This window comes from Onychomys torridus, chromosome 19 (genome assembly GCF_903995425.1).
Source record: "Onychomys torridus chromosome 19, mOncTor1.1, whole genome shotgun sequence".
In the NCBI taxonomy this organism is placed as follows: Eukaryota; Metazoa; Chordata; class Mammalia; order Rodentia; family Cricetidae; genus Onychomys; species Onychomys torridus.
Window position 1 is genome coordinate 26,362,064 of NC_050461.1, and position 144,179 is coordinate 26,506,242.

Here is a 144,179-nt window from a genome sequence, read left to right on the forward strand (position 1 = left end):
AGCTAGAAATTTCAATAATCCCTTGTGAAAAAAAGACTTTTTTTTTTTTCAAAAGCTACTAGGGAAAAACATCTCTAAATAGATATTTCTAATGAAATATTCCTGTAAATGGTTAAATGTCCTTAAACCTAAGATGATGGCATAATGAAAGGTTATGCTTTAGGGAAGAAAATGCCTACTTAGACTAGAAAAGTACCAGTTATAAATCACAATAATTCAAAAATCTTTTTCAATTATAATTTCCATTTATCTGGTAAGTTTTTCCATAAAAGTTATAAATTGCTTTAAAAGAGAACATAGACTAGTCAATTTGTTTTAGTTTCTTCAGCTTTCTAATGAAGGAGTTGGACTAAATGCTATTTTTTTCACCTCTAATATTCTATGATTCAAGTTAATATAAGGTAGTAAAATGGTCCCATTGGTTTATCCAAATGATAATAGAAAAGGCTGCTTAAACTTATGAAGCCTGGCAATGTAATATTCTGTTTGTTGATAACAAAGAAAAGTACTAAGTGATGAAAGACACTATCCAAAGTTCAAACGTACTCAGGTTCTAGACAGTACCCCTGTTTCCAAATCAGCCTGGCCATCAAATATATTCCATTGCTTTGTTTTATTACAGACTCTAAGAATCCCAGGCCCCACCACTGGAAATCTTCCTTTATTGTTTTGGGGATGAGATCAGGACTTCCCATTTTCAAAGGAGATCTCAACATTCTGGTTTGAACATGAAGACAGGGGCTACAGGTAACCCCCAGACTTCCTGGGATACAGAGGTGCAGAGGAGCGGACCTGACCACAGCAATATTTTTAGTTCATGAATTCCTGCCCCAAGGAACCACTTTTCCTGTGTTTTCTCTCCTCTAGGGGAAAAGTAAAACGCAATTAACACCTGGCATCTCAGCTACTCTCCTGTGGTAGGAAAAGTCTCTGAAGGGAGCAAGAATGAGAGAGTAGACCTATAACCTTCACTATGTGTGCCAAACTCACATTCTAGACACTTAATTCCACTTAAGCCCTGGAAGTCCTCTTACTGTAAACCACGAATCTAGCCATTACCATGCTACAGTCTTCAAGCCTTTTAAGGCAATCTGTGATTTACAAATTATTTACTTTACTTCAGGGAATGGTATAATAAGGTGGATTCCCCTTAGTGGCTAGAGTATCATAAGGAGAAAACCCACAGAATTTGTTTGGCATGAGAATTTCTTTTTGGGTGAAGGAGAATTAATATTTAACTAACCATATAACAAAATTGTTTTTAAATGGCAAAAATGTATAGCAAAGTTGTTTTTAAGATCATCCATGTAGCAGTCTAAGGATCTCAACTTTCCTACTTTTCAATGCTGCTTATTAGTATAGATTTCATGAATCTGGTGTGAGCAAATTGTCGCCAAGATATATATCATGGTTTCTTATGTGACTGTCAATGCCCAAATTTAGTTTAAGGCCTTTTAAGTTTAAGTTTAAGAAATACAGTATAATTTAGCTGTCAATGAAATATTGTTCCTGATCATCCTCTTTATAAAAAAAAGTGAATTCATCTTTTATCTACTAATTTTTGGGAAACAATTAGAAAAAGGAAAAATCAAAACAAGTGACTTACCTCTACAGAGACAGAACTCCAGATAAAGCAGCTAAACTAAGAACTTACCACAATTTTAACCAAAAGTAAAATTCAGCACAATTTAATTCCTTTTTGTATCTCACTTAAGGAATGTTTGCTACTAAGATCAACAAAATAAATTCATTACTTTGTCCTGTCATTATTAAGGCAGTCTTATGATATTGGCTCTGAGAATCAAGTATGCAGTTAAAGCCACGTGAGACTACCAGATGATATATAAAAGCAAGAACGAGCATCTTATGCTTGCTTTAGAAGACTGATCCGTTAAACCTGTGATGCTTTTATTAAAACAAGAAATCAATAGTATCAGTTATCTTCATATGGGTTAAAATGATACTTAAGATTGATTTCTGGAAAACCACTAATGTTTGGTCTGTGTATAAATCTTACTTTTCATTGTAGTTGGTGGCCAAGGAAGTGGTTAAATAATATATGAACATAAATGCCTTAGGTAGATACCCCTTAAAAGGTATGCAAAATATAAATAGGCTTGTATATTTTCAAAACTTTAAAATAAACACAAAGAATATATAGGTCTACATGTTATAATTTAAAGTCAACACTAGCACATAATTTTGTTTACCTAAATACATTCCTATGACAATACATGCACCTACAAACACATGACCATGCACATAACCTTGTTTTCTGCATTTGCAAGAAAGTCAGAATATACAATTATTGTACATTGTGTCAACTTAAATCATTTTGGAAAGTCAATGAGAATGGAAATAAAAAAAAATCTAATCTAAGAAATTAAAGTACGAGGAGATAATTATCCCATAGATTAAAAACACTGAAGACTGATGGAAAGTTAGGGCTTAGATTGTTTGTCCCAGTGATCTTGAAAGATGCAGAAGAGAACAGGATTGTTTGTAAACATTCTGAATATTCTGTTTGGCAAAGGGATGAGAACTTTTGTCATCCAGCAAGCCAGGCTAGAGATCTAGACCATCTGGGCTTCAGTTTGCAGAGAGGCTTTATAGCTGTGGGCAGTCCTCCGTAAGGCTGGGGGTGCGGATGGTGATCTGGATGCCCATCTGGATGGGAGCCGGCGATTGGCTGGTCTAGCAGGTCGGGAAAATCCTTTTCCATTCGAGGCTTTCACTGCTATGGATTCCTACAACACAAATAGAGGCCACGATCTCCTTACACATGCCATCTTTATCCAAGAAATACATCAAGAGGATCATCATCACCTCCATTATAGTCATCATAACAATATAAGTGTTTATGAGATTTTTGTATTCATGGTCCCAACTGTCCTTCTTTCAATATTTTTTAGATTTATTTTTAAAATAAATTTATACATGTATGTATGTGCACTATGTGTATGCCTGGTACCCATAAAGGTCAGAAGAGGTCATCAGATTTCCTAAAACTGGAGTTACAGATGGTTATAAGATGCCATATGGGAACTAGGGACTGAACTCAGGGCCTCTGGAAGAACAGAAAGTGCTCTTAACTGCAATCCATCTCTCCAGCTCCTGTAACCAGCTCCTGTAACCCTGCAAATGACCTTTGTAATAAAGCAGATATTCTTGCATCTGAAGCAGGCAATGAGGACAGACTCAGGTGTTACTATTGCTCTCACAGCCAAGCAATAGCCTCATTTTTATTGTCCCTTTGGATATTTAAATTTAATTCACGGGGGTTAAAAAAAATGAAACAAAGCAATACAATATGTTCCTAAGGATCCACAGTAGAGTAATGTCTCCCAACTCCCTAACCGACGAAAAGAGGAAACATTCAGCATCTATTCTTAGTTCATGAGAAATTTGTTGGTTAATATACAAGTTTGTGTATCTCTGGTCATAGGACCTACAAATTTATGGTTTCAACTAAATTGAAGAGAAGAACAAAAGCCAGGGAATTATTTGGAATTCCGACTAATGATAGTAAGTCATATTATTTAAATTACATATACAAAAGGGTACTTTGTATAAGCCTTCATATTTTCAATTTGCTTGACCTCTCCCATTACAATTAGTGAAGACTGTGCTTCCTTAAAATGGACAAAAGAAGAAGAACAGTTTATTTAAATACACATTTTTTTTGTTAATTTTCATGCAAAAAATATCTATGACTAGATGTGTTTTGTAGACTGTCTTTTAGTGTCACAAACAAAAGAGTTTATTTTGATGTTTTAAACGTCAAAAAATGTAAACATTTAAAATAAAACACTGTTTTAAATGGTTGTTTTACCTTCATACACATTTGTGTGACTAAACCTATGAGGACACAAGTCATACAATGGGAAAGTCTGAATCAATAATAACTGAGAAAGTGGGAGTTATTAAAAATGTTGTATGTTCTGAAATAATAAACATTTAGAGTAAAACTCTGCAGGTCAACAGATATGTATTCTGATTTTTTTTTAAAGAAAGGAAACAAATAATTTTCCCCAGGTTCTTGAAAGCATCTTATATCGATTTTACTTATTTATTATTTAATTATTTTTGAGGCAGGATCTCACTACATAGTCCCAAGATGGTCTGGAACTCACTTTGAAAATCACTCCAGTCTCGAACACATAGAGCCTCCTAAGTGTTTAAATTAAAAGCATGGGTAGTCACCACTTGTGCCCTTAATATTACTTATTTTTAAATAATGTACTTGTTTAAGTTTTTTAAATTATACCCTCAATTCTTCTTAAGTTATTGCCTCACAGAGGTCCAAGAAGCTAAGAAGATGTCAAAATATGTCTACATCCTACTTAGACGTTTTTTACAACTGAACTGATTTCAGAGCTATTGCTAAAGATGGATGTAGTCCCTGATGTCTCAACTATGTTATCTTAACTTGAATCTACTCCTTGCCCCACTTGCTGATATGCCCACAAAGCAAATGTTCCATTTGACATACTTCTAAACATTGACTCTATATAACACCACCACTTACATCAGAACCACATTTGGTCCAGTTATCCCTGAAGCATTTTGAATTTTGCTGTGCAGACCCCGTCTCTGTCTCATATGTTTTCAGCAGCTTTTCCACAACACCGTAATTTGATCTAGGATCGGCTGACCTTGGCCGACTAGAAAAATTGCTTGGTCTCCAATCATGCTCATGGAACATGAGCTGATAGCTGCTGGGACTCACAAATGCCTGCATTCGTTTGACCATGCCTGTGGTAGAGACTTTTGTAGAACTACTGAACACATTTTCCATGGGGACAGACATGTGGTCACTGGCTTTTAAAGCCACTAGTCCCACTACCACTTTGTGACATGTCACCGCTGTGAGCAGTAGAAATATCACAGAGATTGAGATTATCAGGTGATTTTGAGTAGCTTTGACCTTGCTCTATTGCTTGACGATTTCTGTCTGTTCTAAACACAGTTCTGTTAAATTCATCAATCTTTGCTGCCAGCTTTTCATTCCTTGGAGTCTGTTCAAAATTGCTGTTGTAACTTCTAAGTGGGTCTCTCTGTGTCACTGAGGAAAGAAAGTCATTTTTCACATGAAGATCAAGATGAGATTGAGTAGGGTTATCTGGAATCACCGTTTCAAATTTTGCATGATTAGGGGTAAAACCAGTTTTTTGAGACTGCACAGAAGGGTGCTCCATTGTATCTATCACAGCATCACATGACCACATATTAAGTCCAATGTCTTCATTACCTGGAGGCTTGCTATCTATTTTGATTTCTGGTGTCAAAGAGGAAAGCATGGTACTATCTTTCAAACTTCTGTCTTGTGGAAACAATGGAGACTGCCTCAAAGGGAAGTGAAGATTGCTATTCCTTTTGTCTTGACTCTCATGGACCACCCACCTGTGGTATAAAGTTTCCTTCAGTCTTTCTTGGGCTTGTTCAGAATATGAGCTGGGGAGATTTCGAGAGGTACTTCTTGGAGGAGGAATTGGTGGAGTTTTGCTTCTTTGTGAATCAGTTTTACCAATTCCAGCATTTTTCATAGAATTTTTTTGGAGTCCATTGGCACAGCTCGGACTCTTTTTCTGTTTTTCTTTCTCCACATTGGTTGGAAGAACGCCCTGTCCATTACAGATCAAGTGCTTCCCCTGAGGTACACTGATTGCATTTGGCGTTTCCTGGAGAACAGAATCTGACTTCATCCTAAATAATTACAAATTGAGGTATATTAATGACAATTTTTAGATGAGCTTTTAAAAGAAGTCACATTTAAAAAATACATTTCTGCTCTAAGAAAAAAATTGCTGCCAGGTGGTGGTGGCACACACCTTTAATCCCAGCACTGGGGGGGGGGGGGGGGGAGGCAGAGCCAGGCGGATCTCTGTGAGTTCGAGGCCAGCCTGTACTACCAAGTGAGTTCCAGGAAAGGCACAAAGCTACACAAAGAAACCCTGTCTCGAAAAACCAAAGAAAATTTTGCTAAAACATGTGTGTAGTTACATATGTGTGTGTACATACATATAAATAGTGTGACATATAAGTAATGTAAGTATATATATACATATATATCCTAAATCCACTTATTACAAGTCCTCTTTATTGCTTTCTCATAGGATAAAGTCTTCAATGTCACATTTGTGGATCTAACTCAACTTTTAGTCAGTTATCCCTTGTTTTCCCTAACATGAAACCTCATGCTAGATTCAAACTAGACAATGAAGTCTCTTGAGTTTTTGCTCTTGACATTCCCATTCCTACAATTTTTCTTCTGCCGTAAGGGAAGCTCGATGGGCAACAGAGGGCAGTGCACAGTGGCTTACAAACTGTTGCAAGTCAGCATGAAACTTCTCAGTTTCCTGATAGCTGAATAATAATAAGGAATCTCATTGTTGTAGCATCTAAGAGAATCTCAGATCCCTCAATGAGCTAAATATTGATAGAGAATGATCTGTTCTTACTATGCACAGAACTCCAAATTGTTATTTTTAAACTTAGCTACAACTTAGTCTTAAAATTACATTGCGATTCTGACCTAAAACAAGAATTGATGCCATATAAATGTATAATGTGTTATTTTGGAAAGTACACCTTCCTTTATTATATACATAACTGTTAGGAAAAATGACCCAGGCATAAAATATTTAAATAGAACATCTTATTTTGTTCAAATACCACATTGTTAAATTTGTCTTGGTTAAAATCTGATTTAACTGGATTTGTCCATTGCATATTTTCTCCCTGGTCAAACACTCAGAATGATAAAGAACTACAGTGGGGGATACATATCCATTTATTACAAACACTCTACCTTAACTAAACACCCAAAAGAATACTGCATTCCTAATACTTAAGCTATGAAACATATTGGAAAGATTACTTTTAAGAATTCATGAAGTTGGGTTGGGGATTTAGTTCAGTGGTAGAGTGCATGCCTGGCAAGCACAAGGCCCTGGGTTTGATCCTCAGCTTAAAAAAAAAAATTCATAAAGTAAGATATACATGATGAGGCAGTTTAGATTTACTGACTATAAACAGCATTCTTTTTTATTTCCCAGTGTGCCAGCCTACCTTCTGTGGTTAGAGCGTTTTCGGATTTCCTCTTGAAAGGTGCATAATTCTTCACTAACTTTTGCAAGTTCTTCAAGAGCCTTCATACACATAACACATAAAAGAGAGTGGTTGTTAGCACTCTGAAGTGTAAATATTTCTTTAGAAACAGTTCCGGGCATTTCATATCTTACTTACTGTGTTAAGGGCGACAGAACAATCTTTACTCTCCTCCTTAGAAGACTTCGTGCCAGCCCATTTCTCACATGCCTTCTCTTCTGTGGCCATAGGATTCAGAAGCCTGCCTTTGCTTTTGGTGGGTCTATTTTGTTTTTTATACACTTGATTTCCTTCCCCAAGCAAGTCCCTTTCTTCTTTGCTTTCCTTTTCCAGATCATCTCGGTGATTCGTTACTCTGAATTCACATTGTCCTGAATGGGGGTGATTTGGAGGAAATTTCATTTTATCTTGATCATGGTCAAGATCAATGACCTTAGAATGTTCATTCATGTTCATTTTTCTCCTCAGCTTTACTTCTTGGCAAAGCTGTAAGAAATAAAAATTAAAAACTTACTTTTCCTAATTTATTTGATCAGTATATCTTCTTTCTTTCTTTCTTTCTTTCTTTCTTTCTTTCTTTCTTTCTTTCTTTCTTTCTTTCTTTCTTTCTTTCCCTCTCTCACCAATATATTTTTTAAAAAACAGAGTCTCTCTATGTAGCCCTGAACTGGAACTCATTCTGAAAACCACAATGGCCTCAAACTCCTCAGTATCTACCTGCCTCTGCCTCTGAGTAGAGGAAATAAAGATGTGTGCCACTATGTCTAGTTTTGATCAATATTCTTGATACTAAGCAAATCATTTTGAGTTCTCTTTGCAATGTTACTATATACTACCATAGGTATTAATGTTTATGCAGATAGACAATGCCTCTAAAGCAAGGATGAGCTAGAAAATCTTTGGTAAACCATAAAGACTAGTTTTAGTAGGGCAATGCATGGATACCAAATTCTGTTTTTCTGATGAGAAATTAACCTATAGAAAAATAAAATAAGTGTGGATCTATACAGAATACAGAAGCAAAATCACAAAATTGCATTGACCTGAATCAATTGCTGACTGTTGTCTCTAACTGCTTTCTGACACAACAAGAGTTTAACTTTAATAAAGTCAAATATTTTAAACGTACAATCTTGTATGGCAATGTTAACTGTATAAATAGTGGACAATATCATATAATCAATCAACATACTCTTCCCTCTAAGTAAGCCCATTAATTATTCCCCTTAGTTGGTCAGTTACATTACTGAGGGGTAGATATTATACCGATGCTATTTTTAATGGCACAATGATGCACATCCTTTTATGCAGATTAAAATGGATGAATCAATGTTCTACATGATAAAACAGAGCTCAGAAGCCTGGACCATCTATTGCCTGTTAAAGCCAATCCTAAATTATTTCTTAGGGAGCCTGCCTGCCTTAATGAAATCAGCAGATACTTTGTTAGCTCTCCCCTACAGTGAAGAAGGAAGCGGCATTCTCCTGAGGCTTGCGCCTTTCAAAAGCATATCATGTTTCAAAATAGACCATCAAATAACTTTAAAGCCAACACCTTTATATTTCACAAACACAATGAATGTAATAGCAACTTACCTACTCAATATTTAAGCATGACTCCATTTGAGAGAATATACATAACTAATACATTAAGGATACATGACGCTTTTAGTTATCCAACATAGATAAAAAATTTTAATCACTCATCTCATTAGCTGAAGTAAAGTTGTCACCAAACTACAGCAATAAGTTGATTGTTTTGATGTCTACATAATTAGCTGTACCGAACTGCCGTTCATCCTGAGTGACATAGGAACAACCCCCCAAAGTACCATGTTAAATTTAAAGATGTTATTGGTAATGTTGTCCCCTTTTAAGAATTCCTAAATAGGCTTGGCGTGGTGCCACTCACCTTTAATCCCAGCACTCAGGAGGCAGAGGCAGGAGGGTCTCTGTGAGTTTGAGGCCAACCTGGGCTACAAAGCAGGTTTCATGACAGCCAGGGCTGTTACACAAAGAAACTCTGTCTCAAAAAACAAAAGAAAACAAAAAATTCCTGAATAAAAATAAAATTGCTGTATTTTCAAACCCAGGGGAAATTGTGCTATTCATAACACATGGCTTTTCATTTTGCATGCTGACTACACTGGGTCTTAAGAAAGACCCTCTCGTGTATTATATAGAATTCCTTCCCCTGTATTCATCCCATCCTTCAATTTTTGTTTTGGTATGATTTACGTTATATGTAACTTTATGCCATTATAGCTTCCCATAACGTCTCAACTTACTGAGAAATTAAAACAACAACACCCCCCCACCGAAAATTAGTACACTGTAATGAATGGAGAACTTTTTGTGTGGTATGGAGAATTTGTCCTACCTGATACTCAGCCTTTGAATGACCATTCTGACAAAGGACACAAGCAGAAAATATTGCAAAGTGAACAAAAAAAATCAAGATTTCTACCAACTCAATGTATCCATAATCATAGTTAATATGTGGATTATATCAAGTTTTAAATGGTCTGACTATGTATATCATGGATTTTCAATAGCAATTGCAATGAATGTGGACCAAGACTCAGCAGAGATGCACAAGCATCTTCATGGGGATGCTGGGTGCTTTCACTCGGTGATATTATTATTTAACACCACTGATGTTAGTGGGAGTCTGCACATCTCTAGCACATGGCTCAATATCTTGCAGAAATGTAATACTAGAACCAAGTAACTTTAAACAAACATACTGTATTTTTTAAACAATATATTTCTTAAACAAAAATACTTTATTATGCTTACATAATCATACAAATTCCAAGTACTGGTTTTCTAGTTTTACTTTTAAAATCAAGGGTTGATTCTCTATAGCCTGAGAAAATATTTCCTTGTGTTTTTCTCAACATTTTTATCCTAGCTTTGTACTCTGTGGAACACACACACACACACACACACACACACACACGCACACACACGTGTGCACGCGCGTGTGTGTGCGTGTGTGTGTGTGTGTGTGTGTGTTTTCACTGTGTATTATATTCAAAGCCTATTTGTTTTGTGTTAGTTGAAAGAAGTACAGCTACACTACAAACATACAGAGCACTTACTTTGCTTATGTGCTAAAAAAAGGCCCAGGAGTCTGTTAAATAACTGTCTTGTTAAGTTGAAGAAACCATAAAATTCAATACTATTTATTGAACAAAACAGAGCAAAATCAATACACATAAATTTCAGTTGGCGAAATCTCGAAGGCGCACTAAAACAAATGTCTGAAGGAATACTTCACACAAAGGGAGGGGATGGCAGGGGGATGGGATGATTAATGAAAATAAAATGACTGACTGTGTCAGAGCCATGACACATCATTTAAAAAAGCCCATTTCCTATTAAGTGCTCTAACATGTGGAGAACACCTTGCCAGAATAAATCTGATGTCCACCACCACTTTTCTGTTTGACATATGACATGCCTTTTGATGCCGCTGACACTGGTCGGTATAGGTTACTCATTTATCATCTCAGAAATGGTCTCTGTTCTAGTACCAAATTATAATCTTGTTACTGTATGTCCCACCAATTATTTATTTCTTGCATTTCTTCTTCTTCACCCTAGTCATACAGAATATACACATCACTTTGGGTACCATGACTCTGAAATCAGAGAACAATAAATTGATACATTGTAGAGCAGTAGTTCTCAACCTGTGGGTCATGACACTTTGGGCTCACGTAGAAGTTAGTGCATATATAAGATATTTACATTATGATTCGTAGCAGCAGCAAAATCATAGTTATAAAGTAGCAACAAAATATTTTTTATGGTTGGGGGCAGGTCACCACAAGATGAGGAGCTGTATTACAGGGTCGCAGCATTAACAAGGTTGAGAACCGCTTCAAGGTCTTCATATTTATGTAAGGCTATAAAATATCTGCAGTCTCAGAGACACCACTAGGTGAGGCTATGCAGGCTTTGATCTAGTAAGTGTCATGAGACATTTATTTCTTTGGTGGAAGGAGAGAAATGAAAGCAGTTCTCAATGTAAAATGAATGTCAGCAGGATTTTCATGTCTAGCTTGGAGTTTACAGTGTGTTTAAAACAAGTCAAGTCATACCTCTTCGATCTTCTTCTGCATGACCTTCCACTGACTTTCCCATTCTTTTCTTTCATTATCAAACTGGTCCAGTAGTTCCATCTTCTCCTTATGCCAGGTGGTCTCTGTATTCTCCCATTGCTTATGCAGATCCATGGCAACTGTGTGAGGGTCAGCCAAGGGGTTTCTGCTCGTCTCTGCCTTCTCTTAGCTGTTTCTTGGAAATGTGGAAGTGTTTGATTTGAAGTGGTCTCACTTGCCTTCAAAATAAAGCCTGAGATAAACATAAGAAGACAGAGTCCCAAGTTCATGTGCTTTCTGGAAATATCATGTTGTCGACAGCCAATGACATAATTAAACTATAGAAAACTAAAGAGGAAAGAAACAAGATCTTCCATGTCAAGTGGGAAGACTGTACCAAGTCCCAAAGCAGGTAGTCATGTTGGGAGACTCATGTCTTAGCAAGAAACCATACCAATTTAAAAAATGAAAAAAAAAGGTCATTATTTTACTTCCTAAAATAAAATCTAAAGTATCATTATTCTATGAGACACATTTTACAACTTATTTGTGTTCCGGACTACACATGTCTAGAATAATAACTATAGAAAACTGAAGAAAAACTTTCTTATTTTACACTAAGTAGTTACCAAAGTGACCTGATTTCTAACATTCAGGATATTAATAAATTATGGTTTGATGAGACCATTTAAAATACCAGATATAGGGGCTAGAAAGAATGCTTCAGACCTTAATGTTGCATTCTGCTTTTACAGAGGACCCAACTTTGGTTCTCAGTCCCCTTATAGGGTGACTTACAACCATCTGTAACTCCAGCTTCAGGGGATCCAACAGCTTTTTATGCATTCTGTGGGCACTTACATGGACACATGCATATAGCCCATCTCTACATATAAACAAAGTTAAAAATTAACCTTAAAGGACCAGATATATATTTCTTTTATAAGCTTTGATATTTTATTTACATTAAAGTGAGGATATTCATAGCATTGTTATGAACTTCAGATACTATAATAAATGTAGAGTAATTTGAGAAATTAAAACAGTGACTTAGAATTTTAAAAATCTTGCTTTGGGTTGGGGATTTAGCTCAGTGGTAGAGCGCTTGCCTAGCAAGCACAAGGCCCTGGGTTCAGTCCTCAGCTCTGAAAAAAAAATCTTGCTTTATCTGAAGAATGTTTTTATTAATAAAATCATGGATCTTTGCAGTGAATAGAAAAGCTTATTAAAATGGATGATTTTCTTTAAAATAATTATTCAAGTAAGTAACAGAGCATTATGTGTAACTCATCAGGCTCACATGCTTAGCTTGTCAAGTTCCTGGGCTGATCTGGATCTAGTACATATATGTGTGCATATATGTACACACACACACACACACACACACACACAGACAGAGACAGACAGACACACACACACACACACACACCCCGGAAAGAGAAGAAAACAAAACCCAAATGAAAACCAAAACCCTGATTCTTCAGCTTACTAATCCATGGCTAGAATGCTCTAACCTTTCTATTACTTGTGGAAGAATCTGCCAATAGTCAATGTTGTGGTGTTTCTGGCCGAATCAAGTCTGTATGATTATGTAGCAAGAACAATATTTCATTTACCAAAGACAGATGCAAAAAAAAAAAAAACACCTCATATATTAGACAACCATAAAAGATAATGTTATTTTTTGTCAGGCCTCTCCAGGCAAGATAGGATTGCATTATTTTAGTCTAGAAGTAATTGAAAACATGACTCTTTATGCAGGCTATGCTTCTTAAAATAAACTAACAAACAAACAAACAAAAACAATAACAATAACAACAAAAACCTATTAATGTCAAGATCTACAGTTTCTCAAAAAACATTTGCCAATGACACTTTGATAGTTTCTGCATATTTCCTTGGCACTCACTGTAAACAATTTCAAACTTAGTTACAAACATGCTCTCCTGACCCCTGTGTCATTCACCCATGCTCTGTTTCTAACTTCATTTTCTTTTCCATTATGTCTTCTTGCCTTTTGCTACTCTCCCCACTTGTAAAGCCAAACCATGAAGATCTATCAAAACAAAGATAGAGAAGAATTTCCAGAATTTGGGTTTTTGTGTTGATTGACATAATCCTTGGTATTGTTGACTATCTAGTGATATTTTAGGTCCATTTGAAACCCATACCCAGGAAACACAGACTACACTTGTTTTGAGAGTGGAAGATCATTTCGAAGCTATCTGTAACAGACTGAGCTGGAAGCATCTCAGTGGCTATAAAGAATAGCCTCTAGGACTTCTTTGGAAAAGTGGAGAGGTTTGAGATATCATGCAGAAATGACTAATTTAACTGAAGACATTATACAAAGGGGGTGGGGATATGATAAGAACGTCAGAAAGGAGGTTTTATGTTCCATGGTTTGTCCCAACAGTGTTTAAAATTGGAAATACTCAGAAATCATTCTCACAATTCTTCACTACTGTGTGTCACAATGGGTGCAACTTTTCTTCCATTGTGATTCCCACTGAACCATGGGCACGTCAGCGTTTCAAGGTTTCAAGCCCTTCTATTTTTGTCATCCAGAAATGCCCCAGATCAGTTTTGTCCCTGATCACAGGAGTACATCAGCCCAGGCAACAGTTGTGAAGGCCTGAATCCTGAGCTTCTCTTCAGAGTGTCAAATTTGTCAGCTAATGTTGAAGGGCCCAGCTACACAGCATCCCCTTTCCAGAGCTAGAGTCAAACCTAATTCATGAAAGGTGATGGCTGCCATTGAAAACCAATGATTTCATATGAAAAGGAAAGCTTTATCCAAAAAAAGTTTATTTACAGCTATGTCTGCCAAATTTTGTGGGGGTATTTCCTTAGCTTTGCTAGCATCTCAGTCTTGTAGTCATATGTATATATTGTAACACAGCAGGAGATATTGCACAGTCTTCTAAAAACAAGGTAGGTGGGAGTGGGGGATGTAGAAACATTCTGAAGAGCAAGTGAGCAAATGAGAGAATGTGTAATAAGAATCTCCTACAATCACAATGAATCCTTGGTAAGTGATGATTTCTTCCCCCATGTCTTTCATGTTCCCTCTTACCCCTTCATCCTTTTTTTCATCCATTTCCATGTAACCCACTTCATAAAGTGAAACTGATCATTGTGAATTTTACTTCCTCGGTAAAGCAAGTCTAAATGGACAGACGACTCTGATATTCCTTTGATTGTGTCTTGCCTTAGTATTTTTTAATTTTCTTAAGGATGCATGCCAAGTCAAGCATGAAGTGCAAAACAATTTGTTGCTGGCAGAAAGTTGAATAAATATATGAAACTGCTTTTGTTGTCATTCTCAATTATGTTTTTTAGATGTCGAGCTAAAGGGTCAATTGTGTAGGGACAGCGTGTTCTGTGAGGAGAAGTTTCAGGGTCATGTGGATCAGAACATTCAAAAGCTCAGACTTAGTGCTCCGCCACTGAAGCCAATAGAAAAGTTCTCTTTGTTCTTCTAGCTGTCACTGTTTTCCTCCCACTGATTCTGGCATCTATGTGGGAGAGAAGAAAGGATTCTTGCATTCTGCATCCTCTTTTCCCTATTTCCTTGCTCTCTGTTTCATTTTAGCTTTCCCAAATCTCATTCGGAATAAAAGTTTATTAGAGGCATTGTGGAAGGACAGAGGTAGCTGCATTTGCTAGTCACACGTGTCCTTCCCCCAGCAACGCGAAACTGGCATTGTGTAATCCCTTCTAACCTACTTCTCCCCAAGGCCAGGAGCCAAGATTGTAAAGGACTGGGAGCGGGGTTGCGCAAGTGAGGAGAAGCAAAACGGTTCAGCTCGTGTCTCAGCCCTGCCAAGGAGCAAAATTTAAGAAGAGCAAAAGGGTCTCATGGAGTATAAATGATAAAATACGAGCTTTGATTAAAAACAGCAACAATCTAAAAGTAATAACCTTGGGCAGAAGATGCACTGCTGCCATCTCACCTGCCCAGTTAGGCCTCAGTTTGGTCATGGCCACACTTCTTCACCTGAGGCATGCTCAGTTCTTTCTATGTCACAGTTATGGCCATTTCAAACTCCATTATGCCCACTGGAAAGTGGATTTTAGCCAAGTAAACCACACAGTGTTAGGAGAGGGCACTCTACTGCTACTTCTGTCCTGGGCGAATTCTGCCCTGAGTGCTTCTCTGTGCCCCTTTATTGTCCTTTTCTAAGTATATCACTTGTCATATAATTCAAATTCTTCATGCACACATGGATGCATGCTCCAGAAGGAACGTCAGAGGCGGCAGACACTGCCAACTTCACAATTTTGAGAAGAAATCACTTGGCCTAACAATGCTTTGCTCCTGATGAATTTGAAGGAATTGGGAAACCCAATGCCTAAACCTCAAAGTATGGTATCACTTGTCTCCAACATTCCCTAGCTCACTTTCCAGTTCATTATCCATCACAGATACCATTTCAGGCACTTAAGGAATCCCACTCTTCTTGTGCTGTTCATCAGCAAATGCATCTATCCAGAGACCTCCCAATTTGACTTTGTTAGAAGCTAAAAATATAAAATTTTTTCACTGCTATTCATTGCTAGTTCTGCCTAGTCCTCATTTTCTGGCATGACCAAAGAGATGCCGCACATCCAATACCAAAGAAATTCATTTTGTTTTCTCCTTTGGTTACCATCTTTTTCTCTCGGCTTTCCAGTTACATGGCTCTCCAATCTAAGCATACTCCAGAAGGAACGTCAATTTTAGTTTCCTTAACTGATAAAAATACAGGCTTTGACTAAAAACAGCAACTTTTGGCTTGGGGAAGCAAAGGTCTCAGAGTAATCACCTTGAGCACAGGGTATACTGCTGCAATTTCTCGAAGACTCCAGTGCCTCTGAGCTCACATTACAGAACACTTATCCTGGAGTCTAATAGTCATCTTGGATGAAATTACATTTTTGTTGTTGTTGTGAATTTCAAATAACAGCAAACTCAGGGGTTGTGAATTTTATTTTGCAGATATGAAACATAACTTCATCCTGTCACAAATTGTACCAAGTTTTTGTGAACTGCTGAGTATTAGTGAGAAACTCATTCTCGAGTGAGGATAGCAATGTTAGTCCAGGCTTGGGACTCCCCCCCCCCCCCCCCATCCCCCGCCACCTCCCAGCACAGCAGCTGAATAGCTTCTTCCCTGAGTCAGTAGAATCCGTTATATACCCCGCCCACTGTCCTAAATCCCAGACATAGGCATCAATCAGTACAGTAGATGCTAAAATTCCACATTACTTAAACCTCATCCATCGTCTAAAATTCAGCAGCTGCAACCCCATCTGAATCAGTGTCTTGCTTTCAATTTTGCCAGAAAGAAACATACCTTCTTGTACAGGGGGCAATCCTGCAGCAGGTCAGTCTCTGTGTGCTCAGTCTAGCAAGGGAAGAAGTGGGGCAGAGAGCTAGTTGTCTTTAAGAACAGTCTCAAGGACTCCTTTTGAAAACGAAGTCCCTCCATTCCCACAGCGGTTCTGACAAGCCCCTTTGCAAACTTCACCATCGAAGGGCCACTCAGCTCAGTGTCATAACAGCAGCTGGGGCTACTGTGACGTCAGGGACTAGGAGGCGGCCTTGGGCCACTGCTTCCAACCGGAGCTCTGTAACTTTAGATCAGTTCACACTCTGGGTAAACAACTCCAAGTCCAGGACATTTTTAACTTTTATAATGGAGCCCAGCATTTTCAAACTTGCCAAGAGAGAGCTGCTTATTAATGGCACATGATGATAATGGCCATATTTAGATTTCTTTTTATTTTGAAAGTAAACTCATTTTTCAGGAGTAAGGATTATCTGTCCTCTTTCTCCAGCCTCTCTCCCTTTAGCTAGTAACAGGATATAGTCCTCGGTGCCTTTGTAAGTTTGGCCTTGGATGGAGTGAGAAAAAAAAAATCCGAACAATACACACTCACACCAAGAAGCATGAGTCAAAAAAATTATGTGAAAATCTACAGAATGTCTGCCTTTACATAAAATAGAAATGGGACATACATAAAGAGCAGCCTTGCATCTCTGTGATTCTATGAAAACACTATGCTTGTATCTGTAGTATAGTGATATTTTTACACAGAAGAACTAGAGCCCAGAGTAAAGGGCGATACTTTTTACTAAGGGAGGGCAGGAAAATATCAACAGTGAGATGCCCAAATACTTGATCCCAGCTGAGGTATGCTACAGCCCAAATAGAGGGGAAAAATAAGAACAGCCTAAGCATGAGTTCTCTAGACCAGATCAAATAGACCTGTTTTGGAAATGTAAGGCAATTTTGTCTCCCCATAGTTATCTACGATTTTTGTTTGTTTGTTTATTTTTGGTGTGTGTGTGTGTGTGTGTGTGTGTGTGTGTGTGTGTGTGTGTGACTGTGTACATGTATATTTGGTCTTATATATACAGGCCTCTGATGGTTTAATTTAGCCAGTAATATCTCTAGGATAATTTTGAAGCTAATTCAGCAAATAACCTACACTAAATTTTAAGTAACAAGATCTTGTCTTCAAGTTGAAGTTTCCCACTTGTATACCATGGTATTTGAAGCATGATATACTTTTATTTATTTATTTATTTATTTATTTATTTATTTATTTATTTATTTATTTTTGCCTTCTTCCAGGTACCATCTCATAGGTAGTGAAAATGTTTAATAATGGTAAACTTCTCATGGCAGAAATAAACAAAACATATTTAATTTTATTACTAATTAATTCATTTATTTATTTATGCAGTATAAGTTTTACTTTGTGGCACTGGCTAGCCTGCTGTTCACTATTGTATCCCAGATTGGTCTCAACTTAGTATAATCCTCCTGCTTCAACCTTTCAAGTCCCAAAATTATGGTCAAAAGCCATCAAGCTCAGCTTCAACTTCTTTTCTCCATAGTAGAAGTTTAATATATGCAGAATAACTGAAAGAAAGGCTTGCCTATGTTTAGAGAGCCAGGCTTCCTAACTCCAACAGCAGCACCAATCATAATAGTTACAGCAGTAACAGTGGTTTTTCATTGTGAGCAGCTTTGTGCAAGGCTCTGTGCTAAGGGCTTCAAGTGGATCTTTGTGTTCGTTTACCCCCCTTAGCAACTGTCTCTGTAGTTATTATTAACCTGATCTTTCTTACATCCATGGCTTAGAGAGCTAAAGAATCTTGACAAAGCTCAAGAAACGCCTCTGTGAGGCAGAGTAAGACTTGGAACTAGTTTCCCTAATTGCGGATCACGGGGATCTAGGTTTCAATTCTTCTGCCATCATTTAACTGTGTGAGCCCACATCCTCTGTCTCTGCCTTAAACAAATATGCATCTGGGACAGAGAGTTGCTCCTGCTTGCCTTGCTACTAATGCAAAGATGAAGGCAGGAGGATTAGGAATTGAAAGCCAGTATCAGCCGAGGCTCCATATGATCCTGTTCTCCAAATAAACAGACATAAACTCACAAACAAAGACCATAGAGAAGAAAGAAAAAGGACTTGCCCCAAAATTCTACCAGCTAGCATCTGGCTGACTTAAAAAAGTTATGTTGTGCTATGGACTTCAGTCTCCCCCAGTGCCAACTGTCACATTGTCCCTTTTCCTGTGCTAATAAAAAAGGATTATGGGCAGTAGTTCTTTTTACTGGTAAAAAGGACCTGTAGTCCTTTTTATTAGCTTCTTGTCAGGTAATTGTATTTTATGTATACTGCAAGCAAGGACTTACTTCAAGTTGAACACTCATATGAATACCTAGTAGCCCTAGCTATTGAATAATTTTGTACATATTTGTATATATATAATATGTATATTCTTAATCTCTCTCTGTGTCTCTTCCCATTTTTACCTCTTTCTCTCTGGCATGGATGTGAAAATTAACTGATAGGACACAAAAGCAACAACTGTTCAAAACAGCATTCAAGAGTTTCCAAACAATTCAGTTTAAAAAAGAGTAGCTGTTGTTATGTGCACAAAATACATGAACTGAAAAGAATGATGATGGTGTACTCAGTCCCCCAGTAATGGCAATATTTTTTACTTATTAAGACATTTGACATTTTTAGGTAGGTGTTAGAATAACAGAACATTTTTATGGGAAACGTGATTTATTGTGTAATGCCTTATGATTATTTGTAAGCCATTTGAGCACTTGATTTCACCTTAAAATAAGAAACATACCCAAGTGATTGCTCTCATTTTAGAAAGAATTATATACCCACGATTGAATACCTGCTAATCCAACTTCTAAGTGTAACTGAATATACACAAATATCTTGATAAGAAGAAATGGAGAAGCACTAGCTGCTATTAAGAAATAATACAGCAAATTATTTTTAAAAAGGACTTAAAAGCATTTGTACTAACGATAACATTATCCACAAACTAGACCATTTTGGAAAAGTGAAAGAGGGATATTGAACACATAAATGACACCAGCAGGTGTTTCCAGAGTTAACAGATTTTAGAGCCAAAAAGAGCCTCTGAAGTCATCTGTCTAACCTTCTCGTTTTACAGTGAAGGAAGAGTCCCTGATGTGAAGTCATCTGCTCAAGGTCACAACACTAATGAAGACAAGAATAGAATCCAGGACCTCTCACTCCCAGTGCAGTGTCTTGAAATTTAAAATTCTAACCAATTCAAAAGACAAAAGCCAAGATTAGGGATAAGGACGTTGATTGTGACTGGAAATTATGTTGATGGTTTCTGGCATTTTTTTTTCTATATTGAATCAAGGGAGGTGATATTCTCTCCATCAAGTACGACATAAAAGTCATATAGCTGAGTGTTTATTTTGGTAATCAAGGCTTGGAGCCTAGGAAGATGGCTCCATGGGTAAAAGCGTTAGTTATGTAAGGCTAATATCCCTGTTCAGTCCCTGAAAACTGTGAAAACCCGGATGAGCTGGTGTGCATCTGAAACCCTAGCACTCTCATGGAGAGATGGGAGGCAGAGTTAGGAGAATTATCCTGCAGCTAGTAGTATTCGGCATAGCAGCCGAAACTAGATACACCATGCCAACAAGGTGGGGCATGAGAACTGACTCCTCAAAGCTGTACTCTGCCCTCTATTCAAGTGCTTCAACACACACACACATACACACACACACACATGAAACAAGTAGTAAATAAAATGTTAAAGAGGCTTGTGTCCTTAACTATAAAAAATAATTCTGGACCAAAATACAAAGACATAAGAATTCTAGCTCAGTAGCTGAAAAAAAAATCTGGGTGTAAACACAGCAGTATGGCTTTAAGCATGACATGACACACTCTATAGTTTTCTGCCTGCTGGGTGATCTTTAAGTACCCCAAAGTAGTTATTTGTTTACTGTCTTTGAACCGGGACAATTCTGGCTGTTACAGGGCTGCAAAACGTCTTCATGTTTGTATACTTTTTTTCTCCCTTCTTTACCATTCAGTCATATTTAATAGTAAAAAGGGCACTGCGTTTCTGTTCTCTTTAGAAATGACATGAAAACCAACTGGGGCAAAGAATAACTTCAGGGGAAAAATGAGATCATTCTTTTCATACTAATGTTGGAGGCCTCACTACAAGTAATATATTTCAGGTAGTCACCCCTTCCAGAAGAATGTCTGCCTTGTACACTTTCTTAACGTACATGGCCTCAGTTGTTCAGAAAAGCTCTTCAACCTTAAGTTATCTTTCTAGTTCATAGGGAAAAGAGATCTGGGATATTTCAGTTAAATTTTCACTTAAAAAAAAAAAAAAAACACTGAAGAGAAACAACAATGTCGCAGCTCAGACTGTGGGGACTTGAAGAATAAGACAAACCCATATATCTCAAAAGCTGTCAATTCTAGAAGAGTCCCAGAAATGGTTTCTGCAGCATGACTCTTCACATCCATGAAATGAACCAACAAACAGATGTGGGAGCCTTTTCTGGTAGTTAAGTATAGTGTTCCACCCAGGGCTCAGTTTAGTGTTGTAGCCAGCCAATGTTCATACTGCTCAGAGATTTATATTGAACTACATATAAAAGCTGGAACTTTCCCCTATTTTGAATTTTTTAAAATCAGATCATCTAATGTGGAGATCTAGGCTTTTGATCCCCCCACCCCCATCAAGTGTAATCTTACATTCTCTGCATCCTAGAAGAGCAGAGTTTTAAGTGTATGTTAACAGAATAAAAATGACTTAGATGCATATGTGGCTCTGATTCTGGGTAAAAGTTGGGAGAGCTACACAAATGATACTTTTTCCTTCGAAGTTACATACTTAGAATACTACATTTCATCTGGTGTGCTATTTTTTCAGTGTTAGATGTTTTTCCCTAGAATCATGGGATGCTGGCTCCTTCTATTTTCAGATCTGGTGACATGTCAATAGATATTTTTATCAAGCAGATCTGTCATGGAGCTTATATAGAGACACTTCTACATGTAAGAAATAGTAAAAAAAACAAAAACAAAAACAAAACCCAAAAAACACCTTTAACTATCAGATTTTATTCTAAGTGCTGGTGCAAATTCTGAGCAAAAAAAAAAAAAAAAAGCAACATTTGAGAAATATGTGTAATTAAAAATTAGAAAGAGGCCTTTACTTAAGTTTTAAAATTGGTGTTTAGCATCTCTATATAATTTATAGATTTGTGATTTACCGATAATGACCATAGAATCAAAATAATGAAGAGACTCTGCTAAGGGTGTCTTGTCAGTGTTCACCACAAGAGGGCCACCCTGAGTCACTTCTCTTTGCTAGTAAGTTTGGAGGCCAAGCCTGATTCTGAAAGGCCATTTAGGGAGTGTGGTTTGGAGGAACAGGAGTTAATCTATAGTGTTCTAAAAAGTGCACAGCGCCAAGGTCTCTACTAAAAGTGTCAGAGTTACCACTCTTGGACAGTAGCATTATATTTCCAAAGCTAAAATGGAAGTGATATAGGAAGCTGCTTGCTGGCTATTCACAGCGGGCACAGAAAAGGAGAAGAACCCATGCCTCACAGAAAAGACAGGAAAGAACAAACAAGCTGAAGCATTGATGGGAGCTTGGGCTGGTCACCTCTTGGATTTACAGGTCATGAGTGAGAAAAAGGAGCAGTGACGGGAACGGAAGAGGCAGGGGTGGGAGCTTGATTTTTGAGGCCCCAAAGACATACTGATGAGAAGGCTGAGGTCACACTCTTCAGTGTAACCTATGGACCTAATGGAATCAGAAGACTTCTACAGCTGCCAGACTCATCCCCCCAGGTGAAGGCATCTCAGCGAGTCCATGTGAGCCTGTAAACATAATACTCCAAAGGAAAGCTTGTCTGCAAACATATCAGATGTCCATAAAGAGAGATTAAAATGTTGTAGTATTGAATGGAGAGATACTTTAGTGTCTGTATACAGTAGACTAAAGAGTCTGTGACTGACATTTACAGTATATTGTGGGTTTTGGTGCCTTTGAAATAATTTGCACAGGGTTATGATCAGAGACATGAATTTATCTCCTGTAGTGTGTTCTCACAGTAATACTGTCATGTCACTTGTCTCCAACTCTCTCCTTTGCCTGCTTCTCTGTGGCTTTTTCTTCAAGGAGTCCAAGCATGTGAGAACAATTGGAAGGCCCTCCATGTGGTAGCCTGACCCCAGTAAGTGATCTACCTCCAAACGAAGGTGCTGAGATTCTGAGGGATCAACTGAACTCCAGAATAAATTAGTATGGGTACTTTGTCATGTAAAAGCTCTACTTTAGAAATTCTAAATAATAGATAAATTTGAAAGTGTGTTTTTTTTCTGTTCAGTAGTTAATACTACACGAAATGGTAGGTGTTTGAAAAATATAACAACAAAAACTATGACATGAAAAACATGAAAAAGAATAGCAAACTATACACAGACTGAGTTTTTGGATTGATATACAAAGACCATAATATGTACATATATATGTGTGTAGCTCTCTCTGTATGTACATACATATATATATACACACATATATACACACATGTGTAGATAGAAAGATAGATAGATAGATAGATAGATAGATAGATAGACAGACAGACCGACAGATAGAATTTCAAGCAGAGAAGGCATGGATGGAATGTATAAGGAACATAGCAGGAATCATTTGTGTCTATGACTCTAAAAACTTTCAGAATGGCCATCATCAAAAGGAGCCATCATTAGCTGGGCTTGGTGGTGTACGCCTTTAATCCCAGCACTCAGGAGGCAGAGTTCGAGGCCAGCCTGGTCTCCAAAGCGAGTTCCAGGAAAGGCACAAAGCTACACAGAGAAACCCTGTCTCGAAAAACCAGAAAAAAAAAAAAAAAGCAGCCATCATTTCTTCCTCCCTCCTAACGAGCAATACAAAAGCACTATTTAGAAGCATGTCAGATGCTACTGCATTCATCACAGTGCATATGGGCCATGATGTGTTCTTCTATTGTTTCTCTCTGAACTCTTACAAGTGTCATGAGAATATTGGGACACATTCACAAGGTGTTATTTTCATCAAATTGTGTATGTAACCATCTCACCTACCCCAAAGCAGATTGCAAACATTCAAGACTGCTTATCTCACTGCCCTTCTGGCTTGTAAAGAGGGCTCTAGAATATATGCCTTTACGGATATTGTTTTTAATTGTACCAAATTCCATTACTTTAATGAACAGTTAACTTTTCTCACATTTTAATTTGACTCTCTGCCGCTTCCTGTTCATTCCTTACAATCAATTAGGGAACCAGATTCTACCAGGTGAGACTGGGTCATAGCTCTATGAGAATGTAGCTAAACATTGCATAGACTTTTGGAGTTAAGGCTGAGCTGCCAGGCTGGCATTCCAGACTTCAATAGCAGATAATTAAACAGCCACATCCCAGCCTACCACATACACTGCACATTCCTGGCTTGGCACCAAACTTCCCTTTGTTTAATGAGTTTCAGTTATTTTTATTTAAAAATAACCAAGCAGATTCCTGTTTTTCTAAAATCTAGGCTAAATTAACAAAGACTCTTGTTCCTGTGCCCAAGAATGTGCCATAGAAGGGAATTCTCTACAGTAATTTTTACTTTACAAAATGATTTCCAGCATGGCATTTAAATAACTTAGCTTTGAACATGAAAATAGAAGATTCTTTGTCTCAACAACTGGGAGATTTCGTGAGGTTCATCATTTAAAACTAGCAAAAATAAAATAACTGTATGCTGAACAAAGTGACAAAAATAATGCAGCAATGAGATCAAAGACCCTGGCGCGGGGGGGGGGGGGGGGGTACTTGTGGTGGTGGTGGAGGGTGATGCTAATGGAAAGAGGGGGAACTAGGGACTCCTCACAGGTCTTGGGCACCATCTTTCTTAACTTTTCTTCCCAACTCTAAGTACTAGGATCCTACAGAAGAGCCTTGTTATAAGAAGATCAGAGAAAGGTCACTTCATTGGTAGTTTTCTGAGACTACCCTTTTCTCTCTCTAGCTCACCAGCACAATCTCTCTTTGACACAGGGAATTCTAACCCTCTGACTCTGATGCACTTATTACAGACCACATCAGGCTCGCTCTCTCTCTCTCTTTCCCTCTCTCTCTCTCTCTCTCTCTCTCTCTCTCTCTCTCTCTCTCTCTCTGTGTGTGTGTGTGTGTGTGTGTGTGTGTGTGTGTTGTCAGAGGGAATCCAAAGCCCCCAGGATATGCAGTGGTAATCATACCTGTCCTGTTTCAGTCTGTTATCCCCTTCCGGGCATGTTAGGAGAGTTCTATCTATGGAAGACATGGCTGGGAAGTAACAGTCACATAAATTCTTGTATAAAAATCAGTCTTATGAGTTCATGTCTAGGTTGCTCTTGCCAGGATAAGCATGACTGCCGAAAAAATATCTAGAGATAATATTATTTGTCTACTTCAGTCAGCACAAGTCACTGATGAAGTACTTTCATTACCACCACTGATATTTCCAGTAACTTTAAGAAAGCCTATGGCCAGGGGCATTGGGATCTGTCTCTGGTCTATGGGCAGGCTTCTGGAATCCGGTGCCTGTGGTGTGACTGCAAACACTGCTTGGCTGTGGGGTCTCTGGCTCCAAGTGCCATAGACATTTCAGGCAAATTTCATTTTCCACTCATAAACATTTATGTTCAGTTCCATTGAGGTTGTGGCTCAGAAAATTATCAAAAATCTAGCAGGCAGATTGGGGTTTTTGAGGTGTGTTGTTGTTGTTGTTATTGTTGTATGACTAGTTGGTTTTGAGTCAGACTCTCAAATTGTAAACCAACTTTGCCATGGTTTCCTGCCTCTGTCTCCCAATGTTATGATGCAAGTGTGTGCCACCAATTTGACCAAGCATAGATTTTTTTCTCCTTTCTTTCTTCTTTTTTTATGAAAGCCTACCTAATCCTTAGCCTTTTGAATTTAAAGATTAAAAGCCAAGTGTGGCTGGTCATGAAATTCTATGGTAGAGTATTTGCCTGCCATACAGAAGACCCTGGGTTCCACTTACTAACACTGGAAAACACAAGGGAAACAGGAAATCAAACAAAAAATCTGTTTATTGACTGATTCCAGTTACTGGTAAACCACTCAGCAGCCAACACTGTTTTCCCTCCTTCAGAAACAATTATAACAAAATAATCAAAGTACAGAAAAAAAATCCCAAGCAAAGACAAAGATAACGGACATTAAGAGCTGTTAAATTTAACTTTTCAACTACTGTAAATTTTTCTAAATGTGTGTGTGTGTGTGTGTGTGTGTGTGTGTGTTATGCAGTGTGTGTACAGGTACTGTATGCATGTGAATGTGCAGGTACATGTGCTTATGGGGGTCAGAGGGGGATGGTGTGTATATGTATATGTAGGATGTGTGTAAGTTATGTGGTGTGTGTGGTGGTGGTGGTTATGGTGGTGTTGGTGTTGGTGGTGTGTATGTGTATGTATGAGTGTGAGTGTGTAGTTACTTCATGCGAGTGTGCAGCGACATGCACAGGTGGAGGCCAGAGGAAGATGTTGAATGTCTTCCTCTACTTTGCTTGCTGCTCCATCTCCATGCCCCATGCACAGTATTTTATGCCAGCACTGGGGATTCCAACTTGAGCCCTCATGTTTTCACAGCAAATTCTCTTACCTACTGAACCCTAGCAAAATTTTCCTACATCTAATATTTAAGGAGAAGTGGAGCTGTACGGGGATGAGGGAAAACACTCTTCTGCAGATTAAGGTCTTAGGATCCCAAAGGCTTACCTACCTGCACAACTTTAACTAGAAAACGTTCCCACATTATCTTTTTCCTGTGGTCAAGATACTTCATTTTATCACAGAGTTTCACATCCACTGACTAATATGTGAACTGAGGAGAGTATAATATTTTTTATTCTTTTTTTTCCCCCTGAGGTCTGGCTAGATAGCTCAGACTAACTTTGAACTCACAATTCTCTTGTCATAGCTTCCCCAGTATTGAGGCTACAACCATGTGCCACCACACCTGGGTCCACTGCTGGAACTTGTATGTATTCCAGGATTCTAGTGAGTAAACCATCAACAAGATGGACAGAGTAGAATTTTTCATACATAGAGTCCACCCAGGTGACTTTAGGTATAGACAACAAGATAGGGATGTACGGTTCACTAAAGTAAGTCCAGGTTTACAGAGTAGCTCCACTCAGTTTGGAATTGTAACTCAAGGACTTTCTAGATACTGTATTTATTTCCCTTCTCAAGCTGTTCCTCATGCTATATTGCTAGCGTATTTTCTGCTGGGAAGGCAGTCCTGTGTGGTAGTTTATCATAGAAGAGAAGGGACTCTCAGCAACAAGGTCTGCAATACATAGCTTCATATGTGATACATAAGTGGAGCGATCGCTGCTTTGGTGGAAAGGAGGGTAAATCAAATAGGGGGGACGATTTGGTTTCTTATTGAACTAAAAGATCAGTTAGACTCATCAGTTAGCCTGGGGATTCAAACTTGGGTCCTCATGTTTCCATAGCAAATCTTTGAGGACAAAACATATCAGCTTCAGAACATACGATTTACTTTCCAAGAGAGCTGTATTTCATCATTTGTCATATTTTTATTTTACAGATTTTTATTGGACACTGACATTTTCTATTTGGTCTAACACAAGTAACACTGTGTGCATAAATCAATATAACCTATAACAGATAATTTACAAAACATCAACATTTACTGATACTTAATGCCTTTACATGATTTTTGAAAATGTGACCAAGTTAAACATTTCCAAGTTTGAATTAACACTCAATTCCTAGGAATTGATTATGAGACTTAGTCCATTTTTTGGGGGGGTTAACCTGTCAATTACGAATTAAAAGTACAAAATATATATACCAAAGAAAGAAGCAGAATATTATTTACGCGAAAATCTGCTACACTTTCTTTTCCTTACCTGAAAATCGTTTGGTCGTTGGGGTTTCCTATTGGATTTGACAGTGCAAGATGAGTTGTGTCTTTTTACAGAGATATGCAGTCTTCAGTGTTTTTACAGCCTCGCTTACTACAGAAATGATACTTCTTGGATGTCTTGTCTTGAAGGGTGGACAAAATAAAACAACTGAAAACACTACGAGGAATGATAAACGATGAAGGGCTTACAGTACAAAAAACAGTGTGAAAAGGAAGACAAGTTTAAATATTGTTGTGTAAGAAAGCGAAGAAAATAATACAAGGATGAGAATAAGTAAAATGATGGGCTGGAACATCTGGGAAGGCAAACGTGGAGACAGGGAGAAGAGCTAATTAGCAGTCATTTTAAAGCTTATATTTTTATCAACTTATCAAAGCACCGACTCAACCTAAAATAATAATATCTCCCCCCAATTAGGCTTATACTTTCAAATTCTTAAAATATTTTATTATAAACAGCATTTTCTCTCACTCTGATAAATAAATAAATAAATAAATATTCCCCCAAGAGTACAGCTGAAAACACCACATGCTTGGTATTCAAAATAAAACCTGCAAAATGAAAACCAAAAACTAGTACCAAAACATACTCAATAGGAAAGAGTAACATTTAACCTTGTGAAAGCCATTGAGTTCTATCAGAATCCTCCCCCCCCAACCCCCACAGCAAAGCATAGCAACATGCACAATAAGCAATGGGGCTGCAAGTTCTCTAGCTGAGGTCAACAGGCAAGTAATCTAATGTCATGCTTCTGCGCATAAACTGGGTTTTCAACATTGGTGTCTCCAGTGTGTTCAAAGCCATGCATGCTGTTGTACTTCGGTGGGTTCTCCAATGGATACAGGACATCAGGCTGCTGCGAGGGATGGTACTGCCTGCTTGGTTCCATAAAGATCTTTTATGTGGTTAACGTGGGCAAAATGCAGTGATCTTTCAGTGGCCACCATACCTGGCCAAAGCTGCTGAGTCCCATTCATCCGGTATGCCTCTACAAGTCAGGAGGGAAATGCTGCTTTCCCCTGTGCTGGGATACTTATTATTATTTCTTTGAATTAGTATCGCCTTAAAGCTATGCTACAAACTTCTCACTCTGGATCTGCACTATTGAACTGATGTTGTTCTAGCCAGAAATAACCACCGTGTTACCTCCAATTTAGCTAAAGGGGCAGTTTGTATGTGTCTCACCCATAGGGCTCTAGGCACAAGACTATGTCTCCTTACTACCAGTTTGTACATTCATCAGAAGTATTGGTTAATCTTGTTTAATTAGGAAGAAAAAACATTTTTAGACAGGGTCTCACTATGCAGCCCTGGGGGCCTATAATCACAGAGACCCATTTGCTTCTACTTCTCCCAAGTCCTGGGAATTAAGGTGAGCATCGCTTCCCACGGTTTATTTAGTTATTTTTATCATCTTAAAACTCAATTTGAAACTTGCTCACAAACCTCAAATAAACACTTGAGGGTTCCTATTGAGGACTTTTATGCCAGCCAACCTGTTAGGGAAATACTGAAAAAAAAAAAAAGTTGACCTTTAAAAATGATAATGTGCATTTAAAAAACCCATCAGTCATTACACAAAGCCTGATTGTGTCAGTGTTGAATTTTCCCTTCTGCAGAACAGGAAGGAATCATTGTTAATGATCTATCTCGGGTTTCGGGAACCTCTGCCTGGTGGAACACAGTGTGAAAATACAAGAGCCTTTCGGGGCTTCAAAGCCCCGCAAGGCTATGAGATGGAACTTCCCTAAGGTAGGATGTGGAAGTCGGGGTCGGAGACGCCCCACGAGGGACCGCAGCTCCATGGGCCAGCCTCGCCATCGCCATGGCTCGCAAAAGGCAGAACTGTACCTGACTCACGGATATGGGCTCCTCGGCGCCGCGGTCATCCGCAGACTTGGGCACCTCCAGGCGGTCGATGAAGGTCTGCAGCTCCTTGCGGAAGGCCTTCATCTGTGCATTGATGCGGTAGAGCAGCTCGTGCTCCCGGATGCGGCTGCCGTCGTCCTCCTCGTCCATCAGTCCGAACAGGTCCCCGTTGGCCACGTAGATGCGCGCCTCGGTGATGATGGTGCTCGTGTCCGCGATGAGCCGATCGATGGTCTTTCCCAGGCGCTCGGCCTCGGAGCGGATGTCCTTCATCTGCTGTCGGTCGGAGAAGCTCTTGGGCCAGGGTCCGGGTGCCGGGTAGAAGGAGCGGGTGGGCGTGAGAGAGCGGATGTTCCGCACCTCCTCCGAGTCGCTCTCGCCGCCGATCGGCCCTTCGCGCTTGCGATGGGGAGGCCGGGAGTCGTCGTCGCTCTCCTTCTTGCCCGCGTCGCTCTCGGCGTCGCTGTCGCGGGGGCTGCCGCGGATGCCCAGGTGTGAGGCCAGGTCGTAGCGCTGCATGTTGGACATGAGCACGCGGTTCTCGTACTGCAGCTGCATGACCTTGCCGCTCAGCTCGTTGATCTGCAGGCGCGCCGCCTTCAGCTCCTCCTGCAGCGCCTCGGTCTTGGCGCTGTCGTGGTGCCTGGAGCTGTCGTGGCCGCTGGACTTGTACTTGTATTTGTTGAGCTCCGCGGTGATGCGTTTGTTCTGCTCCTCCAGGTCGGCCACGTTCCTCCGCAGCAATTCGGTCTCGTCCTCCACCAGCTGCAGGTGCTGCCGCAGCTCCGACAAGGACTCGCTCTGCTCCCTCATGAGGGGGTTGGCCGAGCCATTGAAGTCATCGCCCCGCAGGTCGTCCAGTTCGGCCTTCAGGCCTCGGTTCTCCACCTCGAGTTCCACTATTTTCCTGCCCAGGATGTTGGCCTCTTCCTCCACCAGCCGCAGCCTCAGCTTGAGCTCGGCCTCCCTGGTGCTGGGAGGTCCCCCAGCTTCTCCTTTGGGTAGAGGACTGTCCAGATCCCCATAGAAGGATCTGTACTTCTGGAGTTCGTGCTCAAATCTGTCCTTTTCTTTATCGATCTTGGCCATTTTCTTTCTCATCAGGGCAGCTTCTTCCTTAACGAACTGCAGCTGGCACTTCAAATCCTCATTGTCCTCCTCATTAGGGGGAAAGTGGGGGAAAGGACACGAGGTCATTTCTATGCAAATAGAGAAAACAACCGAGAAAGGACATCTGCAAAAATAACTTTCTTTTCCTTGTAATTGCTACTTAATGTCACAAAGAGAGTTGTGTGTTTTCTTCACATCACTTACGTTCTTTTTGCCCAGTTGAAAATTAAGGTAGTGTGTTCCAGAAAGAAAAGAGGGTAGGAAAAGGGGGAAATTTTGGTCACTACTATTCAGGGATCATTATATGTACCTACGGCTGCCAGCCACTTCCTGGTTCTCTCGCCAATGTTCTTTTTATTTTGGACTCCCCCAAACTGCCCTAAATATAAACCCTGTTGGCCCCAAGGAACATGTAGTCACTTTGTACTCACTCACTGCCATTTATTGAGCATGAGTGTGAACCAGATGCTCTTCAGCTCTTTACCAGAAGAAAACATTATTTGATTTAAAAGTCAGAATGAATGTATAATTAGGAATCAACTATACCTTCCTTGTTTATATACTCTCTGGGCTAAAGGTGTTGGGTGACTTGTTCAAGGCTACACAGTGGGAGAGAAGAAGAGTGATACATGACTTCACTTCTCTCTGACGCTATGGCTCCTGAGCATTGTGAGGGAACCATCTTCCACCCACTGTTATTTGCAGGAAAGTTGTTTCAAAGCCCATAAAGAACGGAAAGTCTCCCACTAGAACGATCCATGCAAGGTAAAACTGGCAGGCACTCTGCATGGTTTCTGATATAAGATGCACTGCCATCTGCTAAAATGGATAGAGTTGACTCTGCCTGTTGAAAAAACAATGGAACAGACCTGGTGAAGATCCTCTCACACATCCGTACTCAGGCCTCGGAAGCCTAATCATCAACTAAATTGAAGTGCTAACAAAGAAATAGAAATCTCTTTTAAGAACTTTCAAACAAGTTATTATGTCTGCAGTGGTTTGAAGAATGGGCTCATAGGCTCACAAATCTGAATCCTTGGTCACCAAGGGTAAAACTATTTGGGAAGTATTAAGAGGTGGAGCCTTCTTAGAAGAGCTGTGTCTCCAAGAGCTTTGGGGTTTCAAAAGTCTCAGGGCATTGCCAATGTACCCTCTCTGTTTTCTGTTGGTGGATCAAGATGTGAGCTCACAGCTGTTCCTGATATCACGCCTTTGCCCTGCTGTTATAATCTCTAGCCTTCTAAAACTGAAAACTCAATTAAATGCTTTCTTGTATAAGTTGCTGCAGTCATGATTTATCACAGTAATAAAATAGTAACTAAAACAGTTTTCAAGAACATTTTCTCAAAATTCACTTTGGTTTCCTTATTTAAATGAACAGATATGTAGATAGGCAGATGATAGATAGATAGATAGACAGACAAACAGATAGATGATAGTTTTGCAGCACAACAGATGGAGCTCAGGCCTGGCAATGCTATGCCAGCATTCTGCCAACAAGCAACATCCCTAATCCTTCTTTTAAAGATTGATATAAGCATCCCTTCTTTACTCAGACTTCTGGGTCACTGAAGTGTGAGATGCAGTCTGATAAAGAACTAGAGAATATGGGCTTCTGCTAGAGAGGATGGGCTTCTGCTAGAGAGGATGGGCTTCTGCTAGAGAGGCTCTGGAAACAAAACCCTTCTAACTACTAATGAGAGAACGAAGGGTCAGAGAGATGCTAAGTGGTGCAGAGGCTGAACACTACACTCCTTCTGCCATTATGTCCTGACTCCAGCCATCAGAGCAGCTGGAACTTTCACCTCTTTACAGGTGAAAAGGCTTGCCATGGCAGAGCACAGGTTAGTAGGTGACAGAGCAGAAGCTATATTCAGGCTGTTTGCAGAAGTGTTTTCATTTGAGCTGTTTCTAGAACAGAAGCTCAAATAGGGAAACTAGGGCAGTGGGGTAAAGTTGAAGAACTAGGATGTGTCGCCCTCTGTTTTCCTTGAGAAGCCGAGTGTGAGCACAGCGATCCAAGGTGAAACAGCTCCGAGTAATGCACAGAGTGGAGGCTGAAAGGGTACATCAAAGAAAGCTTCCATGGGAGTGTCCATTCCACCAGAAGAGAGAGATGCAGCCTTGCAGGAAGCTCTTGAGATCAAGGGTACCTTACAGTGTTTAAGACCACAGCAGCCGAAGATGAAAAAAAAAAAAAAAAATAACCCTTGAAGTTCTGAACTTTAGGGTCTTGGTAGACCTGATGACTTCAGGAACAGAAAGAACAAAGAGAAACAAATTCTGGGTGATGAATGTGGATTTAGGTATTTATAACACTGCCTTTATGGGACAGCATTTAATGGAGACTATATAAACATCTACCAGTAGGCATGTGGAATCTCAGGGCTGAGATCATGAAAATTTATGCTCCGAAACTTAGAGAAATCTTATATTTGACCAAAGGATGTGAGAACAAGATAACTTGATGTGATGACTGAAACTGTTGCAACAGTCATGAAGGCAACCAAACAAGAGAAGAAAAGAAAGGCACAAGGGTAAGAAATGCTCAAAGGTTTGGCAGGTCATGTAGTGTTGCGGGATATTTGTACACTGTGTGAAGATGTATTGCTGTGATTGGTGTAATAAAGAGCTGAACGGTCAATAGCTAGGGAGGAAGGAGGTATAGGTAGTGCTTCCAGGGACAGAGAGGACTCTGGGAAGAAGAAAGGCAGAGGTGCCAGGAGACACAGAGCAAGTGGGACATGCGAAAGGAGAGGTAACATCATGAGCCATGTGGCAGAATATAGATTAATATAAATGGGTTAATTTATATTATAAGAGCTAATGAGGATCCAGCCTAAGCTACAGGCTGAGCTTTCACAATTAATAAGAAGTCTCCATGTCATTATTTGGGAGTTGGTGGGACAGAGAAAGACTCATTACATAGTAGGTCACAACAATCAGAGAGGATATCTGACTAGTCAATATCAAATGTGATTTCACATACAATAAGTTTTATTGGAAAGTGTACTTAGATGAGACTTGGTAGCTGGGTAGAGTCACCTATATGGCAGAAACTTCATTTTCTATTACAGAAAAACTTTTCTTCTATTTACATATGGTGTGGTTTTAATCTAATTAGCACAGCAGTGGGTTTGATACAAACCACAGAGTGGAGCAGAACAATTCTGCACTGTGCTATGTCAAGCAAACCAAAGATAGAAATATGTCTGATTTGTATGCATATCAGCTCTCTTACCCAAAGGAATAAAAACATATTTAAGACTTGGAAATTTCCTATATGTGACTAAGTCATGTTAAGACTGAGTCTTAACATGTAGTAAGGGGAGGTGGACACAGAAATTGATTTACTTATTAGAAGCTAAGTCTTTTCAAGATACAAAGTGTGCTAGCTTATGCAACTCTGAGAGTTTAAGAACTCTGTATGCCAATGTGCTTTCTGTCTCTTTATCTTATAACCTACTTGCAGACTGCATTTAAAATTGGGCATAAAAACACCATACATAATTATTGAAAGAAATGGTTCACAGAAATTTGTTCTGTACAAAGTAATTGAGTGGTAAAATATACGCTCCACTTTTCTATATTAAAAAAAGGCAAGAAAACTCAAAATTCTCTGAGGTGGGAAACAAGTTGTGATTTCTGTCCATGTCAAAGACTCATTCACAGGAAGATAAAAAACGATGTATAAGAAAGGAAACATAAAGACAACAAACGGCTATCAAGATGCAAGCTGAGCCTGGCTTTGATCTGAAAGGCTAATGTTGGAAGCTAATACACACACACACACACACACACACACACACACACACACACACACACACGGAAGCAGAGTCCCAGGATGAATGAGCAGCTTATCAAAGGTCATGTAGACAGCATGTAACCAAGGTTTCAAGATAGGTAACCTGACTTGAAAGTGACTGCTCTCAATCTCCACTTAATATTATTTCTCATTTTGAATAGAGCCAGTCTGCTGTTGGAGGAAGGTAAAAGGAATAGATTCAAGAACATAAAGTAGATTCACAAAATGATATATAAAATGTATACAGATTATAATAGGTTAGGCCAGATGACATTGCCGTGACTGTAGATTCAAATAAACAGTATGCTGACATTTTCTAATCAACATATAAAATGAAACAATATTATATTATTTGAAAGTCTGTGCTGAGCATGCTAAGTGTTGGACACTACAAACGGATAATTCAAAGTGGAGTAGGATGGCCCCTGTTTATAAAATTGCCCTGAATAGGACAGATCATTTCATAATAAGAATTATGATACAAAAATGGGATGCTTACAGTAACATAGGTGTGTGGATCAACAGTCTGCCACCTATCTGAACAACCAAATCATTTCATAAGTTTATAAAGATGGAATAATTTTTTAACTGGCATTTTCCCCCAATAAACTTCCTAAGATGGATTTTAAAAATATGACACATTATAGTCTGAAAAATCAATGTGTTAGAAATGATAGCAGGTTCTGCAATACCACAGCACTACACTTACATACCTTCCAGGAAATTAATATCCAGAAATCAAAAGCTAGTGGACTGTGAGGCATCTTGACTTTTGTAGGGTACTAGGGTGTCCTGAGAAACTAAGAAAAGCTATGATGTCTTTTGTAGGAGGATTCCCACATGCTCCTGAAGGAAGAGGTCTATGCAACCAGGAACAAGGGTGGGAGTTCCTGAGAAAATGAGTCTACTTTAATGTAAGAAGTGTAATATATAAAAAGCAAGGTTTGAAAAATAAATTACTGGCTAAGGCTCACTCGTGATTTTTAGGATGGGAAACACATGGAATCACTGAAGACAGGAAGAATGTTCCTGGCAGCATGTGAAATGGTCCACCATAGAGCATTTGGAGTGAGGTAGCTAAAGTCCAGGCAGAGACAGACTTTTTGGACAGAGAAAAGGGATTTACTATCTTAGAATGAGCCTCTGAGATTCTAGAAATGTACTCCTGTAAGTATCTGGAAGAAAACTGGCCAAAAACTGGGTGGAAAGAGACAGCAAAGGGGGAAACATATTTAAAATGCTATGCTTTAAGGAAAGGATGTAGATAATGTATCAAATTTTGACTATAAGAGCATCATCATGTTGCTTAAAGCTACCTAAAGAGAAAGCTTTAAATAATTATTAAAATGTATCATGCATTTGTACTCTACATTCCAGTTTGCACACTTGAAGTTAGTATCTGGCTAAGTGTTTTGGAGCGTCACAGTGCCACTTCTGTCTCAAATATTTGTTTATTTTTCTATTTTAAAATCTGACACACACATTAGCCCACCCTAGTCTAAGAGCCAGTTTTTACTATAATGTATTTCTAATGTTTTTTTTTTAATTGTTTTTTAGTTAGGGTACGAAATAATGAGTCCCAGTATGACATTTTCATTTATATATATCATTGTACTTTGATCATAGTTGATCCCCATAATTTTCTCTTCTCTCCATTTCTCCTGCTCACTGGTCCCCTTCCTTGTCAAATACTTTGCCTTTTGCTTTCATGTCACATTTTTATGCAATTACATCAGTGTTCCACATATGAGAGACTTTATGTGATACTAATATACTAGGAGTTAGATGGACCTCCTGGCAGACAGACTGGGTGCACGGGAGTGGGGTGGGGTGGGGAGGTGGGGGGGGGGGGGGGGGTGGGGTTGGCTAAGAAATAAAGGTGGTGAATTTTCAAGATGGCCAGCTTCTTGCTCACCCTTCTACTACGAGACAAAAGTCTGAAAGTTTAAAATGAAGGCCTGGTTGGCTTTTGTCTCCCAATAGCAGGCTCCACACTGATAGACTGGCTCAGTAAGTTCACAGCCAGATCAGGACATATTACCCAACAACTGTGGGCTAACCAACAACCTAAAGTCAAGGGAGAAAATTTCTTCATAGACTTTAAAATCCAGACAACCAAAAGAAACTGGATTTTTCAGCTTTCCAAGTGCCCCCTTCTGCTTTGCAGAGGGTCCTTTTCTGCTACATGTGTGCATTCCCCCAATCCTCCAATAAATATCTTTCTTCAGCTGCTGATTCCATTTGTGGTGACTGAGACTTCTCTATGGCCACCTGCCACACTCTAGATTTTTCCTGTCCTTCAATTGTTTAACTGTCAGAAAAAATGAATCTGATCAAGGGCCCGAGACTGTATCCATGCTAGTTTATCTTTCATCCATTAGTCTTTGGTTCCATGTTATGTTTATTTTTTAAGCTTTAATTTTCATGCTTTCTCTCCTTCCTTTTGTCTTCTTGTCGATGGTACCAAGAATGACCATCATCATCATCATCATCATCATCATCATTGGTCTCTCTGATCCTTCTATTACCTTTTCTTACAGCATTCTTTATTCTGCAGATGCTATAGGAACAGTCATTACACTGACTTCATTAATCATGAAAGAATGAAATTAGCACTCTGGCACAGTTCTCAAATAAAGCAGCACAGAACGCACCAATGGCATGTTGTCATGGGCTTGCCATGTAAAAGTTCATGTGATATTGGTTGGTGCTAGCTTTCTAAGCAACTACTCCAAACATGTTACCACCTGTGTCTACAGCTACATAGTTGATAGGCATAATTGGTGTGTTTCACATAAGCCTATCAAGCCATTAGGTCTATTTGTAAATGTAGCTTATTAATATGTACATTTGGAGGTGCTTGATATGTGCTTTAAATTTTTTTTTGACATACCTCTGTGGGAGTCTGTTGAGCCTTTTTTTCAGATTTTGGCAAATCTTTACTTCCTCTTCTTTTTAAGGATAACTGAAACAAAACAAGAACATGATTAGTTTGGCAAACTAGTAGCTTTTAACCCAGTTGTTTCTAAGTGTCCTTATGTCATATGATGAAACCAAGACAAATAAAAAGAGTTCCTAAGGAAGGTAGAATTCCTGAGACAGACAGATTTAATTTTCCTGGAAACAGAGATTAAGTCACAGTAGAATGTAGCTGGCAATTAGTCATTTACTGTGAAAGACAGAGAACCAACTCAGACAAAATACAGACCCGAGACTCAACATGCTAGAGAACTCACATGCAGGCAAGGGCCTGTTAGCATTCTTCATCACTAAGAGAGAAAGAAGTGACTAAGTTGTTTCCATTGTTGGTTAGGTTGTGACAAGTTCACCAAGACATTTTCAGTGGACTCATGCAGAATTTACAGAACTTCATCCTTTCACCCCACACCCTTTCAAACAAATATCCATGCAACACAATAGGAAGTGGGAAGATGGGAAGAGTTCTTTATCTCAAGGAGTAGGTGGTCTGGGAGCCTCAGGAATGTGGACTTTTCCCAGAGAAGCTTGGAGTTTGGATCATTATTTAAAGTTTCCCATACATGATGAACTGGTCAAAATTAAAATTCAAGCAAACACTGATTCACAGAATATTAACAAGACCAGCCATGGACCAGCACTCTATAATCACTGATGCTCACTTCCGTTTCTCACTCTAATATAATTAGAATGAACCATATAAATACTAACTACCCATGTGTGACTATCTATCCTTTGCCACTAGGTATTGAGCTACAGAATCAAAGTTCAACTAGATACCACACATACCACCAGAGGCTCAAACTAGATAAGGGAGAGAGGAAGGCAGCAATTACAGTGCATGGTAGGAAATGCAATGTTTTAGGCTTCAGGAAGCAAGGATATTTTTCTTAGTGCAGCATCACCTCTGTGACAAAAATGTCTGCCACTTGGCAGAGGGTAGAAAATATTCACTGAACAAATGAGTAAACATAAAAATACAAAGGTCTAAAGCCAATGAGAAGAATAGGAATACATCGATATAACAGAAACAACTCAAAACAGGAAGCCTCGTGTGAATACAAAGAGCTGAAAATTAAATCCTTCATATGCTAACTTTTCATATACTATCCAGGGTGAAAGGAAGGTGTCTGCACAGGTAGTGGGGGAATGTATGGCTGTAACTGTTTTTATTCAGGATGAGATCCAACTACACAGGTCAACCAGTAGTGCATGTTGATATTCACCTGTAATTCTTTAGAGCAGTGTTTCTCAACCATGCTAATGCTGTCACCATTTGATACAATGGATCACATTGTGGTGACCCCTCAAAGCAGAAAATTATTTTGTTGCAACTGCATAACTCTAAATTTGCTACTCTTGTGAATCATAATGTAAATACCTGATATACGACCCTGTCAGGGTCGCAACCCACAGGTTGAGAACCAGTGTTCTGGAGTTCTACATTAGGTTATGTGATGATAGTTTACTCTTAAAAGAATACAACTCCCAGCTTCCCTTGCAGCTAGCCAAGGCAATTCTGGAAGGGGAAGGCTACTGAAGAAAACATGCTAAAGACCTTCCTGTCCCTTCAAAAGATTATAGCTATCTTTTTTCTCAGGGATTCTTAACTACCCATAGGGGTGAAATTATGCTCCTTTGCCTTATCTGCCAGTGAACACAGTCCTACCTCTCTAAAGTCAGATACTGCTCTTTCTCTGCCTTCCATCTCTTTTAAGTCACCTCAGAGATCTAACTTATGATGCCAAAACCCTGGATGAGAAGTCAGAGGCCACTAGCTGCTTACGCCCTCCAATGGACAAACCTCCCTGGCTCTCCTAGGTTTGCCAGTCCTAGGCCCTAGAAAACCTGGGAAGGCCACCTGTTCCTCTCGGGCAACCATTTCTTTTTACTCTCCATCTCCACCCTTCTCTCCTCTCTCTTTCCCAGACACAGTCTGATCTTCTAGCTGGGAGGCAAAGCACCATTCCACAAGAACATGCATGCAACCTACCCCAAAATGCCAGAAAAAAGTAATTTATAGGATCCAACTCAGAGGTGCTCTGGTTGGGTCTGGGGGTTCATGGGAGCCTGCCTCTGTCGAGACTTGATTTGCTCAGTCAAAGGCACTGGGGACTTTGCACTAGCTGTGTGAAAATCTGGCAGAGACTCTCAGAAATTTTCCATTGGCCTGACACTCCACATTGGTGGAACACCCTGAAACCTTTCAGTGCAGTTTCTTGAACCAGGAATCATAGGATCTGGGGGGAACACCCAACCTACTTTCCAGGCACATTTGGTCAATATAAAACATGGGGGACACTCTGAGTAGCAGGATATTGACCTCTGCTTTTACCTTGGTCCTATACCCACTGTATGGTTCAAATTATCTGCTCTAAAAGACACTCCTGGCCTGTTTGCTGGCTAAAAGGAGCTGCAATTATGAGAACTGAAACCAGAAACTCTCTTTGGCCTTTCAATGTAAATCTGGCTTCAGTATATGCTGGACAATCACTGTAGCTGCCCAGAATTTGGAACTTTTGGTCTTAATTTCTAAACTAATTTAAGATGACTCCATAAAACAAAATGGTAAGAGTGGTCTTGTGGGAGCCCATTTTCGGGTTCCTCATGGCTTTACCCAGCAGGTCCGCATAGAGGATGATTGGACCATGGGCCTGAGTGCAGGTGTCTGAGATTGTCTGCACTTGGCTGTGCTGGGGGAGGAGGTCTTTTGCTCCGCCCCTTGGCATCTCTATAAATAGCCTGGGGCAGAGACAGTCAGGACCCAGTTGGAATAGGTTCCAGGCCCTCTCGAGGCTATCCTTTATTTTCTATCTGTTTATCTCCGCACTATAAATCCTTCTATCTAATATTTCCTGCTGCTCACACTCAAGAAAACTCTGGGGAGCTGTGGCATTGGTGGGTAAAAGCCCCACTTGGTCTGAGGCCCCTCACCTGTAAAACTCACAGTTCACTTTCAACTTTCTCATCTCTGCCTCTCAGCCCTGGTTTGCAACTCTGTCCAGACCGGAATGCAGGCCCCCTCTGCCGGGCCTCTAAACTTGTATCTTTACAGTTCCTGAGAGAGAGTAGGACTCCTGCCTTCAGCCTGCCTTTGTTTCTGTCCCTCCAAGCCCTGGGTCTGTTCTTTTCATTCTCTGAATACTACTCCCCTCTCCTTGGTTTCGTTTACTAAAATGTTTATTGTTATAGATATCTTTGAAGCTTTTGCTAAAATGAAAACTTTATCCCAAGATCTAGAAAAGCATTGGGCACATGGTCTCAAAGGCTGTAAAATTCCAAGCAGGAAGAAAGGGCAGTTTAAAATCTGTCACAAAAAGGAGTTAAGATGAAAAGTCTATGTGTAAGTAATCTTAATTTGCTACACTATGCCATATATGTAACTTGGATTCAACTCTTGCTTAGGAAAATAGATGTTATTGAAGAAAAAAAGGGGGAAGTGTGTGCTTGATGGGATCATCTTATTGGGGAGCTGGGTTCAACTGTGAATAAATAGAAGTCATGAGACTTGCTGCTGCCACCTTAACTAATGACCTCAGCAGGATGGAAGCAACCATGAGGTTGACCACCATCTTAACTGGTGACCTCATGAGAGAAAGCATCCATGTGAGTTGGCCACTGTCTTTACTAAGGTTACAAAGAAGGCATGCCATGTGACCTCACCACTATCTTGCTTAATTTGACCTTGTGGTATAAACCAATTATGGTGGCACCCATAAAACTCCTAGTCCTACCGAGTCCACTGCTCATCACCGTATCTCCTTTTTATTAGACTAAACACTAGATCTCCAAGACGGTTTGTCTTCTTTTATTTTCCCTGGATTAAGAAGGCAACAAGAGTCCTCCAAGATATTTTGGGTGAGGACTTTTGTACTGAGAGTAAAAATTAACAGATGAGGACAAACCATGAACAAGGTTTTTAGAAAATAGGGATTGGGGCTGGAAAGATGGCTCAGTGGTTAAGAGTACTGACTATTCTTCCAGAGGTCCTGAGTTCAATTTCCAGCAACCACATGGTGGCTCACAACCATCTGTAGTGGGATCTGATGCTCTCTTCTGGCATATAGGTATATATATGTATGTATATGTATATGTATATACATATATATATATATATATATATATATAAAATTTTAAAAATAGAGCTTAAGGACAACATGTTTGATGATTAAAGATTATAAATTTTTAAGGATATAATGGTCTATTTAGGCTAACAGATACTAATCTCATCTTTTTTAGCTATTTGGAGAAACTGAGTCATATAAAAACCTGTGATATTTTGTAAAAGCACACTATAAAAGGATCAGGAAAATGAGGTTCTCAGTCTTTTTGTGGACTGTATTTATAGTCTAAAGTTTATTTTGATACTAAAGGATCTTTAATTTAAAAATATACATATTTTTTAAGGATATAATTTGTAAGGTTTAAGCCTAGCAGGGATAAAATTATAAAATCCTAATCTTAAAAAAGTTACTAACTTATTGTAAACTATTAAAGATAATTAAGATATACAAGTTAATGGTCAGTCACCTCATAAGTGACCAAATCCTTTAATGTGCCAGAACTGTTTGTAGTCATGCTAAAAACAAGTTAATTCATTTATAGAGACAAGCTTGGATGGTAACACCAATTTATGTTTGCCATTATATAGTTGTCAGTAAATGTTGTTAAAATTGGGCCTAAAACAAGTCATTCAAAACAAATTTAAAGTAAACTTAAAGTTTGTTTTATGGAAAATAAGATTTAAAATTAGGTATATTTTTAAAAAGCTGGTTATGAGAATTTGAATGCTTGAGTAAACTGGGTTTAATTTATAGGTACATAGGTACTGGAATGGCAGAATGTCCCCGGGCCCAAGCAGTTCCTTTGGATGGAGCACAATTCCACCAGAGTAAGTTGCATGCTAGCCTCATTACAGAACAAGGATGTATGGAAATAAGTCTGCTGCTTCTGCATCCAGCTGTGTGATCCTCACTTGCTCTGGCTGTGGACACCAGACCAGGAAAACATCCTCTTTAGCTACAGGAAAGGTGAATTACTCCTCATGTCTCACATGACAAGAGGACGGATTCTCTTGACCAGTGCAGGAACTTGGAGTTTGCACCCACTTTCTACAAATCTCAACAGAGAGGAGGCTAGCAATTACTCTCTCCACCTTCAATGTCTCCTGAACTGACATATGAAGATGCTGTGAACAAAAAAACCTTATACTTAAGCCTACCACCTGAGTGGTATGAGACCTGCATGCTAGTTCATTTGGTTGTGTCCTTTACCCTGGTTTTCAATTTTTCCTCTTAGCCAAAGCTAAGTCCGGGGTCCATACCCTAACCACCCATGTTCCCCAATTAAAGGAGCCACCAGATACTCCGTCTCCAAACTCACAGCCTTGGAATTATTCAGAATATCCAAGTGGTGACTTTGGAAATTTTTCCATTTCTCTTTTATATTGTCAATTAGATGCTGACTTTAACTGACTTCTTTTACAAAGCTTCCAGGTTCTTGCTCTTTGTGCAGGAGTCTGATGTAAACAAACAGCTAATTACAGTTACCTTATTCTCCCACAGAACTCTGGTGCATGGTCCAGCCGGTTGTACAATTACATTTAACCTTATATTAACTCAATATTTACCCTTTTATTGACTTATGTTCATTTTGATGTAATTTCATCTCCTAATAATCTCCACAGAGTTGTACAGTTATTACCTCCTGACTTATGTTCTGGATCTTTGCCAACCATTAAGTTTTATCATGGTCCCTTAGATAGACCACTCTGCTGCCCACAATTGGCAACCTATGTCATCTTGAAGCAGTTAGAGAGATCAACACCCCCCAAACCCTGAAAGCAATTTGGGTGACTAATGAATCAGGAGCCACCCCACTTATCCCTCTTCTTGCCACTCAGAACTTAGAATGAAAATGTCTAGGCTTAAAGGCTTCCTTGAATCAACTAACCTCCTGGTCCCATCAGCTCTCAGAAAAATCCTTAGAGAAACCTCAGTTCAGATTAACATCCACCAGGACCAGCTGGATTCCTTGGGTGTTGCAGGGCTCTAAAATGAAAAGGGACTCGATCTGGCTACTGCTAATGATGGGATTTGTGCTCTCCTCCACAAACGCTGCTGCTTCTACGTCAGTGCAATCTACCTAGTTTGTGATGGGGCCCTAGACACAGACAAAAATTCAACCACAGGCCTCCTAAGGGTGGGCATCTGGATCCTTCCCACTCTGGCTCCTCTCCTTGATCACTTCTTTCTTCCTTATGTTTTTACCCTGTCTTTTAAAATGTTTTAATTCCTGAACTTCACCCTAAAAAAGAAAAAAAGGTCCACATAAGCTCCCCCAATGGCGTTCACCCAACAACAGCTCTGTGGAGAGAGACTCTGGCTGCAAAGGACCTTCATCCTTCAACCCAGGTTCTTCACATTCGTCTTCTCCTTTCTCCTGTTCCCTTCCCTTGGTGCTCTGGAGCTCCCTGTCACTTCTACTAGCTCATGTTAGTGCAGCTCTTCTGGCAGTGGGACTAGTCACTGTCACTGTGAGTCAACTCTGTACCCACCTCCTCTCACTGACCCACTCCATCCTTCCCACCTCTTCTCCCCCCTTTCCCTCCACCTTTCCAGGAAATCTCAATTTTACTCTATAACCAAATTATCTGCTTAATGATTACTTTTCAATAAGTCTTCCCAGAAGCACAGTCACTTGCATGATCCATCCTAGTCAATCAAGTTAAAACTCCTCTCCACCAGACGACCCCTCTCTTCAACAAATGCAGAACTATGCTCCTCCAGCAACAACCCTCCATAGCAGGAAACAACTAAGAAAGAATCTATGTCCCCGTTTTTCTGTATCTCTATTTTTCTCTCTCCTTAGAGTTGGAAATGATATTTCCTTCCAGAAGACTACACCTCCCAACTTCCTTTGAGGCAAGGCAAAGCAACTCCAAAGAGAACAGGGGGAGAAAACATGGCTCAGTCATTTCTGCCCTATAATGGGTTGCAGCCATCTTCTCCCTCAGGAGTTCTCAACCACCTTCATGGTGTGAGGCATTCTTAATCACCTAGGTGGGTGGAATTATGCCTCTTCACCTTGCCTGCCAATGGCCATGGTCCCACCTGTCTAAAGCTAGAGGCCTGCCATCTCTTTGAAGCCACCTTAGAAGTCGTCTTAGAATTGGAAGCTGTGGGTTCTGACTCGGTAGCTGTCAAGAAATAGTTCCAAGAATACCAAGAATATAGAGGTTTGAGTTGGAAAATCTAGCACATTCTATATAGAAGCTATCTAAAGGAAGACCTAAATTTGTTTTCACTGAGTATTTATTGAATATTTTTATAAAGAACTTACTCTATTATTGCTTATGGCCCACTTCATCCTGTGCCACAGTAATAATAAAACCAATGCAATCATCATTCTTCCCAATTTGCTTGCCATGACCAGTTCACTGTCCAATTCAATGATGCCACAAAATCATCAATAATGTAAAAATATGATTAACTGGCCTTGACTGTGCACTAATTCATGTCAATAGTCTACATGTACCTCAACTAATCAATTTGAAGTTGCTGAACCAAGAACTTAGCAATGTAGACAAACAAATGCCTTTTTCCATGTGAAGTCACTAAAATAGCATCACTAATGTCACCAGGAAGCTGTTAGAAAAGTAACCTCTTGAGACCCATCCTAGGTCCAGTGAATCAGAAACACTAAGGCTGAACTACAATTTAATAAAACCTGGAGTTTTTTTCTTCTTTTTATCTTGAGAGAGAGTTTCAACTATGTAGCCTAAGCTAGCCAGAACTAGCAATACCCCTGCTTCATCTTCCTGAGTGGTCCAGATTACAGATAGAGGCAGCTCACGTAGCCTCAGCCAGTGGTGTTGCTGTTAAGTCCAAAGTAACTACTGGGATTTTAGTAAGATTGCTTAAGCCTGACAAGCTGAACTGGGTTACCAGGACCCTCATGGTGGAAGGGGAGAACTGATTCCTGGCACATCTTACTAGGCATGCACCAGTCACAAGTAACTCCCAATAGAGAAATAAATAAATAAATAAATAAATAAATAAATAAATAAAGGAAGGAAGGAAGGAAGGAAGGAAGGAAGGAAGGAAGGAAGGAAGGAAGAAGGGAGGGAGGGAGGAAGGAAGGAAGAAAGAAAGAAAAATAGGTGTGTGTGTGTGTGTGTGTGTGTGTGTGTGTGTGTGTGTAAACAAGCAACAACTTAATATGTAAAAGAATCCTATTCTGGCCCAAGTCTGTGATCCCTAATTGTTTTCAATTAGATCACAAAGGAGAAAGGATTAATCCAGTCTCTGGCTAGACCTGGTAAGGAAAGCTAGGGATGAATGAAAGCTACTTCATTTCTAGAATGAAGTAGCACCTTACATTGAATCAGATGTATAAGTAGTCAGGCCATGGTAGATGGAAAGAAAAAGAGAAGAGAGAAGGAATTATAAATCTTTTATGTAGTAATATAATCTATTTCTGAGAAACAGAAGTTCAGTATGGGTATGGCTGAAAGGGACTTCAGTATAATGTGAGCTTCTTAGTGACCTAAGTCAGATCTGGAAAGATGTGGAAGAGGTCTGGATTCTATCTCATTCATGTTAAATAATTGTTTAATTAGGAGCAATAGCAACTTTTGAGAAAAACGTGCCATTAGACCATGACAGTTCAGAAACACAAAGACACACAGATGGCAGTTCAAATGGCCTCAAGATGAAGGACAGGTGTGCAAGAGTTAGGAAGGGAGATGTGTTGTCATTCTGAAAATATTGCTTGCTGTTTGTGTTGCACCCATTGCACATATACAATGGGATGGCTAGTTTTAACTGTCAGCTTGAAACTGTCTAGAATCACCTTGGGAAGGGAATAGCAATAATAGATTGTCAAATTAGGATGGCATGGGGGCATGCCCATGGCAGGAAGGTATCTTGAGTGTGTTAATTAAGCCAGGAAACCTGCCCAGCTTGTGTGGCACCATTCTCTATGCAAGAAATCTTGAACTGGATGAGTGGAGAGAAGGGCCAGAGCACATGCCTGCATGCACTCATTGCCTGCTCTTGTTTTGGGTCTCTTCTAGATGCTTCGTTTTTGTTGTCTTGACTTCCCTACAGTGACAGACTATAACTGGGAACCAAGAGCTAAAATAAACCCTTTCTCCCTTATGTTGCCTTTGTCTGGGTATTTTCTCACAGCGACAAGGAAATACTGTAAACAAATGTTACTGCAGTAGTTTGAATGTAATTGTTCCCCATAATCTCATAGAGAGTGGCACTAGTAGAATTGTGGCTTTGCTGGAGTGAGTATGGCCTTGATGGAGGAAGTGTGTCACTGTGGAGGCAGGCTTTGAGATTTCCTATGATCCGGATACCACCCAGTATCTCAATCCCCTTCCTGTTGCCTTCTGATTAAGAAGCATGCTGCCATGCTCCCTGCCATGATGATAATGGACTAAACCTCTGAACTGTAAGCCACCACCTCAATTAAATGTTTTTCTATATAAGAGTTGCCAGGGTCATGGTGTGTCTTCACAGCAATAGGAACCCTAACAAAGTCAGTCCCTAAAAATATTTTTCCTCTAAAATTGTTTGTATAGATTAAAAACAGGACGAAATTATTTAAAACAGTAAGAGTTCTCTAAAGGCAACAAATTGGTAACATGAAAGATAGAGAATAACTGAAGAAACTGTTATTCCAGAATGGAAGAATTCTAGAAAGTTATCTAGGGTGCCTGACTTTTGGAGGCTTTTGCAAAGTTAAATCACACAAGCAGCAGGAAGAAAGAGATGAGTGTATCCATAGACACATTAACCTCAGAGGAGAAGCAATGAGACAGAGACCCTGAAGATGGGGGGTAGAGGAAAACACTGAAAAGATGGATCTGCTTTGAGAGCCAGGAACTTTACATTTTGTCCTGTAGAAAATGTTAACATGAGACCTATGAATGTGCCCCAGAGAAATGCTGAAACCAGGGCATTCATTCCTGGGAGGTAATGTGTTTTAGTAGCATTTAAATAGCACTTAAGTGGGGGTGCTAAAGTGAAGTGCTGTGCAAAATCCTTTCCCTAGAAATTAAGGTGTATTGCTTTTTAATAAGACTGAGGGACTAGAATACCTATAAGTATCAGATTTAATTTTTCAATAACCATGTAATCATCTATTCATATTCCAGTATGATTTTGTTCGCTTTCCAACGACTATAAAATAAAAGGGAGATTGAGTAACGTAGAAGAACTTAGAGCAGTGACCTCTCCCCACCACTTCTGTTGTTCTGCTCAACCTTCACTCACTCAACCTAGAATCTTCTACAGGTGTGTGTGTCAGGGGGTGGATTAGAATCAGTTTTGGGAGGTAACAGTAATATCTCAAGTCCTCTCTACTGGCAGTCCAGGCACTTCAGATGGCTCTCCAGAGATGCCTGTGGGAAATATTGCTTGTTCAGTTTCTTCTTTGCATTTCCAGCCCCAACTTGTTTAAAAGAGGCCACCATGCCTCTTCTCATGTGAGAACTGGGAAATAGAGTGTTGCCAATAATTATGTGTGCACAGCAATTAAACAAAATGAAGTGTTTATGTTCCAAAAGTGCTAGTAGATTGCTTTTTTTAAATAAAAATTTGTAATTGGGTCTACGTCTGCTTCTTCTGTTCTGCTGTTTTGGTTCTTTTAACAGGGAGTCTTGCTCGGCAGCCCTGACTGGCCTAGCACTCACTATGTTCCCCATGCTGGCGTTGGCTAGCCCCAATCCTCCTGTACCAGCTCCTGAGTGCTGAGATTACAAGTGAGCTCCAGACTGAACTTTGATTGTCTGGATTTGTAGCCTCTTTATATTTTCAATAGTTTAAGAACCAAGAAGTTGCCTAAAACCCCACCAAAAGATATATTATGTATATCAAAATATAAAATGAGACCCATTTTTAGGGTGCTTAAATCAATGAACTAACAATATTAGTGCCTATGATTTTTTATAGAGCAATAAATATGGCTGTGTCTATTGCTAAACACTTTGTGTGTAGCTCCTCTTTGAATCTGGCCACTGCTTTAGGAGTCTGACATCACAGTATGATATCATCATGACTGGATAAACTACCCACCTGACAGATGTTAAACCAGCATTGACATTGCCAATTTCAGAACTCTTGATCTGAATAACTACATTTAACTGTGACCCACAGAGACAAAGACACAGTCTAGCCACCAGCTCTATAATCTCTGAGCCTACCCTTCTCATGCTTTCAGAGTATGGCCCCCCAGGCATGGGAACCTCCTTTACATATATTACATATATGTAATGTGTCTTTGTATCTTATACACAGCACAAGTGACATATGCACTTGTTTTCAGAGTCTGAAGTACCTGTCATATCATGTCAACATTGGAGGGAGGTCCAGGGATATACCACAAAACACTGGGGGGAAATTGCAAGAAGCAGGAACCCTGTCTCAATTAAGTCTTGGAAACTGGGCACAGCAGTGCATATCTCTCATCCTAGTTGTTCAAAAAGGAGGCAATAGGATCAAGAATCCATAACTAAATAGCAAATTTTAGACTAGCATAGGCTACATGCAACCATTTCTCAAAACAAAAGAAAACAAAAACCTAACAAGCAACCAGGCCTTAGAAGGGCACCAAAGGGTCTCTTGTCCCTAAAGTCACCCCTTTCTTCACTGACATGAGAAAGCCTAGAAAGACAGCATACCCAGACTCTCCTTAGAACACACTGTCCATTCTCACCCTCAGTGGGTGAGATGGGTTTCCAAGCTTTATGCCAAGGCATGATCTTGTATCTAAAGGAGATGTGGGCAAGAGGGGCAGAAGCTAGTGTGGGTAGGCCAGTGGCTTCCTACCTGGCATATACTCAGAGGCATCTTGATTCTATGTTTATCCTAGGAATACTAGATAAGGTCTCACTCTGAGATCTGTGAAAGCTGGTTTCAGACACACGATGATTCCCTTTCTCATCCTCCAGAGCACTGGCATTATAGGCGTGAACCACCACATCTGGCTTTTAAAAACATTCTGATTAGTGTGTTTGCCCTGGGCATTTGCCAATATTTTGACTCCAGAAGAGATTTTTTTAAAATAAAAACAGATTTTATTTCAAAAGTTCACCTTTCAGTGCTAAATTGTGAATGCATCTTTTAATCAAGTTCCAACAAGCACTGGAAGTATGACCTGAGTTAAGAGGTAATGAGTTTATCTAGCATTCACACTATTACAGGGCTTGGATAATATCACACAGCTTTGAAATGTTTCTTTTATTTGAACTTCACTTTCAGAAAGGGATTATATGCGGGTCTTTATAGTGAACCCTTCCCAGATCTAACTTCCTAATTAAATTCTGCCAACCCCTGAACAAGGCAAAGAGCATGAGAGACTTCAGAGCACTCCATCTTAAATGGGATGTCTTCATCAAATCTCTCTCCTCAAGGTTCACTGATCTATGAGAAGAGAAGACAAAAGCTTTTAGGAGCCAGAGTTGATGGATGACTCCAAAGAAACACTGTCTTCCAGACACAACCATACTGCTGCAGGTATGAACTCACAAAGAATATACCAACAGGCCCAAGACTTACAGATTCAAGCCACATGGGGGTCCTAGCATTGAGAGGGGTAAGTGGACAGGGCTCCCACCTGTAATCAAGAAGCTTTCTGCAATTCATAGATGATGGCAAAGGAATAAAACATTTTTCTCCAATGGAGTGTTACTAGGTAATTCCACATGCCCAGGAGCTGTACAACACCAAATTCCATAGTTTTTGGCTTTTTTTTGTTTCATTTTGCTTTGTTTTGGCATGTTTTTATCTTACTGATCTTCTGCTAGTTTGTTCCAAGTTTTATGCGCACACACGCACACACACACACACACACACACACACACATTTATGTTCGTTCTTTTTGAAACACAGAGAGCAAAAACATAAAGTTGGTCATGTGGAGAGGTGAAAAGGATCCAGGGGAAGTTAGGGGAAGGGAAAACATGATTAAAAATATAGTGTATGGAAAAGAATTATCAAATCTTCTGTAAGTTTTAGCAAATTTGGCTTTTCCTTCTGCTCCTCCAGTTGTTGTTGGCAGAGGAAGAAAGATAACCTCCATTTACATAAGACTCCCTAGTAAGTCAGAGTTGAAACATGAAAACAAATGCAAAAAGGGCTGTACCCAAGAAACTGTAGGATCAGGTTTGACAAGACTCCATGAAGAGTTAAGATCAAGAGCAAAGGATGAATAGTGTGGAGAAAGGAGAAAAAGAAAGGCATCATTAACTCATGTTCTCCAAGAATCAGCCTTAGAAATTGACTGGCACTTTAACTCTAGGATTTGTTTCCAGGACATAATACTAAATAGAAACACTGTGGCATTTTTATGCTCAATAAGGAAGGTAACCCTTTCCTGAGGATGCTCAGTCTTAAAGGTAAAAGTCAAAGGTAGAGTTATTAGTTTAACTTACGAGGGAGCAGCCCCAAATCTGCACCCAATATATCAACCTCTTCTGTGGGATACTTTTGTCCTATTGCAGAAGCAACAGACCTTATTTTGGCCTTTTGAGTTGCAGCAGCCAATCTTATTTTATCTTTTGTCTAGCTAATGCCTAAATAAAAACAGCTTTTAAAGTCTGCAAAACAAACAAGAACATATTTTTCTGCCCTAAGAATTTTTAGAGATGGTTCAGCAGTTCAGAATAATTCTGCTTTTGCAGAGGACCTGGATTTGGTTTTGAGCACACACATGGCAACTCACAACTGCCTGTAACTCCAGTTCCAGGGGGATTCTATGTTCTCTTCAGGCCTCCAAAGTTCCTACATGTACACGATGCACATACACACACTCAGGTCTATACATATGCACATAACAACATAAATCTTTTAAAAAATTATTGATTCAATGCCAAAGTGAAATTGCAAGGGTCAGATTACATTCTTTAAAAGTTTTTTTTTTAATAAAAATAATTCAATTACTTTTCTCTCCTTTAGCTATTTCTGTGAATACATACACTGTGAATATGTGTTGCTTTCATTGGTTGATAAGTAAAGCTGTTTGGCCAATGTCGAGGCAGAATAAGATTAGGCGGGACATTCATACTGAAGATGGAGACAGAGAAGGGTGGAGTCAGGCAGACACTGCCACCACCAGGACCAGCAAGATGTGAGAGAACAGGTAATGCCATGAAGCCATGTGGCAAAACATAGATGAATAGAAATGGATTGAAGTGAGTTATAAGAGCTGGTTGATAATGAGCTTGAGCCATAGGCCATACAATTTGTAATTAATACAAGCCTCTGTGTGTTTACTTGGGACTAAGTGGCTGCGGGACAGGGTGGGACACAGGAAAACTTTCTTGATACAAGTTCTTCCATCTGTTCCCCACTATGCTAAGGTAGATACATATAAAAGAGTCCAGATTGACTATGGGATGATGTTATTAGAGATTATAATGTATGAACTTGTGAGATACCGATGAATGAGAAAACTTTAGTCTTTTTCTGCATGGGAATCAGGGTTCTTACTTTAGGATCAAATAAATTATATATAGTCTTTTTCTTTAAATGTCATTCTTTGTTGCTAATAATGACTTTAGAACACATCTAAACTTTTCTTAGCATATTACTTGGTAGTAGTGCTTAAATGTTTTTAGGTGAGAAAACCAACCCTCCATGACTATCATAGCAAAGTTTAGGTGAGCCAGAACTTGAAAACTTAACTCCAGAGAAGTCAGAGGTCTTCGAGGCCATGTACTATCAGAGAGAAACAGAGACTTTTTATTTTTATTTTTATTTTTTTTTGTCAATGGGATGCAGTTGCTATAGAAACACATGAGGAGAGCTAAGAGGAAACTAATAGCTGAGGCTTACCCAGATTTGTGAAAATGTCTCTTCTATAAACCAGATGTAGATCCAGTGATTGCTGATCTTTTATACTATGGTTTTTATTATATGATCAAATCATTTTCTTTATATATAAGGAAAACTTGATTCCCCAAGGGTCTCTGGGCTCCCCCAGGGAACTCAAAGCTACTAGTGAGGTAGTTTTATTAAATAAATAATTTCTTCATCTTTATGAAAACATTCTTTTTGAATAAGGATGATCAGTTAGAATGTCTGCCAAATTATTGATAAAAACTGATGTGAAAGCCAGACCACCTTATTTCTCAAGGCAAAGGCACATGATGGATGCTTCTTTGATATTCATATTATATTATTCTTAGTTAGATACCAGCCAAAGACTTTAGAAAACTATTGAGTAAGTTGGATTTAAGACTGGGAGATTTTTGCACCAAAGGTATTTTTTTCTAATTGGAGACTATAGTTTATAATTCATGAAATAATTATTAAAATTATTTTATTCCTTACTTACTCCATCTATGGGTAAAGTGTGTTTTTAAGCTGCGACTGACATCCATCAACAAATGCAGAGATTCCTAATCCCATCTAATTTGCTGAGGTTATTAAGTTGGATAGTAACCATTACTCTGGTTTACCAATTAAAACATTTAGGAAACTATGTCTGGCAGTGATAGTAATTTGTTATGGACTTTCTCTACAATGAGGCAAAGAAAATAAGTCCAATCTCTACTACATGGTGTCTTAACTAACTCCAATCATGGAGGAAATGGTCTTAATGGGGGTGTATACATTTGAGAATCTTGAAGCAAATATAGCTGAAGGTGCTATTCCAAAATGTCGTGATGCTAAGGAATGGATATTGTATGAGTGTTTGAAAATTTATCTTTATACTAGTATATACTTAGGAAATTTGATAAAACTTTCATATGTCAGAACAGTCAATAATTTATGAAGTGCACTCAAAAGGAGTAAAGGAATTTCCTGGGAGTGGTTCTTGGGATTATTAAAACAAGAATCTGAGGTATTAAAACACTTCTTTCTTCTAACTTTTCTTCCCAGTACAGGCACACAAGTTGCACATGCTCATGCATCTGAAGAAGGTGCCCATCTCAAATGCAAAGACTAGCTCTCTATTCACTAAAATTCTAATACAAGGAGGAACCATGCAGGGACAGGATAGATGATAAACTGAGCAATGGCCCAGCAGTGGTGGTGCATACCTTTATTCCCAGAACTCAGGAGGCAGAGCCAGGCAGATCTCTGTGAGTTCAAGGCCAGCCTGGGCTACAGAGCGAAATCCAGGACAGGCACCAAAATTACACAGAGAAACCCTGTCTCAAAAAAATTTTTTAAAAGCAAAAAGCAAACAAAAAACCTGAGTAATAAATCCTGAGATATAATTTTCCTTACCTGCTGCATAGGTTAAAAAGCTTTGGTGGAGGGATATTGTTTTACATAGACTAAAGATAAGCTTGCTTCTAATTTTTCTGTGATAAAAGTATTCCTTAAATGCAGAGTCACTCAGTGCTCAGAATTAGAATTTATCTATTTATTTTTAACCTTAAATATAAAATGATCAGTTTGATTACTAGCACCTCTCAGAAACCGGAGGAAAATTACACATCAAGCTTTCCATGTCTCTGAAGCAGAAAAGGGAAAAGAAGGATTGTGTGGTGGACAGGTAAAGCCTCCACAGTGAGCCAACATGACTGTATTAATATTTCCTTTTGTCATTCAATGACAACATTTTCAAAAACAAACAGAGAGGAGAGTAAGTACACCAAGTTAAGGCATGGAGAAAGTAGTCTTTTTAACGTGTTTCAGGGGCAACTGTAGTTCCACATGCTAAAATGTAAATTTAGCTCTCTGCTTCACAGCCCATTAAAAAAAAGTTAAAAGTGACTCAAAACAGATCATAGGTCTGTCTGAATGATGAGCTAAAACAATAAAATTACTAGGATTAAATAAATGGATTCATCTTCCTGTAGATTGCACAAAAGCAAATTTGATAAGACACAAATAGTATAAGCACCAGGCACAGGCGTACATTCTTGCAAGCTCAGGATTTGGGAGGCTGAAGCAGGAGGATTGTGACTTCAAGGCCAGCTCAAAATAGACTGGAAAACCCTGTCTCAAAACATAAGAATAGTGTGTGTATGTGTGTGTATGTGTGTGTGTGTGTGTGTGTGTGTGTGTGTGTGTGTGTGTATGAATAGAATTAAAACTAAGACTAAGAAAGAATAAAAGAAAAAAGTTTTAATCTTATTTAAACATTTTACTACTTAAAAAAATACTGTTAAGAAAATTTTTAAAAAAAGACTATCAGTACTATAACAGGACTTCATATTAGCCAAATCAGAATGACTGCTGTTAAAAAGTAACACAAAAAGAGTCAGTGAGATGGCTCAGTGCATAAAGGCTCTTGCTGCCAAGCCTTACAATTAATCTGAGTTCAGTACCCAGAACTCACATGATGGGAAGAGAGAACTGATTCTTAGGCATTAACCCCTGACCTCCACACCCATACTGTGGCATGTGTACATGCATGCCAAACACACATAATGCATAGTATTAAAAGATGACTCAAGGCAAAAACGAATGGTAGTGGTAATGAAGAGAAATGAAAGTTCTTACTTACTGCTTTTAGGAACTTAAGGTAATATAGTCACTAAGGAAAACAGTAGGAAAGTTCTTGAAACTAAAACTACCACCAGAGCCAGAGATCTGTCTATTAGGTGTAGATCTAAAAGAAAACAAGTCATCATATTGAAGAGATACCTGAACATCCTTGTTTGTTGCAGTGCTATGCAAGATAAGAAAGATGTGAAATCAATAAGATGTCCATAGATGAGTGAATGGTTACACCGTGTGTTATGTCCCCATTCCATTAGTTTACCTTTGTGTCACTAATGTAGGCACCTTAAGGAAGAAAAGATTTTAGTTCCCTGTTTCAGAGGTTACATCCTATCCTGGGAGGGAAGGCATAGGAATAGCTCACATAAAGATGGACAAGAAGCAGAAGAGAGAAAAGACATAAAGATGCCATAGCTAGATAAAAATCCCCAAGGACACACCGTTAAAGACTTGCTTTCCTCCATCAGGCTCAAGAATGAGCCTTCGGTTCTATCAGATCCCTATCATGTATTCAGACTTTGAGTCCATTAATAGATTAAACCACTCATTAGATGAAATGTACTCTTCCCTGGAAGTACCCTCACTTTCCTAATCCCATAAGCATTTCTAAATCCAGTCAAGTTAACCATTGATAAACACCATCACACACATAATGGAACCATGGTCATCCACAAAAGGATGAACTTTTGCCAGCTGTGGAAACAGAACTGGAAGGCATCATGTGAAGTAGAATCGGGCACAAAAGGACAAGCAGTACATGGTCTGGCTTATTTTGGAAGCTAAAACTTCTCTGGTCACATAGAACTATAGAGTAGAACAATGGCCACTGAAGGTTAGAAAGGGAAGGAGGAGAGAATACAGAGGTCAGATAACTATAATGGGTAGGTAAATTAGTTCTAATACATTATGGTACAGTGTTGTACCTATAGTCTACTACCCTCTATTATACACTTCAAAATAACTAGAAGAGGCAGGGCAGTGGTGGCACATGCCTGTAATCACAGCACTCGGGAGGCAGAGGCAGGTGGGTCTCTGTGAGTTCGAGGCCAGCCTGGTCTACAGAGCTAGTCCAGGACAGGCTCCAAAGCTACATAGAAACCCTGTCTCGAAAAACAAAAACAAAAACAACAACAACAACAGAAAACAACTATAAGAGGTTCAAGCTTGCCAGCACACAGAAACTAATAATTTCTGAGGCTCTAAAAATACTATTCACATTGATTTGATAATATTTATTATGTACATATATCAAAAAATGATATAAAGGCCTATAAGTATAAACATTATACAGCAATTAAAAATAAAAATGTTAAAAAAATCACATAGGGTGCTGGAGAAACATAGCTCAGTGGTTAAGAATGCAGACTGCTCTCATAGAGGACTCAAGTTTAGTTCCCAGGTCTCATGTAATGCAGCTCACAATCCCCTGAACTCCCACTCCAGGGGAATCTGATGCCTCTGGCCTTTGCTGGCTTCAGCACTTACAGACAGGTACACATGCCCACTACCAACCCTGACAGACACCTACATAATTAAAAATAAAATAAATATTAAAAAAATAAAATCAAAGAAAAATTTAAATCGTGCACATAATAAGAATCTGGTACCTAAAATATAAAAGGAACTAATTTAAACTTCAAAAAATATGTAGAAAATGCAACTAAAAATAGACAAAAAAATAGAAATTGCATAAAATAAGTAAGTGGACAATAAACATATAAAATGATGCTCAACATAATTAGAAAACACAAACAATAATGGTATTTTGTTTAAGATTAGTAACATTGCTACAATAAGAAATCAATAAGTAACCAACAGTAGGTGAACTGGAGTCCTCATTCATTGTTGGTAGGAAAGACAGTGGTACATATATGCTGGAAAACAACTATCAGATCCTTTTTAAAATTAGAAGTAAATTCACTGTGTGCCTCAGGATTTCCATTTAAAAGTATAGGAACACACATTTACACAAGAAATTGTGTGTTCTCAGCAAATAATGTGTGCTCTCATAAAATAGGAAAATAAGTTTGATTCTCTGTTGTGATATTGTGTTTGCGTTTTGACAAATAAAGCTTGCCTGGAGATAAGAGAGTGGAGCTAGCCACTAGTCAACCATAGTGGTTTGTTGGAGGGGGGAAGTGAAAGGCAGGGTGGACAGGAGCTCAGCCCTTTTCAGTCTGAGGAGTCAGAGAGGTAAGAGGTGACTGTGGCTGCTCCTTTGCTTCTCCCATCTTTCAACTTTTACCCCAATGTCTGACTCCAGGTTTTATTCTTGAGACGAATAAGGATTGTGCAACATCTGGAATCCAACAAGAATTCACAAAAAAGCCATTGGCTTTGCAGCCACTGGCACAGGCCAGAGCTGCATGACGCTGGGAGTCACCACCCTGCTGGCTAGGTTTTCTTTTGTTTTATCCCCTCAAGCCCTCTGAGCAAATCTGGGGTTTTTCTGTTGCAGCCTCTCTGCAGCAAACTCCACTGGTACCTGGGCTCTGAACATTGCTGGAGTTAGCCCCTCCCCAACCTAGTGGTGTCTTTAGACAGTTCCTGCTGCGCATGCTCCTTCCCCATGATCCCCTGTGTGTGTTTTTCCAGACAGCGGGCTCCCTCTCCCAGTGGGTTGCTGGTTTTCCCTGGGCCCCCTCCTTGGGCTGCCTACAAACTAGGTAGCTGTTTTGAAAACCCTCTCCGGCTTCTACTGTTCTATGCAGCATCAGTCAGCCTCACCTCTTCATAATCATTGTCAGCAGATTTGGTGAGACAATTGGGATTTCTTAAAGGGAGGAAATAGTTTTTAAAAAATGACACAGAGAGAGTTAAAAAATAGGAAACACTATTACGATGGAAGGAGTTAGGTCTCTGTATGATTGCACAGCGGATGGTTTAAAAATGGAACAATAAAATGAGAGGATAATTAACTTAGAAGGGATATATGTAATGTCAGTTATAAACATTATCAGTTTGATCATTCTTGTTTTATCCCTAAAAAAGTTGGTTAATATGTGTGCCAAGATACAAGTTTTAGAAGAATGTATTAAAACAGATCATAGAGATATTCAGAGGAATTTAAAGGAGAGACAATCTCAGCTTTGCATTATAAGGTTAGAGAGGGATAGCCCAAGGTTTTCATACAACCAACCTTAATTTATCCAGTCACCTTACAGGAACTGTCAAATGACAGGTATCCCTAAAGCTATGCAAGAACTGAATGGATTCCTGTGGAAATGTTAGGTTTGAGGAGATTTAAGGAAGTGATAGTCTCATATGGTGTGCATTCACCTTTGGTGAAGCAGATGTTAAACTCATGGTCAACTTGTAATAAGATTATCCCAGAAGACTGGAGAGACTTGGTTACAGTAGTATTGGAACCTGGTACTTAATTACAGTGGAGGACCTGGTAGAAAGATGAGGCTAGGACCATTGAGCAACGAAGGAGGGCTAGAGGTATTGAATCTCCCAAGACCAACTTCTTGGAAAAGGCAATTATACTAATGTACAGAAACAGTCTCTATATGGTGACCACACCCTGGCTCTATGCTGTGCAGCAGCTTTGAATGCCTGGGACCGAATTGAAGAAGTAGAAAAGAACTGAGTCATTTACTAAAGTTATACAGGGCCCAGAAGAAAATTTCACTGACTTTTTACAAAGATTCACTTCAGCTGTAAATAGAATAATACCACATTCAGAAGCTAGACAAATAATAATTGAATTTTTGGCTTTTAAAAATGCTAATTCACAATGCAAAAGGGTAATTAGGCCTTTAAAGGCAAGATCAACACCCATAGAGGAATGGATCCAAGACACAGTCAATATTTAATCTCTTAGCCATGATGATGCTTGGATAGGAGAAATGATTTCCAGAGGCTTGAAGAAAAATCAAAATGTCAGGTGTTTTAATTGAGGTAAACAAAGTCACCTAAAAAGGGATTGTAGACAGGGGGCTCCTAGAAACAATGTTTTTTCTAGGAATAATCCAAACAGAACATCTCTTCCCATCTGAATAACGCAGAAGGTATGGCAAAGGTGGACAACAGACTAATAAATGTAGATTAGCAAGAAACAGACTAGATAACCCTTTGCCATCAGGAAATGCTTTGCAGGCCTCTCAGGCTCCCGTATCAACTTTGGTTCAGTCATTTCCTGTGATCATGGGGGAAACTCCTTCCCAGAGCAATTAAAGACCTAATGCCTATTGTAAACAACAACAACAACAACAACAAAAACCAACATACTACTCTGGATGATAGAACAGCTTTAGAAGATGAAACAAAACTTTCAGGAGAAACCAGAACAAGAGAAACCTCTTGATTAGCTGAAGAGATAGTTCATCAACTGGTGTGACCATTCACTCTAAACTAATTATACAATGAAAAAAATGCTTTTCATTTGATCAGATATAACTTGCCAAAGGGAAACTCCCCAAAGTTAGGGTTGGGGCATGGTTTTATTTTTGTTTTTCATGAGAATGAAGGCATCGAGCTAAGGATTCTGAAGAACACTAGACAAATGAGACATCTGAAAAAAAAGATAAATCATCCAGAAAATATATGTCCCAAGAAAAAGAGTAAATTGGCCTGTTGGTATATTACATTTCCAACAGGATAAAATTTCATAAATATTCCCAATTTTTTGTTTCTGCTGTTCTCTACAGACATATGATGCAAATGGTCTTTTTGTAGACCCAGTTCAGTTGAAAATTAAAGCTGGCTTTGAAGTTGGAGTATGACTTTCCCCTTCTCTAAACAAAAGCTTGCTTATTAAAGCAAAATGAAAAATCTCTGTCTTCTCATGTCAGAAGAGCCATCTGATATGGGACAGAAGAAAAGTTAAAATTTAGGAACTATTTTATGCCACTAACCTCGTAATCCTTTGGTTTTATTTTGACTCTTTAACACTTCTCTTAAGGTCTAAATATTACCTCAAAATTTATAAGATCAATATATATGTTGACATATATCTATATTAAACTTTTTGTCATGATATTAATGGTACTCATATAGAGTACTGATTCTAGAAAATGGTTCCATCTAGCTTCCTGTACATGATTTCGGCTTTAAGTCTCTATCAGATGATTAGGAATTGTGTTTTTGTACTCTGGATGTACATAATAAACACTGATACTTTAACCTCTTTGAGATCTGCTGCATATGACACTTAAAATGTTTAAGTTTTCTGCAGTGAACCAAGACCATGCCTAACAGAGATCTTTGAAGTCTCTAAAAGGGATAACAGGGTTTCACAATGATGATTCCACCTGGATTGCGGTAATGCCACTAAACTGACAAACACCACCCAAAGACTAGCTTTGGACTACAAACTGCTCAGAACAATGTCAAGGTGACTAGCTGAGATGGTCCAGCCTCACTGACTACTCTAGGCAGGACTTGAGATAAGCCCTGAATTTTTTCCATTATGCAAAGACTGGACAATGAATGATATAGCTTGCTCTCCCAGGACTTGATAAATATCCCAATTATTTTTCAGAGTTCCCTAAAGATGCCATTGCTACCAGAGAGCAGGAAGTAATTTTAAGAACATGACTGCCACATTCCCAAGAGGTGGGGTGGGTGATGTTTGGTTGCTCAGTGCATTATGGATATTTGTCATTATTTAGGGAGGTTGGTTACAAGTTGTAATTGGTAATTTGTCATGGTTTAGGATTATTGGTTACAAGTTGTTATTAATAATGGCCAGAAAAAAAAGCTGAACAAAAGAGATTAGATTCAGGGTTCTTCTTTTGAAAAGAAAAAAGGGAGATATAGAAATAATAGGATAAAAAGGTAGATTATTAAATTTACTCTGAAAAGAAAAAAAGGGGGCATATAGAAATGATAGAATAAAAGGATAGATTATTGAATCTACTTTTAAACCAAAAAAGCAACTACTAGTTTTAAATATTTTACATTGGTTTGGATGTTTGCATATTGATACAAATTTGAGGTTATTGTTTGTTAGATAATACTGTACATAGGTTTCTACTCTTGCTCAAGCTATTGTACCTATACGGTTCATTTAACAATGTAATAGAAATTGCTAGTCCTTGAAAGTTTTCACTACAAATTATTTAGGATAATAAAGAAGTGTAAGTTAGTAGTTAGTCACCTATCCTATTACAATTAAACTTGTAGTATGTTAAGTATGTTTTCAAGGTCAAACATATATTTTAGATAGACAGGTCATCTTCAAGCACTTCAAAGATCTACAGAATATAGCATTTAAGATGTTTTATTAACAGGTCTTTTTTATGATAATGAGACATGTCTGCTTCTGGCAGCACCAATCTACTTCAGAGAAGATAATGGCCATAGAAGAAACTCCATATGGGGTTTAGTTTCTTTATGGCAAAAGTTAGCCACTGGGCAAGAAAGTGCTCTTGCCTCAACTGCCAACATTATGCTGTCCAAATTAGACAAGCATGACATACAAGAAAGTGACTGCTGAACTTTGCCAAGACAAGGTAGAACAACCTTTCAGAATGTTCTGCTTCACAGAAAAGTCTGTCAGATATTCTAGGCCTGTAGGCTGAAGATGATGCCTCAATGTTACAGAGGAACTTTGGGTGACTATCCAGGCAGCCAGCTGTTTCTGTCATTTCTAATATTTTTTGCAAGTTGCTTGCATTTCCTGCTTACTCAAATAATATTACTCCTTCTTGTGTCTCTGAGTGAGTTGAAGACTAGATAGTTACAGTTTTCCTTGTTAACAAATTCAGAAAAGAAACTCACTAAAGAGGTGTAAAGTGTATAGGGTTGAGAGACATCAAAAGATAGTTTTGGATTAGTAACACAAATTAGAATAGAAGATAAATTAGGTAGAACCCTTTGGACTCACCAAGATAGGATAGACAATGGAGTATTTTCTCTGAATTTGTCAAATGTTAATGGACTAGACATTGTTGATGTAATCATTCCCTGTATATATTTGTATATAGTTATTGTATTTATTGTATACAGTTTTTCTATGTTAGTTATAACCATCTCTTTTTATTTTAGACAAAAGAGAGAAATGTTGTGATATTTTGTTTGTGTTTTGACAAATAAAGCTTACCTGAAGATCAGAGGGTGGAGCTAGCCACTAGTTAATCTTAGAAGTCCAGAGGTCTGTACAGACAGAAGAAAGGAAGTGATATGGCTGGGCAGAGAGAGGAAGTGTAAGGCAGGTCAGAGACAGAAGCTTGGCCCTTTTCAGTCTGAGGAGTTGGAGGCAAGAGGTGACTGTGGTTGCTCCTTTGCTTCTCTGATCTTTCAACTTTTACCCCAACATCTGACTCTGGGTTTTATTATTAACACTAATTAAGACCATGCAATAATTCTCCAGGTGTATTGCCTCAAGCTGAACACTGACACAACATGATTGCCATGAGTCTGAGAACACCCTGGGCTATCTAATGGGCTATCATTCAGTCTGTCTCAAAAAATTGCAATGTTTATTTTCTAATGAATGTAAAAACAAAAGTGTGGACATATAGGTAGTAGGACAGCATTTGAAAAGAGAAAGAGGGTAACCTAATATCTGTGCCACAGGGATGAAGCACCTACCAAATTTTTTTTATGTTAAAGAGCCACATGCAAAGGCCATCTGTTGTGTGATTACAACCATATGAAACATCAAGAACAAGCCATGTTTTAAAGGCAGAAGGTATATCCATAGTCAACTGAGGCTAGGAGAAATAGGATTGAGAACAGAATGTGGATACAAATGGCCTCATGGGATCTTTACGGAAAGATTCAAATATTCCAAAATTGGGTTATGGATCAACAATGCTGTATATTTACTAAAAGCCATTAAATTATATGTCTAAAACTTGAGTTTATGGTTGGTAAATTATACTTCAAGCATCAAATAAAATTTGCCAGGTTGGTTTTAAAAATTAGCAAGAGTAGAAGAGAAAGTAATCCAAGAAGATTTTTGAAATCTACTTACTCTGAGAAACAGAAGATAGCCTTAGCAGACACTGTGCTCTTAAATGAGCACAGATGGTCTCTATGGACTAATGGTCAGAAGAGGAGGCTGAGCTGGGAAGGCTAGTCACTACTGGGAATAAGAAAATTCAGACACTAAAATTCAACACAAAAGTTAAATATCCATGATGTCTTTAGAAAGCTGATATGATGTGGCAGAGCTGATACAATGATTATTAGACCCTGAGAAACTTTTGAGGGATACAGAGAACAAGAATTAAATACAAAAGGATGAGAGGTTAGATATCTAGAGTTACTGAAATAAATGCTAACAAGAACAAAATAGAGAATGTGATGGCCAACACTATATAATACAACAAGGCTTTTTTTTAGATGAACAAATGCTTTTTGGTTTAGGATTTATATAGTTTGTATATATTATAAGCAAAGATTATCACCTGGACATGCCTAGGCATTAATTCCTGAGTTATTATTCTCTTTGTAACTACCAAGATTCTTTCTTGCCCTTTCTCTGCATTGTACTGTGCTACAGGAAGACAATCTGAATGCTGTTCACTGTGGATCAGAAAGAGTAGGGGAGTGTTCACCGAGTACCCAGGCTCAGTCATTACTTGACTCATACTTGGATTAGACCAACAAAAGGCATTGGCAGGAATGCTGAAGTAAGAAGGGGGTAGTGATGTGGGTCTGGGTATTCTCAAGTCTTCATCCTTTCAACACTACATTAAAAAGTAGTAGCCAAGTCCCCTTCAGTCAGTCAACTGTCAACAAACACTACTAGGTAAACATATAATGCATCTCTCTCTCTCTCTCTCTCTCTCTCTCTCTCTCTCTCTCTCTCCATATATATATATATATATATATATATATCTGTCTCTCTATTTATCTATCTATCTATCATTCATCTATCTATCTATCTATCATCTATCATCTAATCTATCATCTATCTATCTAATCTATCTACTACATATCTCTATTTTATCATCTGTCTATTTATCTATCTATTTATCTATAATCTATCTGTCTATCTAACAATCATCTATCAGAGTGGTAAGGGTTTACAAGTGTTATTTATCATCTCCAAGTGCCTCATAAGCCCTGTTCAATTCTCTTAATCCTGCTTACATCACTGAACTCATACTTGCTCATTGTAAGCAAAAGCCCAGAGCTAAGACAAAATAGAACAGATAGTGTAAGAAACATTTTTTCCATCAATAATTTCAATACATGGTCTTATATGAAGTTGACCAATGCCAACTTTTAAAAGTCAGCATACCAGAAGAGATAACATCTCTAATATTTCTGGAAAATAAACTCAAGAATACTGTATACAGTTCAGGATGTGGTTCAAAGTCACTAAGTACAAACATAGGATTTTTATATGGCTACATAATGGCATATGAAAGCAAAGACAGCTTATAACAATGAATAACTTAGCACTAACCAGCTTAGTCTAGGCTCCTCTTTGTATCAATGATGTCTAACCTATGGTCTCTGGGGCTGAATGGTCTGACTTTTTAATTCCTCATTTCATTTTTTATCTTAGTAATTATGAAAGCTGAAAATTATGTATAAGTTACAAAAACCCCAGAATTCTTGCAGTTTACAACAGTAGAATTAAAAACAGGATAATTACCTTTGGAATCCTTATAGAACACAATTATTCTAATTTATACTTAACCAAATAAGTATACTAATCTAATAGTTATATGCATCTTTGGAAGAAAATACCCTCCACATGAGCTTTTCCTAAGTTTAATGGATGTACCATGGTCTGAAAGTTTTCTTCCATATATAAGAAAGCAAATGATATACCTACATACTTCCATATTAACTGTCAACATTTAGCAATGCAATAATCAACTGTGCCATGTAATTATTATTTATGCTATAATTTCAGTTCTTGGCCAATGGAATGATAAGAAACTTTGTGAAGAAAAGAAAAGATAACAGAGCTAATTTTATGAAGCACTTACCTCTATGATTAATTGACTGAGCAATTGAAAATAACTAAGCTATGCAGCAGATGAATGCAGAGTACTTTAAATTTTTTATTTTAAGTGCCTCTAAGTTGAACTGTGCTGAATATAGATGGCCCTATTAAGTGAAATGTGTTAGTATTAAATTGAAAATGTCAAGAGAGAGGCTTAATGACATCTTCAAATGTCATCTTCAAATGCCATTTACCATCTGCACAAAGATCAGTATAAATGACCAGAGAATGTAAAAATGGAATTGTGTTAAAAATCAAATAAATAATTGTATATCTATTAAAATGCAGTCAAATTTAAAAATCACCAAAACAACTGGATGTTTAATTCAGAAAATACTTCCGAATATGCAATGAAATTGTGTGTTATCTATTCCAAAGCAGTGCGGGTGTTACACAACAAAGAAAACGAGTGAATTCTGATTTAAACAGCTAACAAGACCCTCCTACGGCAGCGAGCTTATCTTCTTGAAACCCTCTTCTTCAGCTCCGGTTTTCACATGTATGGTGTATATGTACAAGTTCAGTAGAAATAGGGTTCTTAAATTTAGAGAACAAAGATGTTAGCTGTGGAGTCAATAAAGCTACAAAACAACCTAACACATCTGTGCTCTAGCACATGTAATGAATAGAGCCTTCCTCTTCCCTTCTACATGTACGGAGCAGTGAGGCAGGAGCATGACTCTGATGATGTAGCATTTATCCACCTACTCCTTCCGCATTTTGTTTATTAAGCACCACAGAAAAAGCCTAGTATTGAGTTCCTGTTTTTGTGGGGCTTTTTGTTGTTGTTTTGTTTTTTTGTTTTTTAATTCTCAGACAAAACATCTCTCTTATTTATGTTGATATTTTATTTGTGCTGAAATGTGATTTTTATTTGTATGCTAATAAATACAGTTGCCTGGAGATCAGAGGTCATAGCCATTAAGCAGAAGTCTGGCAGTGGTAGCATACGCCCTTAATCTGATCACAGGGCAGGCAGAGTCTCTGTGTGGTCAAGGACACAGCCAAGCAAGGTGACCTGAACTTTTCTTATCTTTTTTTTTTTTCCCCAGAGCTGAGGATCGAACCCAGGGCCTCGCGCTTGCTAGGCAAGTGCTCTACTACTGAGCTAAATCCCCAACCCCGGTGACCTGAACTTTTAATCCTAGACTATAGAGACCTGGAGGTCTGTATAGACAGGCAGTGAGGAGGAAGAAATGTGCTTGGGTTTAGAGCCAATGAGAAGGCAGAACAGAAGGGCAATAAAAAGACAGGTCACACAGGAGAAGGTCTCTCTCTCTCTCAGGGGAAGTGATGGAGTGGTAAGCTAAAGGGAGTCGTGGCTCTTGCTCTGATCTCTTAGGCTTTAACTCTGTATTTGGCTCTGTGTTTCTTATTTACTAAGACTGTTTAGAATTTCGTCTACACTTATTTATAATTTTAAAATTTTTGTTTTACAGACTCACTAATTGCTCATCAGTTTTTGTGCCAGGTTGCCCACTGGTTGATATGGAAATGATGAAGATGGACTCAATCAAGTCTGAGGGAACTTAGAGTATAGTACATGGAAAATATATGTTCAAGTTAAGTCTAAGCAGGCTCGCTAGAACATGTCTGTAATTCCAACACTTGAGAGTTGGGGGCAGGAGGCTCAGAAGCTCAAGGGCACCCTCAGCTACATAGTAAGTTCAAAGGCAGCCTAGGCTATGTGAAATATGGTCTCAAAACAACAGAACCCAAACAAAAAATTAAATACTCACTATGAAACAGAAGCTACTATATTACAGATAAAGATGGTCAAATTGTCTATATTCTGATTCCAAACTGGTTGTTGAGGAATCTGTAGGGACAGAAACCAGCCTAGGCCCATACCTCAGACAGAGAACTCAGCTTGAATGTTCTTATGAAAACCTTCTGATGTCATGCACATCAAATCATTTGGTGTAATAAGTAGTTCTCAAAGCACAGCCCATTAAAGGTTGTCATTTCCACAATTATTTTATTCTATAAAATAATTAACTTGAGTGCATAGACTATTGCTATGATGACAATATCAGGTAGCCCTTACAAATATATATATTTCTATGCATATATACACAAACATAATAGTAATTCATGGTTGTTAACTTCAAGTCAAAATGTTATGGGTTTTAAGCTACATACTAAAGGATTAGAGAGATACAAGATGTTAGATTCTGACAGTTCTAGTAATAGACAAAGGCACTTCTCTGGTGCCAAGACTGCCCGTGGTAAAAGGAAGCAGTAGACAATAGTAGTGTTAATTTTGACTGTCATTGATTTTTCTTGTTGCTGTGACTAAACACCCCAGAGAAACAGGTCAAGAGGGGAAAGGTTTATTTGGGCTTAGGGGTTCAGAGTGCTTGGTTCATGGTTACTTTGCCCAGTGTGTTTAGGAAACATCATGGTGGTAGGAGTATGTAACTCAGGAGGCTGTTCATCTTATGCAGACAAGAAGTAACACGTGAGGAGGAGGCTGGGAATCAAGCATCACCTTCAAAGATGCTGACCTGATTCTTCCTGCTAAGCTTTACCTCCAAAATTCCCAGAATCTCCTCAAACAGCACTGTCAGTTAAGGATCAAGCATTCGGGCATGAGATTGGGGACATTCATATTCAAACCATAATATTGGCCAAAAGTCTAAAGGCACCACCTAGACTATGTAGATCATAGCTATAGACTTGGGATTCTGAAAGGTGGGGACTGAGATTCTTAATCAGGGCTCATTTTATGAGGCTTATATCCATTATACATACAAACCCAATCAAATTTAGAGAATTTTATTACACCTTTGGGAACATGTAGCCAACTTCCAAAACTGTCAAAATCGTGGGAGACTAATCAATTAAATATAAATTGTAGAGAATTACAAATGTCTGGATGTGTACCAAGGACTAGTGCTCATCGATCGAGTCATGAACGCCCTCAGTGGTGAGAGACTGGCAGCTAATAAGCAGTTAACAAAGACAGATATCAATCTAGAGGTCTTCATTGCTAAAAGAGCCCATCCCAGTTATGGTATCACCATTCAATACTCTGGTTTGTTTGTTGTAAAAGAGTGAATTTTTTGGTTATTATATGGATTTTGTGGCTTCGAGCAGATCGATAAGGCCACATTAGAAATCTGTAGCTCAGATTATGAGGAAGGCTGTCCTTTGTCCTCAGCCCTACATATAACAACTTCAATTCTGATTTCTACAGCATGAAACTAGACTCTGACCCACGGTTTATCACAATGCCCCCCCTTATATCGTCTCTCTTCTCTGCCTTATCTATATAATCACACTGCAGTAAAGAACATGAAGAAGTAATTTATAAAGACTAAACTATGGTGATTTTGATTGTTCATACTGACTGTTGATTCAACAGACTGCCAATACCTAGAAGACAAGTGTTGGGACACACCCATGAGGGATTATCTCAGTTGGGGTAGGAAGACCCACCTTCACTATGGTGGCTGGCGTCCTGGGCTGAATAGAAAGGAAATGAGATGAGCACTGACAGCCATTACTCCTTTTTTCTGATCGTGGATACAGAGTGGCCAGCCACCTGGAGCTCCCACTGCCATCACATACTGTATCTCCTTGAACTGTGAGCTAAAAATAAACCATTCCTCCTTAAATTGTTTCTGCCAGGCACTTTGACACAGCAAGACAACCAACCAGTAATTAGATTCAGTTTTACCAATGATTATAGAACCTCAAAGGAGAATAGCAATGGATAGCTGAGGACATGGAAAATGCCCCTTTTATAAGGACCTTTGAGAACATTGTTTCACTTACACACTTATAAGGAAACTCACCACTCCACATTTCAAATATTTGTCATAAGAAATGGCAATTGAAGCCTCAGGTAGTTTCCAGACTCCAGAGTATAAGCACTTTCTAATAAATCACATTCAGGTTCATGGGTCATAACAAAATACTTGACTTTATTTTCTGAAAACTTCCTATTTTAATAATTGTGTAGAGGAGAAGCAAGAATTGCTTCAAGCACTCATCCATCCATGCTGGCTGTCATAGAGTATGTCTGAAACAGCCAAAACTTCTTAGAAGCTGAGTGTTGCCTCCATATCTGGCAATGGCTGGGAAAGGAGTTCTTCCAATATTCCCCTCACTTTGATTTCTGTTTAACTCAAAGCCACTCCACACAATGCACATCCCTTAGATGAAGCTTCCTTCCATCGTCTCGGAATTTTCACTTGACTTGATTTTCAAACCTTTATTTCAATTGTTAACTAGTTTTATTATGAAGCATGCAAGTCACTTTTTAGAACAAGCTGATACAGAAGTCAGAAAGGCAAACAACTTGCAATGACTATATTAGCTATTGGAATGGAGATTTTCCTATAAGTAAACTGCTGACTTGACCTCCCAGGGGTGGGCCATTCAAAGCTCAGTTCAGAGCTCTTAGACCATATTAAACTGGACCAACGCAGAGACAAGTGATGGGAACTCAGCTCTCATGAGTATGTTTGATCAGCAAATTCAGCAGACTTTCAGACACAGCTTTTGAATGGTGGTGCTCATTAAGTTTTAAACATTAAGATTGATAGGGATCTTAGATAGGAAGTAGAAGGGTTTTCATACAGTGTGTTTAATCATATGAAATTATCTTTCCCTTCCCTTCCTTCCCCTTCCTTTCCCTACCCTTCCCTTCCCTTTTCTGTAGTATTTGAATATGAGGTTTAAAATTACAACCAAGAAAGGAGCTGAGATCTCATCAACTGTATGCGTATGTTTTGGGGGAGAGGGTTAAGTACTGACCTGTACTTTTATGTAAATAATCATAAATTTTATATGTATGTTCTCAATAAGTATTCAGTATGTTTCACAAAACAATATGCCATTTTTTTTAAAAAAAATCTAAGAGCTACTTTGCTTCCCCCTGACATCTGGGAAAAGTGTCACTTGCCTGACACTGAATTTGCAAATTACTTCTGAGTATATGGCACTACATAGGTAATTTTGTTTAAAAGATCCAGTAAAATTTATAATTCCTCAACCAACAGATATTTTCAAACAAATACGTTTTGTTTGAAACAAACTAGATTTCAAACTATTTTCTATTTTTTTTTTTTTTGTAATTGTATTTAGTAGTGTGGGAGATGCCTCAGCAGGTAAAGGCACCTGCTGCCAAGTTCAATCCCTGGGACCCACATGGTAGAAAGAGAAAATAAACTCCCACAGGTTGTCCTCTGACCTCTGCGTGGGTGCTGTGACTTGTGTGCGTGCACATACATAAGAAGACAAAATAAATAAAAGTGTAATAAAAATGGGTTGACCAAAAATTGTAACTTCATGGAATACAAGCTTCCCGATGCTTACATAGCAGTATTAGCTATATCTAGAAAATTAATTCTTATGTGCTTAAAAATAATGGTCATTTCAACAGCATTGATTACTATAGTATTTATTTTATGTGTATGTGCATGTGAGTAAGTGTATGTCTGTGCACCATGTACAGGAGGCCAAGGAGGTCAAAAGAGGACACTGAAGCCCTTGCAACTGGAGTTATCGGTGGTTGTGAGATACCATGTGGGTGCTGGGAACTGAGCCCAGGTACAATGCAAAAGCAGCAAAAGCAGCAACCAATGAGTTATTTATGCAGTCCTCATTTTCTACATTTTAATAAACTACCAGAACCAGGGTAAAATACTCACCTGTTGAATAATTCCCCAGGAAAACTGTATCGTGGGCTATACTGTCACTGATTTATCATTCAGAATAGCTTTTTTGCACCTTCTAACTTAAATAAACATGACTAACAAAACCAAATTTAGTTAATAACAGTACCTAATTTTACATAAGAAAACACATACAAAATTGTGAACATAAAGGGCATAAATTTATCTATTAAAATGCCCCGTGTGTAAAAAAATACACCAGATGTATTGATATGATCACAACGTATTCAAAGAACAGTGATACCACTGCTACAATTTATAGTATTAATTATTTCTGTGTTCTAGAATGAAATATCATTATAATCAATGGGACATATAAACCAAGCACACAGAAAGTAACAGTCCCAAGGCAGATAACGCTATTGCAGCTGGGCAGTTAAGAGTCCTTTGAGCCAAGACTGGAAAATGTTAATAAAATTATTTTCTCCAAGCTTCTTATGTAAGGCTGAGAGAAAAAACAACAAAGATAAGAGAGAGGTTCTGAAATGAAGAGATTGGGTGAATAGTTCCATCACCTGTTCTCTTTCTCTCTGGTCTTCTTTTAACGACTTTTGTTCAAGTATCTGCGGTGAACCGTTTCTCAAACAGTAGGCATTTACGATGACCTAAGAAGACCCCCTCCTGAATGGTGAGCATAAGGAACTTGGAAGCATTCAAAAATGATGCTCCCTCTTACTGCAGCAGGAGAACCCTGTGGAGGCCACTGACCAATTTCACAGGGGCAAAACCTCATTCAACCCAGAGAAGATGTACAGAGCCACGTCCCACAAAACCCTAACTTTATCTTATTTGTGCATAAACCTATCCTGACATCCAAAAAGCTTCTTGTATGGATACAATGACTTTCACAGAAATCTCTGTTTGCTCTCATCTGTGGTGCTGCTTACTGTCTCTTTCTTTCTCTGGGTTATAGAAAGGTAAAAGCATTTTACTCCAGGAAAAATACATACTGCTACTAGCAAATCAATGTTTCATAATGGGGATGGAAATGCTATTAAGATTCGAAGGCAGCATTTTAAGAGGTCCCTCTTGTTTGCAGTTGGCAGAATATCAGCTGTTTCAATATAAGGGACAAATTGCAAAAGCCTAAACTAATTACCCCATCCTGCTTCTACTCTGTTCTTGCTCCCAAGTGCCTACTCCATCCTCTTGGAGGGGGAAAATAAGCAGATGGATGTTCGCAGGTGCAAAGGACTTTCTGCAGCCACCAGCTCTGAGAGCAATTGGTCAATACCCTTGAAGCTAGTTAAAGTTTTAGTAAATGGTTCCCAACTCTAGCAGATGGTCTATTGGTCTCATGGGCACTGTTCAACATCTATATGGATCCATATACACAGCTAAAATCTTAGCATTAGAGAACTGCCTTTATTTAATATTTCATGATTTTACTCTGTAACCGGTTTCTTTTCTTCTTCAGAATTTGACATGGTTCTGTTTTTCTCCATGGGTAGAATGACACAAGAGGCTTCTAGTTCATGTGGTTAATTCTTAGGAAGGCTTTCAATATCTGCACTTTACACATGAGAAAGCTGGTGGTTAATAGCTCCAGCCCACCAAGTAGCATAGGTACTACAGTAGCTCAGTTCATTTTCATCATAGTTATATATATTTTTAAGTTATTTGAGGGATGCCATAGCCCACATATGGAACTCAGAGGTCAATTTTAAGGAGTTGGTCATCTCCTTTTAACATGTGGGTTCAGGGAATCGTACTCAGATTGTTTCAGGCTTGGAAGCAAGTGCCTTTACCTCCTAAGACACCTCAAGAGCCTGAGCTCAATTTTAACATTGTTCTCTTAGACAGTAACACCATTATCCTTCCAAACATCTTATTTGAATGGGATACTTCTGATTTTTAAACTGTTTCCTACAGGTGTTTTCTGGCACTATGGAGTCAGCCTTGAGAAGGTGATTATGCCGGTCAGATTATTTTTCTTTTTCCTTTATTACATTTAGTACTTTTTACCTGTCCATGTGCTAGACATCTCTTTCTCAAATTTCCTACTTTTCTCCCCTCCTCCCATCACACACTTCCTTATATTATTTTTCTTAGTAAAAAGCTACTTTTAAAAACTAATGTCCTGGGCTGGGGACATTGTTCAGTGAGGAAAGTGCCTGCTGTACAAGCATAATACCTTGAGTTCAAATCCCCAGCAACTGCATAAAAGCCCGGGATGGCAGCAAAAACAGCACTCTTAGCACCTGTGGGAGGAGCAGCATCAACCTGAAGACCTCTTGTCTCTGACAGTCGGGCAAAAACCGAGAGCTCCACCCAGATTCAGTGAGAGACACTATTCCTAAAACCAAGGTGTAGATCAATAAGGGGAATTACCTGATGCTGACCTCTGACCTCCATGCCCATGCACACTCATGAACATAAATAATGGGCCCCACACATAATAAACACAGAAAGCTGATGTCTTGCCTAAATGCTGCTACATTTCCCTAGATTAACATGATTGTCTTATTTAATCAGAGTTTTGAGTGGAGGGTTTCACTACTCCTTGGTGAACATGAATTATATTTCAGGCCCTCCACTTATTGGTGTGGTACCCACATTTACCTAATTGAGAGCCGGAGCCCTTAAGAAAGAAAGCATCACAGAGAAGTGATTTTTATTTTACGATGATGGATGAGAGCCTATCTGTCTGGCTGATGGGTGAGTCTATGAGCATTTTCCTCTTTTCAGGACACAGGATGAAAAATCAGAAAACACATATGCCATTTTTTTCTTTGCAGGTACCTATGTAAGTGTTTGTGTGTGAGCACATGAAGACTGGAGATTAGTGTTGGGTATCTTTTTCTATCACTATCCATCTTTCTTAGGGAGGGAACATGGCCTTTTACTGAACCTGGATTACACCATATCAGCTCGGTTTACTGACCAGCGAGGCCTTTAGAATCTGCCTGTCTTTGTAGACTCCACCTCCGCACCACTCCGGGTACTGATGCACAATGCATGTAGTGGCCTGCTTGGCTTTTGCAAGCAGGCTGGGGATCTAAACTCATGCTCTCATACTTTCTCAGTTAATATTTCATGCACTTAGCCATCTCCCAACTATGGTTTAAGCCATTCTTAAACACAGGTTTCTGAATATTTACTTGGGAAATATCCACATGGCATCAAATTACAAAGTGGTTCTCTTTTATCTCTGGTGATCAAGTAAGGTTTGTTTTCGATTGAATGTTTTTAATGGTGTAAACAAAGACCAGGACCACCACCCCCCCCCCAAAAAAAAAACCACAAAAAACAAAACAAAACAAAAAAACAAAGTCATACACGAACAGGGAAGAAGCCTCATGAGAATGACAATGGAGTTTCTCATTTTCCAACACTAAGCCATTAAGTGATTTTTCTTCTGATTTACGTTGGAATCCTAATCTCTAGTTAGGAGATGATCCCCAACTAAGAGAAAATGATTTGTAAATAATTTCTTTACAAAGGTAATCAGTTGAAAGTAAAGCCATTAGGGAGAACCCTCGTCTAATATGACTCGTATGCTTAGAAACAGCAAGTGTTGGGTTTTGGAGAAATACACCAGATGGTAAGGTACTTGCCTTGCAAGCCCGAGTACTGGAGCTACATTCTTATCATCGAATAAAAAGGATGGGTATGGTGGTGCATGCTTGTAAGCCTTCCTCTGAGGAGGTAAAGATAGATGGATCCCTGGGGTTTCCTGGCCAGTCAGCCTAAACTAATCATTGAGCCACAGATGCCTGTGAGAAACCCTGTCTCATCAAAGTGGACAGATCCCGAGAAACACCATCTGAGGCTGACCTCCACCCTACACACACACACACACACACACACACACACACACACACACACAGTGGGGGGGAGGGGGTAGTGGGTGGATAGAAGTTTCTAAGCAGGTGGCTACAGGAAACCTGCCTTGGGAACATGAAGGTGATCATCAACAAGCTAAGGAAGGGCCCATCCTTTTTTCACAGCCCTCAGAAGGGACCAAAGAACTGTGAGAAAATAAAGTATCTAGTACTTTGTGATAGCAGTCCTTGCAAATTAATCCAGCTACCTACTTCACTCCCTCCTCCCCCAGAAACGCAGATTTTGAAACTCTTGGACTGTGCATTATTGCATATGTATGCATACACTAACTTTGTATTTGACTTTACAACTTCAAGGGGTGGAATATGAGGTGGTCTCTAAATGGCAGTGTTCTGGATGACAAGATAAAATATATCATAGGAAGTGACACTGAAAATCATTTGAAACAACCTTTACAGTTTAGAATAAATAGAGAAAAGTTGAAGTTATAGTCTTTTCATGGCGTATCATGTGATTCTCAGTCTATTTTTCTCCTGTAACACAAAGGCACTCTGGACTAGCACCCAAGAAGCATATTTCAACAATAGTATTTTTCTTGTTTTGCCATGTTAAAAAGATGTTTAGATAAAGTGTCAGTAGCAAACACCTGCAATCTCAGAGCTAGGGAGGCAGAGACAGAGGGATACCTCCAGCCTGAGACCATCCTAGATTTCATAGAAAATTCCAGCCTGCACAAAGAGATCCTATCTCAAAAGTTAATTAGTTAATGAGTGAAATATTAAAAAAAATAAAATGAAAAGGTGTTGAAGGTTAGGATAGCATAAGAGTAAATGGACAAAAGGTCACAAAGAATAATTTGCTCCCCTAAAACAGCATTTCAGAGTCCTTACATTGATGGATTCTTAATCACACTGCTGATACTTTCACTGTTAATGGCAGACATGAGTGGCTCAATCCTCAGTACTTGCAAAGATTAAGATTTCTTTGGAAGTCTATATAACCAAGCAGAGAGGCCATTTCTGCTTTTGCCAATTTTCATTCATAGTTTTCATACATGACACTGCCAATAACTCAAATTAGTTTTAAAAATATTTTAGTTCAGTGAAAATATTTATCCTTTGACTTTAATTACTCATTGATAGACTTTCTGTTGTTTTCCATGATTTTTATTCTTTTGGAAGAGTCAATGTTCACAGAGTGAACATGGAAAAGAGAACTTTGAATCTTCTACCCTAAAAGATAGAATTATGATGAACCATTTTGAACTTTGAATTAAGAAGATAGAATTAAGATGAACCATTTTGAGGTACAAAACTGGGTAGATCCCAACTGGAAATAAAGAAAACCTTTCATCAGAACTCTGATGGGATTGACTTGGCTGCTGTGGAAGATCTTCAGGATAATATTTGGAGCATCAAACAATTTTGGGAATTGTTTGTTATCGAGAAAACTCAAGTCATGGTTGGAATGGGTCGAATGGGATTTACAGCCCTGCCCATTCTAGAAGCCCATTCTTCTATGAACACAGCAATAATCTCATAAATCTGTTCTCCTCAACTAACTCAGGCATCACTTCATCACTTCTTATCTTGATAGCACGTGCGCCGTGTGTTATTTAACGTATTTAATTCACACACATTCCAGCAACAGAAACACATCAGTTTGCAGCTCATAGTAGGTTAAACCAGAAATTCAGGTTAGAGTATTTTCTTTGCTATTCCACCTGTTCGTATGACATCTTCTGGTTCTGACTGTATTGAGTAGGATGGCAAGTGTCATCCAGAGAGAAAAATTTTAGCAGTTATGTTAATGCTTGAGATTCTGTTCTAAAGAGCTGAACATACCCCGTCCATCATGAAATAACCAGATACTAACCTCCTTCATTTTTTCCAGTTCATTCTGTAAGGCTTGCTTTGCAATTTCAACTTCTATAAGCTGCTGCCTCAGCTTCTCATTTTCATCTTCTGTTGTTGTCCTTTTTTCTTCCACATTTTCCAGTTCGTGGTGGAGTCTCACAGATACATCCTTTGCAACCTAAAATTATGTGTTTGTAGCAATAAGATATAATTGTATTCCTATTGAAGGCATCAAGAGCCAACATTTCCGTAGTACATACTTTGTGGCAGTGTTCCCAATACCTGATCTAGAAGCCATTCATATATCAATCACTTAATCCTCACAACAATCCCACAAGATAGATGCTACTATTATATCTGCTTTATAGAGGGAGGGATATCAAGTAAGATGTTCAAGGCTGTACAGCTAACAAATAGCCAGATGCCTGGCTCCACTTTGTTCATTTAACTTCACTGCATCATAGCAATATGTGTTTTTTTCATGTTCATGTATAGATAGATTTAACATATCTGCTTTAATTTTACAGTAAAACCATGAGCTATATGATTCTACTATTGCCCCAATGAGAAAAGGGGGGGGAGGGTAAGTACATGTTTAACTACTGGGTAGTGGGACTTGCTTTTATTTCCCTTATAACTCTTAGCTAGTTCCAAGTATTTAAGATTAGCAAGCATTCCAGTCCTTGAGATTCTTTTTTAATAGTAGTATATATTTTCACCCCAACTTTTGAGATTATCTTGAAAACTAGAGTTTGAAGGGATACTGAGCATTTAGCGTAGAGGCTCAGGACACTGCCAGTCCTGCTTTAGACTGGATGGAGGGAGCTTGGCTACTGCCAAGCTTGTTATAGGGCCCTTTTCCAAACGGGTTACTGTTTAGACGGGTTCCTTTCAGGAAGTTAAAGAACTGGTGAGCGTAGATAGGCAAGGGTCTTAAGTGGAAGCCCAGACTTTCCGAAAGAGACCTGAACTATTTTCTCAATGCTTTCCTGTTGTGGATGTCAATGCTCCACAGTAACCCACATTGCAACTCATGAATATCTGATTCCACCAGATCACTAGAGTCGAGGCCATTCAGAGTCTATGCTTTACCATGAATGACTTTGTTTCAGCCAAAGAGGGAGGCACCCTCTTCCCATTACTTCTGAAAGAGTTACTCCCAGGAGACGACCTCCCTCCCCCCACCACACACACACACTAAACTGAACATTTCCTTCCCCTTCTAGGATGCTGACATTTTGTGGTGAACGCTAGGAATCTAACGCCCTTTGCCAGTCATCAGGGAAGGCCCTTTCCAACGCAAAGAGCCCTCACTAAAGTCTCCACCGGCTGACCCCAGCGCGCCCTCGCTCCCCCTCCCCCACAGCTGCAGACCTTGAGGTCCTGCTCCAGGCTGCGCAACAGCTCGCCATCAATTTCCCCGGTCTGCGCGTAACGGAGCCTTTTGCGCTCGGCTTTGCGGAGGCGGTACTGCAGGATCCGGCAGTTTTTGTTGGCTCTCTCCAACTCATGGCGCATTTCCTGCAGCTGACAGGCGTCCTCCTCGAAGAAAGTATCTCGCATCTCGTCCATCTCGGTCCTCAGCTCATCGATCTCGTTCTGAGACGGTGAAAGGCCATGGGTCACAGTCAGCCTTGCCTCCAGCCCCTCAGATACGCACCGCAAACATCCCATGCCTACACCCGATACCTAGTTTTACCGCCCCCTTCTCCACGAGACTGGAGTGACAGGGGGCTGAAAACAGAATCTAGAAAACCAGGCCCAGATTTGGCCTTCTATTGCTCTGTTGCTCTAGCTCTCTCTGCCCGTGAGAAAGTGGGGCATATCGTGGTAAATGGAGAAACGAAGGCCTGGGTTTGGGGATTTTAAATGAAACACAACGATATGGAAATTAGGTTCCGTTTCAAATTGGGAGCGGGCCATGGACCTCCCCCACCTTTCTAGCTCCCCTCCCTCCCTGTGGGCCCTAACAGGTTAGCAGCCTTCCAACCCTGCGGGGGACACGCCCTAATCCTCAGAGGGCCCACGCTTCCCCTCCCCCATTCGGTCCCCACCCCCCGCTCTCCTCCTCACCTTGAGAGTCTCGTTCTCTTCCCGCAGCTTCTCCATCTCCTCCTGCATCTCCTCCTGCTCCTGGAGCTGCGGCGGGTGGGACTGCGACGAGGGGGGAGCCGCCGCCTGCATGGCCCCGCCGCTGCCGCCGCTGCTCTCTGCGCTCTGTTGGGGGCCCTCGGCCGCGGCCGCCATTGGGGAGGAGGAGGACGAGGAGGAGGAGGGGACCACAAGGGGCTCACAGATGGCAGGGGCGCCGGCCACCGGGGAGCTGCGGCTGCCGCCGCCGCCGTTTTTAGTGTGCATCTGAGCCGCGGCCGCCGCCGCCGCCGCCGCCGCCGCCCGCTCCTTCTTGAGATGGAACTGGATGAGCTCAGACTGCAGACATCCCTCCTTCCAGTAGCTCCCTCCACCTCCGCTGCCGCCCCCTGCGACGCCGCTTCCAGAGTTTCTGCTGCCGGGGCCGGGGGCTCTGCTTGTAGCAGCGGTGGATGGCGAAGGGGATACCCCCTCCCCGCCGCTGCTACCCCTCTGCGAGGCGCGGACGCCTTTCCCTCGCCAAACCCTGGGCGGTGGCGGCTGCGGAGCGCCCCCCTCCCGGTCCCCCGGGCCGCCGCCGGCTCCTCCTCCTTCCCCGCCCCCTCCCCCTCCTCCCCCGAGCGGAGGGGGTTCCCCGACTTTCGAGGGCACCGACTCTATCTCCCGGGGTGGGTCCTCGGGTGGCCCGGGCCTCCTGCCGCTCACAGAGGCCAGGATCGCCGCGGGGGACCCTTCAGCACCAGGCGCGGGCTGGACAGCTCCGGGAGCAGCCCCTTTGGGTACCGCGGGCGTCGCCTTCTCCGCCCCGCCTCCGCATCCTCTAGAGCCGGCCCCAGAGGCGCTGCGACCGGGGATCTTGGTACCCTGCTGTTGCTGCTGCTGTTGCTGCTGCAGCTGCTGCTGCCGGACGGAATTGAGTTTCGTGCCGACCCCGAGCGGGGACCGCGTGGCCGCGGCGGTCTGTCGGAAAGAATTGTCCCTAGGCCTAGCAGGTGACTGAGCTCGCTGCTGCTTTCTGCTGCTGCCCTCCGGGTGCAGGCGAGCCTCCGTGGCTGCGGCGGCGGCAGCAGAAGCTGAGGTTGCGGCTGGGGCAGCGCCCCCGGACGGTGGCTGACTCATGGCAGTCTAGGAAGAACCTACCGGATGCGACATGGAACGGTCCATCGCTAGATCATCCTCTGCTCTCCTTTCTGCCACCAACCTTCCTTTCTAAGCTGGGACGGGAATAAAAGAAGAGAAATATACAGTATGTTTACACTGTTGCAGAGTCAAAGGTTAATTTGCTAGACAGGAGAAGCTACAGAGGATTAGGAGATTTGGAAACCCAGCGTTTAATGGGACCATTGACTAGGAAAAGAGTGCAGGGCTGTTAGTTCTCACTTTGCCCAAAGTGGCGCTGTTTCGACCTCTCAGCCAAAGGCAGCTGAAGCTTGAATTCCTTAGGTAGCAGGTTTTGGAAAGGGTTAGACATAGGTTCAGCAAGAAATGAATGGGGAAGAAAATGAAGGGCGGGGGGCGGGGGCATAAGGTCCGGAAGAGACTTCTGAAGGCAAAGGAAATATTTACATATGATAGTTATCAAACGGCTTTCTTCAGCATCAAACCTGTGTTTAAAACATAGTTTAGCAAAGAAAACTTTCTTAATTAGTATTCCCAGGTTTCAATAAAAAAAAACACGGTTATGATGTAGGAGCCTAGAGAATATTTACTGTAGATAAATGACACTTTCCTCCTTCAGCTCCAGCCCCTAATGCTGTCTTTAGATAATTATAGCCAACTTTCCTAAGAACAGAATACAAACGAAAACATAAAGAGTGACTATACATCAACCCCAGTCTCAAGAAAAAGTGACATTAGGAATTAGCTATAAGATTCAGTCATTGGCAGTCCCGAAGAGATTATTTTTGTAGCTTAAAAATACTTGTTGGAAAATTTAATGAGCAGCTCTACCTACAAGCTGTGACGCTTGTAGTGATGAATTTGTCTACACTCACTTGTTATGTATTTATAAAGCAGTGAGTTGTAAGTGCAATGTAGAAAACAGATTCATTCTTAAACATCTCCTTAGGTGGTGTATAATAGACTAAGTTGAAGTTTTAAAATGCCCACTCACGGGCCTGTAGAAATGGCTCAGCAGTTAGTAGCACTGGCTGCTCTTCCAGAGGACCCATGCTCTATTCCCAGAACTCACAGGGTAGCTCACAACTGTATCTCCAGTTCCAAGGATCTGACACCCTCTTCTGGCCTCCCCCGTGCACCAGGTCCATATGTGGTAGACAAATATACACACAGGCAAAAATACTCATACAGATAAAATTAAATGTTAAAATGCTCACTCACTCCTATGGAGCCAAATTTTGGATCAGAACAGTCTGCACCCAGAAGGCTGTTCATCTTCCTTTGTGGTGGTAAGATACATGGTGTTATCTTCCCACAAAAAGCATAACTCCTTAAGCTGGAAAACAGCAAGTTACTGCCCTGTGAGTTCTCCTTCCTAGGGGCCCAGTCAGCTAGTTCAATTGGCCCCCTTTCCAGGAGAACATTATCTATAAAGCACAGAAAGGTCACGACTAGACACAAACTTCTCTTACCATACACTCACACCTTTTAGGAGAGATGATTCCCCAGGATCTTACTTAGATGGTTACTGTTGTTGTTTGCTGTATCTTAATTGAGGATGTAATCATTTCTCCCTTCATAAAGAAAAAATACCCAAATATCCCTTCTCCACCTTCTTTTCTGCCTCTGGAATCTCTTTTTCAACTCACTGTGTAATGCAATGATAAAGACTTCTTCAGAGAGGAAAACAAAGTTACCCACTGCTAGCATGTCTGGCCTACTTTACCATGGATCAGATTAATGTGGGCCATCCAACTTAATTACACTGGCAACACAAAGTTATATTTAACTAAGCAGAACCACACAGGAGCTGAGAAGCCATGCCTGACACCCCCAGACTGCTTTCACCTCACAGAAAACTTGGGTTTCAGGAACTAACACCACAATCTAAGGCATCTAGCTAGCAGCCTATATCCCAAGCCTTTCATCAGTGGAAATGGGCATCCAAGCAGTTTCAGTAAGGACCAAATCAAGCCTTTTGATCTCAAATCCTATCTGTCCCAAGACCCACCCGGTTTCTCAACCTCTAAATCCAGAAGTTCTCACATCTCTGCAGAGGTGCTGCTTCCAGGAAGTTGATGCAAATCAACACTGCTTTCTTCCTGATATTTCGAAGACCTCCGGGTTTATCTTTCAGGGAGAGTTCAACTTAGTAGTGTTGACTTTCTTGCTGAGCAGGCTTGCTTGCACCGGATCCACACCCACTCTGGTTCTCCAAACAAAGGCGGTAACCACAAAGACTGGGAACTCTGGGAGCGGGTTCCTAGCCGGCGATGCTTGACTGGGCTGGAGCTGCAACTGCATCAGACCATGTCCGGGTACCAAGCCGTGCCAGACGATCCCCAGGAAGTGCAGTGGTATTCATGAGCTGACCTCACCGGACTGGGCTGGAAAGAGGGCGGGATTGGAGGGAGGACAGGAGAGAAGTAACCGGAGTGGTTACTCAAAGAGAAGAGAGAAGGTGAGGATGGGGAGCCGGGGTAGCGGGTGGGAGGCAAGAAGACAAAAAGGCCAGAGCCACGCCCCAGATGGAGAATTGTCAGTCTGGCTCATCAAAATCCTTGCTCCACTCCCATTTCCTGTACTTGGCAGAAGACTCCAAAACCGCTTAAAATCGGATGTATTGGTTTCCTGCAATGCTTTGTCTCGGGTCCGATCAATCTCCATCAATTATTTACTTGAGTTCTTTTCCTTGGGAGGCCCAATGGAGCAGCCTGCACCCTTGGCCTGACCCTCTGGAGGCTCCTGATGCAGCTGAGAGGCGCTGGCGCGCGGCTGGCTGCCGGGAGTTCTCTTTGTTCACTCACTAATTCTCAGTCGATCTCTCCACGCGCGGCTTCTTCCCCACCCCCAGCTCTCGGGCGGAGTCCTGGGATGGCATTTCCGCGAATAGACAATGGTTGTCAGAGCCGCCGTCCCGCAAACAAAGGGTTCTTGCAAAGATACGAAGGAACGACTAATTCAGTGCAAAGCGAGTATGTTTGCTGATGACAGTGAAGTAGCACCACCGAGCACGTTCGCCCTCCTCCACTCACCAAAGGCCAGTTTCTTCAGTGAAAACAAACTGGTAGTTTCTGGGATCCACGTTTTTTTTTTTTTTTTTTTTTAACTCTGGAGTAATAGGAATCAGGAAGAATGTATCTATAAAGTATCAGCTGACAAAGGAGTTAAGAAAAATGTTTCCAGTTTACATTTATCCATATTGTTCCACAGTAATAGTATTCTTAAAATTTAAGGGAAATTTTCTCCTTTTCCTTCTAATTTTATTTTGGAGAGCAGGCTTGAGAGCCTCCTTTCTATCCCTAAAAATCCCCTTGTAAGCTTGCAGGCACGAATATATTAATCTTGCATTAAAAGGACATTTTTAGACGTTCAACCTCTCTTACATTGTTGTGGTGTTTTTGTGCGAGCCGAGCCTTAGATATTTTGCAACAACGTGTCTAGCCTAGCGTTAATTTAGCAGGAGACTTTGTAAGTATAAATCCTGTCTTCAGAGTGAAATGACAATGATTTGAGAGTAATTTGTCACAGTGAAATGAAAACATATTTAGGCCTAGGTAATTTATATCTCCAGTGACATCAAATATGCTATCACAAGGAAATCATTTCGGGCTGTAAAACAGATGCTGTGAACTGGTTTGTGGCCAGTACTGTCCAAGGTGCTGGCGATGTAAAGAAAGTCAAGAAGTCGTCCCTGTGCAGAGAAGGCTCAAACATATTAGAGAAAGTTGAGATAGCTGAGATACTGTTCTTATTCTTGAACATGGGGAAACTGGAAAGGTAGATTCTGTGATATCTATAATGAGACATCCAATCATTGATTTGCATAGTAAAATAGAGCCATAAGTTATTTTGAGTTTATTTTAAAGATTTCTTCATTATGTACCCCAATATAAATTGCAGTACCCTTTTTTGTGTGTCTTTCTTTGTTTTTGAGACAGGTTTCAGTATGTATTCCTGGGTGGCCTGGAGCTCATTATGTGTACCAGGCTGGCCTCAAACATATCTGCCTCCTAAGCACTGGAATTGAACTTGTGGGGCACCAGGCCCAGCCCTCTAAATTGCAACATTCTTGTTTTGTTTTTTGTTTTTTTGAGACAGGGTTTTTCTGTGCAGTTTTGGTGTCTGTCCTGGATCTCACTCTGTAGACCAGGTTGTGAACTCATAGAGATCCGCCTGGCTCTGCCTCTGGAGTGTTGGGATCAAAGATGTGTGCCACCACAGCCTGGCCCGCAACATTCTTAACTGATAGCAAGATCCACATTTCCCATTTAATGAATATTAGAATAATAGGTAAAATACCTCTTAGATCAACCTTTATAAATAAAACCTTGATATAAACATAATCTAAGGACACAAAACACAGTTCTGCTTGTCTGAGAACTAGTGATCAGCTTGGACATCTCCATTTCAGTATTTATTTCCATGTAACCAGTAACTTTTTATTTGGTTAAAGTCTAATAAAATCAATAATGCTTACGTAAGAGTTCATGTGCCCAAAAGGTTCATTTTGTACATTAGGAATATGCAGTCTCAGTGTTGAAAACCATAGCCATATAGGATGCATAGAAACAATATTGACGTGTCTTTACAAAAAAAAAAAAGGTTTTAAATTGAATTGTATTTTGGTTATCCCCTTATTTCCTTGTGAAAATTACACTTCCTGGGGCTGGAGAGAAGACAGAGTTGTTGACGTCACTTGCTGCTCTCATAGAGGACTGAGATTTAGTTTGTGGTGTCCACATCATGTGACAGCTCACAACTGACTGTAAATACAGTGGCAGGGGATTGGATGGCTTCTTCTGATCATACTACACATACACACAGCCTCTTCTGATCATACTACATACACATGGCCTCTTCTGATCATACTACACACACACGGCCTCTTCTGATCATACTACACATACACACAGCTCTTCTGATCATACTACATACACATGACACTCATACATGTATGTAGGCAATACTCATACACAAAAAATAAAAATAAGCAGGTATTTGAAAATATTTAACTTCTTCAATTAAGCAAATGCAGATTTCTTCAGAGTTCAGAAGGCATTATTTTTGCTGTTTTCAGAAGCAGGCTTACTGACTGACCTTTTATTGTTTACTTATAATAATGAATCATATTTTCTATAGCACAGCAAGACAATGGCTCTTCAGTCTAGGGAAGAAAGCTAACCTTTCAACTTTGAAACCCTTAAATACACAGCTTAATATGTGAATCTTCGACTTTTGTGACTTTAACGAGGCCCACATATTTTAAAACTGACTAGCTTTATCTTTTACACTTAGTTGGCCAGACCTTTTCACTTTGTAAACTCAAATCCCCCAAAGAAAATTTTGCCTTCCTCAGGTATAACACAGTAGCATACCTCTAGTCCAGAGAAGTTAAATGAATTTCTCAACTTCATAATCAGAACTCAAAGTTCCATCTTTCATTATCAAGTGTGCTTCTTATTAGTCTCAAACACCCTGCTTGAAATTATCACAACTTAGAAATCTACATGTCTACAGCTGATTTATCCCCTCTCAGCTCAATCTGTCTACCTATGCATAAACTATCTATGTTTGTGGGCAAAGCTATTAATTTACATTCTATGTGAAAAATTTCTGTCCTACAATTCTATTCTACTTTTAGTCCAGAAAAAATTCTAATATTCTTTATTTACTTTCATCTTAATGAAGATACTATTTTATATATTTTCTCAATGAACACCATTTTTTTTCATTACTGTGTCATTTTCCTTTGTTTCAATATCCACTTGTCTTCAAAATACTTTCTTGGTGTGTGTGGTTCTGGGTGTCAACATCAGGCCCTTGTGCATGCCAGCTCTTAATTCTACACTGTGATGAATCTGCAGCTGTTCTTGTAAAAGCTTAGTACTTACCCTTTATTCTTTCTTTTACAATCGCCATCAAACTCCAGACATTCACAATTCTGTTTAGACTTTTACAAATACTTCTTGTAAGTTATAGATGCTCAAGTTGGGTATGGTACTTCACACATGTAATTCCATTGAAGAAAAAGGAATGGCATTATTTCAAAGCTACCCTGGGCTATGTAATGATTTCTATCTAGTCCATCATGGGAGTTAGTGTGAGACCTTGTCTTTGAAAACACACTACACACACACACACACACACACACACACACACACACACACACACCAAGAACAACAATAAAATGATATACTCAATACTTCTAATTTCCGTTTTATTAATTATGTTCCTTATGTCACCAGAGATAGTTATATTCAAACTGAATTCAAGGAAGTGCATCAACTTTATCTGAACCAAAAAATACTTCCTACTAGTTACATTAGAAAATTTAGTTTCTTCCTTTAATGATATAAAGTTGTGTGGTGATATTTTATTTGTGCTGAATTGTGATATTTTGTTTATATGTTAATAAATAAAGTTTTCCTGGAGATCAGAGGTCATAGTGAGCCATGAACAGGTGGTGGTGGCACATACCCTTAATCCGTTCACATGGCAGGCAGTGTATCTGTGTGTTCAAGGACACAGTCAAGTGTGGTGACACACACCTTTAATCCCAGTACCAATCATAGAGACCTGGAGGTCCGTATAGACAGTGATGAGGAAGTGATGTGGCTGGGCTTAGAGCCAATGAGAAGGCAGAACAGGAAGGCAATAAAGGCACAGGTTAGACAGGAAGAGGCTCTCTTGGGAAGCTATGGTGGTGAGGTGGTAAGCTAAGGTTAGTTGGCGGCTGTTGATCTGGTCTCTGTGGCTTGCACCTCTGCATTTGGCTCTGTGTTTCTTATTTAATAAGGTTGTTTAGAAATTCTTCTACAAAGTTGGAATTTGGTAAGAAAATTATTTTAATACTGTTATGAGTATGGAAAGAGAAGAAGAGAGGGAAAGAGAAAAAGAAGAGAACAGAGAAAGCTGTGTACATGCAAGGAAGGAGTGGGATTTTCAAGAGAGAAAAGGGACAAGTAGCTTTTTGTTGGCTTTTATTTTATTAAGAAAAATTTTCATTCAAAGATCCCTCTCTTCCCTCCTTCCATCCCCCCAGGTTCCCTCCATCCTATCCCCCAGCCCCCTCCCCCCAAGAAGGCAAGGCCTCCCATGGAGTGGCACATCCAGTAGAGGCAAGTCCAAGCCCTTCCCCTGCCTCAAGGCTGCACTAGGTGTCCCATCATAGGGGCTCCAAAAATCCTGCTCATGCACCAGAGATGGATTCTAATTCTACTGCCAGGGGGCCCCCAAGCAGGTCAAGCTACGTAACTGTCTCACCACGCAGAGGGTCCAATCTTTTAATTAAGTAGTAACCATTATTGTATACTTATCTTTATTTAAAGGACCTTCTTTAGTCAATTAGAATATAAATTTCTTGGTTTTTGTTTGTTTTTGTTTGTTTGTTTGTTTTTGTCAGGGTCTCACACTATACTCTGCACTGATTAGAACTCATTATAGGCCAGGCTGGCCACCAACTTACAGAGATTCTCCAGCCTTGGTATCTTCACCTGGACATGTGTTCATTAATACATTGTTTAAGTGTACAGGCTGAAAAGGCAAAAATAATTTCAAAAGGGTCAAAGGAACTTTTACTATTTACAAACCGGAAGGTGGTCAGGGAACCAGTTCTGAGTGTGAACATAGCTCCTGATACTGCTTGTGGGTTTTTTTTTTTTTCAAAAACTCACAAGTTTACAGATGAGTAAAAAAAAAAAAAAAAAAAAAAAAAAGGCAAATGCAAAGATTATGTGTATTTTAGCCATTAGCAAAATTCATTTTAGCATGCTTCATTAGTTGTTTTTTTTAAGATTTATTTATTTATTATGTATACAACATGTATGTCCTCAGTGCTCTTAACCTCTGAGCCATCTCTCCAACCCCCCCCCCCCCTTTTTTTTTTGGTTTTTCGAGACAGGGTTTCTCTGTGTAGCTTTACACCTTTCCTGGAACTCACTTGGTAGCCAGGCTGGCCTCGAACTCACAGAGATCCTCTTGCCTCTGCCTCCCGAATGCTGGGATTAAAGGTGTGCACCACCACCGCCTGGTCATTAGTTGTTTTAATACCCTTTTTAAACTGTCTTTTTACAAGGAGAGGTGTAGAATACTGTTTCTGGGCAGGCAGTCTTCATAGTGTTGTTGTTGTTAAATGTCTCAAAATTCTTGACACTCAACCTCTGAGAGATAAACATGATCCCAGAAGTGGGGGTGTCTTTTCCTTTTGAAAGTTCCCTTTATCTTCTTGGTCTTTCAATCCTGCCAGTGCCTATTTCTAAGACTTTGGTGCATGACTTTGAGGATTGGTGATGTTGGTCGAAGTCCTGACATCTGAAGCTTCAACACTGCAAACAAAACTGTATGCCTTACCTGTCCAGAGATGGAAGCCTTGGCCTCTCCTAAGGGGGAACATGAGATGGTCTTAGTTTCAAGACTGGGGGAGATGTTATTTGAATGTCAATCTCAAAGAAAATATGGCCTTACTTTAGACACCAAACTGCATAAACTAGGATATAGCAGATTTGGTCTGCCCAACCCTAAAGTTAGCACCAAGACCATTTTTCCACCATGATGTGCCTGATAACCATGATTTTACCAAGTCATTCACTTCTACTGCAGACTCTGGCATAGATGTAATTTGGTTTTACAAACTCAGAAAATTGAAGAATACATTGGTCAGTTGTTAGGTGTGTGTGCAAAGCATTCCACTTTAATAATGGCAAATGTTCCCTTTTGTTCTTCTGTCAAAACACCAAGAGACATCTTTGTAGTATGCCTATGCTCATCATCTTTACCTTTGAGATTAAGAGTGAGATCATTTGGGTAGTTCTGAGTCAGAGAATTCAAGACATGATTCCTATAAAGAATGCTAGCAAGAGAATCAGATATAGTTCATCATGAGCGGTTATATACATCGACCATCAGCAATCTTTCCAGAGACAGGCTACCCCAATGAAGCTGAAGTCTTGATACATGGTATGGAAAGACATTTCATAGCAAAGTTGGAAGTCATTAAGTAAAAGATTTTAATATAAATTTAAGCATGGGAGGTGGGGAAGAGGAGATTGTCAAGAGAATGGACCACTGTCTCTTTTAGACATACTGCACACATTCTTTCTGCTTTTGTATCCTCTTTCTTGTCATTCCCTGTCGTCATCAGCTTCCTCCTTTGTTGTCCCAATTTTGCTCATGTTTTAAAGTTTAGTTCAAATTTATTTATTTTTGTCATATGTATTTAGTCTATTGTGATAGCTGATCTTGGATGTCACCTGGGCTGGATCTGAGATCAACTAACAGATGAGCCATGGGACACACCTGTGAGGGATTTTCTTGATCAGGTTATTTGAAGTAGAATGACCAACCCTGAATTCGAGTAGCACCTTGTGGGAGCAGCCCAGATAAAAGGAGGTCTAAAAAGAAAGCTTTATGCTTCCTGCCTCCTTGTCTTCAACCTCAGCTAATCGTTCATATACACGATTGTTGCTATCGCTGTAACTGCCAAGGCCACGGGCATCAGTACTGATGTCGTGCAGTTAACACTCCTTTGCTGGGATTAGAACCCAGGCTCTTTGGGCTTCTACTGTGGACTGAGGACCAATGGATCTCTAAGAATGCACCAGGCTTTGCATGCCAGGTTGAGACTACTGTAGCATTCAATCTTGTGGACTGAACCGCTACCAGAGTCTCAGCCTTTCTGATGTAAAGACAGCCATTGTTGGACATTCCAGATCAGATTGTAAGCCAGTTGAATAAGTTCCCCTTTAAAATATATTCATTCTGTACGTTGTGTTCCTCTAGAGAATCCTGACTAATACAGATGTTTAACTACATTTTCTGAGCCTCCAAGTTGTTTTTTTTTTTTACAAATGCCTTTTAGTTATATTTCCATACATATCACATATATTGCGCTCTCTCTCTCTCTCTCTCTCTCTCTCTCTCTCTCTCTCTCTCTGTCTGTGTGTGTGTGTGTGTGTGTGTGTGTGTGTGTGTGCATGTGCTCAGGATAGGAGAGGGGATAGGTTGAGGTTAGGTCAATTAGGTTTTGAAAGAAGTCTCATCTAAACCTGGGCAGCATGGACATAACATCAGCTAGGTGGCCAGCTAGCTCATTTCCTCTTCCCCGGCACTTTTTATGTGAATTCTGCTGGCTGAATCCAGGTTTTCATAATTGCATGGCCAGCATATTTCTTGCTGTAGTTTTGTAAAATGATTCAGGAAGTTCTTATCACAGTGCATGGAACACGATGCATGGAATCAGTAGTCAGAACTATCGATAAGTGATGACTACAGTGTGGACAGCACCGTAAGCTGCCGAGAGATATTAGCTATTGTTTTTTACTGTGAATACTACTATGTTTCTTTAGACAAGTTGTCCATTCCTAAATTTCTATAGAATTAATGCTATGCAGACAGAAGCAGACATTGTACTATAGAGTGTTTTATGATTGTCCATCTATATGGTAAATATCTTAAGGTAAAATTTTCTCCAGAAAAGAGTGGGATATCTGGAAGCTGATAAATATATGCAAGTTCCTTAGAAGGGTCCTACTAGAAAAAGGCTGTTGTGCTGGGATTTAGTCTCTTTCTTTCAAGAGTACTTTAGCTGGGAGTTGTGTCATTGTCCTAACCTTTACTGGTATGTGTATGAGGTCACACATCAAATTTGTTCTCTGGACTACACTTTAGATGATAATGAATCACAATGTCCTTGAGCTGTAGACACCGTGATTCATCTCTCTACTTCTAAGTAGGCTACTCAAATTGTATTATGCATGGAATTCAGCATGTCTGTGGACATCTCAATAAAGGCTCTTCTTTGAGTAAATGTACAGTTTGTCCTTGTTGTTACTTTCTTTTTGAGACAGGTTCTCATGTGGCTCATCCTGGCCTTAAATGTGATATGCTGTCAAGAATGACGCTGAAGTCCTGATCCTCCTGCCTCTATCTCCCAAGTGCTCGGATTATAGACTGTGCCACCACACGTAGATAAAGATGTCACTTTGTTGTTACTTATTTGTAGTAAAAAATGACTTTGAAATCCTGATCCTCCTGCCTCCCAACTCCCAAGTGCCAGGATTATACACTACACTTAGATAAATGTTGGATTTTCGTAGTTACTTGTTTTGTTATCTGTTTGTTTGTTAAGAAGAATCTCACTCTGTAATCCAGGTTAGACTCAGACTCATGAGCTTCTTGCTTCAGGATTCCAAATTCTGAATTACAGACATGCAGCACCATGTTGGATTCATGCGTGATGCGACTTAACAGTATGACTTAACCTTTTAGTTTAACGCACATCTTGAATTAAGACAACGAACTGCTACAGTACCATGAACACCTTAATTGCTCATGCTCTTGCCCCTGTCTATGCTTGCAGTTGGGTCTAACACAAGCAAATAATGCATTGCTTCTGTAAATGTTTATAAACATTAACTTTGGTAGTTCAGCACTATGTTTAACCATTCACTGTAGCCAAAATATGGATGAACTACTAGTTTCAACTCAACCTCATCTTTAACCTGTCTTCATTTTAGTGGAAGATGTCAACAAATCCAGTATTTGTTTTATAAATTTTATATATATATATATATATATATATATATATTTATTATTTATATATTTACATAAATTATATATATATATATATATTTATGATCACCATTAACTTTTCCTCTGCTATTAGTAGATTACTAATTCACAGCTGGCAGATTCACTGTGTAAGTATTTTAATGACCCTTGTCTCACCTTCTCTGCTTTCTCTTGCAGCTTTTGGCATCCATGAATAATTAATGTGCTTTAAAATGAGCACAACAGACCGAGAAGAGCAACATCATGAATTACTTCATCTCTCACTGGGAAATTTTGGTACCTGATTTGCATTTATAGTTGCCGTATTTTGAAAATAAAATGACATAAGTCTCCTTTCCTAGACACAAGCTAGCTAAGATTATACTGTAAATCGATATGCCAATCGTATATACATGTATACTTGACATATATATATATATATATATATATATATATATACATATACATATACTCAATATTATATGTCATAAGATGAAATGGTGCTAAAGTCAATGGATCAATTTATGAAAATAAAAGAAATGTATTCATGGTATAACATCATAAGCTGGGTAGAGATGCACATCTATAATTTCAACTCTTATAAGCTTGAGGCAGGAGGATTGCCATGAGTTAAAGACAAGCCTGAACTTCATTGGGAAGCAGGTCACCCTAGACTACAGAGTTGGAACTTGGCTTAAAACAACTCCAAAAAAAGTTCTAAAATTTATTTGACACTAGGTTGTGGCTTCATGTGGAAGGTAAAAATTTAAACGAGAAAAGGGATCAGGAGGGTGCATTTCCCCATCTCCTCTACTGTACTTCAAAAGTGATTTAAAAAGTACGATCAAACTTAATGATGACATGAAAATGGAGCAAGAAGAAATTTTACGTAACTGGTAGAATTATAAACTAATGCAATCACTTTAATAAACAGCATAGTTTATGCAGAAATATTGAAACTACCAGTTTCCACATCTGGTACTCTCTCTTTAATCACGAGGATAAAATTTCTTTTATATTTACCCAGATATATGCTTGTAATATAAAAACCCTCAAAGTTAAATGAATAATAAAATTTTAATATGTTCACCCAATATAATACAATAGAACAGTGGAAATAAATGAATATCTATAAACAATGTGATTATAGTGCTAAGCAAAATGAATAAATCACAAAACAAATGGCTAAAGAATTTAAGCATGTAAGGATTTCCACATCAGAAACTAAGCAATATATTACTAAGGATATATGCATAGAAATTAAATCAGAAAAAAATAAGAAAAGTATAACAAAGTTTTGACTAATGATTAATGAATCAGTGAGGTATTTCAGGGTTAGAGTAAGCTTTAGGTACAAATGGCTTGGCTGCATTTCAGTCCTCAACCATATCCCTATTTATTTTTTTCCTCCAAAATGTACTTTCATTTGTGTTGGCTTCTAATTCAGAAAGTTCCATGATTTTAAAGGAACTACTTGTGTGACCAGAGTTAGCAAATCTTGGGGAATAGGTATTCAATTTCTTAGTACCTCACTACTCTCATCAGTCAACATTAAGTCATACGTCTCTTCTTGCACAGATTGTGGGACTGCGCAAATGTCACTCCTAGATCTGTGATGTGGCTGAGCTGAAGGTCATTAGTAAGAAACATCTCTCCAGTCAATACAAATATGATGGAAAACTGATGGTTTTCCAAAGCAAAGTTAGGTCTGAAACCAAAAGAAAGGGAAGCAATGTTGAGATGCCCAAACAATAGACAGTCTCATGGCTTAAATAAATAAATAAATAGATAGATAGATAGATAGATAAATAAATAAATAAATAAAAAGTAGCTCTGTTTTTCAACAAAAGGCCAAACAAACCTTAAGCAATGGTTAATAGCATGAGCATCTCTACAATGCAGAGTTGAAAACTGACCAGAACTTACCACGTGGAAGGAAAGACAACTGTGTATGGCATGCTGCCATGTTACTCTTAGTATACTTTGAAAACTCTTAAGTTGAAGCAAGTTATGGGAACGGTTCACACAATATCATTATAGAGAAAGATCAGACCTAATGGGAAATTCAACAGACTCTAGAATTCTCACTACTTATGAGGCTTATAATAATATCATATAAAACAGAGAGCTTGGTGCTCTCAGGCAACACAAGTGAATTATGAGATGGACTTGGGCTACTGGTTTAGGTTCAGAGAGGTTGACTTAGTGCAACCACTACAGACCCAGGGAGTGCACAGAGCATACTGGTAAATAGGCAGACCCCAAATACTTTCAGGAAGAGGGCGAGTGTCTCGCCTGTCGCTTGGTGAGACGGCCAGGACTATCTGAACATAGACTTTTGGGTTTCTCCAGCGTTTGTTTACATGGAGCAGGAACAGGAAGTGAGAGTGCGGAGAAAGGAAGGAAGAAATGAAGGAATGAATGAGGGGAAGGGAAGGAAACTGACCGTGAAGTTCAAAATTTCACCCTAGATCCCAGAAATGTGATTCCAAACTACTGACTTATTCAGGGTACAGTTGCATGTATAGCAAGGTATTTTTATGTCTGAGTTCTTAGAGTTATGCTATGTAGAAATGGTAAATGCCATAGCTCAAAATTTAAAGTTTAACTTCTTTTGGTAACAATATTGCCATCAGTTGGCTGGGATCTGTTTGCTCTGCTGGGGTAGGTGTCATGGATAGGTAGGCAGAATGTCTTCCAGTACTGACACATGAGTACATAGCACCTTTTTATAAACCATGCTCTGCATCTTGTGTAGAGCTTAACATTGTAAGTCCAGGATGACCTTGAACATGCAATCCAACGTGTTAGCATTGCAAGTGTGCATCATCAGGCCTGACTAACCCTTGGCTTCTGAGAGCTGCCAGCAGCAGTGGCAGACAGCTCCTAGCAGCATCAGGTGGCACCTCTATCCCAGATCTCCTGGAAGTCTGGGGTACTAGGAACAGTTTGCTCTGTTGTCACAGGGACAGCATGAGAAGTACATGCCCACAAAGTATGCTCAACAGCCTTGCTTACACAGTCAGTAAAAGGATGTTTGTATCAGAACAGATCTTCACAAAAATGAGGGATTGCATTCATGCCGATGTAGCATTGTCCATCTTGCACTAGTCCCGTCAATCCTTCTGGCCGGCCATCTTCTCTTTGGGGTAGAAATGATAGCAAAGTTGTGGTTCTTTGAATGAGAATGTCTTTCACAGGCTCCTCTGTTTGAATACTATGCCCCAGTTGGTGGAACTATTTATGAAGGATTAGGAGGTGTGGTCTGGTTGGAGGGGTTGTGTCATTGGAGGTGGCTTTGGGGTTTCAAAAGACTTGCACTGTTTCCAGTCTTCCTCTGCTTCCTACTTGTGGCTCCAGATGTGAGCTCACAGCTGTTCTTGCAGCAGCAACACCTTTACCCCATTGTCATGGACTCTATCTAACCCTCTGAAACCATCAGATCCTAATTAAATGCTTTCTTTTATAGGTTGACTTGATCATGGCATTTTGGCATTACAAATGAAAAGTAACTGAAAGCAGGGTCATCTAAATTTCACCAAGATGTGTGAAGACAAAATTCAGCTCTAATTGTCAAAAGTAATGGTAGCTGGGGACACAATTTCCAGAGTTGGCATTGCTTTAACAGCAAGACGTTGTTGTCCTGTGGCTTCCTTATGGCTTTCTTAGAGCATTCACAACATCAGGTAGTGTCACAAGGGTAGTCTGGTTAACTGCTTGACTGACTGCTCAATGCAATTAAGTCACCCAAGTAGAAATTCTCAGATGTCAAGGAGGGAGTCAAATCACCCTACACTCCTAACATCTTTGCATATTTATAAGAAAACAGACATTTGAAGGTGTGCTTACAAGAAGAACATTATAATTAGCATTCATGATAATTTAAACAGTGTCTTAATAATGCTTAATGCCCACCCTGATGCTCTGGATAACTGGAGCCTCCAATCTCTCTCAGCAGGATTGTTGTTCTGGTCAAAATCATCACATCCTGAGAGATCAAAGTCCAAATGGAAAGGAAGTGGATTGAAGATTTTTGTTATGTTTGTTTTTGGTAATATTTATGTGTGTATGTGTGTGTGTGTGTGTGTGTGTGTAAGAGAGAGAGAGAGAGAAAGAGAGAGAGACAGACAGAGACACAGAGAGAGATATGCATGTGTAAGTCAGAAGATAACTTGCAAGGGCAGATTCTCTCCTTCAGCCATGTGGGTCCCAGGGACACATCTCAGGTGGGCAGGCTTGGAAGCAAACACCTTTACCCACTGAACCATCTTACCAACCCTGATGGGAAGTTCTTAATAGGTAGATTAATCTTTTATAAAGTCATAATTTTATTGGTACCAAGATTATTTCTGAGTGGATATGAAACATCTTTTAGTCATGCCTTTAAGAAAGGGATCATGATACATAATTGTAATCACATTTCTATGCCTTGGATTTGAAACAAAATGAAGCCAAATTATGCACTGTGGATAAAAGAGAAGTTAAGTTCCTTTTTGGTGGGAAAAGTTTAGAGACATTAATGAGGCATAAGTAATTCCTATATGTGTGATTATCAAACTATTTTAAAATACAGAAGCATTTATACTAAAGATTTTAAATTGACCTTCTGACTTCTCTTTGCTTCATTTTACAACACAAAAGTGACCATTGTTGAGTTTAGGATGTTTATTTCTTATGAATTTGCATTGAAAATATATAGTACTTAAAACAACATGTCATTATGCCATATGTTTAATTCTGATTCGTGCTTTATTCAAGCTAAACTGAGCTGTGTAGCTGGAGTTTTCTCTCTGGGTCCCGCCAAGCCCTGGCAGTCCAACAACCCACTTATAAAATAAACACACAGATGCTTATATTACTTATAAACTTTATAGCTGTGGCAGGCTTCTTGCTAACTGTTCTTATATCTTAAATCAACCCATTTCTATTCATCTATAAGTTGCCACGTGGCTCATAGCTTACCAGTACCTTACATCTCGCTTGTCATGGCAGCAGCAGCCAGCAGTGTCTCTCTGCCTCAGCCTTCCACTTCCCAGAATTCTCTTCTCTGCTTGTTCTGCCTATACTTCCTGCTTGGTTACTGGCCAATCAGTGTTTTATTTATTAACCAATCAGAACAACACATTTGACATACAGAACATCCCACAGCACTTCCCCTTTTCTTTTTTTCAAAAAGGAAGATTTTAACTTTCACATAGTAAAATTACAGATAACAAAACAATTATCAAGTAAGAATTACAGTTATAAAATCTTGTCTATTTATAATAACTAGTCTATTTGGAAAAATTAAAGAACATATCCTATCTATCTTATATTTGTGAGTCTAAGGTTCCATATCTAACTTATCTTTTATCATAACTAAGAAAAATTATAACTATCTCTGGTCTTCAACTACATCAAAGACCTCAGAAGGATGCAATACTACCTGAGAAATGGGAGAAGGATGCAAGCAACTTTCGGGAGTCTTGCAAGAGTAGACAGACAGTTGGAAGCCTGGAAAGTCATCCAAAGTTCTTCTGTAAAGTTGAGGCATCTGTCTTCAGCCCATAGGCATAGACTCTCTCAGTCACTTTTCTCTGTCCTGTAGAATATCTGGCAGTTTCCTCTGCAAAGCAGGAACCTGAAGGACCATTTTGCCAAGCAAAGTTCAGTGGTCACCTTCCTATGGTCCTGCATGTCCAGTCGATCCATCAGTCCAGGCAAGAACAGTTTCTTGCCCAAATAGCTATTTTTTGCCAAGAAGAAGATAAACTCCATATAGAGTGTTTTTGATGCCCATCCTCTTCTCTGAAGTAAATCCAGTGCTGCCAGGAGCAGATATGTCTCATTGTCCAGAAAGTCTAAATTTTTTAAAACATTTTAAAATGCCATATTCTGTAGGTCTTTTAAGTTTTTGAAGATTATCTATCTATCTGAAATATATCTATATATACCTAGAAAACTTAACTAATGTGGCTACAAGTTTGACTATCATAGAAGACTAATTATTAATCTGTATTTCTTAATTGTCCATTACAATTTAAATGAGTTACATAAACATAATACCTCCAATGAGAGTAGAAATATATATACAGTATAACAAAATTAACTTTAAATTTGTATCAATAGACTAAAATCTATAGCAATGTAAAACATTTCAAACAAGTTGTTGCTCTTTAAAAGTAGGTTCATTAATCTAACTTTTCATCCTATCATATCTATATCATATCCCTTTTTCTTCTTTAGAAAGAGATCGCATTTATAATCAACATGATTTAAATAAAAATATTTGTTTTTCTCTGTCCCATACCAGAGGGCTCTTCTGATGTGGGACACAAGAATCTCTCAAACACCCCCCCCCTTTTTTTTAGCAATATGCTTGGGTTTAGAGAAGGAGTGAGCCAATTCCATCTCCAAAGCCAGCTCGGTATACTTGGGAATTTGGGCATAGCTTCTCTTACTACTTCCTGCTGGAGGGGGCTGCTGTATCTTACGGGGACACAAAGAAAATTTTAGGATTGTGGAGTAGTCTGTGAGGGTGTACTGTCTAGGCCAGTTGCCTTAAAACTGTTCTGGATGCTGGATCATCTGGGCCATGTTGTCATCAGAGACCTTTCAGGGGGGGTCTTGGCTGGTCAAACTTGATGTATTTTAATCTGGAACAAATCCATAGCCTCTGGCTTTCTATGGAAACAAAAGCAGAGCCTCCTTTCCAAAGCAACATATCCTTAGATCCAAATTTTATAGTCAAGTCACCTTTAAAGTATACATGTTGGTTTAACTCCGCTGCTTTTACAACTAAATATCTCTCTTCAGTTAAAAATCCCAAAGACAACACAATCCAGATTCTCTGTGTAATATCCATTTATGTGGCTTATTTTTTATACTACCTTTACTGTCTTTTTAAAGACTTTATTTTTTAAAACTATGTATTTCTTTATATAACTGTATATATTCCTTTTTCTCTCTCTTCCACGCCTATGTACATTTTTACACACATTGTAAAGCATTTAAAGTCTTGTTTCATCTGAATCTGCCTTATTGTGTAACTATTGCTTTAAACTGCAGCATTTGTAAGACCAAAATGGCTGCTGTGGCTGGTGACTCTGCCCACCTCAGTTTCCCAACATGGCGGTGGTGTGGTGGTACATTTATCACCAGCTCTGGGGCTCTGGGAGTCATCAACTCTTAGAAACAGTGGGTCTATGCTTTTATGCCCAGAAACCTCTTTTTTTTTTTTTTGTACTAGCAAAGTCTAAATCCACCATGCAGCCATGCAGCTAATAATGTTTAGCTTGCAGATGCCTCATTCCCGCCATACAGCAGGTCAAGTGTTCTCACCAGGAACCCGCCATATAGTATATCTCAAGCCCAGAGGCTGCTGCTAACTTGAGAGAGACAACTAGGAAGCTGTTTTAGCTTTTTTTTTTTTTTTTAATGCTTCTTCATGTTTTAAGTGGAAATTCCTGTCCCATGTTCTGGCACCATTTGTAGCTAGAGTTTTCTCTCCGGGTCCCACCAAGCCCTGGCAGTCTGATAGCCCACTTATAAAATAAACACACAGATGCTTATATTACTTATGAACTGTATGGCCATGGCAGGCTTCTTGCTAACTATTCTTATATCTTAAATCAACCGATTTCTATTCATCTATAAGTTACCATGTGGCTTGTGGCTTACTGATAAATACATCTCGCTTGTCATGGCAGCGGCAGCTGGCAGTGTCTCTCTGCCTCAGCCTTCCACTTCCCAGAATTCTCTTCTCTGTTTGTTCTGCCTCTACTTCCTGCCTGGCTACTGGCCAGTCAGTGTTTTTATTTATTAACCAATCAGAGCAACACAATTGACATACAGAACATCCCACAGCAGAGTTGGGTATCTTTGCTTAATAACTTAAGCATACCATGAATGGGCCGTGGGAGTACACAGCAGGTGACAACTAGTATTTGACAAGTTGACCCACCAGATGTATAACTCCCTGAGGGGGAGCCCCACTGGCCAAGCTGTGGGGTCACTGGCTGTGAAAACCAATTGTTTTCAGTCCATAACTTTCTAGGGTGTCACTGTTATCCCTCCCTAATAAGAACAGCTGTGGGGTGCTTTCCACAGCCCTTTGGTAGTATGTTTTACACCTTTGGGCACACATTGAGCTGTGGATTTCTGTTTAAGCTGTATAATTCTGATGAACAGAAATATTACTAGAATATTCTTCTTTACTGACACAGCAAAGCACAGTATTCTCAGTCTCAAAGACAGCCATTTACACATTTTACAAAGACCTTAGAACTAGTCCCAAACAGACTAAGCTGCCCCTATAGGATATATGCAAAGACTAATTCCCAAGTGTTGTTTATTGCTAAATCAAGACCAGGCTGTTTACATCAAGACATAGTCCTTGAAGTAACTCTCTTCTTGCACTTACCCTGACCACTCAAGCAAGGTTCGGCTAATTGTTTACTGTCTGGGACTCCTCACCAACTTAGAGCTATGTGCATGGGTCAATGTTACATTACTAGCCTAAGGGAAACTATGTGACTTATCTGGTGTTTTGAGAATGGGTTGGGACCTGAAAATGTAACTTATAAGTGTCCAGAGTTTGGCTATGGAGCAGCAGTGGTGGTGTGGAGAGAGATTGCTGTGTAGGGCTATGTGAAAGCTGCTGCAGAATGTGTGTGTGTGTGTGTGTGTGTGTGTGTGTGTGTGTGTGTGTGTGTGTGTGTGTGTGTGTGTGTATACTGAGTGAGAGATGAAGAAGAAGCATGAGAGAAGTGTGAGGGAATGAATGGGTGAAAGAGTGAGGAAAGAGTGAGTGAATAACATAAGAGAAAGATGTGTAGCCATGTGAAAAGATGTATATAAGTAAAGATACGTAGCTGTATGCAGCAGTGTGGAGATATGTAGCAATGTGGAGACAGAAAGAGACAGAGATCATTTGTTTTTGTTTTTGTCTTCTTTTTTGAGACAGGGTTTCTCTGTGTAGTTTTGGTGCCTTTCCTGGATCTCATGCTGTAGACCAGGCTGGCCTCGAACTCACAGAGATCTGCTTGGCTCTGTTTCCCACGTGCTGGGATTAAAACCGTATGCCACCGCTGCCCAGCCCAGAGATCATTTTTAAGATGAAGTAAAAAGAAAGTTAACATCAGAAAGCATATATGTTTTCTTATTTCACCAGTCAGAGATAGAAACTTTTCCCTAATTACCCTCACATAAAAATTTCCTACCCCTCACTACTCTTAGGCATTCCTTTTATTATCCTGAACAGATTGTGGGAGCTGGTCTCTCATGGTTCTCATTAGCTTTATACCTTAAATACCTTAACTGTGCTTGGATAGACCATGCCATGAATTATTATTTTATTATATTTTCTACATTTATATTATTACCTTTTGTTACAGTTCACAATGTCAATTTTGGTGCATACATGTTTATCATCCTTGGTTTTCTGTGGAATAAATATTCAGAAATGAATTAACAATTGATGCATAGCTGTTTTAGTTTTATTAAAATTTGCCATTTTTTCCTTTCTCTCCTGGAGAGAGAAACAAAGGGGGAAGAGAGAGGAAAGGGAGAAAAGGGGAGGGAGAGAGAGAGAGAGAGATGATAAGAGTGAAAAATAGTTTTCAGTTTGTGAACTAGAATTTCTGAGCCTTGACAGCCATAGACAACAGCTTGGACCAGAATATGGATTCTCTCTAATATGGAGTTAGCCTGGGGATCATGACCTGGTAGGCCAGTTGTTTTTACAGAATAATGAAATCTGTGTCTTAATACAGTGACATGTTCTGTCCTCAGCCCAGCGAGATGATAATCTGAGGCAAGACACGCTCCTTAGCCTGGAAAGCATTTTCGTACCTCTGTGGTGAGCAGGTCCTAGCTCTCACCCCAAATTCTCAAGAGCTTTAATCGTTTCCAGAGCATCCTATGGGCATAATGTGGGCATGGGACCAGGGAATCTTTTGTAAATTAGAGTTTTCCACATGCCTCAGGCTGTACTGGAACATCCTGTTCAACCTCCACATCTGAGTTCTGGGATCACACATGTTCATGGCCAGTCAGTGGCCTTTTGACGTCCAGCAATGTCATTCTTAACTCATTTTTCTCACAGTACCGGTAAGAGCCTGTCTTCCTTTTCTTTTCTTTTTAATCTACATTTTTTTTTAGGTTCATTTGCTGTATAACTGCATTTGATACACAGCTCTCCAATTATTAGTGATAGTAGGCATCTTTTAATTTATCTATGATCTTGTTGGTGATACTGGGATGGGCATATCAAGCAAGTACACTATGCTGATTTCTATCTCTAGTTCATTCATTTAAATATCTATTTGGATGGGCTCTTGCAATGTAGCATGGGCTATCTTCAAACTCATCATCCTGTTTCCACATCGTGAGTGCTGAGATTACAGAAGTGAACCACCACCTGCCTTCCTTCCTCCCCTCCCCTCCTTTCTCCTCTCCTCTCTTTTCCTCCTTTCCTCTCCTAATTGTTCATTGCTAGTCCTGAATTTCAATGTCATTTTCTATCTGGGAACGCCAACCACTCAGGCTATGTGCATGGCCAAGCATTACTCACTGGTTGGTCAATGTGACCTTCCTAGCCTGAGAGAAACTGTGACTTACCATGTATTATGATAATGGGTCAGACCCTGAAAATGTGACATATAATTTTCCAGAGTTTGGCTGAAGAAAGGAGCAGCAGTGTAGAGAGGGGGGCTGTGTAGAGCTACGTAGGGTGCTGCATTGTAAAGAGGAGTCGGTGTGGGTTAGAATGTGTGTAAAGAGCTGTGCAGAGCGTGTGTGTGTGTGTATGTGCTGTGCGTGTGCATGTGTGTGTGCACACACACACACTTCCTGCTCATGCCTGCAATGAGGAGCTGAGGCAAGAGGATGAATAGCTAGACAGGAAAAAGAGAAAGAGAGATTTTTCAGAAAGAGATTCTGGGATGTATGTATGTAAAGAGAGATATGTAGCTGCATATTAAAAGATGTAGCTGTGTGGAGACAGAGAGATTTTCAGAGAAAGCGATTTTTTAAGATGAAGTAAAAGAGAATGTTACCATCAAAAAGCATGTGTATTTCCTTATTTTTCCCCTCAGATAGAAAAAGTCTAGTCCTTAGATAGATAAGAATTTTTCCTAAGCTCTCATTGCATTTGTGGGTTTTTTGTTGTTGTTGTTGTTGTTGTTGTTGTTGTTGTTTTTGTCTTTTTACATACCCTGGGTAGCTGGAGGCTGGTCCTCCAGCTATTGATACCTCTCCTCTCCTGTCCTCTCCTCTCCTCCCCTCCCCTCTCCTTCCCTCCCCTCCTCTCCTGTCTCCTCCCCTTCCATCTCCTCCCCTCTCTTCTCCCCTCGCCTCTTCTCCTCTCCTCTTCTCTCCTGCTCTCCTTTTTAAAGACACAGTCTTAGGCTGAACAAGCTGACCTTGAACTTATTATGTGTGGAGGATAATCCTGAGCTCCCATTCTTCCTTCTAGTGCATCTGGGCTTGTGCAACTACATGGGGGGTGCTGAAGAACCTCTTTGCCTTCTTTTCAGCTAGATTCAATTCTCCTTATTGATTTTTAGCAATTTGTTGTATTTTACGCAATATAGCTTTCTATATTCTAGTCATGAATTTTTTCTGCTGTTTGGATTAATGGGTAGATACAATGTAAATTTATATGCAGAAACGGTTTTCATTCATCATATTTACAGCTACTAGGCTCTGTATCTAGCTTAGAAAGGTTGTTTAAATGAAATATTAGTGATTTAATTCTACATTCTACAAATAGGTTGTTAATTTTATTATCCCTATTTTATACATGTAGAAGTTTAGGCTAAATGAGATTATTTTTCCAATTTGATGCATTCAGTCAATGTTCAGATCAGATTTGTAGCCAGGAACTCAGCTCCACAATGTGTGCTCTGAACTGTTACACGGATTCGCTAATACTCTCAACTCCAGCATTAGTATGGACAAGACAGTCTACTGCACTATGGACTCTGTGCAGCAATCCAGTCCTCTGCTTCTTCAACCACCAATTATAAAAACCAATTACATGGATTATGCACCATGTGAACATCTGGTAGAACATATCTTTCCCTATTGACTTACATTTTTCCTATATGTTTATTTCCATTTTTTTCTCTCAAGCTAACCTTCAAATTACTTTGTCAAGTTTCAATTTTTTGTGGTTATCTGGATTTTATGTTTATGCAGAAAAGCTAATGTCTTCATAGTACATCACTTTTTCATAAGACTGATTTTGCTTTGTAAAACATTCCTTAAAAAATGTTTCAGTTTTAAATTTAATAGTCATTTAATTTGAAATGAAACATCATTAGGGTTTTACACATTTCTTTAGGTTTTGGTCCACGTTTTTCAAGTGAACACAGTATATGTTTTAAATTTTATTTTCTATTTTTTATTAGCAAGTATAGAAACTATTGCTGCATAATTTTTTTTTTGATTGAACTGAAGGATAAACCTAGGGACTTGCATTATGTAAGCACTCCATCACTGAGTTACCCTAGCCCAGCTTCTTACTTTCATTTTTACTTAATTTGAAACAATGCCACTATGTTGCCCAGGCTGGTCCTGAACTTGTGACCCTTTTGCCTTGCCTCTGTCAATCTTTGGAATACCAGCAACTGCTAGTATATCCTCCACTATTGGCTGATTTTTAACTCTGTGGCACATCTAAATACACATGTAAATTATAATTGCTTCCTATAGTTTGAATTTTGAACACCTGGTACAAAACCTAAAGGTTGAAAATTCGATACCAGGATCATGGCTCTTGGACAGTAGCGCATTTAGAAGCAGGGCCGAATGAAGTGAAGCTGGCCACTGGGGCATGCCTTTGAAGGATCTAGTAGGATTCTGGTCCTTCCTCTGTGCTTTTCAGCCACCATCATATGAGCAGTCTCCTCTACTGTGTGTTCCCACCTTGATGGACTACGGTGCCACAGACACAAAGCAGGAGGACCAAGTGCCATGGATTGACACCCCTGAAGCAAGGAAACCAAATAAACCTTTCTTCCTTTTGCTGTGATTCCCTATTTGATCACAGTCATGCCAGGCTGACATATTGCTTAGCTATTTGTTATTTCAACTTTATTCACCAACTCAACCACTGAAGTAACTATGTTACATGTATTTTGAGTGAGTTGGTGTGCATGCAAGCTAATATCCTTCAGTTGGATAATGTGTTTCTTTTGTTGTTGTTTGTTTTGTTTTGGGTCTTTCCCTTTTGCATTATAAAATACTAGAAAATTGAGCCACTAGAACTGGGCAGGTGAATGACACCTATACACCTGGGGCCACCTGCCCTGGGTGGGGAGGAGAAGCAACAGAGGTCAGGTACCATTATGGTGAGCAAATATATGGTGGGGGAAAAGGATAGAGAGAGAGGCAGAAAGATTCATGTCCCATAGAGAGAGGCAGACCTGGAGAGGTAAAGGCAGTGAGAAACAAGCTGATGTTGGAGGCCTGCTTGTCATCTGGGTCTAAGCTGCTCCCAAGGGCCATGTCTGGGTCTGTAGCCCTACTGCAGCTGGGGTCTGTGTTGATGTCCATGGCTACTGTTGTAAAAGAATTGGCGTTTCTATCCTGATAGCAACTCCCAAATACCTAGCAACTGCTTCCCAAATTACCACACAGAAGCTTATATTCATTATACATGCTCAGCCGGTAGCTCATGCTTATTACTAACTAGCTCTTATATCTAAATTAACTCATAATTCTTATCTATGTTTAGCCACATGGCATGGTACCTTTTCTCAGTACAACATTCTCATCTTGCTTCCTCTGCATCTGGTTGGTGACTCCTGACTCTGCCCCTTTTCTACCCAGCATTCTTAGTTTGGTTGCCCTGCCTATACTTCCCACCTGACTACTGGCCAATTAGTGTTTTATTAACCAATTCAAGTGACAAATCTTCACAGTGTACAAGGAGGATTATTCCACAGTATCCTGTTACTCCCAAAGGCTGCACAGATGCACCAGATCTGGGATGTCATCTGAGGTCGTGTTTGTGCCCAAGGATTATACTGCCACCAAGGCCATACAGATCAGGGTGGACAGCACTGCCCCCCCCCCCCCCAGCCATGATGATGCCTGGGCCCAAGCTGTGGCTGGGAGCCATGTCTGAATCCATGACCCTATGGAAGCCAGGGTCTGTACTGATGTTCAAGGCTCCTGTTACCATTGCAGGTTATGTGACTGCCCTATCAGGGTCTGGGCCATCACTGGGTGCCATGCTTGAGTCTGGGGACCATGCTGCTGCTGAGCATATGCTGATTTGAGAGGCCTGTGTTGCCATGCCACCGAGCCTATGGTGACATCCAAGCCCAAACTGCTGTTGATGGCCATATCTGGGTCTGTGGTCCTGCTGCAGTGGGGTCTGTGTTGATGTCTGCCACCAGTATTGCCACAGGAGCCTATTCAAACCATGTGTTGAACCATTTCTTGAAGTATGAGGGCCATGCCAAGCTGGTCCTGCCCCTCACAGGAGAGCTGACCCTACCCCTCAGTAGTGGCAAGAGAAAGCTGACTCCTCCCTCCCTCATCTGAGGAAGGTGTTACCAGTGGCCCTAACCCAGCTTAGCTACCACCCAGGCATACACCCATGGCTTTGAATTGGGATGCTTCAAGATCTACTCCATCTGTGACCTGGAAGAAAACATAGCCGCAGGATCTCCATGACTCAGGGCAGCAGCAGGATATCCAAGAAGGGTTTCTATGAGGGTCCAATATTGAAATATTGATGGTGCACCAGAAACCAGAATCCTTGAACCCAACCAACAACACACTATACAATAAACATTTGCAAATGAAGCTGTCTGGACAAAAGGGTCTACTGCATGATGCACAGGACAAATGAAGAGGAGATGGAGAGGTGGGAAAGACAGAGGCACAAAGCGTTTTGTTGTTGTTGTTGTTGTTTTTGTTTTGCATATGCTCTGAAATATGAAGAGGGAAGAACACAACAGAACAGACCAAAGAGACACTCTAGCAAGCAGCATGCTGGTGTTGGCCACTTTACGGGAAACGTCTCGTTTTTTCACAAAGCTCCTATGGCTAGAACAAGAAAACCAGCCTAATGGAGTTAGTTTAACACCCCACCTTTGCTAATGGTAAATAAACACCCACTTATGTAGAAGGCTTTGTTTGACATGGGTACAGTTCCCATACACTGTCCCTTTCTGTTGTCGTGGCACTGGGGGTTGTGGGGGGGGGGAGTGACAGCAGAGTTTGCTACACAATGGAACAAATGACCTGATTCACACAGGAGCACCATTAGTAAGAACGGAACAATACACGGGATTCTGACCGTGCATCCAGTGACAGAGATATCAGTCTTCGGCAGTGCTTTAAATCGGAAAGAAGCTTAAGTATCATGGCCTGCCTTGGAGCCTTTCCAGGGTTCGTTCCATGGCCAGGGTCAGCTGTCCACAGGGAGTGGGAGTCGCTCCACTGCTTGTCTTTATGTCCCACAACTAAAAGTCATGCCTCATTTAATTCTCTTGAACACATAATGGGTTCCTTTCTCGGGTTGTAAAAGACATGTATTCCAAAAGGAGAACATTTTATGAATTTTCAGGAAGACTCTCCTCCACCATTTCCTGTTCCTCCAGAACATTTATCAGTAATGCAAGACATCCCCCAAATATTAAAGAATAGTTTGCACTGTTTTAAAAAAAAAAAAAAAGGTTGTCTCAAAAGCTTAAAGGAGATTAAGCAACCACCTGCTGTCAATTTGTATTATAGAGGGCAACTGAAGCTGGCTTCTGAACAAACACAAAAAGGAAAGGAGTGAGTGCTGATTACATGCCAGTGGTGGGGAAGCTTCTAGAGAGGCACCTACTTAGAAAGCATCCTGGAGTGCTGGCCGCCACACTGGCCCCAGGGAACTGCATGTTTGGCCCATTCATTTATTTCCGGCTGGTTGATAATGGTCCCTCTCCACTTTTAATCTGATCTTTCTTTTCCTTCCTTCCTTCCTTTCTCTTTCTCTTCCTTCCTTCCTTTCTTCTTTCCTTCCTTTCTTCTTTGTTCCTTCCTTCATTTATTTCTTTTTTCTACATTTAATGCTTTTGAAAAACTTTTATATCCCAGCCATATAATGCAGGGGCCATTCATTGGTCTCTCAGCTTATGGTAGAAGCTTCTTGAGGACAGTAGAGGCTTTTCCTTGGTTGTAGCCCTGTGGCAGCTCCATACCTATGAACCCTTCTGTGTGACTGAAAGATTATCTGGAACCCTTTGTATACTTGAGTTCAATTGTTATAGTCTCAAATGTATGTAATATTCTGGAAGAGTGAAGCCACACTACAAAGTTCATTTCTCAGCCTCTGGCACTAACTTTTGCATGTTTATGAGTGAGTGGTGAGGCCACAGGCCCAGAGGAGAGCCTATGGTGACCACTTTCCTAAACCATTTGTAGCTGCGTTCTAAGTGCTTATCCTTGTACCCATGAATAAATGTGACTCTTACCCCTCATCAAAGAAGCTTCTTTTTGCTGCAGATGGAAACCATTACAGAACTCCACAAATGGTCAAAATGCAGAGAACAACAGACCGTAGGGGGTCCAAGTCTTACTGATACATCCAAAATGCAGCCCCTATCCCCAAGGCTCAGGGAACACCATCAAAGAAGAGATAGAAACATTTGAAGACCCAGATGACCAGAAGATCTACTGTGTCACAGTGTCTTCTATATGTGACAAAGAAGCTGAACCTATGAAATCTCAAAAATATGGTTGCCTAGCTCAGACCTGCACAACAACACCAGCTGACGTGTCGGCGTGGCTAGGGGAAATCCCATAAGGCTCCATCCCTAGATGAAGAGATCTAGGAATGAATAGCTTTGGAGAGAATGGGGGTCTTCTCCAGGGGGGGAGGCCCAGCAACACTAATTAAAGAAGAGAATTCAGCAGCTTGTATTTGTGTGCATACGAATGTTCATGCCTGCATGAAGCAACACTAATTAAAGTAGAGGATGTCATGAATTGAGAGGAACATTTGTGGGGGACACAGAAGGAGTTGGAGGGAGGAGGAGAAGAAGGCGTGGAAATTAAATTTCTCAAGAAAATTATTAAAAAAGAAAAGAAAGGAAGCTAGGTATAGCACTCAGCACTCAGGAGGTGGAGGCAGGTGGATCTCTGTGACTTTGAAGCCAACCTGGATTACAAAGTGAGTACCAGGACAGCCAGGGCTGTTACACAGAGAAACCCTGCCTGAAACTTAGAAAAAACAAACCAAAGAAACATTACACTGTTCTGAATCAGTTATACAGTACCATCTAGTGATGATTTGAAGACTATTAACTTTATACATTTTAGTTCTATTTATCTGAGATTTTACTTCTCTCCCTGCAGCATCATAAAATGTAAAAATACTTAGAGTCACATAGTTACATATTTGTAGACCCATCAAGAAAATTATATGTGTTTAAAGGATCATCCCAATCAATCTTTTCAATGGTACTATTTGTGCTGGTGTTGTAATAACCACACTGTTTAAAAACTTTAGTATAACTTATATTCCAGAAATATGTGTCTTCTCTCAGATGCAACATGAAATGAATCAGGTGTCAAGGTTTTCAATAAATCACGCAGTAAATGATTCCTTGCTGTGGGAAACAAATAGGTGGTCCTCAGAATAAAATACAGCCTACTAGAGAGTTAGGATTAGGTCAGTATAGTGACAGTGACCTTGTTCATTGCAGAGGTCAGCACTGGAAGTTTCTGAGATAGGATAGGTTACATGGAACCACATGGCCCTAGCCAGGCAGTGATTTTCACTATGAATTCATATGTTCAACAGACTATTCAACACAATGCAGTCATGGTCTTTCTTTTTATTGAGGAATGATTGCCATGGCAGTTGCTTGGTATTTTTTTTTTTTTTTTTTACCTCCAGTCATACCACAATGCCATCATGGAGTATATGCTAACTTGACCCAAAAGCCATAGCAGCTGGAACAGTAAAATACAGTGATAGCCAGGCATATGTTAATGGTAACAAAGCTACAGACATTCTCTGGTAGATGGAGAAAGAATGAATAGAAGGCCCTCATTTCTAATGTCATCTATTTCTTCTCCTATCTCCTAAACAGAGATGACTTGGGGATGTATTTAAGTATGTAAGAATCAAAGGGTTAATTGAAAGTGGGATTCCCTGATACAGCTTCTAGAAGGTCATCATCCATGATAGGGTGGCACTTTGTGGTGAAGCAGACATTTGAGGTAACCCATTGCCTGTGCTCTATAAGGAAGGCCAATAAGTTAACCATTTCCCCAAGTTAGACTTCTGTCCAAAGACATTGTACTTTGGTCTGTAGTGAATTGCAATAAATAGATGTTTGTTCAAATTGCTCCAGGAGAAGATTGGTTCCAAATCGGTGCTCAACTTGGAACATGGCCGAAGCAAATACAAGTTTGGCATTGGTGATTTCGTGGTCTTGAGTTTGGGTAGCAAGTTATACAACTGAGATAGAACTGTCTGAGGGTGGAGCATCCACGTGGGAATCTAACACAGCTGTCTTCCTCTATATGGTGTAAAGGAGTAGAATGCATTCCAGTTCCTAAGAATAGCACTAATGGGAAGACATGGTAGTTGCATGGTCCCTGCTGCAGGTAATGAGGCATGCACCTCAGGCCAAAGAAGCTACTCAGTGGAAACTTGCTTATTTTATGTATGGGGGAAAACACAAAGAAAAGGGAATATATGTCCAGCATCCTCCACATTAGCCTCTGTTTTGGCAGGTAAATTTTATAAAGGAGAGCATGAAATTAGAGGTATTACCTTGTCATTTCTTTGGACCAAGAAGCCAAGAGGAAAATTGAGTACAAGTTATATCTGTATTAAAAATCTTCTTTGAGGATCTCAAAACTTGAAATCCATGAGAACTGATTCATTAAAAAAAGAAGAGGTAAGTCAAAAGTGACAAGAAGTCCAACTTTAATACAGAGAAAAGAAAAATCATTATTCAGCACGAAGGTGGAGACCTTCATAATGGTCCAGTACAGGAAATTAGGGTTGGCAGGGACTAGATTGACTCTGAACTGCTTGAACTGAGAAGGACTTTCAAGCATGAAATAAAAGGCAGCCTGGTTTGTGACGCTATGGGACTATGGGCAGATGGGATCAGTCTGAGTGAGAGAGAATGAAGAAATTGTGTGGTGTAACTGTTCATTCCACCTTTAGCAAATGCTACATAATCTGAGGCAATATAAGGGACTGGCTTAAACCAACCATTAGACACAATTGTGATAACAGACAGAGGTCCCTATAAATATGAGGGACGGGGGGACATTAGAAGAAAAACAGACCAGCAAGAAACAGTGTTTGATGCCCAGTTCACCAGACATGATAGAACTGTGTTCATCGGAGAGTTAAGAAAAAAGTTAATTCAGTGGGGACCTAGAGATTGCTATGGAGCGTCAATGGCTTGGCTTAATGCTGTGGTTGGGCATGATATTTAAAAGGCAGGAATTGGCTCTGGAGGATTTGATTACTTAAACCAGCATGTAAATTAAGTCTGTTACATAAACCTGGTTTGTAAAGTACTAGGTTAATCTAGAGGAGATAAAGGAAAGATGAAGTGGTATGCCTATGTCAATCAGAAGGAAACTTCACAAGATTTGTGGATAACAGAGTTCTTGAGGAGGAAAACTGACCAAAGGCCAAAATGCTGTGCTATGAGCTTCTGGGAGAATTTAAACTCTGAAAAACTGTTCATAGAAGGCATAATTGATAAAAACCATGCAGATGAGAAAGACCAAGCTTGTCTCAGGCCTGGACAATTGTGGCTCTAGGATGGTAGGGATACATTCCTCTCCTGTGGATAAGTATGTGCCCGGGACGGAATTGTTTGCTTAGCCTAGGGCTCTCATGGAAGCCAGGTGTGACTGAAAGAAAGACATTCACAGTTCTTGTGGCTCCTGTGCTGGCCCAGAGCTTAGTAGCCTGAGAAGGAAGGAGGTAAGAGTGTGGCTTCACTCCCCCTTGGACCTTAGCCAAGCTATTGGATTGCATCAGCTCCATTGAGCCTGTCTGGTGGAGAAGGATATATGGCAAGGCCCAGTAGAAGTGCCTCAGGAATAGGAAGCAGGACACATAATTACACAAAGTTAGATCAGGTGGTGCCTCTTACCCACACTAAAGAAGTCAGCATCGATCCTTTTAGGAAATCACTCATACCATAAATGGAATCTTCCCATCCTGTATTGGATGTTATTAGTGTTTTTTTTGTTGTTGTTGTTTGTTTGGTTTTTGTTTTGTTTTGTTTTGTTTTGTGTGTGTGTGTGTGTGTGTGTGTGTGTGTGTGTGTGTGTGTGTGCCTCCTTGATGATGATTCTTGGAATGAACAGTGATGGGTCTTCATAGATCCTCTGTATTCTCTGCAGACAGGTTTCATTGCATGGGTGTTGCAATGAAAACTTCTTAGAGTCCTACAGATTTGTAAAAACATACAGAAGAATAGTGGAAACAGCAACAGTTCCAACAGAGGCACCCTGTACGAGCAGGAAAGAGAAGCCATTAGGCTGTTGAATGAAAAGCTCTATGTCAGGATTAGTTACTTGCCTATGAATTATTGGACAGGGAGGCCCAGTAGCCCACAAAAGAGGAAGCCGATTGCCACTGCTCTTGGCTGTATACCATAACTAGATAGTAGGATTCTATTGTGCTGGAGAGATGAGGATTATCTTTGCTTTGCCAGATGCCTTGTTAATTTTTACATTTCTTTCTTTGGTCTTATTTCTGTTTTTTCTCAAATGGTGGAGAACTTTGATTTTTCCTACTTTTTCCCCATGAATATATTGTCTTTCCCAGCTCTTTTGTACATGCATGCTGACGGTGGTTTATTTGGTTCTCTTGGATTTGGGGGTATAAATTGTCTTATTTGTAGCTTACAAATTTGACTTTCCCCCTCTTTTCTCCTTTCATTATTGCTCTTCCATTCTTTTTCCTTTTAGGGTTAAAATTTTAGAAAACAATGATGAACAGCAGTGTTCTTATCACATCATATATAATCCATGTATTTATGTAATATTCTCTATGACCCTAATGGATCAATTTGATTTTCAGTCCCATGCTTGATGCTGGATTCAGTCCCCGCTGTGCTATTCTGACTAAGTGCATCATGGGAGTGACGGCCAGGCTCCGGGTGTTCCCTGAAGTGTGGACAACACAGGGTGGAAAGTTTCTCTTTCCTGCTTCACTCACCTTCTACTCTGGTTTAATCCAGTCTTACCTATGACCCTTTCTTAGTGGGACTTTATTGTGCTTTCAGGACGTCCTGAAAACCATCCCAGGAGGCTAGTGATCCGACAGGTAACTCCTATTCACCAACTTTAATCTCATCAACATCAGATCTTCTAGAGGTTACTGAATCTTCTTTCAATTCTCTTGAAAGGCTTATAGATATTTAGAATTTGAACAGAATTTAAATAAACAAATAAGTTCAGTCATCCAACTTGAAACATTAAGTCACTGTTTTAAAACTAAAAATTATCCTTTCAAATGCTGTTATCAAACCCTATATGAATTCTCTCTGAAGTAAGAATGACAGAAATAACTCATTAAGACAGCTCCCACCATGTACGAGCAACATTAACCACTAATTGTCACCCTGTTACATTTAGTTAACATTATATAAAAACAGTATTTCTAAAGTAAAATTGTGAATACAAAATGTTGTCCCCTTCCAAAGAAGTGAAAACTAAGCACAAATATTGAATGGGTACTTGGTACTGAAGTTATTCTGAATTATTTCTCCATTGTTATGCTGATTAAAAAGTGGTCCTAAAGAAAAACAACTGACTTCTAGATCACACCAAATAGTAAATAAGAAAATCCTCTTGTTTTTTGCATAATGATGCTTTTCCAGAGAGATGATTATAGGTTTGTGCATATTAATACCTCTTCTTTCAAAAGGCTTGCTACTCTATGTTTTTCAGCACTAGGTTTTGTGTGTCAAAGTTCATGTTCATTTTGTCAGGACAATCATCCTGTAATATTCCATGAAATTCATAGGCAAGAGATAATAAGGGAGATAATTTCTTTTCCAAAAAGTTTATGAATGAATGTGTGTGTGCAATGCGGGCATATGTGGCACATGTATATGATTACACATGTACCTGCATGCTTGTGGAGGTGAGAGGTGAGCACCCTGCATCTTCCTTGTTACTGTCTGTATTACCAAACTTGGATCTTGACAACTCAGCTAGGCTGTCTGGCTGACCAGTGAGTTCCAGGGACCCCTCAACTCTGCTTCCCCAGTGTTTAGTTTACATGTGTATGCTGCTGTGCCTGGCCTTACATGGGTGCTGGGGAGCCCAACTCAGGTCTAATGCTCACACAAAAAGCATTTCACCAGCTGAGGCATCTCTCGAGTACCTTTACACATGAATTTTCATTTTGTATGAGAAACTTGCTCCTGTGTAATGTTAATCCTGGCCATTCACTGGAGAAAAACCAGTTCCACCATTTTTTTGCCAAATGAAAGCAAGCTTTTATTAAGGTTTTATAGACTGACCAAGGTGGAATTTGGTTAAGATCACTCCTTGAACATTTCCAGTGGGGTGGCCCTGAGACAAGTGCAGTCTGGGCTGATATGAAAAAAAACTCACAGGCCACCATACTTTCCCATGAGGCTTTGTTGTTGTCTTTAAGGACCACAACTCCCAGAATTCCAGGAAGTTATTTGGTCCTGGTGCAGGTGGGGCTTACAGATGAACTTACGATAACAATATTAAAACAATTCTATAATTTTTGTGTAAGTGAAATTAATTTATCATATAAATGAAAATATTTTTATTTGTAAAATCTTTCTCTTATTTTAGCTTTGGTTCAAAATTCAAAATGAATTTGAATGCTCTCCCCAGTACACTCCAACTTTTGCTTTTGTTCCCTCCTTTCTTCAAATTCCTTGTATGATCATTTCACTCATGCAGTGGATTTCCACAGTTAGCATTTTTGTCTCTCACCCTAGCCTGTTGTTATCTCATGCTTAGAATCTTTCCTATATTTTCTCTATTTTATTCACGTAGCTCTTGATGTCTGTGACACAGCTCTTAGCTTTCCAAGGTAAAAGCTGCTTTATCTGTGAAAATAATAGTAAGTCTTATTTTTTCCAAGCCAGGCAGTGGCGGCGCATGCCCTTAATCCCAGCACTCAGGGGGCAGAGGCAGGCGGATCTCTGTGATTTCAAGGCCAGCCTGGGCTACAGAGTGAGATCCAGGAAAGGCTCCAAAGCTACACAGAGAAACCCTGTCTCAAAAACAAAAAAACAAGACAAAACAAAAACAAACAAACAAACAAAAAACAAAAAAAAACAACCACCATGACCAAGGCAGTTTATAGAAGGAATGGTTTATTTAGGCTATGGTTCCGGAAGGACAGGAATTCACCATGGCAGGAAGGCATAGCAGCAGGCAGCAGGCTTAGTAGCTGGAAAGGAAATTGAGAACTCACACCCTTTACTGCAAGCACAGAACAGAGCTAGCAAATGGAAGTAGGTAAGGTTTTTACTCTCAGAGCCTGACCCGAGTGATATACTTCCTCCAGCAAGGCTACACCTCTAAGCCTTCCCAAACAGCACCACCTATGGGAGGCATTCTTATTCAAATGACTACATGTTACCTAATATTTTTCTCTATGCCATCTTCAAATTAACTTATTATTGTGACTGTGTTAAAGTTTTGGTACTACTCGAGTATTTTAAATATATTTTTAACACTTGGTTTGATATATCTCTATCCCAAAGTCCTTGGACATTTACGTTGATTCCCTTACCTCATATAGCAAATGCATATACTAAGCCCACAATCTGTGGCGCCCCCTTCTGGCTGGCCTACTGACATAGGGCAACAATCTTGCAAACAAAAAAGTGTTAGATGAAACAATTACAATAGCTAGACCCCAGGTCTGGTTCTAATTTTAACCCAATGCATTATTTTGAACAGATCATTGTCTTTAGGTTGGATCTCAGTTCAGTACAATGAATACTGTAAACTATATGGTTAATCTTCTCAAATCAGAGAATCTCCCTCATTTCAACACTGTGTCCTTGTTTGTTTATAATTTGGTGTCCTGGTCTGTTACGTATTAGATAAGTGATGAGACATGCTTGTTATTCAAGATTGTTAGGAAAGTAAGTAAGTTTGTTTGTTTGTTTGTTTGGGGGTCTCCCTTCACGTAACTTATCTCCATCTAGTGGTTCAAAGATAAAACAGCAACTCTGGAGATTCAATTTCTTTATTGGGAATTTCACTCACGCACAGACTGTGTTTTGATCAAATCTACTCCCATCCTTTTTCTTCAGCTTCCTCCACCCCACCACCTTTGTCTCCTAATTTCATGTATTCTTTTCAAAAGGAACCCATGGAGTCCACTTACTGCTGCTTGTATGTGCAGGGGTATAGGACCATCTACTGGAGGATGGGTAGCCTCTCAGGGCTGAATTCCTGAAGACTGAATCTGCCTCCCCTACACGCATCACTTCCCAATATCTGCTCAGATCAGGTAGGGCTTCATAATTCCCTCCCCTATCCATGATGGATTTTTGTCTAGCTGGATCTTGTGTAGGCCGTGTATATAGTCATATTTTCTGTGAGTTCATGTGTGCAATTTGCTATCATAACCAGCAAATAATACTTGGCTGTAGAAATCTACTGCTTTTTGCTCTTATATTCTTTCTCTCCCTCTTCTTTGGAGTCTCTGATTTTCTGAATGTTGACCAGTTGTAAGTCTCTATATTAATCCCCATTGACTGCAAAAAGAAGTTTCTCTAATGAGGGTTGAGAGAAGCACTAATCTATGGGTATAAAGGACTTAGGGAACAGTTTATTGCTACATCCATTTAGGAGAATAATGGTGTTAGATTCTTCTTTAGGGTCTAAGTCCTAGCCAGCCACAGGATTTTGTCCCAGTTAACCTCATCAGCATGACTTTCATCTTGTGGAGTGGTCCTTAAACCCAAAGAGAAAGTCTATAGTTATTCTGACAGCATCATGCCACTATTCCCCTCAGGGGCATACTTCTGCTCCGTTGAATCCTGCTTGATCCATGAACTCCCACCCTGACCTCCCAAAGTGATGGATTGTGACCTGGAAATTGTAAGATGAGACAAACCCTTTCCTTCCCAAGTTGCTTTTTAGGTCATGGTGTATATCACGGCAATAGAAAACAGACTAAGACAGGCATCATCAGAGATGAAAGTCATTTTTAAGTAATATGCTCATCTTTGTCTGGTTTGGTTCTCACTTGGCACTGAGACAGGGTGTCCTTTGTTTCTGTTAATGTGTGGCTTAATTGAAGCTTGAAGGCCCATAGGCCTCCAGCTGTAGCTTCTAATCTTACCTCCCCTTCTGTCTAGAAGTTTTTCAGTTAATTTTCTGCTCTTATTTCCACTGTAGTTTGTAGCTTGAAAACACTGATTTTGTTGTTGTTTGCTACCTAAGGAAACACATTAGAAATGAGTATAAATTTTTAAAAGTTGGAAATGACAAAATGGCCAAAATTCAAATTATTTGAAAAACATTCAACAAATTTCAAAAGCCTTTGCCATTGTTGACACAAAAAAGTTGAGAGACGACAAAAATTACTGTTACCCCTCTAATTGGTGGCATGAACCTGAGAGAATGGAACCTAGCAAGAGGCAGACTAAGGTCTCATGCAATAGCCTACTTCATTCAGGGCATCAGACGAGTTACGTTGTGGAGCTATTCTGAGATTAGGCAAGGTCATGTGAGCAAAGTTCATGTGAGTTCAAGCTGTATTCAGTCACAAGGGCAAAGGTTTGTTCACCTGAGTTTAGGCTGTAAACAGTCACAAGGACAATCCACCCCTGGAAACATTTTTGAATTACAAAAGTAAGGGCAATGTGTAATCTGAAGCAAACCCACCCCAATTTACTATACCTGGGAGGGGCAGGAAAGCACATTCAAAGAACAAATCCATGTTTAGAAGGAACAGAGGTTGCAAGACTCTTAACTTGTTTTCTTGGAGTTTTCTCACACACTTTCAGAATTCTCCTCACATATCTCCATTCTTGGACATGTTCTGACAAATTACCATAGGTAATGAAGAGAGAGAAGGGCCTGTTGTCACTGATCTCATGGATACCCATGGTCTTCCTGACATTTGCTCTTTTAGGAACACAAACTCAATGCATTTGCATGAAATGAAATGTTTCTGAGAGACAGAAATGACTAAATTGGACTCCAAGGAGAAAGAGCAACACTAATATATATATATATATAGATAGATATACATACATATATAGATAGATAGATATAGATATATGCATTATATATTATATATAAAACTATATATGAGAAATTAAGATAATAATGAAAAACTTTTGAAAAGAAAGCATGATTCACAAATGGGAAATTCTATCCAAAATTAACAGAGATAATCGTATTCTGTAATGTTTTTCAAAAATATGATACAGGGGTTATGTCTAAACTCATTTTATCAGGTTGACATTAATCTAATTCCAAAACCAGAAAAAGATATTGAAAGAAAAAAATCCTATCTCCCAGTATCTCCCAAGATCAAAGCATAAGGTGTTTCACAAAATGGTAACAAATTGGATACAGAAATATCCAAAAATAAACAATACATCATGACTAAACTGGCTTCATTCTAGAAATGTAAGGTGTTTCTTTATTCTAAAATTAATGTAACCCATCATATTAATTTTCAGGGTTAAAAAATAAAAATCATATGATCATACAAATGAAATTTTAAAGGAATCTTGCAAGAACTAATGCACATTTAAGATAAAATTACTAGCATAACTGGAATACAAATGACTTGTCTTTAATTAATTAAATTAATAAAAGATATTTACAAAAGGTCTACAGCTAACAGTATGCTAAATGGTGGGAACAGGACACTTTCCTCTTAAGGGAGAAAGTAAAACCTTTTATTTACAGGCCAATAAGATGCGGAGAGCTTAGTACTGCTGTGCCTGATGATCTGAGCTGGATGACAAGAATCTCTGCGGTGGAAGGAATAAAATGTTGTGGAATATATTTCTACTCTGTGAAGATGTGTCTTTGCCAAGACACCTTCTGATTGGTGTAATAAAGAGCTGAATGGCTGATAGTTAGGCAGGAAGAGGTCAGGTGGGACATCCGGCAACAGGGAGGACTCTGGGAAGAAGAAAGATGGAGACAGAAGCAGGATGTGCAGGAGGAGAGGTAACAGCCACGAGCCACATGGCAGAATGTAGATTAATATTAACGGGTTAATTTAAGTTATAAGAGCTAGTCAGGAACAAGACTAAGCTATAGACAGAGCTTTCATAATTAATAAGTCTCCGTGTCATTATTTGGCAGCTGGTGGTCCCAACAAGAAGGTACAACTATAATAAAAACAACTCTCTCGGGTTGGGGTTGGATTTAGCTCAGTAGTAGAGCACTTGCCTAGTAAGCACAAGGCCCTGGGTTTGATCCTCAGCCTAAAAAAAACAAAAAACAAAAAAAAACAAACAAAAATAAAAATAACTCTCTCAATTTGTCCTCGGACTTCCACATGTTTTTTTTTTTTTTTTTTTTTTTTATCACTTCTAGTACACAACTTAGTGGGAACCTCCACCAATACAATAAGACAGAGAAGAAGTAAAATGTTAGCTGGAAAAGACAAAAAAGCCTGTCATTTTTTTGGTCTTAATCTCCAGAAAATATAATTGTCCATATAGAAAATGACAAAGAAAAGAACAGAAGAAATCTGCTTAGAATTAATAAGAGAATTTCAAAGTTGAACAGATCAATTCAAATAAAAAGTTAGTTGTTTAGAAATTTAAAAAAATAAAATGAGACAAGTACTGCCCTTAGCAAAGCCCTATCCTCTCTAAGTGTGGTGGTACAAACCGAGGAGGCAGAATTGGGAGCAACATTACTTTGCACCCACAAGCTGCAGAACTCAGTAATGTACTGAAGTTTTGATTAACAATAACACAACTCAAAAACCCTATTGTGGATGAAAATACTTTACCAGGGACTGAACGTGTGGCGCAGTGGTCGAGAATTTTTTTAATTGCTATGGTTTTGTTTTGTTTTTGTTTTGCATGTATGAGTCTTCCAGAAATACATAGACACGCACACACACACACACACACACACACACACTTAGTATAGCACCAAATAAACTTCAGGCTTGTGTCCAAAGCTAATAAAAAAGTATGTGAAAGTGAAAAACTGAAAAATGATGACAAACTAAAAAGCATGTAAGCAAATGGAGAAGTGTTTTATACTGTGATCATGAAGTTCATTATTGTAGCAATCATTTCCAGCTAGAACTATAGTAACTGAGATCTGGAGGAACTGACGATATGATTTTCAAATATTTATGGAAAAGCAGAGGACATAGTATAGACAACCCAATAAAGGGTAAAAAGAAGAAAGAAAAATGATGTTGGAGGATTCAACACGCACTTTAAAAGGCCTCCCAGAAAGCTACAGTAAAATAATATGATAGTGTTACTAGTAACTTAATATACAGAGAAATGGCAACAGAGTAGACAAGAGAGAGATTCTCCCAAGGTTTCCTCATGTGAGCGTGGGTCTACATGCACTGGGGAAAGGTTAGTCGTTTTTAGAAAATATAAGGTAACTATGAATTGCATATTAATAGGCAAAAATATGAGCCCAGTTCTTTACATTTTTGGCAGGAATTAAGTCACAATATTTCATAGACCTGAATACAAAATCCAAAGGCAAACATACAAGGATTCATAAAATCTCATTAGGGAAAAGAGGACTTGTAAACAGAACCAGACATCTTTGAACAGTAAGGGTATCTGAATGCAGACATTTGAGGACGCACTCCTTGATTTTATCACAGTGAGAAAATCATGTTAATGTAAATGCTGGCATTTAAGCTAGACATGACTTCACTTTCCTATGGGGCACTTAGACACACCGGCTAACATTACTTTAGTCAAATTATAGGATCATAAGCTTGTAAACATATGTGCTTAACCATATTGAATTATAGTCTTAATATCCCTATGAAATAAGTTCGTTCTTGTGTGCTATATTAAAAATATCGTTTAATTTCTTGACCAACTCAGTTCTATAAGAAACCATTTACACAGTAATTCACATATAAGATTAAAATATTAATTCATGAAAACTTAAATAACATTTCTATAAAATTAAATATCATCAAATATAAAATATTAGTTCATAGTAAGGGTAATTTAATAATTAAGTAGGTTATTCAAATTGATTTCACATCATATAGGAAGAAAGCAATTCAGTAGAAAAACAGATAAAGCAAATGAAATAATCCCAACCAATTTCAAAAACTAACTTGCAAAAGATGATTTCTCCGAAATTATTGATCAAAAGTTTATCTATTTATTTATTTTTGTGGTATATATAGGGATAAAAACCAGGATGCTGTAATATTTAACTATTGCACTCATGAGATGCTTTACCAGGCTTTAACCTTTTATATATCAGAAAGGCAACATTTACAAAAATCAGAGTAGAGTGTTTAAAAGCTGATGAGTTGTGCAATTCCCATTTAGTATGACAGGCGGGCACAAATTCATATATCCTTCCTAGGACACATGTAATAATGTCATCAAAGTTTATAGCTATATGTATTTTATTCTAAAGGGAACATGTTCCCATTTCAGATTCATGTTTTTTATATTGACATTCATTGCCGCCTGTTAGATGCCAGGTAGCAAGTGAACTACTGCAAAGCAAGAGATGTGTGACAACATTTATTGCTGAATCATGTAATTATAAAAATCTGGGCTGGGTATTGTGGCATATACTTACAATTTAAGTATCCAAAGGCAGAAGTAGGAAGATCCAGGATTTGAGACTAGCAGAGCCTGCATGCTTCCAGAGAAGAATGGGTTATATAATAAAAACTTGTCTCCAAACACCAGACAAAAATTGTAAGCAGTTAAAATTTTACATAAAAGTAGCTATGCATGCATTCACAATGTAGTATGGTACCATTGTTAGAACAAACTATACTGTAAATCATGGTATTTCTTTTATTAATATTTCTGGTTAAATATAGGCAAAGTATATGTAAAAATGCCAGTTGAAAACTATATTACACTTTCATTTTGGTAAAATAAATTTATTCGTATGACAAAAGGAAGAAAATATCTATCAATATATTATATTTTTTGTTGTTTGGACACTGCCTAAAGGAATGATTGCATCAATAAAGAAAAAACTGGTATTAGATTATCAAACATTTACTATCTAGTTTTGAAATCGTTATATTCTTTCATTTTTCTTCCAGTTAGCACCAGTCCAGGGTTATGTTTATTAAAGCTATTAGTAGAAGTATTTTATCCTTTAAAAATCATTTATTTTAACGAAAACATATAGTAAACCTACTACAAAAAGCTTCTTCAAAACCTGCCATACTGTCAGCCAATTTATTATCCTCTTTGCCTCTTGTTTGTGGCACTATTCTCTTTAGACTCAAGGAGGCAGCATCGGAACACTGTTTCCTCTTTCCTTCTGGGCATGCGCGTCATTCAGTAAGGAGCCAGTCAGTAACACATGACTAGAGAGGTGTGGCTAACAGTACATCCATGCCAAGACCACAATGTACTTCACAGCCGCCTTATAAAAATAGGTAATAAGAAACTGTCCGATGTTAGATTGGAATCTATGAAAACAATATTTTCTTTAGAATATTTTAAGTTCTAGAAAAACAATGAAAATACCAAAAATTTACTTTCAATTTAAGGGATACTTTCAGCAATAAATCTCAGCACTGGGAAAATCTTTGTAGTTGATAGTGCTTACAGGTTAAATTCATTCTATGCAAGCATTTGGTTACCTTTTAAAAGTAGAAGATGGCTCCTGTGTTTTGGAGCTGGTGGAAGAAAAAGGAAGGAAAGATTTCCTTAAAGACAGGAGATTCTAGTTGGAGGCCTTCAGAAAGTGAATGTGGAGGGTGCTACATAGTCTCCATGTCTACAGTTCCTGCTCACCCCCGGGACCTAGAATCTAGTCTAGAATGAATGAATAAAATGATGATTGTGCTTTAGTCAACCTCTGCTGACCCCTCCTACACGGAGGTCCTGTTTTAATGAACTCTCAACATCACCACAGAATCATAATTAAAATGGACCAGAAAAGGTACCAACAATGGATTCTTCTTAAAATACCTGTGGGAGTCCACAAAGATTTCAACTTAATGATTTGACTCAAGGTCAGAGAGTCAGAGTTTTTGTTGCTCTCCAAGGTGCAAAGGCATGGTTACCAGGTGTCTTATACTTCAAAGCCTAATCACAAGATGCTTTGCCATGGGGCATGGTTACCAGGTGTTTTGAAGGGTCTACACTTGTTTATATGTTGTGCTTTGATCTTGAAAAGGGGAGATTTTTGGCTCTCCCCTTGCTAGTGTATAAAAAACCTAGTAGAAATAAGTTTGAGGCAGCTGGGTATTGACCCAGGACCCTCCTGAAGCTATTCTGCATTACTTCCTCTCTGTCTACATCTATATTTCTTCCTATTATTTCTCAGTTCCTCACTCCCACCATCAAGGGACCCTTGGATAGGTTGGGGCTGGATCCCAACACTGGGCCATGGCAAATAACTGGAGCACATGCATTTAATTTGATTTTAAATATCACTTTTAAACACTTCATTTTTTTTTCTGGCATCTTATTTATTTCTTTCTGTTTTCAATTTTATTTTGTTTATTTTTTAAGAAATATTTTATTCATTTTACATACCAACCACAGATTCTCCTCTCCTCCCTCCTCCCACCCCCCCAGCCTTCCCTACCAACCTACCCCCTATTCCCTCCTCTGACAAGGTAAGGCCTCCCATGGGATGTCAGCAGAGCCCAGTACATTCAGTTGAGGCAGGTCCAAGCCCTGCATCAAGGCTGTGCATGGTGTCCAACCATAAGTAGTGAGCACCAGAAAGCCAGTTCATGCACAAGGGATGGATCCTGATCCTACTGCCAAGGGGCCACTTAAGCAGATCTAGCTACACAACTGTCTCCTTTTTGCAGAAGGCCTAGTTGAGTCCCAGGGAGGCTCCACAGCTGTTGGTCTAAAGTTCATGAGTTCCCACTAGCTTGGTTTGGTTGTCTCTGTAGATTTCCCCCATCATGATCTTGATGCCCTTGCTCATAGAATCCCTCTTCTCTGTCTTCAACTGGACTCCTGGAGCTCAGCCTGGTGCTGGGCTGTGGCTGTGGATCTCTGCATCTGCTTCCATCAGTTACTGGATAAAGGCTCTATGATGACAGTTAGGATATTCACCAATCTGATTACTGGGGTAGGCCAGTTCAGGCACCCTCTTCACCATTGCGAGTCGTCTAAGCTGAGGTCATCCTTGTGGATTCTTGGAAACTTCTTTAGCACCTTGTTTATCCCTATCCCCATGATGTCTCCATCTATCATGGTATCTCTTACATTGCTCTCCCACTCTGTTCCTGTTCCAGCTCAATCATCCCATTCCCTCATGTTCTCATCCCCCATCTTCTACCTGCTATTGCTCCCCTGACTTCCAGTTTATTCATGGAGATCTCATCTATTTCTCTTTCCCAGGGCAATCCATGTGTCTCTCTTAGGGTCCTCCTTGTTAGCTAGCTTCACTAGAGCTGTGGGTCCAGTCTGGTTATCCTTTGCTTTACATCTAGTATCCACCTGTGAGTGAGTACATATCATGTTTGTCCTTCTGAGTCTGGGTTACCTCACTTAGGATGGTATTTTCTAGTTCCATCTATTTGCCTGCAAATTTCATGATGTCGTTGTTTTTTTACTGCTGAGTTATTGAGAACTGCTGGTAGCAAAAGTCAATGAGAGTATTCATCAGTGACAACTAGAGTTCAGAAGGTCAACCTATCAGAACTAAGGGTTCTGTTAGAGGAAACTATCATGCCAGGCATTATGGAATTACTGCCTTTTGAATGAACTGGCTGTTTTTTATTGTAAACTTCTTGTGCAATAACAGCTATGATTCTACCCATTTACCATGCATCTCCATGTTATGTGTACATGTAATCTCACAATTGCATCTCAATCTTGGACACAAATTTCCCTATACATTTGGGTCATTAGATAACTTTCCCCAGATGTCTTTACTTTTCATTAACATAAATCTGGCCAGAGCCACTCTCTGGACAAAAGTATTTCAGCAAAGTACCTTTTCCCAAGGACAAAACTGCACATAGATAAACATTAGCTCATCTTACCCACAGATAGAGGAAAGAACCACTAACAAATCCTCAACTACTTACCTTCATCCCAGGTTATTTACACAAGACCTTAATTTAAGAGATTTACTGTTCACATTCCTGGGATGATGTTTTAGCCACTTGCTAGTTACTGAGTTAAGGTAGTTACTTCAGGCAGGTGTTGGTGCCAGGCTTCTTTCTTGAGCAAATTAAGTTTCAATTCCTCCTCAGCCAGGTGCTGTTCCTAGATTCCCTAATTGATTTTAGCCTATAGTTGACCCTCTCAGAGAACTCCCCTTTAGTCACTCCCCTTTTGGGTTGTAATTGGAAGCTGTCATTTGTTGCTTTATGTGTGGATCCTTATTACCTCTCTCTGCAACCCTGAAAACTTCAAGCCTGGCATTGCTTTGCCAAAGAATTACTGGTTCCCCTACAACACTAGGGAGAATTGATTGAGAAGAACAAAGAGGATGGAGATGGAAAGAACTAGGTAGAGATGAGAGAACAGCAGAAGGGATTGAGAGCAGGAGTGACTGAGAGGAGCTAAGTAAATGAGAACAGAAAAGAAACTGTATAGATAGAAATGACTTAGAAGAGTAAAGTGAATGGATTAAAGAATTCAGTGTGCTTAGATTCATTTGATATCCCTCAGATTAGTAGCCATAGCTGCTTATGGCATCTATTCTGGACCTGGTAGAAATCTCCTCTAGGCAGGAACTTGAGGGGAATTTGATACTGAGTAGTACTCCATTGTGTATATGTACAGTATTTTCTTTATCCAATCTTCAGTTGGGGGACATCTAGGTTGTTTCCAGGTTCTGGCTATTATGAACAATGCTGCTATGAACATAGTTGAGCATGTGTCCTTGTGGTATGATTGAGCATTCCTTGGGTATATGACCAAGCATATCATTGGGTCTTGAGGTAGATGGATTCCCAATTTTCTGATAAACCACCATACTGATTTCCAAAGTGGCTGTATAAATTTGCACTCCCACCAACAGTGGAGGAGTGTTCTCCTTGCTCCACATCCTCTCCAACATAAGCTGTCATCAGTGTTTTTGATCTTAGCCGTTCTCACAGGTGTAAGATGGTATCTCAAAATTGTTTTGATTTGCATTTCCTTGATGACTAAAGATGTTGAACAATTCCTTAAATGTCTTTTGGCCATTTTGAGATTCTGTTGAGAATTCTCTGTTTAAATCTACACTCCATTTTTTAATTGGAATATTTGGTATTTTGATGTCTAGTTTCTTGAGTTCTTTATATATTTTGGAGACCAGCCCTCTGTCAGATGTGGGTTTGGTGAAGATCTTTTCCCATTCTGTAGGCTGGGGTTTTGTCTTATTTACCATGGCCTTTGCCTTACAGAAGCTTTTCAATTTCAGGAGGTCTCATTTATTAATTGTTGTTCTCAGTGTCTGTGCTACTGGTGTTGTATTTAGGAAGCGTTCTTCTGTGCCAGTGCATCCAAGGCTACTTCCTACTTTCTCTTCTATCAGGTTCAGTGTAACTGGATTTATGTTGAGGTCTCTGATCCACGTGGATTTTTTGCAGTCTTCTACATGTTGGCATCCAGTTATGCCAGCACCATTTGTTGAAGATGCTTTATTTTTTCCATTTTACAGTTTGTGCTTCTTGGTTAAAAATCAGGTGTTCATAGGTGTGTGGATTGATGTCAGGATCTTCAGTTCAATTCCATTGGTCCACATGTCAGTTTTTATTACTATAGCTCTATAGTAGAGCGTGAAGTCAAGGATGGCGATGCCTCCGGAAGTTGCTTTATTGTACAGGATTCTTTTAGCTATCTTGGGTTTTCTGTTTTTCCATGTGAAGTTGAGTATTGTTATTTCCAGGTCTGTGAAGAAATGTGTTGTGATTTTGATGGGGATTGCATTGAATCTGTAGATTACTTTTGGTAAGATTGCCATTTTTACTATGTTAATCCTGCCTATCCATGAGCATGGGAGATCTTTCCATTTTCTGATATCCTCTTCAATTTCTTTCTTCAGAGACTTAAAGCTCTTGTCATAAAGGTCTTTTGCTTGCTTAGTTAGTGTTACCCCAAGGTATTATATATTATTTGTGGCTACTGTAAAGCGTGATGTTTCTCTGATTTCTTTCTCAGCCCATTTATCACTTGTATATAGGAGAGCTACTGATTTTTTTTTTTAATCTTGTATCTTGCCACATTACTGAAGGGGTTTATCAGCTATAGGAGTTCCCTGGTAGAGTTTTTGAGGTCATTTAAGTGTGCTATTATATCATCTGCAAACAGGGAAAGTTTGACTTCCTCCTTTCCAATTTGTATCCCCTTGATCTCCTTGTGTTGTCTTATTGCTCTAGCTAGGACTTGGAGGACTATATTGAATAGATATGGGGAGAGTAGAAAGCCTTGTCTTTGGGTTTCTCTCCATTAATTAGATGTTGGTGTTGGCTTGCTGTAAACTGCCTTTATTATATTTAGTTATGTTCCTTGTATTCCTGATCTCTCCAAGACCTTTATCATGAAGGGATGTTGGATTTTTGTCAAAAGCTTTTTCAGCATCTAATGAGATGATCACGTGTTTTTTTTCTTCCAATTTGTTTATATAGTGTATTACATTGACAGATTTTTGTGTGTTGAACCATCCTTGCATCTCTGAGATGAAGCCTACTTGGTCATAGTGGATAATTATTTTGATGTATTCTTGGATTCAGTTTGCCAGTATTTTATTGAGTATTTTTATATCAATGTTCATGAGGGAGATTGGTCTGTAATCTCTTTCTTTGTTGCATCTTTGTGTATTTTGCGTATCAGGGTAACTGTAGCTTCATAAAAAGAGTTTAGTAATGTTCCTTCTGTTTCTATTGTATGGAACAATTTGAAGAGTACCGGCATTAGCTCTTTTTTGAAATTCTGATAGAATTTTGCACTGAAACCATCTGGTCCTGGGCTTTTTTTGGTTTGGGAGACTTTTAATGACTATTTCGATTTCCTTGGGGGTTATAGGTCTATGTAAATGTTTCTCTGGTGTTGATTTAATTTTGGTATATGGTACCTATGGAGAAAATTGTCCATTTCTTTTAGATTTTCCAATGTTTTGGACTATAGGTTTTTGAAGTATGACCTGATGATTCTCTGGATTTCCTCATTGTTTGTTGTTATGTCTCCCTTTTCATTTCTGATTTTATTACTTTGGGTGTTCTCTCCTTGCCCTTTGGTTAGCTTGGATAAGGGTTTGTCTGTCTTGTTGATTTTCTCCAAGAACCAACTGTTTGTTTCATTGATTGTTTGTATTGTTCTCTTTGTTTCTATTTTATTGATTTCAGCCCTCAATTTGATTATTTCCTGGTATCTATTCCTTCTGGGTGAATTTGCTTCTTTTTGTCCTAGAGTTGTCAGGTGTACTGTTAAGTTGCTAGTACGAGATTTCTCCAACTTCTTTATGTGGGTATTTAGTGCTATGAATTTTCAGCTTAGCACTGCTTTTGTAATGTCTCTTAAGTTTAGGTATGTTGTACATTCATTTTCATTGAATTCTAGGAAGACTTTAATACCTTTATTCCCTCCTTGCTTCAGTTGAGCATTATTCAGTTTCCGTGAGATTGTAGGCTTTCTGTAATTTTTGTTGTTGAAATTTAAGCCATGGTGGTCTGATAAACAGGAAGTTATTCCAATTTATTTTTCTATCTGATGAAATTTTCTTTGTGACCAAGCATGTGGTCAATTTTAGAGAAGGTTCCATGATGTGCTGAGAATCAGGTATATTCTTTTTTCTTAGGGTGGAACGCTCTATAGATATCTATTATGTCCATTTGAGTCATAATATCTGTTAGGTCCCTTATAGCTCTGTTAAATTTCAGTTTGACAGATCTGTCCACTAGTTAGAGTGAGGTGTTGAAGTCTCCCACTATTAACCTGTGGGGTTTGGTGTGTGATTTAAGCCTTAGTAATGTTTTTTTTTTTTTTTTTTACGTATGTGGGTGCCCTTGTATTTGAGACATAAATGTTCAGAATTAAGACTTCATCTTGGTGGATTTTTCCAGTGGTGAATATGTAACGTCCTTCCCAATCTCTTTTGATTGATTTTCGTTTGAAGTCTATTTTGTTAGATATTAGAAGAGCTACTGAAAGGCCATTGTAAGGGAAACAAGGCCCCCCCCCCCACTAGCTCTGCTAATTGCAGATTCAGTGGGAAATACTGCACTCTGCCCCCACGCCCCATATCAGAAAAGTTAGCCCACCATGCTGTGCTAACAGGATGCTTGCCAAATAACCCCTGGGGTTGTGTTTGCAAGATAAATTGCTTAAGAAGAATGCTTGCCAAATAACCCCTTGCTAGATAAGCTTGGAATTCGTTTACCTACCCAGACTCTGAGAAAAGACCGTGGAGACATCTGGCGTCGAGGTGTCTACACTCTGGGTGACCCCACTCCCCTGCCCTGGTAGAACTGCCTCATAAAAGGCCTGTGAGCCTTAAACTCGGGGTCACCAGCTACTCCTCGCGCTGGTGTCCCACGAGCTCGTGCCTAAAAAATAAAGCTTCATTTGTGACCCGATATCGGAGTGAAGCTCTCTGTTTTGTACGCCGACCCTAACACTACATCAGCTTGTTTCTTATGCAAATTGAGTCCATTGGTATTAAGGGATATCAATGACCAGTGATTGTTAATTCTGTTATCTTTTGGTGGGAGTGTGTGTGTGTTTGTGTGTGTGTGTATTTCCCTTCTTTGGGATTTGCTGCTATGGGGTTATCTTGCCTGTGTTTTCATGGGTGATTCTGTGTCTTAGGAAGCTGTTGAGGTCGCAGGAGGATGGGTAGTTTTGGGGTAGAGAGTGGGTCTTGTGAGTCTTCCCTGCTGGCTGGCAACTGGAGCATTGATAGGTGAGTGGAGGGAGGGGACACAGGTTGTGCCTCAGGGACACAGTTCCTAGAGGACTCTCTGGGTGGGAAAAGAGTCACTCACCTCTTGGCTCAATCAGAGCTGGCGGATTCTGTGTCTCAAGAAGCTGCTGCGGTAGCAGGGGCATAGGTAGTTTGGGGGTAGGGAGTGGGTCTTGTAGATTGCACTGTCTGATTGGTGGAAAGCCTGTTTGCAGGAGTCTTTCTTGCTAGCTGGCAACTAGAGTTGCGATGGGTGTGGGAGGGGCATTAATTGTTCCCCAAAGCCTAGTTCCTAGAGGCAGGACTCTCTAGGCGGGAGAGGAGTCACTCACCTCTTGGCTCAATTAGAGCTGGTAGATTCTGTTTGGCATCTTAATATGCCTTGGAACAAAGAGGTTTTTGTATCATCTGTTAAACTTGTGATTCACAGTGAGAATATTGTGAGAAGTTGTATGCTCACACAATGTTGTTGTATGCCTGGAGCAAAGGTTATAAAAGTGCTGTAGTCACTGGTATCCTGACAAAGATTAGGGAGCATCCCCCTGAAAAATGGGAAAACAAATCTTTGTGTTATAGGGAAGTGCTTTTATAATGGTATAGAACCTTGTCAAGAGCAGTAACCTGCATAGTGACTCATCACCAATTACAGTTACAGTTGCATTTGTATGCTACAGCCATAAAGTAAGTCATCAAATGCTGGGAATTCTGATGACAGCCACAGGTCAGCTGTCAGGGTCGCAGAGAAATAATTCCTGTTATATGGTTAAGACAGATTCAGAGAGAAAAAAAATCTAACACTGTTCTCACCACCCCTCACAGTATTTGAACCAGGAGCCATCTTGAAAAGGAGATATTGCTGGATGCAGGTGATCCTCTCTGGTGGACAACCTGAAACAGAACTTCCACGTGGGAGTGTGGCTGTGGTGGGCACAGTGGCCATCCACACTGTGGACAGGAGTCAGACGAGTTCCAGATGATTAAAGCAAAGTGAGGATCTGAGACCATGTGAGCTCAGAGGCCCCCAGCCTGCATCCCCAGTGTAGACAACACAGCTGTGTTCACTTTCTTCTCTCTGACATACTCAGAAACATGGAGTGGCTTGGACATTAGACCCAGGTGCACATGTGGGGGGCTCTGGAACCAGAGATCATGTGCCCAGCACACATGTTGCTGGAGTTCCTAGGAACTTGCAATGCCTCCAGCTTCAGCCACATCCCTGCCTACGGTCTGAAGGTGCCTCACGCGTACCTTCAAAGCTGTTGGGTTAGGGCATCTCCAAGGATACATGCAAAAGCCCTTGGAGTAAATACAGCCTCATTGTGTTCAAGCCACACTCAACCGGCCCACGGAGCAATACAGGGCAGAGCTGAGAATATACATATATCAATATCTATATCCATATCTATATCCATATCCATATCCATAGCTATATCTATATCCAACCAGACACTGAAATTATGGCAGCTAGTAGCTAGGCTTTTCAGTTCTTCAATTGGATTTTTATGTTTTGTTTTATACTTTCTCTTCTTCCTCATTGATCTTGTTGCCTTTATTAATTTTAGCTTACAGTTTTAAGTAAAATTTTAATTCATTCTGCATTACTTTTGCCCTCCCCCCCCATTTTTTAAGACAGGGTTTCTCTGTGTAGCTTTGCACTTTTCCTGGAACTTGCTTTGTAGCCCAGGCTGGCCTCAAACTCACAGAGATCCACCTGCCTCTGCCTCCCGAGTGCTGGGATTACAGGTGTGTGCCACCACCGCCCGGCTAGAATTATTTTCTTTCTTTCTTTTTTTTCTTTCTTTTTTTGTTTTTTGTTTGTTTGTTTGTTTGTTTTTTTGCCAGAGCTGAGGATTGAACCCAGGGCCTTGCATTTGCTAGGCAAGTGCTCTACCACTGAGCTAAATCCCCAACGCTGCCCCCTTCTTATCATTATTATGAGTGGTGCGGTCGTTGCCTTTGGTCATTTTTACTGTATTTCTGTACCTGTTCTATTTTTGATGCTGTTCTTTCCTTTTTCCTTTCTGCATGGAAAATGAGAAATAATTATTGAACCCTCAAGCACTTGCAGGGAATATTTTGCCACTAAACTACCCTTCCAATTGATTTGGGAGAAATTGCACCTTACGACAGCCATGACCCAGTCTTTCATAAACCTTGGTGCATATGTCAACTTAAAGAACAGGAAAGGCAAAACCCCCAAGTTGGCAATCCAGCCACCAGCAGGCATGACAGAGGAGGACAGAAGTCACACTCTAGACATTCAGCTCTTAGCAGCAGTAGAGAGAAGTGTGGGGATACCACATCTCAAAGGACCCCAACATAGGTCATAATATATAATACTGATAAGGGCAAAGACTGACCAGAGAATGCACCCCAGATATGCACTCCTGACTTTAGCTCTGTTAGTGTGTGTGTGTGTGTGTGTGTGTGTGTGTGTGTGTCTGTGTGTCTGTGTGTCTGTGTGTGTGTGTGTGTGTTTGAAAGACAGTGTGGAGCAGTATATGACGGAATTGAGGAGAGGAAAGGGAAGGGGAGACATGATGTAATTATATTATGATTTCAAAAGCTAAAATAAATTATATGTAAGAAAAAAGAAGTGAAGAAAAAAATGGGCTTCTGTCCTAGCTTTTTTCAGTTGCTAAAAAACACTGACCCAAAGCAATCCAGAGAGGAAAGTGCTGAGGACATCTTCCAGGTTAGAATCCTTTGTCAAGGAAAGCCAGGCCAGGAAGAGCTCTGGGAGGCAGAAACTGAAGCAGAGGCCACAGAGGAATGCTACTATTGACTTGCTCTCCAAGGCTTCATTAATCTGCTTTCTTAGGCAACCCAAGACCACTTGCCCACATCAATATTTAAGCAGGAAATTACCCCACAGACATTTCCATAAGCTAATCTGATGGAGAGACATTTTCTTCATTGAGATTCCCTCTTCTCTAGTGACTCTAGTTTATGTCAAGTTGACAAAAACTAATCAATACAGCTTCCCAGTCTCAGAAGCAGTGTGTAAAGTATTAAAACCCATTAATCAGAGGCAAAGAAACCACCGGAACTGTAGTACAAATCATTTGAAATTAGGCGCAACACTGCGCGGCAAACTAATTTCCTAGGGCTTAGCCTCAAGGAAGGCTACTAAAGAGGACACCTCACATAAAAGTTGAGATATTCATCCCAACAGATGAACAAGCCTCAACACAGAAATGCAAGCCATGTTTTAAAGGGCAATAAAATGCCTATGAAAGTTCTGAATTCTTTACCAATTGAGTTCAAATATCTGACATGGTTAAAATGTCGGAGAAGTGATTTTTTTTTAAATGGTCAGTGGAGCTGGAGAAACTACAACAGAGATTCAGACTATGAAAAATCAACTCAATAAATAGAGATGTTTGCAAACTCATACAAAAACCTTGGTATGAAAATTCAGTAAGTCAAATACAAAACTCAGTTGAAAGAGTCTTTGCTGAAGTTGAGAGGAAAGACATGGAGGATGAAACACCACATTGAGAAAGCGGCACAGAGAAGGGTAAAGATTAAACAGCTTGCAAGACCCACGGGCACCACTAAGAAATCAAATACATGAATAGTCAAAACTTATATCTGTGGAACAAAAACATAGAAAACCTATTCAGGGAAATAGTAGAGCATTTCCCAAATCCGAAGGAAGATAGGACTCACATTCTTTCTGTTATTACAGGCAACTTTTCCTAAATACATCAAGTTATTGGCCATAAATCATGTTTCAATAGATTCAAAAAGATAAAATAACTTCAGGCATTTTAGATAGTAAGACAATGAAACAACAACAAGAGAAATTAAAGCAATTATACAAACATATGGTGATTAACAATATATGGGGCCAATGAAACAATATGGCATACATTTTGAAAGCTCCTAAGTTCAAACAAAAATGAAACAAGGTATACCAAGACATGTGATATACAATAAAAATAGTTCTAGAGGGAAGCTTATAGTTATGCCTGCTTATATAATAAAAAAATGTCAAACACATAACTGTCTTAGCTACTTTTATATTGCTATAATAAATCACCATGAGTAAGGGCAACTTCTAAAAGAAAAAGTTTATTTTGGGACTCTGGTTCTAGAGGGAAAGTCTATCACCATGACAGTGGGCAAGCATGGCAGCAGGCAGATGGCACTGGGGGCTGGAAGCTGAGAGCTGAGAGCTCACATATCAAGCCACAAACAGGAAGTAGAAAATGAACTGGGGATGGTGGGAGGCTTTGAAACCTTCATGCTTGCCTCTGGTGATGCACTTCCTCCATCAAGGCCACACCCTTCCAGCCTCTCCAAAGAGTTTCACCAACTATGATCCAAGAATACAAATGCCTAAGAATACAAGGGATATCTTTGTTAAACCCACTACAATAACTTAATGATATCTATTTTAAAATATCACAAAATTGAGAACAAATTAAATCCACAATGAGTAGGAATAATGAAATTATAGAAGTCACAGCAAAAATTAAAAGAACCAAGGATGAGATCAATGAAAAAAAAGAGGAGGTATATTCAAATGATAAACCAAATAAACAAATCTTAACCAAGACATTCTTCAAGAGGAGAGGAGACAGAGAGAAAGAGACAGACAGAAATGGACAGAGATAGACAGAGACAGAAAAGACCCAAATAAAAAAATAATTGAGAAAATTGCATTTTAAAGCAGATACCACTGAAATCCATAGGAACACTGTGGAATATTCTGAAAAATCAAATGTCAATTAATCAGAATATTTAGAAGTAATGGACAATTCTCTAGACACATATAACCTACTAAAATTGAACCAGAGGGATATGAAACATTAAAATAGATAAATAACAATCATAAGAGTTGATAGAAAAAGTCTTCTAAAAAATAAAAGCACAGGGCTGAGTTTACTATTGAGTTCTACCAGACTTTAAAAGAATTCACATCAATGTTTTTGAGGCTATTTCACAAAATAGGATAGGAAGATAATCCATTCTCAGAAGGCATTATTACCCTACTACCCAGACCAGGAAAGGACACAGTAACATATTCCTGATGAATAATGACAGGAAACTCCTCAATAAAATATTTGCAAACCAATACAAAAGACTGTCATGAACTCTCAAGATACAGTTGCCTGCACATGACCTGCAAAAACTACACTGGTCATCATGCCAACATAGGTGGAGGAAAATTTCACAAGGACCCACACATAGTCATAGAGCTAGCTACAGGCAGCTGATGGGTACTGAAAGATGAAGAACCAGTTTTCTTCATGGATAAGACCTCAGTCCTAAATGGTGAGCTTTAAACACGTACACATATAGTCAATACTAATTGAATTCGGTTTTGAACACACAAACACACACACACACACACACACACACACACACATATATAATTATATAGAAGAAGTAATGAATTCTAGAGGGGTGGGGAGGGTTGAGGAATTAGAGTGGGGTAGAGATGGCAATGATGTAAATAATGCTTAACTCATGAACTAAATTTTCAAATAAAAAAAGAACAGAAGCCGTGATCAACTTATATTCATTTGAGAGATGCAAGAATGGTTTTGAATCAATAGAAGTAATACAGCACATAGAAAAGGTTAAGGATAAAAACCTCACAGTCTTCTCAGTAGATAAAATAACCTGGAATAAAATTCTGCATTCTTCCATGACAAAAACATGAAGAAATTAGGTATACAAGAGCCATATTTAATATAATAAGGGCTACCCACATGACAAACCCATAAGCAAAGACATGCTTATGGGAAACAACCTGAAATCACCTACTAAAGTCATGTATAAGGCAGGGTATCTATGGTCATTGTGTTTATTCAATGTAATATTAGAATTTTTATACAGGGGAGATCAGGCAAGAGAAAGAAGTAAGGTTGGTATTAATACTAAAAAATGCTGTGAAATTATACCTGTTTGCATATGACACGAGTCTATGTGTTGAAAACCTTAACTGTCCAAGAGATTCCTAGAGCTGATACAAACTCAGTAAATTAACACAATGAAAGGCTAATAGCTTTTCTATACACCAATAATAAATTTGCTTGGAACAAGAGTCAAGGAAACTGTCTGACTTCTTATAGCCTGAAAAGAAAAACATGACCAAAGAAAAACCACAAGACTAAGGAAATAAAAGACCTCACAAAGAAAATCATAAACACAGAAGAAAGAAGTTAAAGACATGAGATTATAAATAAGCCCTACCATTTTTGGATAGAGAGAATTAAGGTTGATAAAATGATAACACTACTAAAAGCAATCTAATATTTAATGTAATCCTCATAAAATACCATAAAATATGGGCATTCTTCATAGAGTTTGAAAAACAAAATTAAAATTCATATAGAAGCAAAGAAGACTACAATTGCCAAAGTAGTCTTGAAGGAAATAAACAGTCCTGGAGGCATCACAGTACTGGGCTTCAAGAACCACTGTGAATCCACAGAAACAAAAGAATTGTGTCACTGGGTGGTGAGATGTTATAGCCCAGGGGACAGAATTGCACAACCAGAAATGACCCCAATGTACTAATAATCTACCCCATGTGTAGCTCACTGATTCTTGGCATAACTGCCAAAATATGGTAGAGATAGGACAGCCCCTTCAGCAAATGATGTTGGGTAAATAAGATATCTGCATGTAGAACATTAAAATTAAATTCTTATGTTTACTCTGTATCAGATCAAAGATCTTAAAGTAAGTCCTGAAACTTTGAAACAGATAGCGGGAAAATAAGTCAACAGAAACCCACTCACGCATACTAAAAATATGAGAACTCTCACAAGGAGCCCTTTGAGCATGGCATGGTTGGGGAGATAATTGAGAAATGAGCCATAAGTAATACTCATGTTTCCTGCTGGTCACACATAGAGCAGGAGTCAGAAGAGGACACACAGAAGTGCTCAGAGTAGGGCTCCATTGATCCACTGTATCCTGAATGTACCTAACTCTTAAAGGTCAGACAGTTTCTTATTCATGGTTGACTAAAAGAGGGAAATCAGCTTGTCACTCTGGAACATAATTACTGGCTGCCCACTGGCTATCCAGAAGGCAAACAGGGGAATAAGGAATCTTAGTCATCCTATTTGATTGAACAGGAAGAGATTAACTTAAAATAAAGGCTAACAGAGTACCTCTTTGAGAAAAGATTTTGTTTCCTGAATCATGTGTGAGGTTGGCAAAACTCAAAAAAACTTTTCAGAGCTTATCATCTTAGTCTCTATAAATCTTATATTATGTGTGGGTTTTGTCTGTTTATGCAAGCTTGTGTCTGGGTGTGGTATATGTATGTGTGGTGTATGCATAGAAGTGTGTTTGAGTGTGTGTTCCTTTGTGCATGTGCAACAAATTCTTTCATTGAATCTGGAGCTAGGCTGGTGGCCAGAAAGACCCAGTGATCTTCCTATCTTGGTCCTCTACCTCCTCATTTGGGGTAAAGTATGAAGTAAAATTATATTGATAATTAATTAATTAATATTGATAAATTGACAAGATCACTAAATGTAATCTAATACATGTGTAACACATGTAGCTATGCCTAGCTTTTTCATGAGTACTGAGTAAGCACTATTGCACACTGGCCATTTCCCCAGCACCAGTGTGTGCATCTTTATAGTCATGCTAATTTATGAGTGCAATCTGGCAGTATTTACCTGAAATAAGTATAATACAAAGATAGTACAATTTGAGAATATCTTGAAGAATTCAGAATAATTGGCATTCTCTATGATTGATACAGACACTTAAAAATGACCCCTTCTAAAATAATTCTGTATGCCTAGCCAGACCTTTACCACACTCCACTATGAATCTTATCTACAATCTGTGATACAGTCATCTCATTCTGAGTAGTAATGACAACTGGAAAATGCAGAGGTTTTAGAGATGCCACAGGGTTATAAAGACACATCTTTCTTACAGATATGAACACTTGCCTCTGATTGCCCACCAGTACTGGATGATAAGAACCTATTGCTGAAGGAAACACATACTTTGGTTGCAGACTACAAAGAAACCATCCTGGAACTAAGTTGGAAGTTTCCCCCATACTGGCTAGCCGTCATGGAACTGAAAGTGCAAAATTTAGATTTTATTTTTGTGTGTTTCACAGCAGAAAGCTTCATTTTTATTTGGTATTTTTGAAGCCTTGACAATCACTTTATCTACCATCGCTATCAAATTTAACAATGTTAGAATCATTCAAGAGCATATTAGAAAAGTCTATCTCAAAATGAGTTTCAAATGTAGAGCTCCCTTAGAAAGGTAACCCAAATGCTAAAAGAGGCAGAAACAGTGACTAATAAGATTTATTGATAATCAGAGGATTAGAGACACTCAAAGTAAGATTGCAACGTAGGTGTGGACCCTAGGGATAAAAATTTTATCATGACTTTTAAACAGTGCTGTCACTCATTGCCTCATTTTTCAGGTATTGGTAAAGAAAACAGTGTACACTCTATAATGTGTTTAACTGAAACATGACATTTTGGACAGAGCAGGCTGGGGCACATGATCACTACCCTAGGCCACACAGGCATTTCCTGTGATACAATGGTATAAGGCAAAATACAACTGAGTATTGTTGCTTGGGCAGTACTGCCTGGGTTCACAACATCATCATGTTTCAGATGAACTTTGACAACTGTAAAAGCTGCAGTTACAAAGGTCACTCATTCTGAATGTCCTGAGTCTTTCTGTGAGAGCTTTCCAAAAAGGAAACATCTGACCCATGTCACCTGAAAGGAGGCCAGAAGGTCCTCGCTTAGGACTAGCTGTGCACTTCACTTGGAAAAAAAAGCAAGGTCACACAGAGGGAAAAAAAAATGTGTAAAGAGGCCTTGTGAATTCCTCTCCAGTTCATTATCATTATTAGATTATATGTCTTTTGTTCCAACCACATTTCTACATGACTGTCCTTTCTTCATTCAACTGAAGCATGGATCTTCTGTGTTTTTATTTTTGAAGGATCTTATGGCATAAAGTTTGCTTATCTGCATTTGTTAGGTGACCATATATCTGACAGAACTCCTGAAGAAAAGTCAATTTTGAGTCCTGTGACTCAATCAGAGACTGCAGTCTATTTGTCTGGATTCACTGATTGTAGACCTATAATGAGGCAGAGTGTCATGGTAGTGAAAGTTAAGTAGAAGAGGAGGCTATTCAGTTTACAGTGGAGAGAATACAAAGCGAGGGACAGAAAGGACACAGTGCTTTGATTAGGTCACACCTCTTAAAGCTATGGCAACCTCTCAGAGGAGCCTCACTATATGAGACTGTAAGCAGGTACAGCAAGAAAACACGGAACACAGGCATTCTCCATGGAGAGAAAAGAACGGTTTAATAAAAAGCTGCCTGTGCACCTAGGACAGCAGAAGACGTCCACAGCTGCAAAGCTGGTGAGGTTTTCCAGGGGTGTATGGAGAGGGGGTAACTCAAAAGTGGGAGCAGTCAGGGGGTAAGCATGCAGACTCTGTCAGAGGAGCTGCTGGAACCTGTGGTCGGGAGTGTTCAGCATTAAGGGCTTCTGAAAAATGCTTAGAGCCAGGGTCCTGTGCAGGAGTAGCCAGTGCTCTCAACCAGGCTGAGGCATCTCTCAGGTCCCCCAAAGTGCCCCTTACCAAAAGGACCAAGAAAATATAAACTAAGGCTGTGAAATAAATATTTATGAGATAGGGGGAGAAAATGAACAATCAGTTAAGCATTGGACAGAAAGAGGGAGAATATACTTACTAACTGTGATAATGATTAAAAACTTTTATGTAATAATTCAACAGTAAATGTCAAAGCCTTAAAAATGTCCATGTCCTTGTTACCAGAAACTCCCATCACAGTAATTTATTCAAGTGATTACTGAGCAAGACCAGTTGTGGATGGGGAGTTGGTGGAGGGAGGAGGAGGAGGGTGTGAGGCCATCCTGGATTATACAACCAGACTCATCTCTTAACTAAAACAAACTAAAAGGAAAAAGGAGAAGGAGGTAACATCAGAGTGACATGGACTAGGGTACCAGCAAACTGAGGAGAGTTTCAAAGTGAAAAAAAAATCTCTTCCTGGATGGTAAAAATTGGTGGTAATTTTCACTTGAATTATTGCTCAGCCAGGAAATGAATCAAGGAAGCCACTGCAGATGCCACTGTTAGGATAAAACAATACCAGGCAGGACAAAATATTCCTTATTAGGAAAGACTCGGGACAAGAAAAAGGGGCCATCAATGCCACATTCTCATTCTTTTCCTAAATTACCAGTATTGATGAACTGAAATCCAAAGATAAATACTACTGTATTCTGCTTCTTTTTGGGTATTAAAAGCAAAATATCCTTGTACAAAGAGTACCTTTACTTTGATGAAAAGTGAATTGGGGAAAAAAGTTTCCAGAAAACAAAACAAAAACGAAACAAAACAAAATAAAAAACCCCAACCAAACAAAAAATGACAACAAAAAACCCTTTTTTATAGATTCTAGGTTGTGTAACAATAATAAAGAGGCTATCAATCTGAAAGGAAGTAGGTATATGGGCTGTGTAGGGGGGAGTGTCAGAGGGAGAAAAGGGAAAAGGAAGTGTTGTAATTATATTTAAAAGAAACCAACATTTTAATAAAAAGATCCTAGGATGATGCCTAATTTGAACCTCTGTGATTGTGGATAAATGGAATGCTGTAGATCCCAAGTCAAATTTTCCTGACCTGAAGATAACCCCTTTAAGAGCCATTAATTGCCTGCCTCAGATTCTGACCTAGCATCTCTGTGACTATCTGATGATTATCAGCATTGTATATATATGACTTTAACACACCACTACCTCTCACAAAATCCGAAGCCAAGAATGACATCAGACATGCAAAACATGTAGCTGGGATTTCTTTACTTGATTCGATACCTCCATTAATGAATTTTACACATTTTTAAAATGGATTTTGGTTTAGGACTCCCTATAAAAACTTCATGAAACATTACCACATTGCAACATAGTATTTGGGGTAAATAAATCCAGAACATGATCACTCATATTTGTGTCCAGAATAAATTATATCTTATTCCCTTTAAAGTGAGAGCTGCTATTGTGGAATACTATTTTAACTGGGCAAAGATGTGTTACGTTTGTTTATGCTGTGGAGTACTAATGACCCCCAAAAGTCAAGAGATAAGAAACTATGATATGCATTGTCCCAGGAGAGATTTCAACTTGGGGGTGAGACCCCTTTTGGGCTATAAAAAAGCAAAAAAAAAAAGAAACCCATGCTTATGGTTATATAAAGAGAACATTATTAATCTATTGCTCAGAATGTGCCTATCTATTGTACTTGGCAAAGGAAAAGTGATGGCTTAGTTTTATCCACAAAATTCTGTAGATGCTAGACATACACATTACAGAGCAGCTAGAGAAGTAAACTGTGGCTCCAGGAACAATACCATGCTTTAAAGTGAGTCTCCCAGTGTCCTGTCTTGTCATTAGGCCACATGAAAGGCTGTTTTCAAGATGGGTGTTGACTGCAAGAACTTCTTTGGTTTTGAAACTTTTTCGCCAACGCTTACAACTACACATGTTTATTTAGGAAAGGGCCCTGGGTTGTCAATCAGAGTAGGAATCAAAGTCCCAGTATTGGAGAAAATGACTTTTATTTTTACTTTATATCCAGTGTTACCCAAGGTGCCTCTGTGGGGATCCGCAGGCACTTGAGTTGGGGATTCACTGGGAAACCTTACCTTCAAGGGTAGCTATCATTAGAGCTGGAGGCTCATCCAGCCTCCTGTGAGCAGATGGGCATCACTTACAGATGCTGTCTGCAGCATGGAAGAAGCTTAGCTTCTTGAACCTCTCTGAGCTCATTTTTGTTTTAACTCTTGCCTTGGCCTCCAGTAGCTGCGGCTAGCATTGCTCCTTAAGGATGCTCTTTTTCCAGCTTGGCATTTCCCCTAGGTAACAGGTTATTATCTGCCTATGGAAATATTCCTGGGATTAAGGGTAACAACTGGATTTATACATGGCTCTATGAGTGTTTCCTCTGGGCCTTTTGAGCTGCCTCTGTTTTATCTCTACTGCTGAGTTAAATTAAGTGTCTGAAGTCCCATGGTCTTCTGTCTAGGCCAGACAAACTGATGACATAATCCCCAGCAAAAACTTGACCTTAGGGACACAAATAATAACCTTTAATAATGTACACATTGTATTTCAATTTTATCTTACATAACTCTTTTTTTCCTGACTTACTTGGGTCTTCTGTGATAGGGTTAAGCTTTCTAGGTCTTTCCTCCCCCTCTTTTTTTAAATTTTAGAGCAATACTTTAGGACAAAAAAAATCATGTAACAAAAGCTTTGTTTACCTAAGAGGCTTTCCTTTTTTCCCTTTTGTACTTCTTATAAATTTTGTTTATTTATCTGTTTATGCGTGTATATGTATATATTTATTTGTTTATGTGTATATGCACATATTTATGTATATGTATTTGTTTATGTGTTTATGTATATATTTATTTGTTTATGTGTATATGCATGTATTTATTTATGTATATGTATTTATATATGTATTTGTTTATGTGTTTATGTGGTGGGTGGGGTACATAACAACAGAATGCTTGTGGAGGTCCGGGACAACTTTGGGAAGCTGTTTATGTCCTTCTGCCACATAGGTTGCAGGGATTTAACTCTAATCATTCAGCTTGGCAGCAGGTGGTTTTACCCATTGAGCAATCTCAACAACCCTCTTTCACCTCCTTTAGCAATACACACACACACACACACACACACACACACACACACACACACACACAGTCTCTCTACATTCTGAAACTCTCTATGTAGTTGGGATTAAAGGTGTGCGCCACCACACCTGGGAGTAATATAGATATTTTATGCTAAAAACTTTTCATGCCTCATCACAAAATGGTTTCTTTCTGTCTTCTTTATCTTTAGAAGACATTTTTTTTTCACTAGTAATGAAATAATTATGTTCCAATGAAGCTGTGTCTGAAAGTCAGGCAAAATGTGTTAATGGTCCTTTAGAAACTTATCTCTTCAGCTAAAGGCAGGACAAAAGTCTGACATCACTGCTCTCATTTCGTGTTTTCTCCATCTTCTCTCTGAAACACAGATAAGTCGCTGTCTACTTGTGAGTGCACAGATCTCCCTGGGAGAACAAGTCTACTCTCTCAAGCAATAAGAGTTTAGATCATTTTGCAGAACAAGAACTAAGACAGTGATGAAACATGGCACCCTAGGTAAGACTGTCCAGTTACATAGCCCTCTTCATACTTTTATTTGAATTTAAAATCCATGGAAGTATACTAAAGATGGAGGTGTGGTCATCAGTTCTATTTGCTTCTCCCAACACGGGCACATTAGTTTAATATCCTCTCTCTATCCATCACCATTATTCTCTTTAACTGGCACATTGAGAATGGTGACCCATTTTAATATGCTGTGTGTATCCTCTAAAGCCAGGATTTTTGCACTGTGATTCCAATTATGCTATGAGCTAAAAGAAATTAGGGATCATTGTAATCACTTAAAATCAAATTTGATACCAAGTAAACATTAGAAACATGAGGATATGTAAACAGTACTTAGCTACACACAACCATACACATGTGAAAAACAAAGATTTTTTTTTTTTATGTACAAGTTGTCAGTTTTTAGGTTGGACTATTTATCGAACGTTTCCTCCATTGCCTCAAGCAATCTTCAATCATAAATCTGTGCTTCCAAAGATGTGACTCCTAAAAAACAAAGTAGCAAACTTAAATCTCAAGGACATGGAAGCTAATCTCAGCATAGATAAAGGCATAAACTGTTTGCAGGAAGCCACTGCATGGTTTCAAAATGGCCACTTTTTTTTTCTTTTTCAAATTGATTAAGATGAGAACCTTGAAAAATCTGTTTTTTGGATGAGGAGAGTACACAGGCCTAAGGCAAGCTCCTCATATATTAATGTCACCCACACAGCATGTTAAAGCCATCCTGAATGTTTACCCTGCCACACACACATTCACACATACACCTGAAAGTAGGCATGCTAATAATAAGTAAATTTTTCATGAAATTGGAAAAAAATATGCACCAATGAAGTGGTCACAGAATGTGTCACCATTGTTTGAAAGAATTCTAAGGAGTTGTTTGAGTTTTCTGTGTGAGACTCAGAATAAAAAAAGAAAACAAACAAAAACAAAAAACAAAAAACAAAAACAATTACATGGAAATAGTTACCATGATCACACAGGACAAAATTACATTAAACTAGAATGTATTTTAAGTAAAAATAAAGTTGAAAGTTTGCATCTCTGTATCTTTGAGATGGAAGAAAACCCGGATGGAAGCAAAAAGGGGTCTAGAGTTTATGCAAACTTAAGTTACTAATGTTCTATGTGTCACAGATAAACAATAGCAGAAAGTGGCCAGCTGAGGTAACCTTAGTTTTGTAAAGATTTCAAATCAGCCTTTTGAGAAATAGGGCAGGACTTTCCTCCTTTATCTGACTAGTCTTTCTGATTTTATTGTAAAGATTGACTTCTTAACTCAATTTTCACCATAGGAAGTGGCTCTCTCATCTCTTCATGTCTGTGAGTCCTTGCTAAGCTGGGGGTGGGGGAGAGTATAATAATTAATCTCAGGTAGTGGGTTTCTGCTCTGGAAGGGTCTGTGCTTTGGGCTGGGGTCAGTAGGACTTTGAGCAAATAGTTCAGTTGCATGTCTTCTAGACTCCCCACAGACCCTCTCTGTTCCTCCCCAGCAGACCAGCAAGTAGTTAAGCACTAAGAATAGACCCTTCCTCATAAGACAAAAGCAAATTTCAAAATAGGAAAGTTCCCAGTAAATAGAATGGTTCTTCAAAAATTCTTCCTAAATTCTCATCCTGGCTTTAGTGAAGGTCTATTATTGAAGGGATGTGGCCTTTGACTGAAGGTCCAGGGTGTCCCTTAGGGAGGAGCTGAAGCATAAGAGTGTGTAGATGATTGGAAGCTTCCAGTCCTTGCTTACTTCACTGGACTTGATTTAATTTTTATGGTGATTTAGGGCTTCAGAAAGTGAGAAAAGTCATTTCTTTTCCTGAGCCCATTGTTTGCCCTTTGGGAAGTGGGTTTGGGACATAAGCAGTGGTTGTCTAAGACACTAAAGGTATCCCTTTCAGTCTTACTTTGCATCATCTACTCCCCTGGTAGACTGTCATGAAGGCCTGAATGTGAGTGGGTCATTTCAGACCAACTAGCTTGATGCCTACGAAAGAGGGACGGCTCAGAAGAGTGTTACGGTTGAAGGCTCCATCTTTGGGCCACTCTTCTTCCTCACCAAGCCTAAAAAAGGACTAATTGGTGCTACAGTCAATTATTAATCTTTCTCTTTTGGGTATTAGGATCAAACTTACTTCAGTTCTTGAGAATGTGCCT

The 144,179-nt window shown here is 39.4% G+C and overlaps 2 protein-coding genes across 3 annotated transcripts in view; both read right to left on the reverse strand.

Annotated features, from left to right (window-relative positions):
• Positions 1 to 11,372, reverse strand: part of Kiaa0408 (KIAA0408 ortholog) — an 11,829-nt gene extending 457 nt beyond the window's left edge. The window contains 6 exon segments of the mRNA XM_036168776.1: positions 1 to 2,747; positions 4,529 to 4,826; positions 4,828 to 5,706; positions 7,072 to 7,151; positions 7,249 to 7,596; positions 11,220 to 11,372. The exon segment at positions 1 to 2,747 is cut by the window's left edge and continues 457 nt beyond it. Coding sequence (XP_036024669.1) covers positions 2,574 to 2,747; positions 4,529 to 4,826; positions 4,828 to 5,706; positions 7,072 to 7,151; positions 7,249 to 7,596; positions 11,220 to 11,354 — 1,914 coding nt within the window. The 5' untranslated portion in view covers positions 11,355 to 11,372 and the 3' untranslated portion in view covers positions 1 to 2,573.
• Positions 11,373 to 27,705: 16,333 nt separating this feature from the next.
• Soga3 (SOGA family member 3) lies at positions 27,706 to 82,050 on the reverse strand. Of its 2 annotated transcripts, none has more exons than XM_036168775.1 (7): positions 81,264 to 82,050; positions 78,081 to 79,312; positions 77,382 to 77,606; positions 76,027 to 76,185; positions 37,212 to 37,283; positions 29,386 to 30,561; positions 27,706 to 27,829 (listed from the first exon to the last, which is right to left on the reverse strand). In XM_036168775.1, exons 2-7 carry the CDS (start codon positions 79,215 to 79,217, stop codon positions 27,719 to 27,721), a joined length of 2,880 nt encoding a protein of 959 aa, XP_036024668.1. In that variant the 5' UTR covers positions 79,218 to 79,312; positions 81,264 to 82,050; the 3' UTR covers positions 27,706 to 27,718. The 2 variants fall into 2 exon arrangements, with proteins under 2 accessions (XP_036024668.1, XP_036024667.1); XM_036168774.1 differs by having other exon boundaries at positions 81,229 to 82,050.
• Between the last annotated feature and the right edge of the window lie 62,129 nt (positions 82,051 to 144,179).

Excerpts from the sequence above, each read along its gene's own strand:
- Soga3 (XM_036168775.1), bottom strand. The coding sequence starts at position 79,217 with ATGAGTCAGCCACCGTCCGGGGGCGCTGCCCCAGCCGCAACCTCAGCT. Across the intron at positions 30,562-37,211 it reads CTCAACAGACTCCCACAGAG|GAGGACAATGAGGATTTGAA; the intron begins GTATGTCAAAAA and ends CCCCCTAATGAG. Across the intron at positions 27,830-29,385 it reads AGCCCATATCCGTGAGTCAG|ATGTTCCAGCCCATCATTTT; the intron begins GTACAGTTCTGC and ends TTGCCTTCCCAG.